This window comes from Aquarana catesbeiana, linkage group LG03 (genome assembly GCF_042186555.1).
Source record: "Aquarana catesbeiana isolate 2022-GZ linkage group LG03, ASM4218655v1, whole genome shotgun sequence".
NCBI lineage: Eukaryota > Metazoa > Chordata > Amphibia > Anura > Ranidae > Aquarana > Aquarana catesbeiana.
In genome coordinates, this window is record NC_133326.1 from 301835720 (window position 1) to 301979898 (window position 144179).

A 144179-nucleotide genomic window follows, 5' to 3' on the forward strand; every position below is an offset into this window, starting at 1 on the left:
CAGAGGATGAAATATCTTGAGGACACCTTAACCGCTTGCCGCCCGCCGGCTGTCATATGACGGCCAGGTGGCGCGGCTCTCGTTCTGGAAGGGCATCATATGATGCCCTCGCCTTTCCTACCCACCAGGGGGTGCGCATGCACCGCCGACGGCAATCGCGCGTGCCCGCCGTGTCACTGGGCATCCCATGCGCGTGCCCGGTGGCCGCGATGTCTGCTGGGCACACGCGATTGCCCGGTAACACGGCAGGATGTGGATCTGTGTATGTAAACACACAGATCCACGTCCTGTCAGAGAGGAGAAGAGACCGATCTGTGTTCTTAGTACAGAGCAACACAGATTGGTCTCCTCTCCTTGTGAGTCCCCTTCCCCTTCAGTTAGAAACATTCCCTAGGAACACAGTTAACCCCTCGATCACCTCCTAGTGTTAACCCCTTCCCTGCCAGTCACATTTATACAGTAATCAGTGCATTTTTATAGCACGGATCGCTGTATAAATGTGAATGGTCCCAAAAATTTGTCAAAAGTGTCCGATGTGTCCGCCGCAATATCGCAGTCACAATAAAAATCGCAGATCGCCGCCATGACTAGTAAAAAAAAAAAAAAATAAAAATGCTATAAATCTATCCCCTATTTTGTAGACGCTATAACTTTTGCGCAAACCAATCAATATACACTTATTGCGATTTTTTTTTACCAAAAATATGTAGAAGAATAAGTATCGGCCTAAACAGAGGAAAAAATTTGTTTAAAAAAAAAAAAAGGATATTTATTATAACAAAAAGTTATCCCTCTTCTTTTGTTTATAGCGCAAAAAATAAAAACCGCAGATGTGATCAAATACCACCAAAATAATGCTCTATTTGTGGGGAAAAAAAATGATAAAAATTTCATTTGGGTACAGTGTTGCATGACTGCGCAATTGTCATTCAAAGTGTGACAGCACTGAAAGCTGAAAAATGGCTTGGGCAGGAAGAGGAGTTAATGTAATGCCTTTCCAGACTCTGCTAGGTTACAGTCTCATGGAAAGGCTAGTTTTGAGGCTTCTGTTGGTCAAGAGAGGAGCGGTGAAGAAGGGGTGCATTTTAAAATTTTTGTAGTCCTCGGCGCCCAGGGCTGTTAGCTTCCACATTCCATCAGCAGCGTCTGCAGCATATGGTGGGAGATTATCTAGGGGCAAAAACAGACATGAAGAGCTTTCCAGTTAACTATCCACTGGGTTACTGAGTCATGAGAAAAGACCACTGGCCAGAACTTGCCCAGTATCAAATTGAGCTGCTTGACTGCAAGGCATCCAGCATGCTTTCCGAATGGACATTCAGTGCTGCCAGAGGTTTCGTGACAGATAAAGGAGCACGTCTGTCCACAAACTCCCGTTGACCGGCTGACATTTATCAAAATGAATAATTCCTGGATTAGCAGCATCCATCAAGCCCCTGATGCCGATGTTGCCGATTAAGGGTTTTTGGGATGTGGAATCTGTGCAAAACTGTCTAGGCTGTCTAGCTTTGTGGGTGTTGATTACATTGTGTAGAGACTTTTTGGTATAGGTTTCATGGGCACAATTAACACCCAAGGACCAACTTTTCCACACCTGTTTGACAGGTGCATATAATTTTAATTTTTGACAAGATCAGTTCTTGCTTTCATCAAGAGTACCTCTATAAGGTTAGGGTGTGAAGGCACCAGCAACACCCAAAGCCTAATTTTTCTGCACCTTTTTGACCGAGGCATATCATTTCAATTTTTGACAGCAAGACCAATTCTTCCTTTCATCAAGAGTACCTCTATAGGGTGTTGATGTGAAGGGACCACCAACACCCAAAGCCCATTTTTTCCACACCTCTTACTTCTATCCAAAGCCTGCAAAACAGACACCAGAATTTATCCAAAAAAATCTTGAATTTTGTGCACTAAATTGTGGCCTCATCAGACAGACTGGCTCCCCAAGCCATTGTTTATAAAATAAAGAAAGCTTGCAGGGTAAATGTAATTTTTTTGCCTTTATAAATATAATTTGTGCTGCAGCAGGTTCTATACACAGTACAGATGCGCCCCTTTACAGGCAGACTAAGGCGACCCCCAGGCACTATATTTAGAAGGTTTAACTTTAAGCATCCACAAATCACTGCTCATTTAAAAATAATGTTTTTTACAAACATTTTTTTCATTGATACATGTCCCCCAGGACGGGAAGTACCCGGACTCCCATACCCTTTGTATGCCCAATAACTTGCATCTAAGCCCTCAAAATGGGAATGTTTGATTTTTCCAGTTTGGGTCCCATAGACTTCAATGGGGTTCATTATTTGGCTCTGAATTTTCACGATGTTCAAGAGTTCTGGCGCAGTTTGGCCCATCTCTAATGACTGGAATAGTACCACTGGATTGGTGTAAGGCCAATGTGGTGCCTATATTAAAAAGGGTTCAAAGTCTTTACTAAGTAACTATAGACCAATTATTTTAACTTCTATAGTTGGGAGGTTATTGGAGAGTTTAATAAAAAGAAAATAAATATTTTAAGCATCAGACAATATAGATTCATGAAAAACAGAAGTTGTCAAACATATCCGATTTCTTTTTATGAGGAGGTAAGTAAAACTTTGGACAGAGGGGTGGCTGTGGACGTGGCATACTTTTGCAAAAGCGTTTGACACATGGCTAATGTGTACGGTAAAGTCTATAGGCTTAGAAAGATCAGTTCGTAAATTGATAGAAAACTGGCTAAAAGACAGAATTCAGAGAGTAGTGGTTAATGATTCATACTCTGAATGGTCCAAGGTTATCAATGGTGTACCCCAAGACACAGTATTGGGACCCTTACTTTTTAATTTATTTATAAATAATATAGGGTCTGGGATTAAAAGTACCAATTCGGTGTTTGCAGATGACACCAAGCTATGCAGCGGAATAAGGTCCTTACATGATGTCTCAAACTTACAAGCCAAGCTTAATGCACTATTTATTTGGGCAACTATGTGGCAGATTAGGTTTAATGTTGATAAATGAAAAGTTATGCACTTGGGAACTAAGAATATGCATGCATCATAAATACTAGGGGGAGTACAACTGGGGAAATCAATGGTGAAGAAGGATATGGGTGTTTTGGTAGCTCATAAGCTTAATAATAGCATTCAATGCCAAGCTGTAATATCCATAGCAAGCAAAATTCTTTCTTGTATTAAGAAAGGTATGGACTCCAGAGAGAGAGAGATATCATTTTACCCATGTACAAATCATTAGTAAAACCTAGCCTGGAATATGCAGTTCAGTTTTGGGCACCAGTTCACAAAAAAGATATCAGGCAACTGGAGAAAGTACAGAGAAGAGCAACCAAACTGACAAGATAAGAGGAACTGAATTTATTCTCTCTTGAGAAGAGGAGATTAAGGGTGGGATATGATCAACATGTATAAATACATAAGGGGTACATATAATGAACTTGGTGTTGAGTTATTCACTTTAAAGTCATCACAGAGGACAAATGGGCACTTTTTACGTCTAGAGGAAAAGAAATGTAATCTTTAAATATGAAAAGGTTTCTTCACAGTAACAGCTGTAAAAATGTGGAATAGACTCCCTCAAGAGCTGGTTCTGCTAAGCTCAGTAGATTGCTTTAAAAAAGGCCTGGATTCTTTCCTAAATGTATGTAATATAACTGGATACTAACATTTATAGTTAAAGGTGATCCAGGGAATATCCGATTGCTTCTCGTGGGATCAGGAAGGAATTTTTTTCCCCTGCTGGAGCAAATCGGATCATGTTTTGCTGTTTTTGCCTTCCTCTGGATTAACTGTGGGTATAGGAGTGTGTATATGGGATTGTATGACCCCCCCCCTTTTATTGGTTGAACTTGATGGTCTTTTTTTAACCAGACTAACTATGTAACCACAGTATCTCACAAAAGTGAGTTACCCCTCACATTTTTGTAAATATTTTATTATATCTTTTTATGTGACAACACTGAAGAAATGACACTTTGCTACAATGTTAAGTAGCGAGTGTACAGGTTGTATAACAGTGTACATTTGCTGTCCCCTCAAAATAACTCAACACACAGCCATTAATGTCTAAACCGCTGGCAACAAAAGTGAGTACACCCCTAAGTGAAAATGTCCAAGTTGGGCCCAATTAGCCATTTTCCCTTCCTGGTTTCATGTGACTCATTAGTGTTACAAGGTCTGAGGTGTGAATGGAGAGCAGGTGTGTTACATTTGGGGTTATCGCTCTCACTCTCTCATACTGATCACTGGAAGTTCAACATGGCACTTCATGGCAAAGAACTCTCTGAGGATCTGAAAAAAAAAATAATTGTTGCTCTACAAAGATGGCCTAGTGTCAGGAAATGCCTTACAGAAGGAATCTTGCTGCTGGTGCACGTCATCGAGCGCCGCTGCGCATGCACGTGTGCGCGGGTTTTGGCGCCAAATGTCCTATTTAAACTGGGCTTGTAAACAGAGTCAGTGCTGTCTGAGCTGCAGCTTCCTGTGACCCTGCTACCTGTAACCTGCTTTGAGATCCTGTTCATGTGTTTTGATCCGGCTTGCCTTTGACTATTCCTGCCTGCTGCCTGTACATGACCCAAGCTTGTCCCTGACTTTGATCCTGCCTGCTTCTCTTGTTACCAAGCTGTCTGCCTGTTGCCAACCAAGCTTGTACCCGACCTGTCTTTGCACCTGTCCGGTTTCTCCAAACCTATGTGCCTGTGCCTATCTGTGCTCCAAATCTCTCAGGACTGAACCGCTGTGCATTGAATGTTGTGCTGACCCAGCTCCTCTACTGCCTGCTGTGCCGACCCAGCTCCTCTACTGCCTGCTGTGCTGACCCAGCTCCTCTACTGCCTGCTGTGCTGACCCAGCTCCTCTACTGCTTGCTGTGCTGACATCTCATTCAACCAGTCCTCATTCCTGTGGCATCAGGAATTTTGGAGCAACTCTCCTGACTACCTACCTGCCAGGCACTCATACCATTCTGTACTCTCAGGTTCCCTGTCTGCTCTATCAGGGGCCATGAGTCAGATACATAAGGGAGACCTTCCTCTGCATTACCGGGCTCATCCATAAGGTACGTGGAAACGTGGCAGTATCAGACAGCCATGTCTGAGCCTGAGTAAGGAACCTCCCCTATGGAAGAACTCTGTTGACACCTGGCAGGACTAACACAAGCTGTCAAAAGTCTGCAAGAAGGGTACACCTAGCTTGAAGGACAGGTCCAAGCCCTGTCAACCCCTGCTAGTCCTCAATGGGCAACTGCTGCCAGTACATCTTCCTCACATGCCGTGGTCATGCTCCCACCGGAACCAAGGGTACCCACACCTGACAGATTCACTGGAGAACGCAGCAAGCACAGAGCGTTCCGCGACGCCTGTGAACTCTTCTTTTCCTTACAGCCCTGTACCTTCTCCCTGGAAGTTACCAAGGTAGGGTTTGGCATTTCGCTGCTTCAGGGTGAGCCCCAAGCCTGGGCATACCATCTCCTGGAACAAAAAGCTGAATCATTAACAAACCTTACCACCTTCTTTGACACCATGTCACAGTTGTACGAGTACCATCAGTTAACTGCTACCGCTGAAACAGCACTACATTCTCTCCATCAAGGCCGCTGAGCGGCTGAAGACTATGTAGCCGAATTTAGGCATCTGAGTTCTGACACAAACTAGCCCTCAGCTACCAATTCCGCATGAGCCTTTCAGATCCCCTAAAGGATGAGCAAGCATGGGTAGGCGTACCCCAGACTCTGGATGCTCTTATCAATATCTCTATACAGATCAATCGACACTTCAGAGAACATTGATCTGAGAAATCTTCTGGACAATATCATCCAACCTGGATGTTACATAAAGTGCCCAGTTTTCCCAGTCAAGCTCCTCCAACTCCGGCCATTCCCGTTCCTGACACGTCTGAGCCCATGCAGCTGGGCTTGCTTTGCCCATCTCTCACTGCCGGAGAATGCCAACGCTGCCGACAGCTCAATCTGTGCACGTATTGTGGAGAACCCGGACATTACGTGAGATCTTGCCCAGCAAAGTTATGTAAGTGCCTATCAGTTTCATCCTCTCATACCTCTGCTTTATCCAACCAACCTTCTCATCTCGCTCTCCCCATCCTCTTACAGCTTCCAGGAAGGAACATCCGGGTGTCAGCCATTATTTACTCCGGAGCCTGTAGCTGCTTTGTGGATCAGTCCTTTGCAGCTAAACATCTGATCCCACTCCAAACAAAGACCAAAGGACTATCTGTACATCTGGCTGATGGGACCACCATTAAGTCTGGTCCAGTTACACAGGAAACAGTCCCTCTGCCGACTATCATCTCCAACCACTATCAAGAGGTACTTCTCCTGGATGTCATTCCATCACCTCTGTTTCCTATCATCTTAGGCATGCCATGGCTACAGGCCCACAATCCCCACATCAACTGGGTCATGGAGAAATCACATTTCCTTCTACCTATTGTCAGCAACATTGCCTACAAGAGGTCTCAGGCGACCTTTCGCCCCTGCTCTGTCTGGACACTGATACTGAATTGCGCCAAGTAGTTCCAGTGGCATATCACTATTTCCTAGATGTGTTCAGTAAGAAGGGGGCAGAGATTATTCCTCCCCACAGGTCCTATGACTGCCTGATCGAACTCCTGCCAGGAGCCGAAGTCCCGTTCGGGAGGATCTTCCCCTTAACCGAGCTATAACTGGGCACACTGAGGGAATATATAGACGATAATTTGAAGAAGGGATTTATTCGCCCATCCACCACTCTTCGTTGAAAAAAAAAGATCACACATTACGCCCCTGTGTATCGGGAGTTGAACAAAATTACTGTGAAAAATTGCTATACACTGCCTCTGGTACCCAAGTTATTTCAAAGGCTAGGAGTTGTGATTATCTTCACCAAGCTGGATCTCCGGGGTGCCTATAACTTAGTTCGTATAAGAGAAGGGGATTAGTGGAAGACAGCATTTCGCACCTGGTTTGGGCATTTTGAATACCTGGTCATGCCCTTTGGTCTTGTAATGCCCTGGCTACCTTCCAACATTTTGTCAACAACATCTTCCGGGATTACCTAGAACTATTCATCATAGTATACCTGGATTTTATCCTAATCTTTTCATCCTCATTGGATGACCACCGCAGGCATGTCAAGTGTGTGCTAACCCGGCTCCGGCAGCATGGCCTCTACGCCAAGTCGGATAAGTGTGAATTTGAGCTACAGAGCATCCAATTCCTTGGCTTAATCATCTCAGTTGAATGCATTAAAATGAATCCACAAAAGTTTACCGCAATCTAGGACTGACCAGTACCCACATTTCATTGGATTTGCCAACTTTTACAAGAAGTTCATTAGGGGGTTGTCAGGTCACCTGAGTCCAGGTGACAGATGCACCCCGTTGGGGTCTGAAATGCACCACTAAGGTAGTGGACCCTACGGCTGACTGCTGCGGATGGAACTCTGGATGGTTCAGGAAGGCAGGTCCACTGCAGACCAACACGGATCCCACTGGGAGCTAGAGCATACGATTCCCCAGGGCGCGGAGTCTAAGAGCCAGCAGGTGTTCACCAGAGCCTCTAGTGGTGAAGATGGACTGTGCTGCAACTGGCTCCAGGTCGCAGCCCCCAGGGTCTCCCAGCTCACGCTCACAGTAGGCTACAGGAGGAGAGAGAGGAAGCAGCAGTCCAGGACAACAAGGAATAGTAAGGAGATAAGCCAAAGATCAGGGCGACTAGCACAAAGGAATAGACAGAGAACAAGCCAAAAGGTCAGGGTCACAAGCAAGCAGGGATAGCCAAGAACAAACCAAGATCAGTAAATAGGATCAGACATAGGACACAGAGCAATGAGCACACGGAAGCCAAATCACACAATGGTTGTTCAGCAAGGCTGGCTTGCAGTGCACAGGTTAATATAGAGTTCAATGATAGGGGCTGGGGTGGAGCCATACTTTGAGGAGAGATTATTTAAGCAGCCAGGTGAGAGTGGCTGGCCTCTAAGGTGAACACATGGAGGAGAGGTAAGCTAACAGACAAAGATTACTGCATATCCATGACAGGGGTTTTCTGCCATCATTGCCCCATCACCAAATTGACCAGGCAAGGCATACGGTTCCACTGGTCCTCTGGAGCACAGTCAGCCTTCAAAACCTTGAAAAACCTGTTTATGTCTGCATCTATCCTGAAACATCCTGACCCGGACCTGCCCTTCATTCTTGAGGTTGATGCATCTGAGATAGCAGTTGGAACAGTGCTGTTACAACGGCAAGGGTCCAAAGCTCTCCTATACTCAGTTGCATTCTTTTCCCGCAAATTGCCAGCTGCTGAGAGGAACTACGGTGTGGGAGATCGGGAGCTCTTGGCCATCAAAACGGCACTAGGAGAATGAAAGTACCTGTTGGAAGGAGCGGCACATCCAATCTTGGTCTACACAGATCATAAAAATTTGGAGTACCTGAGGACAGCAAAGAGATTAAAACCACGCCAGGCAGGCATTATTTTTCTCAAGATTTTCGTTTCACATAACCTATAGACCTGGGTCAAAGAAATATGTTCAATGACTCTGAAGAAATAACATCTCCTGACACCATCCTGCCCTCAGGTAACTTTCTTGTACTACAAGAAAACTTACTGTCCCGGATCAAACAATCATCTTCTGAAACTGTTTTTCCTTCTGACGCCAATCTTCAGGTGAAAGACGGCCTGTTATGGCATGAGGATAGCATTTTTGTACCTAGGCACATAAGAGTTGCAGTATTGGAACTCTGCCATGATCACAAGTTGGCTGGACACTTTGGCGGTTTAAAGACTACCAAACTTGTGCAACGTATGTTCTGGTGGCCCCAGTTGGCAGGTGACTGTAAAAAATATATGGAGGCTTGCACCATCTGCATCTGAAACAAAAATAGCAAGGTCAAAGCCTGGGGTCTGCTGAAACCATTGCCTGCCCCGGAAAGGCCATGGAACATGATATAAATGGATTTTATTGTGGTGCTCCCTCCGTTAGAAGGCTTTACTACCATCTTTGTGGTGGTAGACAGGTTATCAAAGATGGCCCATTTCATACCAATAAAGTGGACACCTTCAGCTACAGAAACAGCACAAGTCTTCATTAAAGAAGTCATTAGGCTTCATGGAGTCCCAGCCAAATTCGTATCTGATCGTGGGGTGCAGTTCACCTCCAGGTTCTGGAGAGCCTTGCGTGGATCCCTGGAAATCGAGCTGTCTTTCTCTTCGGCATACCATCCACAGACAAACGGGCAGACAGAGAGAACCAACCAGACTCTGGAACAATACCTGCGCTGCTTTTCATCCTTTTCCCAGGGTGACTGGGTCTCCTTGCTCCCCTTGACTGAGTTTTCCTATAATAACTCCTCTCATTCTGCTACTAAACAGACCCCCTTCTTTGCCAACTACGGCTTCCACCCATCATTCCTACCAGGCAAGATTCCAGAGTGTTCAGTTCCAGCAGTCTCTGAAACAATGAATTTTTTCACTGATAACAACAAATTACTGCAGGAAACCATGACCAAGACGCAGGAGTTTAACAAAAGGATTTTTGACAAAAGGAAACAAGGAGAACTACTCTTGGAACCAGGCAACTAAGTGTGGCTATATACGGTAAATCTACAACTGGCATGCCCTTTAAGGAAGTTGGGTTCAAGATCTGTGGGACCTTTTCCCGTAAAAAGGAAAATTAATGATGTAGCCTGCAAGTTGGAGTTACCAGATTAATTCAAAATCCACCCTGTTTTTCATGTCACCTTGCTTAAACCTGTTATCCCTGATCTTTTTCCAGAAAGAAGCACTGGTCCACCGGAATCCGTAATAATCAATGGAGAAGAGGAATTTGAGGCTGAATCAATCCTGGACTGCAGAAAAGGGTACAATCAAATTTAATATTTAATTAAGTGGAGACGTTACGGGCCAGAAGACAATTCATGGGAGCCTAAAAATAATATTCATGCTAGAAGACTAATGCAGGCATTTAAGAGAACCCATGCAGTAAAACTGGCCCAACCAATCCGGGGGCTGCCATTTAGGGGGGGCAATGTCAGGAAATGCCTTACAGAAGGAATCTTGCTGCTGGTGCACGTCTGCGAGCGCCGGTGCATGCACGCACAGATGTGCGTGTGCGGGAGCGGCTTTTGGAGCCAGACATCCTATTTAAACTGGGCTTGTAAACAGAGTCAGTGCTGTCAGATCTGCAGCTTCCTGTGACCCCTGCTATCTGTAACCTGCTTTGAGATCCTGTTCCTGTGTTCTGATCCATCTTGCCTTTGGCTATTCCTGCCTGCTGCCTGTACACGACCCGGCTTGTCCCTGACTTTGATCCTGCTTGCTCCTCTTGTTACCACGCTGTCCGCCTGTTGCCAACCAAGCTTGTACCCGACCTGCTCTTGCCACTGCACCTGTCCGGTTTCTCTAAACCTGTATGTGCCTGTGCCTATCTGTGCTCCAAATCTCTCAGGACTGAACCATTGTGCATTGCCTGTTGTGCTGACCCAGCTCCTCTACTGCCTGCTGTGCCGACCCAGCTCCTCTACTGCCTGCTGTGCTGACATCTCATCCCACCAGTCCTCATTCCTGTGACATCAGGAACTTCCGAGCAACTCTCCTGACTACCTACCTGCCAGGGACTCATACCATTCTGTACTCTCAGGTCCCCTGGCTGCTCTATCAGAGTCAGAGTCAGATATGTAAGGGAGGTCTTCCTCTGCATTATCGGGCTCATCCATAAGGTACGTGACACCTAGGCTATAATAAGATTGCCAAGTCCACAAAACTTAAATTAGTTTAACTAAATGATCCATTTAGGTGATCACTGGTTCACTTAATAGATACTTTAGCAATATTATTTTTGAAAATATCTCTAACTTATGTAAGTATTTATAACTTTGTCACCAGTGAGTCCACCCGCCACTAATGGATGGATTATGTTATAAAACAAGGTGTGTCACTTGGCACTTTAATCACGTGACAAAGAGCACTATGGACACCCAAACTTACGGCTTATTCTAGAGATCCACAAAGAATTCTTTTTGTAGCACAAACACCACTGTAATTGCTAGTGATTCATTCCTAGTAGTAGCAATTGATTGCTACACAGTTAGAATAAATGGCTCCCTGTAGTCTACAAAGCAAAAGAAACATGTAGCAGTAGCTTATTACACATGGTCACATAGGGCCTCTGTTTGTTGCAATGAATTGTTGCCATATGCAACTTGTGTAGCTTACACCATAGGAAGATATTATTTCCATCTTTTTAGGGATCAGCTATATTTAGCTACTAGTCACTAGTGATGAGCTATGGAGCAATGAGCCAATCTCCCCACTGGCTTCTACTTACCCATTAAATAAACATAAAAATACTAACAACAACATACAAAGCCATTAACAACTCTGTCCTGAGCTACATCACAAACCTCATCTCAAAATACCAACAAAATTATTATTTTCGCTCCTCCCAAGACCTCCTGCACTCTAGCTCCCTTGTGATCCCTGAAAACCCATTTTAAGGGGCCTTATCTTGACTCTTCCTAATAAACTGTAATCTTACTTTTTTAGTGAGTGCATCCCTCATAGTTATTACCTTTTTGTAGCACTTGCCCCTTCCATTTAGATGAGTAAGGCCCTCTGATCCCTTTTGTATTATATGTTATTTTAATTGTACTATCTCCCTTTATTTTGTAAAATGCTATATAAATCCTGAATAATAATAATATAGTTCAAACTTAATTGTGAGTGGTGCTTTTCACTGGGTAATTATCATAATGTGGCAGCCTAACTAACAACCAAGGTTTGCTGTTTCCCACACAGATGGTGGATCTTGCACTCATGGGGGCTTTGGACACTAATGCATAGTTAGACCATAGACTTGCATTTTTATTATTGCTGTCTTCAAGAGCCAATTATATTCTTTCCTTTACTCTTCTAGTACAGGTTATAAATGAAAAGAAGGTTCCAACTGATTTCTCTTTCTGGGAGAGGCACAATGGACACCTTTTCATAGCTTTGAGATGTGAGTCACATAGGAAGTAATGTACTAAAAAATTAATTAGGAATGGCATTTGTGATGCCAACAAGTCATAATGCAACTGTTTCTTTTTGACAGGTTAAAATATAAATAAGGATGACCTGAGATGTTGAGAAAAAATGAAGAAGGAAAAAAGGTAGCACCAGCAGTATGCACATGAATACAAATGAAAGAAATATGATTTTATATGATTTTAATATTACTGTTCTTTATTTTTTTTAAATGCATTCCAGCTCTGAGTTAACTGTCTATCTATCTATCTATCTATATGCATGTGTTCACTTCAATCAAAGACACAAGTGTCTCATTTATTGGATAGCGTTAAAATGTCCAAATAGCTTTCAGAATAATTTCAATTTATCACTATAATGGACTAGTGCTCATTACACTGAATATAATTTGCATCATTTAATTTATTATTCTATAGATCCATTGAAAAGTCTTTTGACAAAAGTAAAAAAATATATATATTAGTGGATTTTGAGGTGTTCCTAGGAAGCTATTTTATAAGTAAATGATGTATGCAAGAATGCATTGGATCAGTAAATTCCATGTTCCAATAACAAATATATCATGGTTGAATTGAAGTTGTGCCATTTAAAGTTTTGTAGTAGGAAATTTCAAAAGCTAGTGTCAATAGACAAGTTACAAATATTTGTGCTATGCTGACACCTAGCTGCTATTTCCCTGTACTGTATGTTACTTTACTGTTTTATTACTGTTTTCTATTTTTTCTGTTCACTTTATATATAGTAAAAAAACTGTATGTGATGCTGACCACACCTACCAATTCGATTGCATCAATTCAGTGTAAGTTACAATTACAAAAAGTAAAAGTGGAAATTTCTGCAAAAAGTAAAAAAATTGTTAGGAGCTAGATTTTGTTAGCAAATGAGCTAACAAAATTTCACCCATTCCCCTAACAATTTTAATTTCTATGTACACTGCATGTGCATGTAAGATGCCGAAAATGTAGCCAGGTGACAGGGAAGATGTATCTAATCAGTGACTCTCATTGACTTAGGAGGAGCCACAAAGAACCAAAAGAAGCAGTGGGGAGGATAGCTCCCCAGAACCACTCTGTGGGGACAATATGGAAAGTTGCTGACTTGGCAGCGCAATTACTGTGGCTTCCCTTGTGGCTCTGTCATGTTTTGCCATGTGATAGTGCCACATTGGAAGTTAAGGGTGAGTTGAGGGTGAGCCACTTGTTTTGAAACTCTGCTGGTTGCCACATTGACACAGATCTGAAATAGGGTAGCGGGTACTTAAAGCAGATCTTCACCCTAAATATCATGTTGCCTCCTCTCCAACCTCCTCCCCTCCCCTGTGCAAATAGGGCTTTATTTTTAATTAAAAAAGCTCTGCCCCCCCCCCTTGTGCACATCACTCGCCTAGGTGAATGACAAAATGAATTTGAGCAGCAATCACAATTCCCAAGTTGTAGAGCGAAATTATGTTCCGAATATCTCCATTAACAATGCTTCACAAACTATTATGAAAAAGAAATCGGAGAAATTTCCCCTATTACAAACCAATCCAAATGTCCTGGATTTTGTTACACAGGTCACAAAGGAAATTGAAAACCTACTAAATATATCCCCATGTCGATAATTTGTCCGACGTTCAGAAACAGGTTTATTACGATTTTATTTTTACCAAAAATATTTAGAAGAATACATATCGGTCTAAACTGAGGTAGAATTTTTTTTTATATATTTTTGGGGGATAGTTATAGCAAAAAGTAAAAAAAATTGCTTTTTTTTCAAAATAGTCCTTTTTTTTTGTTTATAGCGCAAAAAATAAAAAACGCAGAGGTGATTAAATACCACCAAAAGAAAGCTCTATTTGTGGTAAAAAAAAGGACGTCAATTTTGTTTGGGTACAGCGTCGCACAACTGCAAAAAAAGGCCCGGTCAGGAGGGGGTAAATTCTTCCAGGGCTGAAGTGGTTAAAACTGCTTGCGGCTGTAATGTATTGTTGGATCCTGGCAGAATAGATAAAAATCATTTTAAAAAAACGGCGTGGGTCTCCCCCCAGTCCATTACCAGGCCCTTTGGGTCTGGTATGAATATTAAGGGGAACCCCACACCAAAATTAAAAAAAAAATGGCGTGGGTGTCCCCCAGACCCCTAGGCACTATATACTCTGAACAGCAGTATAAATACTGTACGGCCTGCCCTATATACTCTGTAGAAAAATTGGGCCTTAGGTGGTGCCAGAACACTGTAACCCCTCACAGTTACTCTTGTTGGGCGCAGGAACGGACCCTGCTTAACTATTATTTCAAAAATTGTAATTACATGCCCCTGTTAAACCGGGGCAGAAAAATCGGGCCTTTGGTTTGGGTGGCGCCAGAACACTGTAAGCCCTCACAGTTACTTTTATTTTTAAAGACATCGGTCAGCCGACTCCCTTCTCCACCGCTTTTCCTCTAACTGAACGAAGCCTCAACAACACGTTGTCCAGCACCAGGAAATGGTATCCTCCCAGGGTCTGGAAATGCGTTACACAAACCTTTCTTTAAAGCCTCCTGAAAATGTTCCATCCTCTGCTTCCTCTGCAAAGACAGGATGAGTTCTGCAACTTTACCCTTGTAACGTGGATCAAGAAGGGTTGCCAGACAGTAATGATCCCTCCCCTTGATACCACCAATCCTAGGGTTCTTTCGCAGGCTTTGCAGAATCAGGGAGACCATGCAGCGTAAGTTTGCAGAGGCATTTTGAGTCCTCTGGGTCGCTAAGGATCACATTATCCGTAACTACCTCCTCCCAACCACATACAACTCCTTGGGTTTCTGGGGACTGAAAACCATGCCTTGAAGACTGCTGCTGTGTGTTATTCTCTACATCTATGACAGGACAGTGCATGCATCCTTCATCAGCAGCCAGTGGCGACACTTACAGAGCACTGCTGGTTCAGAGGACAAATCTGCAGAAGAGGCCATAAAGGAAGAAGAAGAGGAGGGGTGGAGGAGAGAGCTGTGGCAGAATCACCATTAGCATTTTGGAGGCGTTGTGGTGGAACAAGCTCCAACAACACTGAACCCTGTCCTGCATCCTTCCCAGGTGCTAGCAGAGTTACCCAGTGCACCGTGAAGGAAAGGTAACGTCCCTGCCCCTGCCTGCTGGACCATGAGTCAGTGGTAATATGAACCTTACTGCTGACCACCCTGTCCAACGAGGCCAAAGCATTGCCTTCCACATGCCGGTAGAGAGCCGGAATGGCCTTCTGTGAAAAGAAATGGCATTTTGGAACCTGCCACTGAGGTACAGCACATTCCACAAATTCATGAAAGGGGGCAGAGTCTACCAGCTGAAAAGGCAGCAGTTGCAGTGCTAGCAATTTGGCCAAGCTAGCATTCAGATGCTGAGCATGTGGATGGCTGGGACCGAATTTCTTTTAACAGCTCAGCAACTGGGGTAGGGAAATTTGCCTGCTAAAATCAATTGGTGGTGTACTGCTAGCAGATTGGCTGCAAGTACTTGGGACACCTATTGCTATACCTTCATTCCTCTCAGTGCAGGTTTTTGAGAGGACTGTAGGTATAGTAGGGTTGGAGATCCCAGATGAGAAGCAAGGAGAAGTCCGCCTGTTTCTATGATGTGGGTCTTTCAAGTGCTGTTACCAACAGACTGCATGGCAGGTCGTCATATGTCTGGTCAAGCATGTGGGGCCCAAGTGGCTGCTGCTCTGGCCATGCTTGATCCGCTTCAGACATAGGTTGCAAACAGCAACAGTGCGATCTGCTGCACATGTTTCGAAAAAGGCCCACACCAAGGAACTGATGTGGTGTGATGCAATAGGGTGGCTGCCCTTAAGCTGCCCCCTAGAGGACATCCTTCCTCTTTGGAGTTGTGCCTCCTCCTCACTTTCCTCTCTTCTCTCAGGCATCCAAGTACAGTCAGTGACCTCATCATCCCCTCCCTCCTTGTCACTGGAGCAAACTTGGCAGTATGTTGCAGCTTGAGGAACATGACTGCCAGTTTCTTGTCCTTCTGTGGCACCCCTTCTCTCTAGGCTCACGTTACTCCCTTCCTCAACCTGTGAACCAACTTCGGAGCCTTCAAATCACTGCGCATCCTCCAGCAGCATATAACCAACACTGTGGTCGAATAATTCTGGGGACTTCTCCGTGCATGATGGTGGGGCTACGGAAGGAGTGACTGTGGACAAGTAGCCGGTGGAATAGGCCACTTTGGCAGATGCGTTGGAAGGCAAACTACTCTGAGCCTGGGTGACAGAGGATGAGGAGGATGAGGACGGCTTTGTTATCCACTCCACCAACTCTTCTGCATGTTGTGGCTCAATAACACGGCCAGCAGCAAAAAAGGACAAGGTGGTCATGGCCACCTGCAGAGGATGCACCATGTCCACGACCACCACTGTTGACTGTAGACACAAAGGCTGCTTGTCCCCTTTTAGTGGGCCGTGAGTGTCTGCCTCTCCTTGGTGACCTTCCGGACATGATGTATTTTTTGTTGTGCAACACCACACTACACTGTATTATAAATAAAAAAAGTTGTGCTAATCAAAACTAGTGAACAAAATATAAAACTGAAATCTTAAAGTACTATAAATCACTGAAGTGTAAGGATATCTGTATAGTACATTTAATAACATATTGAGTGAAAAGTGATTTGTGAAATAAAGTCTCTGAAAAATGGCAAATAAAACAAGTTCTATGACGGTAGAAAGATGGAAAAGATTCTCAGAGCTTTCACCACCACCAAGGGAAAGAGATGGAGCTCTCCATGTGGCAATCACATGACCCTGGAAGTGCGAGTGTTTTGTGTTTTGAAATGTGTCAAATTGTACCGGCTCAGCAGTAATAAGCCCAATGGCGGGGATGCCTCCCTCCTCATTCTATCTAGACATGAGTCGCCTAGTTGACAGCCTGATACAGAGTCACACCAAGTCCGCCAATCAGGGATATCAGAGGCTACCGACCTTCTCAGGCCGTGTCCCCATACCAGATGGGGAAGAAGAATTTGATAGCTGGATGGATCAGGCCATGCAAGCAATAGAGGAGTGGAATGTGTCGGGAACAGTGAAAAGAAAGCGAATCATCGAGAGTCTCCGCAGTCCAGCAGTGGATTTCATCAAGAGCTTAAAGAGGGGGAAACCGGATTATGAGGCCATGGACTATATCGAGGCTCTCTATGCAGTTTATGGAAGGGTAGAGAAGCTACAGGATCTGATGTACAAGTTTGAACATTCCCACCAGTGGAGGGGAGAGAAGTTGTCTGAATATATCATCCGGGTGGATCAGATCCTGCACCAGATCATCTTAAAAAAAGTGATCGACCCCCAGGAGGTGGACAGAGTCAGGTTGGATCGGACCCTACAAGGAGCCAGGCCAAACTATCCTATTGTGCTCCGATTACTCTTGAAGGGCACCTGAGAGGCCCCTTCTTACCCAGAGCTGATGGGGTTGGTGAGAGAAGATGAGGCTCTCCTGGATGAAAAGAATCAGGAGGCTCGACTCGCAGTAAAGACACCCCAGAAGAGTGAGAAGGTTGCCTGCACAATCAGTTCAGGTAGATGCCAGCGTGGTGGAGAGCGATGAAGAGTCTGAGTGGGGGGAGCGCATCAAGACCCTGTAGTGCAATCCACCCCAAAAGGTACTCCCGTCAAGTCACCGGAAAGTGGAGTTCAAGAGCAGGTACAACAAGCTTTGTTACGTGTGATGGAAGCTCAGGCCAAAGCTCAGGCTGAGCGGATGGGCATTCAGAAGTGCTACAAGTGTGGTGATCCAAGGCACTTCAAGGCCCAGTGTCCACAGAAGGAAGTGAGTTCTGAACTGTTGGCGGAGTTGGTGAAGATATTACATAAATTGCTGAAAGACCAGCTGGCGGAAAACTCCAGGGGGTCTCAGTGAGGGAGCCAACTGAGAACCCCGATGAGAAACAGAGCTCCAGAAAACAAAGGAAGAGAAGGGCCAGAACGAGGCCGCAGAAGAAAAGAGTGGCCCGATCACCCTGGTCATCCTCACAGTTAAGTAACCCAGCACCGGGGTCAGGGAGCCAGGCGCAGAGGGTCAATGTTTTACCATCACCTAGGGTCACAGTTAGGTCCTATTAGAACACCCCTAAGAAAGTTTGTCAGTCTAGCCCAAACAAAAGCGGCCTGGTGACACCATCTAAGGGTCACTGTTAGGTCCCCACAGAGTACATTAAAGGAAAGGAACTGTAATCTTAACCACACTCAGGATAATGCTGTCAGTTTCCCTGAAAAGTTAGTGGGGCCATACTCGATCGTACCTGTGCAAATAGAAGGCGTGTATACCAGAGCTTTACTAGACACTGGGGCCCAGGTCACTCTACTATACCGGGATTTCTACGATACACATTCCCCTACACAAGCTGGAAGAACTAGAGATCTGGGGAATTGGAACTGCTAGATGCCCATATGATGGCTACATCCCTATCCAGATATCCTTTGGGCCAGCAGCTGTCGGGAAAGAAGAGGCTTTCGACACCTTGGTTGTCGTGTGTCCCAGACCACCTGGGGCCGGGTGAAATTCCATACTAGTAGGAACCAATACCAACTTAGTAAGAAGACTGTTATCATCAGTACTGAGCGAAGATGGATCCACCAAGAATAAAATTCACCCGCAGTTACTGAAGGCTTGTCGGCGAGTGGCAAGAGAGAAGAAGGCCCCTAAAGGAGGAGTGGGGGCGGTTGTGGAAGTTGGAGACCAAAGAGAGGTTACTACAGCCGGGGGAAGTTGCTCATGTGAAGGCCACCATAAAGTTTACTTAGGACCAACTGGGCCCCTTTGTGGTGCTAGAGATGGATAAGCAAACCAGGGCAGCTGGACTGGAAATGGTCCCTGAGCTGGTTCCTACCCGAGACCTGTCCAGAACAGGAAGGAAAGTGCCCATCAGCTTGACTGATGTGACTGATCAGCCTATTACATTGGGAGCCCGTAAGCTGGTGGGGCAGGTGAGTGCCGCCACCCCTGTACTCCCCGAAGAAGCCAAAGTTTGAAGAATGGCCAATAGTTACAGATGGAGTTTCAGCGATGTGCGGAGGTCTTATCCCCTGCCTGGCAGAAAAGGATGAAGTCTCGACTGATGAGATGTGAGAAGATGTTTTCCAAAGACGATTTCGATTTGGGATGTGCAAGAAGTGCCCAACATAGAATTCGGCTTCAGGAAGACAAACCCTTCCGAGAGCAGGCCAGGAGAATACCTCTCAGTGACCTGGAAGACTTAAGAGAGCAGCTAGCAGAGTTGAAAAGGTCAGGAGTCATTCAGGAGTCTGAGTCCCTATGCATCCCCCATCGTGGTAGTAAGGAAGAAAAATGTGTTGTGTATCGATTACCGGACCTTGAATCGGCGCACCATCCCGGACCAGTACACCACACCCCTATATCGAAGATGCTTTGCAGTGCCTTACTGGAGCCAAGTGGTTTAGTGTGCTTGAAAAGTGGGTATTATCAGATTCCCATGCACCCGGAAGATCAGGAAAAGACAGCATTCATATGCCCGTTAGGATTCTATGAGTTTAGTCGGATGCCTCAGGGCCTGTTCTGTCGGGGGCTCCTGTAACCTTCCAACGTTTGATGAAAAGGACAGTGGGAGACAAGAATCTTGTAGAGGTGTATTTGGATGACATAATTGTGTTTGGGAGGGCACTTGAAGAGCACGAAACGCGACTAGAAAAGGTATTCTCCCGTCTCCATGAGGAAGGACTGAAGTTGTCACTGGAAAAATGCCAGTTCTATAAAACCTCTGTCACCTATTTGGGCCATGTTGTCTCTGCAGTAGGAGTCGCCAAAGATCCACAGAAGCTGGAGGCTGTCACCACCTGGCCCAGACCAAGAACTGTAACCGAGTTGAGATCTTTCCTGGGATTCTGCTTCTATTACCGACGATTTGTGGCCAACTTCGCCAAGATTGCTCGGCCCCTTAATGAGCTGTTGCAAGTGGTCATGGTGCTCGTAAGAAAGGAGAGTCCGTCCAAAGCCAGTGGACCTCTCCATGTGAAAAGCATTTTGGCAGTTGAAGAAGAGTCTCACAGAGGCCCCGGTTTTGGCCTACGCTGACTGTGGCCTGCCCTATGAGCTGCATGTGGACGCTAGTAGAGAAGGATTGGGAGGAGTACTATATCAGGAACAAAATGGAGGATTGAGACCCGTGGCCTATGTAAGTAGGAGCCTTACCCCATTGGAGAAGAATTACCCCGTCCATAAATTGGAATTTTTGGCACTCAAGTGGACTGAGGTGGATAAGTTGAAAGACTGTCTGTATGAAGCTGAGCTCATTGTCAAGACTGACAACAATCCCTTAACTTACATCTTGACCTCGGCAAAACTGGATGCCACAAGACACAGGTGGTTAGCAGCTTTGGCAGGGTTCCAGTTTAGTCTGAAGTATCGGCCAGGAGTTGGGAACCGAGATGCGGATTCTTTGTCCCACAGGCCTCATAGGAAGGAGGAAGACCCAGAGGGATGGACTTATGTAACTGAAGGAGTGAGAGCCTTGTGTCAGGGCCTGGACCAGAAGATGAAAGGAGGAGTGGCTGCTGAATATTTTGGGGTTCACCCCTCTGGAATACCAAGACGCTACTGCGGATTGACACAGGTGAGAGGAGAAGGCCCACCCCAACTGACAAAGAGAGATTTGAAGAGAGACCAAGAGCAGGACCCATTGGGTCATTTCGTGGTGCAGGCTTTGAATAAGCAGGATCCCGGACTGTTGCTGAAAAGCCTCATCAAGGGAGCAAAGACTTTGCGCAGGGAATGGGACTGATTACAAACCAGAGACAGAGTTTTATACAGGTGCTGTCCATCTGAAGACAAGGAGGAGAGGTGGCAGCTGTTCCTCCCGGAAAAACATCGTCCTACTGTCCTAATGTCCTAATGTCCTTACATGATGACTATGGCCATTTGGGAACAGAAAGGACATTTCTTTTGATTAGAGATAGATTTTATTGGCCCAATATGAGAGGAGAGGTAGAGAGTTACTGTCACTCTTGTCTGACTTGTATCCAGCGGAAAACTTTGCCGATTAGGGCCGCCCCAATGGGTCACTTACAGAGTCAGGAGCCGTTAGATCTGGTTTGCATGGACTTTCTGTGCCTGGAAAAAATCTCTGGTTGGATGTACAAACATCATGAAAAACATTTGCCGGCAATAAAATTAGAAACACCTGCACTTCAAGGGTCATATGGGGCGTGATGATGTCAGCGCATCCCACTTGACTCCGTAAGTGCAGGTGTTTTGAATTTTATTGCTAGCAAGTGTTTTTCATGATGTTTGTACATCCAAACAGAGATTTTATACAATAAACCAGTTTTAAAAAAAAACAATAACGCAGCCTTCGTTCTTCTATATGCTCTGTGCTAACTTGGGAGATTGCGCTTTCGAGGAAGAGGGACGAACGGTGACCATATATCGAGGAGGATGCCTCTAGTCTGCCTACACACCTTAGAGCCAAGACCCATCTCAGACCCCGCAGAGGGCTGCAGACCCATGTGACCTCGCTACAACAGGAGGCCCACTCCTTCCGGTAAGAGTTTCCATTCTTTTGGGTGATTGCCACACGGAGAGCTCCATCTCTTTCCTTTGGTGGTGGTGAAAGCTCTGAGAATCTTTTCCATCTTTCTGGATCTCTACCGTCATAGAACTTGTTTTATTTGCCATTTTTCAGAGACTTTATTTCACAAATCACTTTTCACTCTATATGTTATTATATGTACTATACAGATATCCTTACACTTCAGTGATTTATAGTGCTTTAAGATTTCAGTTTTATATTTTGTTCACTAGTTTTGATTAGCGCGACTTTTTCGTTTTGGATTTTAGGTGTTTACATGTTTAAAACAGGTTTTTTTGCTAGAAAATAACTTAGAACCCCCAAACATTATATATTGTTCTTTTTCTAACACCCTAGAGAATAAAATGGCGGTCATTGCAATACTTTTTTCGCACCGTATTTGCACAGCGGTCTTCTAAGCACACTTTTTTTGGAAAAAAATTTTTGAATAAAAAAATAAGACAACAGTAAAGTTAGCCCAATTTTTTTAATATTGTGAAATATAATGTTACACCAAGAAAATTGATACCCAACATTTCACGCTTCAAAATTGCGCCCGCTCGTGGAATGGCGTCAAACTTTTACACTTAAAAGTGTCCATAGGCGACGTTTAAAAAATTCTACAGGTTGCATGTTTTACGTTACAGAGGAGTATGACAGGTCCTCTTAAATATGAGATTTGGGGTCAAAAAGTCCTCAGATCTCATATTTACACTAAAATGCAAAAAAAAAAAAAGGAGTTTAAAAAAATGACAAAAAAAATATGCCTTTAAGACATATGGGCGGAGCTGATGTAATGACATCGCTTCTGCCGTCCTATAGTATGGAGACGAGTGGGTGCCATCTTAGCCTCACTCAAAGAACTGACAGGTCCCGATCGCCTCCGCCGCTACCAACGGCTCCGGTAAGCGTCGGAGGGCGCGGGAGAGTAGCAGGAGGGGGGTGGCACCTCTCCCACCGCCGATAATGGTGATCTTGCGGTGAATCCACCGCTGAGACCACCATTATCGGAAACATGACCAGCTCCTGTCAAGATGGATACCTCGGTTGTGGCAGCAGCCGGTCGGTAAGTGGTTAAGCTTTTTGCACATGATTATATTGAATGTTTGTATCGCTGCTTTTTCCTCACAGGATTTTTTTCTCACAGAATTCTTCACAGTAATTAGTATTATTAGCGCTTTCATAATTTTTTACACTGTATTATATACTGTGTACACCGCCTGAAGTGTATTAGAAATGATACACCACAAAAGCACTGTATATATAGGCTACAATGAATGCAGACTATTTATATAATACAGTATATACTAGTGTAGCCAATTGTTTGCTAATATAGTCATTATAGTTGAACAGTTCTTTGTTGTTTGCACATGAGTTTGGCTCCTCCTTGTGGCTGCTGGACTCTGTTAGGATTTTTCCTTACTCCTTGAGAAGGAATGCAGCAAAGTATTGTGGAAGATGTAGTTTGGAGGAGGATCAGCCCTGAACTACAGGACAGACAATGAAAAGCGTGAAAAACTGCCTGCTGGGAGGAGTGATAAAAGGACAGGCGCAGCCTGCTTTCAGCCTCTCTGGACGCCATTCAACACCTGCCAGCATGAGGTCTGTATGTGAGCAGGAGTGAGAGAATGCGGCCTATACAGCGGAGAGCCGGATCGCCCGCCTCTGAGGAATCTTGGAGAACAGCCCTGCTATTCTAGCAAGCGGACCGGCATGCGCTTCAGAGCAACTGCAAGCCACCTGCACGTCAGTCCATTGGGAGTTGCAACACAGCGTGGCAGTGCCATCTTCACCAGACGGAGCCTCACAGCCATTGGGTTCTATTGTGGTGAGAGGGCACTTGCCCATTCCAGTAGGGATTACAGTATTGCTGAGTGAGTTCTTTCTACAGACTGCTGGTGAGACTTGTAATTCCACGGAAGTGACTTGTACTTTGGGGCCTTGTCTTTATCCCCTGTGCTGTAAGGTCAGTACTGTATTGCACTCACATGTAAAGAGGAATCTACAAGTGGTGATATTTCTTCAGTTAAGCCATCATCAGTACATCTTTTGTTCTACAGTCATTTCTTTCCCTTTGTCTCTGTGGATTACAAATTACAACAATATACTGCAGTTTAACCATCAGGCTAGCTGAAGATATCTGGAGTTTAAAGAACTTTCACCATCTTCTTCTTTTACTTCTTTTATTGCTGCTCTACTCACAAGTTGATCTCTGAATTATAGCTCAGGGGGAGCCATTTGTGTATATGTTAGATTTTGCACTGTGCTCCTGAATGTAAAGATTATATACTGCAATTTGGTCTGTGTGTTGAGGCCTCAGTGGGAAGGTATTTAATGTATGTCTTGAGGATATTGACTATCTATCTTTCTGTGCACCTGTTCACATATACCCCTTAAGGTGATTATAAGGTTAAGTTCTGTATATGTGCATTAAGTGATAACCGTTTGTTAATCATAACTTGTGTTCATTCATGCTCTTTATTGTGTTCCATTACTTATCTCAGTAAACTTTTCTGAGTGGTTCAGTGATATCGTGTGAGTTTCGTATTGCTAACTTCACATTGCAGAATGGAACCCAAGGTGTCAGAGGTAAGAGAGGATCTGCAGAGTTGGGGTAGCCAGTGGGGTATAGAGTCAATCAGCAGCCCTCACGGGGGTACCGTTACACTAGACTGTATACATATATTAATACACCGCCTGAAGTGTATTAGAAACTGTACACACTGTATTAGATACTGTGTACACCGCCTGCACTGTATTAGAAACTGTACAACGGCTGCACTGTATTGTATACACCACCAGAAGTGTATTAGAAACTGTACACACTGTATTATATACTGTGTACACCACCTGAAGTGTATTAGAAAGTATACACCACTGAATGCACTGTATGTATAGGCTACACTAAATACAGAGTATATATTGCAGAAAAGCGTCCCAGAGAGAGACGGAAAAAGTCCTGGGTTTATACGTCGCCCAGGCTCCTCTCGTACACGTGCAGGGATCTCTGATCCATGATCCAATTTGGGTCTTGGTCCTCTCCCCCAGGCTAATTTTAAACTCACCTGAGACAGACAGCCAGTGCTCTTGGCCTGGGAACCTCAGACAACTTCTGTCTAGGAGAGCAAAATGTTGGTAAAAGCTATTAAGCTGTGTATGTGGAAGCTGACAAGCTGTAGACTTGCTGGTAGTTAGGATCTGTACATATTGTATAGTTAGTGCCGAGACATGGCTAAGTTTTTGTTTGGCTATTTTTGTTCCTATTTGTTTTTGGAACACTGTACAGCACCAGGCACCTGCTACCTGTCCCCTAGGTTACATATGGTGGAGGATGCGGGCAGCAGTAGTAAATTACTACTTAAAGGGCCAGTACCTAAAGTGACTAAACATGGAGGAAATCCTCAAACAAATGGTGTTATCCAATGCTGCACAACAGCAAACTAACACTATTATACAGGAGCAGTTGCAGAGGCTGTTTGAACAGCTAGCCATTGTGACAAAAGTGGATAGGAAAACCATGACTAAGGCTAGCACAGTGGTCACCTGCTAAAATTGATGATGTTGGAGACAAGCCCTCAGTCATCCATGTGGGTCGATTTCTTTCCAAGATGACTGCAGATGATGAGGCCTTTCTGCTAATGTTTGAACGCACCGCTGAGAGGGAAGGTTGGCCTAAAGCCCAGTGGGCAGGACTGATTGCCCCTTTGCTTTCTGGAGAATCACAGAAGGCCTACTATGATCTGGAGTTGGCAGAAGCAGGAGACTATGAAATGGTCAAGCAGGAAATCTTGGAGCGACTCTGTGTCACCTTGGCAGTTCGAGCACAGCGGGTCTACAGCTGGTTGTTCCAAGATGAGAGGCCCCCAAGATCACAGATGTTCAACCTAATCCACCTGGTGTGGAAATGGCTACAGCCGGAGTCCCTGTGTGGGCTACAAATAGTGGAGTGTGTGGTCATGGACCGATTCCTGAGGCCACTACCAGTTCCCCTGCAGTAGTGGGTGAGTCAAGGAAACCCTAAATCGACAAACAACCTGGTGGAGCACGTGGAGAGATACTTTGCTGCAGAGAGCCTGGTCACCACCCCTACAGCCGCACGGACGTTCCACCCAAAAAAGCAAAGACAGAAAAGCGCTTCTGAGTGAAGTGTTTTAATCGGTAATACAAAAAGTAATCAACACTTACATCTCAGTAAGTACAGGTATACTCATAGGTAAGGGTGATATCCTAGGGATGTGGCCGGTGTCAAAGACATGTTTCCAGGAGGTACCCAGTCCAGGCTGCGTGAGTCGCAAGGAGCCGGAGAGGAAGCCAGCTATGTCCTGTGGAGGAGAGGTAGCGAACAGCTTGTGGAAACAGTGTGTGACGTCAGCACTGTCAGAAGGAAAACTTTCCACCCAAGGCCACGGTCTCCCCAGGCAACCGGTGAGTCTTTTCCAGGGAAAGTGGGTGGTAAGCATGGAAAGGAGATAGGGGGAAGGATTTTTGGTGCCAGGACTGAAGTTTGGAGTCCCAAACAAGGGAAGCCACTGCCTGTCAGCAAACCAAACTGGGGCAACATCAGGTGTTTCCGTTGCCACGAACTGGGACATGTGGCAGCAAACTGTCCATTGACAGATGAACCCATGCAGTGTGATGTATTAGCGCCAAGTGTAGGAAAACACATGTGCCAAATGACTGTGAATGATAAGCCTATTATGGCATTGCTGGACTCTGGAAGTCTGCTGACTTTGGTTAAAGCTGAGATGGTTGAAACTTTGAATTTTCATGCTAAAAAAGTTGCTGTGATCTGTGTACATGGGGATACCCGGGAGTATCCTATAGGCACTGTTAACTTTAAAACTGACTTAAGTACGGTGACCCATTCGGTCGGACTTGTGCCCCACTTGGTACATGAGGCCATCATTGGCAGGGACTTCCCTAAGTTTTTGGAACTGTGGGATCATCCCGACCCAGGCGCAATAACTGACTCAGTGACAGAGCCAGAACTCCTGGCTGGCACCGACAATGTGGGTTCAGGAGACTCGTCTCAGGATTCTCTGGGTTTTCCCTTCTCGGTTATGGTGGGGGAACTGGAGGAGCCTGGGGAAGTCCCCACAACCAGTGAAGGTGGACAGCCATCTGCTGACTCTGAGGCTACGTTAGAGTTTGCTGACTTTAAAGTGCACAAGGAAAACTTTGGTACCGAGCAGAGAAAAGACCCTACCCTTGCCAGGGCCTGGGAAAATGTAGTAGTGATTAACGATGTACCTGTTGAACCAGGGGACAGGCCCTGTTTTCCTTATTTCAGCAGGAATGAGGATTTACTGTATCATGTAAAGTGGGGACGGAAGCTATTCAGACCCCCTTAAATTTTTCACTCTTTGTCATATTGCAGCCATTTGCTAAAATCATTTAAGTTAATTTTTTCCCTCATTAATGTACACACAGCACCCCATATTGACAGAAAAACACAGAATTGTTGACTTTTTTGCAGATTTATTAAAAAAGAAAAACTGAAATATCACAAGGTCCTAAGTATTCAGACCCTTTGCTGTGACACTCATATATTTAACTCAGGTGCAGTCCATTTTTTCTGATCATCCTTGAGATGGTTCTACACCTTCATTTGAGTCCAGCTGTGTTTCATTATACTGATTGGACTTGATTAGGAAAGCCACACGCCTGTCTATATAAGACCTTACAGCTCACAGTGCATGTCAGGGCAAATGAGAATCATGAAGTCAAAGGAACTGCCTGAAGAGCTCTGAGACAGAATTGTGGCAAGGCACAGATCTGGCCAAGATTACAAAAAAAATTCCTGCTGCACTTATGGTTCCTAAGAGCACAGTGGCCTCCATAATCCTTAAATGGAAGACGTTTGGGACGACCAGAACCCTTCCTAGAGCTGGCCGTCCAGCCAAACTGAGCTATCAGGGGAGAAGAGCCTTGGTGAGGGAGGTAAAGAAGAACCCAAAGATCACTGTGGCTGAGCGCCAGAGATGCAGTCGGGAGATGGGAGAAAGTTGTAGAAAGTCAACCATCACTGCAGCCCTCCACCAGTCGGGGCTTTATGGCAGAGTGGCCCGACGGAAGCCTCTCCTCAGTGCAAGACACATGAAAGCCCTCATGGAGTTTGCTAAAAAACACCTGAAGGACTCCAAGATGGTGAGAAATAAGATTCTCTGGTCTGATGAGACCAAGATAGAACTTTTTGGCCTTAATTCTAAATGGTATGTGTGGAGAAAACCAGGCACTGCTCATCACCTGTCCAATACAGTCCCAACAGTGAAGCATGGTGGTGGCAGCATCATGCTGTGGGGGTATTTTTCAGCTGCAGGGACAGGATGACTTGTTGCAATCGGGGGAAAGATGAATGCAGCCAAGTGCAGGGATATCCTGGACGAAAACCTTCTCCAGAGTGCTCAGGACCTCAGACTGGGCCGAAGGTTACCTTCCAACAAGACAATGATCCTAAGCAAACAGCTAAAATAACGAAGAAGTGGCTTCACAACTCCGTGAATGTTCTTGAATGGCCCAGCCAGAACCCTAACTTAAACCCAATTGAGCATCTCTGGAGAGACCTAAAAATGGCTGTCCACCAACGTTTACCATCCAACCTGACAGAACTGGAGAGGATCTGCAAGGAGGAATGGCAGAGGATCCCCAAATCCAGGTGTGAAAAACTTGTTGCATCTTTCCCAAAAAGACTCATGGCTGTATTAGATCAAAAGGGTGCTTCTACTAAATACTGAGCAAAGGATCTGAATACTTAGGACCATGTGATATTTCAGTTTTTCTTTTTTAATAAATCTGCAAAAATGTCAACAATTCTGTGTTTTTCTGTCAATATGGGGTGCTGTGTGTACATTAATGAGGAAAAAAATGAACTTAAATGATTTTAGCAAATGGCTGCAATATAACAAAGAGTGAAAAATTTAAGGGGGTCTGAATACTTTCCATCCCCACTGTATGTAAAAAGAATGATGAAATTGTTGAACAGTTGGTGGTCCCTAAACAATACAGACAGGTGGTGTTGGAACTTGCCCATGTGCACTTGCTAGGAGGTGATTTAGAGGTTGAGAAAACCACAGAAAGAGTGTTGCGCAGTTTTTACTGGCCCGGGATACAGAAAGATATTGAGAATTATTGTCAATCCTCTCCTGTGTGTCAAATGTCAGCCCCACTATCCCACTTCCGAAGTTCTTTAGTGCCCTTACCCATTATTGAAGTGCCCTTTGAGAGAATCGCTATGGACCTGGTGGGCCCACTCCCTAAGCCTGCCCGGGGTCATCAGCATATTCTTGTAATCATGGATTACGGTACCCATTACCCCGAGGCAGTTCCCTTATGCACTGCATCTGCTAAGAACATTGCCAAATAGCTGTTCATGGTGTTCAGTCAGGTTGGGATCCCTAAGGAAGCCCTTACAGACCAAGGCATTCCATTTATGTCATGATTAACTAGGGGATTTTGTGCAAGTTATTTAAGGTGACACAGTTGTGAACCTCCGTGTACCACCATCAAACTGATGGCTTGGTGGAACGCTTCAATAAAACATTAAAGAGCAAGTTAAAAAAGGTTGTTGACAAAGATGGGAAAAACTGGGACTTCCTGATTCCATACTTGATGTTTGCCATCTGGGAGGTTCCCCAGTCCTCTACGGGGTACTCTCCTTTTGAGTCGCTTAATGGGAGACACCCTCTGGGACTCTTAGACATAACCAAGGAAACCTGGGAAGGGGAGCAGACACCCCACAAAAATGTCATTGAGTATATCACTCAAATGCAGCACAGGATTGCAGCAATCGTGCCGAAGGTAAAAGAACACTTACTGCAGGCCCAAGCAGCCCAACAGAGAATATACGACAGGGGGCCCAACTCCGTGTTTTCTCACCTGGTGACAGGGTCCTGGTGTTAGTTCCCATTGTTGAGAGCAAGTTCCTGGCTAAGTGGCAGGGTCCCTTCGAAGTAATTGAAATAGTTGGGGAGGTCAATTACAAAGTATATCTATCCAGGTAAAAGGAAGCCCAAACAGATTTACCACATAAACCTGTTAAAGCCCTAGAAGGATAGACTGGCATTAACTGCGAGGTCCATTCCGGTAACGCCTAAGGGTACTGAGTCCCCTCTGATCCCTGAGGTCATGATTCCAGACACCCTGTCGTATTCCCAAAAACAGGAAGCTAGAGAGTTCCTGATAAGGAATAGAGAGAAATTTTCAGAGTTACCTGGCACAACTTCAGCAGTTCAGCATGATATTGTTACTGAACCTGGGGTCTGTGCCAAGGTCAAACCGAATTCCTGAAGCTAGAAGAAAGGACATCAGTGATGAAGTTAAAAGGATGTTGGAGCTAGATGTCATTGAGGAATCCAATAGTGACTGGTCTAGCCCCATCCGCACCAGAGTTGGATCGCATTGGATTCCTGTCCAAATTGACAGTTCGCACTGCGATATGCAAACAGATCTGGGGGTGTCATTAACTTTGTATTGACACTCCCATCGGTTTGCATAAGGCAGTGTGAACTGCCTGTGAATCAGGTGTGATGCGGTAACCCGCAGTGGATTCGCAGGGTTCCGCATCGCACCAATGTGAACCAAGCCTAAACCTAAATACAGAAATGTAATATGTTGCAGCCTAGAATTCCTTAGATGTGATGGCTGTATTTGTTTTTTTATTTAGGCTAATAAAATTTTCAGGAAGTACACAAAATACCTGTTGATCTTTGCCAGAAACGTTGTGTCTTTGTCAATCCCTGTGAGTCGAAAAGAAAGCACAACCATCCTTATCTTGTGTAAACTACCAATTTAGCTTTTAATGCAGATGAAAAAGGCAGACACTTGGAGTCCAAACTGTGTGACAACCATGGTTCATTCCATAGATACAATGCAGAAATGACATGAAGGGATAGGAAGTGTGCTATTCACAAGATTACCAGGTGAAATAAAGGGAAAAAACTGAAAAGAGAAAACTGGATGCAGCCACCACATCTAGGGATTGGTAGACTACAATGTATTACATATTGTTTTTAGGTTTGGATACATTTTGAAGGCTGTCCCCTTTAGCCTTTGTTCACACTATTGCGATGCAGCTACCAGCATGATTCCAGTGCCGGTTCCTGCATCGCACCTCCCTCGATTCCTGTCTGAATTCACAGTTCACACTGCCCTCTGTGAACCGCTACAGGTGTCAATACAAAGTTAATGACACCCCCAGATCGGTTCGCAGATCGCAGTGCGAACTGTGAATTCGGACAGGAATAAACACCCATGCGATCTGATTCCAGTGCTAGGAAAAAAAAGGTTCCTGCACCTTTTTCGTGCAAATCCAATGCGAGTTTAACCATACAACTGTATGGCTGAATTTGCATTGCACAGACATCGCATGTGATCGGCACCACAATGCGGTGCAAATAACAGGCGATGTCTGTGTTCCCAATAGTGTGAACCCAGGCTTAGAGACCTGGTATACTGTATACATAGAGGGTACATTCTCTGTTCATGACAAGTGGGGCTATTATCAGGAAGTTTTGGCCGAATCTTAAAAATTTTATTCAAGAAATTTGGTTGTCAAAATGGCAACATTTAGCCCTGGTTCACATTGTCGCGATTTGGCATGCGATTTGACATGTCAAATCGCATGCCAAATCGGCTGCAATTGCCGGCAAAGGCACCGTCCAAATGGGTGCAATGCCGCATTTGCGGCGCCGCACTGATTTCCAAAAGTAGTTTCTGTACTACTTTTATCAATTTCGGAGTGAGATTTCCATTGACGTTTGTACAAAAACCTGCACAGATGTCTCTGAACTAGCCCCCGAAATCGTGACTGACACGCGGGAATGAAATCGTGCGAGTTCAGCTGAACTCGCACAATTTTATTCTCGCAGTCAGTGTGAACCAAGGCTCAGCTAACTTTCTAAATCCAATAGAATCAACTTGCCATGTGTGCATGGATCTGTCACAGTACACAATTACCCAAAAACGCCAAAAACCTGCTTCTGCTTTAGAACTGTTTGTCTACAGTATGTTTTGCTAGGGACTGCTGTCATTTTACAAAAAACTGATGTAATAAAAATCAAGTTTCCCTATGTGATGGTGAGTAGAAACCAGACCCCAATTCTAAACCAGCCCTTGACTCTTACACCTAAACCTTGCCTAAATTCAGCTAACTTGTCCGCCCCACTACCAGCTACATATTGTGGATAACCAACCTGCTGAGTGGCTGTTCTTATTTAATCAAAATAGCAGATTTTGCAATAGGAAATTAAAGCCGAATTGAACTTTCTGTTAAAAATAGCTAAATACATCCCAGCTGCTTCAACAAAATCCATGCAAAGTCCTAAAGTTTGTTTTCTTTAGAAAGTAGCCTCAGTCTAAGTAGAAAAGCTTGCTCTCTGCCATCTTACTGCTAATCAGTGATCTCTCTGCAGAGATCCAACACACCCCGTGTAAGACTTGTGTAAGGTAAACCAAATTCCCAGCAGCAAAAAAACGATGCGAGCCCATGCTCATATTCGTGCGTGTTTGCAGTGCTCACATGCTTATGCTTCTAGGCAAAGAGGCAATAGATGTACTATTTCAGTTCATCGTGCTCGCATTCGTGTGCAGACTCGCACACGTGCGTATACGAATTAATGTGCCTACTTTGCATCCAGTTGCCTATTTAAACTGGCCTGTCACCCTGAGCAATTGCTGAATGGTCTTCAACTTGTACCTGTATTCCTGTGACCTAATCCATTGAACCTGCTTATCTGTGTATGACCGGGCTTACTCCTAGATTCTGCCTTTGCTTCTGCATTAACCTTATTCACCTGATCTCTCTGACCTTGGGTTGTTTACTGGACTTGTCTTTGCCTGCTGATTCTGTACTGGGCTGCCTGGCTGTTACCGACCTTGGCCTGTTTCCTGAACTTGCACTGCCTGCTGACTCAGTCCCTTGTTTCCTGTCTGCCACTGGTCACTGCCTGTATACCGCCTCTGCTACCATCTCCTGCTCTGGTACCAAGCTGCTTCAGTATCCTGTTCCTAGGACTGCGACCCCCAGCTTCATCCACAAGTGCAGACTTTACCAGCCAGCTACTCTGGCACTCGTGTCACTGTGTCCTCATACTCTCTGTCTTCACCTTGAGGAGTGTTGGGCAGGAGGTGCAAGTGAGGCCTCCACAACATTCCAGTCGTCACCAGGTAGGTGATAACTTGGCACACCTTTTACTTTGCTGCATCTGGAACTTAGCTAATTTAAAACTTATCTAATCGTAGAAGCCAAAAAAAAAAATTAATATATTGCAGTCTACCAGTCCTCAGATGAAGTGGCTGCATCCATTTTCTTTTTTTTAGCCCTTTTCCTTTAGTTTCACCTAGAAATTCTGTGAATAACACACTACCTGTCTTGGGGTGGCTATTTTCACTAATTCCACCATATTCATGGTTGTCAACCTGGTTGGACTTCAAACACATCTTCCTCTCTTCATTTCCATTCCCTGCTGCTCTGATAAAAAGTGTGCAGAGATCGCGCTGGGAGGCTAGCTTGTAAAGCACGTTTTTGTTAAAGTTTTCTCACCCTCCCCCCATACATCATACATACATATGTAGCGCTGGTAGATTTTTATCTACCGCTGATAGGTAAATCTAGTGGGTCGCTTGTTATAGAAAGTTGTCTTTGCCTCGGTTCCAGCTTGGCTGACGTTGCGTGTAGTTCCACACTGTTCCGGTGGGTGTCGTTGTCACCATGGGCCAGTGTTGGAAAAGTAACGTGTTGAAGCGTATGAGTGCTCTTCTTTCCCGGAGATAACTCGGTGGAGGTGGTCCTCCGAGTTGCATTCTGGGAGAGGGTATTTATGGGACAGACTCCATGTTCTGGGGTTCGTTTTCCAGCCACCTGCTGGCCCTCCTGGCCAACAGATATGCGTTAAGAGTACCACCTCGTGGTCCTCCGGTCCAGAGGCCCACGTCGCTGCGGCGTGTGGGTGGGCCCAGGAGCTTGTCTGGGGCCTACCACATCAGCAGAGGAATGGTCCTGAGCTGTCTATCCTGAGTGAAGAAGCTGGACAACCGAAGAGATCCCAGGGGAGGACCCATCATGGAAGGATCATGCAGAGTGCTGGTCTGGAGAGGGGCCTGGTGACTCGGTTGGAGGACGTATCCTGAAGTAGTTTTAACGCATAGTACTGCTGGGTTGGCTTAAAGGTTCAAGTACTGTCTGATATTCATGGCAAACCAATACATCCTGTGGCAGAGGATTGTACGGGTTTTATTCCAAACAAGTCTGTGGCAGAGACTTTTGTTTGTGCTACGTACTGGCTGCTAGACAAGTGAGAGAGGTCTATCCAGGCGGGCAAAGATTGAATCCCACAAGGGGGAGTGCATTCAACTACAAGTGTTCAGTTACTAAGAATGTTCTGGAGAATACTAAGGAAAGGTATTTGAGCTTCCCTGCAGCTTTCCTTCTGCCTCTTTCCTGCTACTTCCTTTATTTGTTCATTAAAGCATTGGAAAACCTACTCGAGTGTTTGGTGCTTATGTCGTCCAGAGGTAAACTCAACGGAACCCTAGACCCGGTGCCGGTGAAACAGAGGTATCGAGAGTGAAGGTAACAAGCCCGCTTTAAACCAGCAGCTCCACCGAGAGTTAGTGCTACACATACACACAGTCCTTACCACATCCCCCCCCCATCTCTCCTCATACACCATCCATATACACAGTTCTACACCCCCCCCCTCATAAACCATCCATATACACAGTTCTCCACCCCCCCCCATATGCCATTCATATACACAGTACTCCACCCCCCTATATACCATCCATATACACAGTTCTCCACCCCCTATATACCATCCACCCATCCATATAGTTCTCTCTCTCCTCATACACCATCCATATACACAGTTCTCCACCCCCCATATACCATCCATATACACAGTTCTCCACCCCCCCATAATATACCATCCATATACACAGTTCTCCACCCCCCCCATAATATACCATCCATATACACAGTTCTCCACCCCCCCTATATACCATCCATATACACAGTTCTCACCCCCCCCCCCCATATACCATCCATATACATAGTTCTCATCCACCCCCCCCCATATACCATACATATACACAGTTCTCACCCCCTCATATACCATCCATATACACAGTTCTCCACCCCCCTATATACCATCCATATACAGTCAGGTCCATAAATATTGGGACATCGACACAATTCTAATCTTTTTGGCTCTATACACCACCACAATGGATTTGAAATGAAACGAACAAGATGTGCTTTAACTACAGACTTTCAGCCTTAATTTCAGGGTATTTACATCCAAATCAGGTGAACGGTGTAGGAATTACAACAGTTTGTATATGTGCCTCCCACTTTTTAAGGGACCAAAAGTAATGGGACAGATTAACAATCATCCATCAAACTTTCACTTTTTAATACTTGGTTGCAAATCCTTTGCAGTCAATTACAGCTTGAAGTCTGGAATGCATAGACATCACCAGGCGCTGGGTTTCATCCCTGGTAATGCTCTGCCAGGCCTCTACTGCAACTGTCTTCAGTTCCTGCTTGTTCTTGGGGCATTTTCCCTTCAGTTTTGTCTTCAGCAAATGAAATGCATACTCAATCGGATTCAGGCCAGGTGATTGACTTGGCCATTGCATAACATTCCACTTCTTTCCCTTAAAAAACTCTTTGGTTGCTTTCGCAGTATGCTTCGGGTCATTGTCCATCTGCATTGTGAAGCGCCGTCCAATGAGTTCTGAAGCGTTTTGCTGAATATGAGCAGAAAATATTGCCCGAAACACTTCAGAATTCATCCTGCTGCTTTTGTCAGCAGTCACATCTTCAATAAATACAAGAGAACCAGTTCCATTGGCAGCCATACATGCCCACACCATGACACAACCATCACCATGCCTCACTGATGAGGTGGTATGCTTTGGATAATGAGCAGTTCCTTTCCTTCTCCATACTCTTCTCTTCCCATCACTCTGGTACAAGTTGATCTTGGTTTCATCTGTCCATAGGATGTTGTTCCAGAACTCTGAAGGCTTTTTTAGATGTTGTTTGGCAAACTCTAATCTGGCCTTCCTGTTTTTGAGGCTCACCAATGGTTTACATCTTGTGGTGAAGCCTCTGTATTCACTCTGGTGAAGTCTTCTCTTGATTGTTGACTTTGACACACATACACCTACCTCCTGGAGACAGTGGCGTATCCAGGGTATGGCACACATGGCAAGTGCCATAGGCGCAATATGAAATGGGCGCTGCTGAGTGGCTGGGCAGCAAGGCTTTGTCCTGCATAATTATGTTGCTTATATGTCAACTTGTGGCTGAATAGGACCTGCAGCAGTGTGAACATCCAGCACATCCAGGGATTGGCGAGGGAGCCAGCCGGATGTTCACTGTGCAGTTCCAATTAAAGACTACACCCGTCAGATCCAAGTTGTGATGTCGGTTTTGGGCGGGACTGCTACTCAGACCCGCCCCTCTGTCAAACAACCAGTGTAATGAAAGAGCCGACTCACATGTAATGCTCCTCCCCCTCCTCCCTTGCACAGAGCACAGCAGCTCCTCCCCTCTAGCAGGTTGTAACTAAGCCCCGCCCCTCCCTCTACGTCCTTTCCAGCATGAGCAGCTTCTGTTCTTATACACAGGGAGAACACTGCAGGTGAATGTAAGGTGAGTGTATAGTGAGAGGAGGCTGAGCTCTGATTGGACAGTGGGGTATCAGACATGCAGAGGAGGGACTTCAGGTCCCAGCATGTCAGCTGCTTTCTGGGGAGGTTTGTTATTATGCCATCACTATGTACAGTGCTGAGGACATCACTTCCTGGGTACTACATGCTGTGTGATGTTCCATCCACTCACTGTGCTGGTGGGGGGGGGGTGATGTGTTAGGCTCGCCTCCCCCTCAGCTGTCTGTATGTTCTGGTGGGATCTATCATTGCAGATATTATATCTCTCTGCAGATTGGATCTGTCCAGTGTGTGGGCTCTGGGGCCCCCTACAGGAGATCTGAGAGGGGGATCAGGCACCTAGGGGTGTCAGGCAGTAAAGAGAACCTGTCATCGTCCATTCAGATCAAAGACCCCTTTCACACTGTACCACCCCGGGCGTCAGTGGTAAAGTGGCGCTAAAATTTTTTAGTGCTCACTTTACTGTCGTTTTAGCTGCGCTATTCGGCCACTAGCGGAGCGGTTTGAACCCCCCGCTAGCGGCCGAAAAGGGGTTAAATCTGCCCACAAAACGCCTCCATAGCGGTGTTTTGCCGGTGATATAGCAGCTCATGGGGAGGAGCGGTGAGTTTTCACCACTCCTTCACCGCTCCAAAGAAGCTGCTGGCAGGACTTTTTCTGACGCCCTGCCAGCGCACTTCTCCAGTGTGAAAGCACTCAGGCTTTCACATTGGAGTGAATTGAGCCGCTTTTTCAGGGCGCTTTGCAGGCGCTATTTTTAATGCTGTAGCGCCTGAAAAACGCCTCAGTGTGAAAGGGGTCTAAAAGATAAGTACTACAGCTGGGGGCCTCCATTGCTGACAACATCCCTGCACTCTCCTGCCATCTGTCTGTCTGTAAGGCACCTGGTGAATGCTTTGCTCTGTGCCAAGGCCGATCCCTGATGTGGGGAGACATATAGGCCCCTTTCACACTGAGGCGCTTTGCAGGCGCTAAAGTGCTAAAAATAGCGCCTGCAAAGCGCCCTGAAAGAGCCGCTCAATTCACTCCAATGTGAAAGCCCCGAGGGCTTTCACATTGGAGTGGTGCACTTGCAAGTCCTGCAAGCAGCATTTTTGGAGCGCTGTAGGAGCAGTGTATTTACCGCTCCTAAAGCGAACCCTTCCCATTGAAAACAATGGGGCAGCGCTCCAAACCCGCCTGCAAAGCGCTGCTGTTTTAACCCTTTTTCAGCCGCTAGCGGGGGTAAAAAAAATTTTAACCCTCGCTAGCGGCCGAATAGCGCCGCTAAAATGACGGTAAAGCGGCGCTAAATATAGTGCCAGTGCCCGCAACGCTTCAGTGTGAAAGTAGCCTAAAGCTGACATTTACCTGAAAATGGAATTGGGTATACACTGTTCATTTTTTCTCATTCAACCAGCAGGCTGAATGAAAAAAAACTGACAGCTTTTGGCGACTCTTTCATTACACTGGTTGTTTGACAGAGGGGCGGGTCTAAGTAGCAGTCCCTCCCATATCCGACATCACAGCTTGGATCTGACAGGTGAAGTCTCTGATCTCTCTGAGCTGAAAAGGAGTGTGCACCCAGTGCACTGAAAGGTGAATGGAAGCTCTGGCTGCAGTGGATAGAAGAGCCATCTACAGAAAGGAGCTGTTTTTACAAAGATAAACAAGTGGAAGATGGTGGAGCTTTGGGGAGATGAGGGCAGAGCAGAGGGGCAATAGTGAGATGTGAATGGATGACCTGCACTCTGTGCAAAAGGCACTCCAGAAACCTGCAGTCTGTACCTAGTGCTCTCCCGAGCCTTGTACTCTGTAAATAAAGCACTCCAGAAATCTACTCCCTGTGCATATCACACTCCTGAACAAGGCACTCTGTTCATAGCACACTTCTGAACCCTGAACTCTGTACACAATGCATTCCTGAATCCTTCCACACTTTGTTCAACACACACTTTCATAGTTTATACAAAACCATTTGTAATGGAAGCTTTTCCTTTTTTTTTTTTTAATGATAGTGCTGGGGTTTGTATGTGTCCATGAGACTTTATCTTGTGGCACAGCAATCAAAGCATATTTTAGAAGTACAAGGAAACCTGGGTTTTGTTTAGCCAGGCCCATTAACCCCCCCCCCCCCCCCACTGTTAAGAGTCTGACCACATCCACTTTTGCCACAGTGCACGTAGCGTGCCGTCGGACACTTCCTCCCTCAAGTGTCCCTCATTCTGAAGTTCAAAAGTTGGGAGGTATGGTCTCTTCTGCCCGTAAAAGCCTGTTAGGGTAGCGTGCCTGTAAAAAGATGGCCATGGGCCGGCCATGCAACCGTTTCAAAGCCTGCAGGGCTCAGGAAAGATCATACAGGCTCAACCGGGCAGCGCATGTGCAGTAACGTAATGTCGCCACCTGGCGCCATTTTTAAATGGAAGGCAATCGTTCTCGGCGGTGCCACAGCAGCGCAACAGTGCAGAGGAGGCACAGACCACAGGAGGACTCAGGAGAACATTACTGGGGGGGGAAGCCGGCCCAGCAGAGGAGGACAGTACACTGATGTGCACAGTGCCTGACTGGAGAGGTGAACGGGACACAGTGACAGAACAGAAGACGGACACTGACTGATGTGGAAAGGTATGGTAATATTAAGGGGGGACAGAGTAGGAAACTACCATGTCCACAGCCTCTAATCATGTCCTATCCGCAGTATATGAAAGATGGGTTTGAAATGTTTTGACAGGGGCGCAGTTTCAGTGGTTGCCATAGGCGCCATTTTCACTAGATACGCCTCTGCCTGGAGAGTGTTCTTGGTCTGGCCAACTGTTGTGAAGGGTGTTTTCTTCACCAGGGAAAGAATTCTTCAGTCATCCACCACAGTTGTTTTCCGTGGTCTTCCGGGTCTTTTGGTGTTTCTGAGCTGACCGGTGCGTTCTTTCTTTTTAAGGATGTTCCAAACAGTTGATTTGGCCACACCTAATGTTTTTGCTATCTCTCTGATGGGTTTGTTTTGTTTTTACAGCCTAATGATGGCTTGCTTCACTGATAGTGACAGCTCTTTGGATCTCATATTGAGAGTTGACAGCAACAGATTCTAAATGCAAATAGCACACTTGAAATGAACTCTGGACCTTTTATCTGCTCCTTGTAAATGGAATAATGAGGGAATAACACACACCTGGCTATGGAACAGCTGAGCAGGCAATTGTTCCATTACTTTTGGTCCCTTAAAAAGTGGGAGGCACATATACAAACTGTTGTAATTCCTACACCGTTCACCTGATTTGGATGTAAATACCCTCAAATTAAAGCTGAAAGTCTGCAGTTAAAGCACATCTTGTTTGTTTCATTTCAATTCCATTGTGGTGGTGTATAGAGCCAAAAAGATTATAATTGTGTCGATGTCCCAATATTTATGGACCTGACTGTACACAGTTCTCCACCCCTATATACCATCCACCCATCCATATAGTTCTCTCTCTCCTCATACACCATCCATATACACAGTTCCCCCCCCCCCCATATACCATCCATATACACAGTTCTCCACCCCCCCCCATCATATACCATCCATATACACAGTTCTCCACCCCCCTATATACCATACATATACACAGTTCTCACCCCCCCATATACCATCCATATACATAGCTCTCACCCCCCCCATATACCATCCATATACACAATTCCCACCCCCCCCCCATATACCACCCATATACACAGTTCTCCACCCCCCTATATACCACCCATATACACAATATTCCACCCCCCTATATACCATCCACCCCATATACCATCCATATAGACAGCCCCCCCCCCCCCCATATGCCATGCACAGCTCACTATTCTCAGCCAAAGCCTTAAAAGAGGACTCCCCTGTCCCCCCATACTACACCAGGAGACCTCCCCCCACCCCCCCAAAATGACACTGGGAGGCTCCCCACCAAACATTACACACTACATATACACTATATTGTACATTATACACTCCTGCACTATATACACTATATTGTACATTACACACGCCTGCACTATATACACTATATTGTACATTACACACGCCTGCACTATATACACTATATTGTACATTACCATAGTTGCCAACATTGTAAAAAAAATTTTAGGGACACTTTTTTTGCATGTAGGCGGAGCCTTGCTATAATTAGGGGGCGGGGCATTTGTTTATAGGTGTGACATAGCAAAATAGTAAGATGCGGCGCGCAAAGTGCGCTGTGGTGAAAAACGGGTGTGGTTTACGTGATAAGTGGGTGTGGCTTCAACGGGCGTGGCTCAAAATGGGGTGTGGTTAGCATCTGAGATGAATGAGGGATGGAGGAAGAAAGAAAGAAAGAAAGAAAGCAAGCCCAGATCCTACACCACAATAGAAATATGTGTATTCCAGAAAGTTTAACAAATCATCAGATAAAGATATAAACACCTGGAGTTAACGCTTAAATCATCCTGGCACCATGGTTGTTATGGTGTCAGGGTGATTGAAGAGCATTATTTCTATTATTACATTGTAATAAAAAAAAATCATTCAACTCACCATAATGCAGAATCAGTGGAAGCCCCGAGCGTGTCACCTGCCACGTCACCTGCCACCAGATGCCATCAGGTGCCCCCAGCAGAGTCCGTCCTTGCATCAGGTGCCTCCCGAGCAGAGTCCATCCTTGCATCAAGTGCCCCCCCCCGCAGAGTCTGTCCTTGAATCAAGTGCTTCCCCAGCAGAGTCTGTCCTTGCATCAGGTGCCTCCCCAGCAGAGTCCTTCCTTGCATCAGGTGCCTCCCCAGCAGAGTCCGTCCTTGCATCAGGTGCCTCCCCAGCAGAGTCCGTCCTTGCATCAGGTGCCCCCAGCAGAGTCCGTCCTTGCATCAGGTGCCCCCAGCACAGTCCGTCCTTGCATCAGGTGCCCCCAGCAGAGTCTGTGGTTGCATCAGGTGCCCCCAGCAGAGTCCTTCCTTGCATCAGGTGCCCCCAGCAGAGTCTGTCCTTGCATCAGGTGCCCCCAACAGAGTCCATCCTTACATCAGGTGCCCCAGCAGAGTCTGACCTTGCATCAGGTGCCCCCAGCAGCAGTGGCGTAGCGTGGGTTGTCAGCGCCCGGTGCAAGGCAAGAAATTTGCAACCCCTAACCTATGGACTTTTACCACTCCTCGAGTCCCTTCCCTGTCTACAATAGTACTTACCAGCCTGATTCCTACACTGACCACTACACTGACCTACCTATCCACTACACTGACCTACATGAGTCCTAGACTGAAGATTACACTTACCTACCCGTTCACTGCACTGACCTACCTATCCACTACACTGACCTACATGATTCCTAGACTGACCATTACACTTGCCTACCTGTCCACTGCACTGACCTACCTGATTCCTATACTGACCAGTACATTTACCTACCTGTCCACTACACACTGTCCACTACATTGACCACTACACTACACTGATTACCACTACACTACACTGATTACTACACTACACTATCCACTACACAGCCCACTACACTACACTACAATACCCAGCAGATCCGTGTCCAGAAGATGGTACCTGCGGTGCGTGAGGATGTGGGGCCAACCTAGGCCAAGCTGGGGGCCCGAGGAGTCATCCAAAGGGAGCCTTGTGAAAGGGGGGAGCCAGGACCATCAGTGTCCCCAGTTAGCCGAACCCCAGTCCTTCCATCAGTGTCTCCACTTCTCGGACACACGAGGGCAGGGGGTTGGCGGTGGCGGCGGGTGGAGGCTGATCACTTCCTTGTGTTCAGTGGAGAGCGGGAAGGGGTCGTCAATCCCTGCAGCCAATAGGCTTCAATGTACAATAGAATTTTCTGTTTGTACACTGAAGAGAGAAGCTGCCCCGCTGCACTGAACACAAGGGGAAACAACACTCGTTTTTAGCCAAGAACATTCCCGATTTTCCCGGGACAAAAGCAAAATCCTGGGAAAATAATCGGGACAAGCTTAAATTGGGATGAGGGTCCCAAAATCGGGATTGGGATTGTCCCAAGAAAATCAGGACTGTTGGCAACTATGCATTACACACGCCTGCACTATATGCAATTGGCTACACCCACTGTTCACCGTGCTGCATTACTACTCCCCTACGGCACACAGAGGTGTCCCAGGTATTTTACAATCTCATAGTGTATGCTACAAAAAAAACTGCCAAGCCCCGCTGAAGTGTTCGGGTTTGGCTCAAAGAAAAGGTGGCAACCCTATCTGGTTGCCATAGTAACTTTTCAATTCTCCGGTAGAGAGAATGGATTAGCCCACTCTCCCTGTCTAAATTCATTAGTTAGTTTCCCCCTGTTCCTTTTCCTGTTTAGCCCTGGCCCCTGTTCTTTTCCACTCATGGAAGGCTCAGTAAGTACATCCTGACAAATCTTGCAATAAGCATTCTGTTTTTCACCTCCTTTATGGATAAGCACAGCTCTCTCTCAACACCCTACAACTCATCTACAAACTCTCTGCTGTTATTAAAGTTAGGAAAGTAAGGACCAGACCTATTTTTCAAACTTGTTGTTTACAAGTTAAAATCTGTTTTATTTGCTAGAAAATTACCTAGAACCCCCAAACATTATATATATATTTTGCGAACACATTTGCGCAGCGGTCTTACAAGCGCACTTTTTTTGGAAAAAATTCCCTTATTTGAATTAAAAAATAAAACAGTTAAGATAGCCCAATTTTTTTTATATTGTGAAAGATGATGTTATGCCGAGTAAATTGATACCCAACATATACTTCAAAGTTGCCCCCGCACGTGGAATGGCGACAAACTTTTACCCTTAAAAATTTCTATATGCGAAGTTTAACAAATTCTACAGGTTGCATGTTTTGAGTTACAGAGGATGTCTAGGGCTAGAATTATTGCTCTCGCTCTAACGATCGCGGCGATACCTCACATGTGTGGTTTGAACACTATTTTCATATGCAGGCGCTACTCACGTATGCGTTCGCTTCTGCACGCAAGCTTGGCGGGACGGGGAGTGTTTAAAACATTTTTTTTCTTCTTTATTTTACCTTTTACTTTTTATTTTTACACTGTTCTTTTAAAAAAAAAGTGTCACTTTTATTCCTATTGTAAACATCCCTTTTAATAGAAAAAAAGCATGACAGGACCTCTTAAATATGAGATCTGGGGTCAAAAAGACCTCAGATCTCATATTTACAATAAAATGCAATAAAAAAAAAAAATTAAATGTCATTAAAAAAAAAAAATGTTGCTTTAAGAGCTATGGGCAGAAGTGATGTTTTCACATCGCTTCCGCCCTGCAATAGTATGAAGACGGGTGGGGGCCATCTTCCCCTCACTCATCTCCATAGCTAACAGGGAGAAGGATACGATTGCCTCCGGCGCTGACGGCGGCTCCGGTAAGCGGTGGAGGGCACCAGTGAGTGGCGGGGGGGGTTACCCTCTCCCGCCGCTGATAAAAGTGATCTTGCAGTGAATCCGCTGCAGAGACCTCTTTTTCCTGAAAGCAGACCGCCCGCTGAAGAAGAGGATACCAGGGTTATGGCAGCTAGCTGCAGCCATAACAACGATATCCCTCTTCAAACAGCCGATGTATAACAACGGCGGGCGGTCCGGAAGTGGTTAAAGGACTTTGTTGTGCTTTGATAGGAAGGCGAGTTATGCTATCAGGCCTTATTCATATCCTCGCATATGACACTGGGGCTGCAGAATAACTACATCAAAGGACTGGTCAGCTGTAATATATACAATTTTTCATTCTTGGGTATAGAGATCATTTAAAGGGGTTCTAAGCCCTCATGGTTTTTCACCCTAATGCATTCTATGCATTAAGGTGAAAAACCTAAACCTTCTGTAGTGCTGCAGCCCCCCAGCCCCCCTGTTTTACTTACCTGAACGCTGTCATTCTCCGGCTGGGAATGAGCATACCAGCTCTAGATGATTAGATACATTGATAGCAGCGCAGCCATTGGCTCCCGCTGCTGTCAATCAAATCCAATGACACGGTGCCAGGGGGCGGGTCTTGCATTTTGCGTGAATAGACACAGATGCAGGACTCGGGAGCGTGCCTGCATGGGTGTCCACCGTAAGGAGAGCCTTCTCTAATGTGGACACTCAATGCGAGGAGGAGCCACCAGCACCGCCGAGGGACCCCAGAACAGGAGGATCGGGCCACTCTGTGCAAAACAAACTGCACAGTGGAGGCATGACATGTTTGTTATTTAAAAAAAAAACAAAAAAAACGAGGGTTTACAACCCCCTTAAACTGAAAGTTTAGTAGGGCTTTAAAAGAAACGTAACAAATGTAAAGAACACTGTGCTTTGTGCAAAGACTGAGAATGACTTTAGACAGAATAATAAATGATGAGCCGCAAGCTTTCTCTAGGATTAGTCAGTGAAGTCTTTTATTTCCCCAGAGGGTGCAAGGAGTGATAACATTGCCTACCTTCAGGTTAGCAAATGAATGCTGACATGAACGTGTGCTGTCAGGTGAAAATAAATGAATTTCTAAGCAAACGTGCAAAAAAGCTACAAGTCACACTAATCACAGCGTTTTATGAAATATTGACATGGTACAAGAGGCTGGCAAGTATTGCTAAAAAACTTAGAGGCAAAACCAGTGCCTGCAATGGATTTAAAAAATGTTGAAAAAAACAAAAATTGCATGTGTTTCTGTACTTTCAGATTTTCATTTAAAATTTGGACAAACACAGGTTATGTTGATAGCACGCTGAGCGAATAATAACAATAGCTATGCGGGAGGGATTCCCTAATCAACACAAACTGTGTTTAAATCGCATGATCTATTGCCAGCTTAAGTCCTCCTAGTTGTTTTTTGGACTACAGAATGAATACCATTTAGGCTCCTTTAACATTAGTGTGCCTTCAATGTCGCAGGATTTCCAGTGCGACTTTGAAACCCAACCTTAATACGACTTTCAGTGCAATTTTGATTTGACTTTATATTCTATGGATCAAAGTTGCATCAAAAGTTGCACCAAGGTAGTGCAGGCACCTTTTCAAAGTCACTGCAACCTAAAGTGATTTGAATGGGGGCCATTAAAAAGAATGGTGTGCAATTTGTCATGCGTCTTTGATGTCCAAAGTCGCATAACAACTCACACAAGTGTGGATGGACTCTTATGTTGTATAAATCTAATCTCATGTTAGTAGAAGTTTGGTGAGTGTCGATTTGCGCTTTTCAACCTTGTGCTTGTCAGTTTGTTTCTGATTTTCAGGTCGTGCTTGCCGGTTTGTTTCTGTTTTTCAGTGCATGCTTGTCAGGTCATTTCTGTTTTTCAGTGCATTCTTTTTAGTTTACTTCTGATTTTCAGTGCATGCTTGTCAGGTCGTTTCTGATTTTCAGGTCGTGCTTGTCAGATCCTTTCTGATTTTCAGTGCGTTCTTGTAAGTTCGTGTCTGAATGGCCATTCATCTACTAGCCATGTGGCAATCCGGTGGAGGCTCTTTACCACGTGATCAGCCGTGTCCAATCACGGCTGATCACGCTGTCAATGGGAAGAGCCGTTGATTGGCTTTTCCTCACTCGCGTCTGACAGACGCGAGTAGAGGAGAGCCGATCGACGGTTCTCCTGACATGACAGGGGGGGTCTGCGCTGATTGTTTATCAGCGCAGCCCCCCCCCTCAGATCACCACACTGGACCACCAGGGATCACCACTAGGACCACCAGGGAAGGGGCAACATGTGGATGGCCAGGTATGTACCCCATGGCCATCCACATGTGCCCAATGTGCCCAATCTGTGCCAATCAGTGCCCACAAATGGGCACTGATTGGCACCATTATGTTACAGATCTGCCCAGCAATACCCCCCAATATGTTTTATCAGTGCCACCTGTCATTGCCACCCATAAGTACCCATCAGTGCCACCCATATGTACCAATCAATGCCACCTATGAGTGCCCATCAGTGCCACCTATGAGTGCCCATCAGTGCCACCTATGAGTGCCCATCAGTGCCGCATACCAGTGCCACCTCATCAGTGCCACCTCATTGGTATCACCTCATCGGTGCCCATCAGTGCCGCTGTATCAGTGCCCGTCAGTGCAGCCATATCAGTGCCCATCACTGAAGGAGAAAACATACTTATTTACAAAAAATTTTAACAGAAACAAAGAAAAACTTGTTTTTTTTCGAAATTTTCGGTCTTTTTTTATTTGTTGCGCAAAAAATAAAAGCCACAGAGGTGATCAAATACCACCAAAAGAAAGCTCTATTTGTGGGAACAAAATGATAAAAAATTTGTTTGGGTACAGTGTAGCATGACCGCGCAATTGTCATTAAAATTGCGACAGCGCTGAAAGCTGAAAATTGGCTTGGGCGGGAAGGTGTCTAAGTGCCTGGTATTGAAGTGGTTAAAAGTGCTTGCGGCTTTAATGTAATGTCGGGTCCCGGCAATATGGATGAAAATCAGTGAGACAAACGGCATGGGTACCCCCCCCCCCCAGTCCATTACCAGGCCTTTTGGGTCTTGTATGGATATTAAGGGGAACCCCACACCCAAATTAAAAAAAGGAAAGGCGTGGGGCCCCCAGACCCTATATACTCTGAACAGCAGTATACAGGCGGTGCAAACAAGACAGGGACTGTAGGTTTGTTGTTAAGTAGAATCTGTTTGTAATTTTGGACCTTAAACTATTCACAAAAATCTTAGCCAACAGGCTGACCCAGTTTATGTCAGACCTAGTTCATTTAGATCAAGTGGGGTTCATCCCCGCCCGAGAGGCAAGGGATAACACCACCAAAGTCCTCAATCTCATCCATGTGGTAACCAAACACCAGATCCCATCCGTCTTTCTCAGCACAGATGCTGAGAAGGCGTTTGACCTGGGTGTTCATGTCATCGGTCCTTACACAGATTGGCTTAGGTCATAAAATGATACAATGGATCTCTAGCATTTACTCCACACCCACAGCACAGATTAAGGCAAATGGAATCCTCTCGGATGCATTCCCAATATCAAACGGTACTAGACAGGGATGCCCGCTTCCACCCTCCTTTTTGCCCTAACTTTAGAACCTTTCCTTTGCACTATAATATTGAATCCGAACATATCAGGTGTATCAGTAGGAGATATCCAATATAAAATATCGGCTTATACAGATGACCTTATGTTTACCCTAACTAATCCCACAGCGTCGCTTCCAAATCTCTTAAGGGAATTTGATAGATATGGCACTCTTTCAAATCTAAAAATTAATTTTGATAAGTCTGAGGCCATGGGGATCTATATAACACCAAATAGATTGCAATCTATAAAATCACAATTCAAATTTAGATGGTCAGACACCTCCCTCAAATATCTGGGGACCCTGATTCCCAGTGATTTACGATACGCCTTTGACCTTAACTTCCCCCCATGTTGACTAAAACTAAAATACTTTTGGAAGAATGGAACAGTGGGCTACATTCCTGGATCGGCAGATGTAATTTGCTTAAAATGTCCATACTTCCGAAATTCTTATATTTGTTTCAAGAATTGCCAATTAAAATCCCACCTCAATACTTTAAGCAAGTACATTCCATCTTCATCAAATTCATATGGGCAAAATCAAAACCTAGACTACGCAGAAACTATCTAATATTACCCAAACATTACGGAGGACTGGTTCTCCCAGACCTAAAAAATTACTACAGGGCAGTACACCTGGGCAGAATGGACTGGAACCGGCATGGCAAAAACAAGCTATGGATACATCTAGAACAGACACAGTCAGAGGCCTCACTGAAGGGAGCGGTTTGGTGCTTAGATCAACTGCCTGTGACATTGAAATCACACCCTATAATTGGCACATCACTTCGGGTGGGAGCCTCCACGATACTTGCAAATTCCTTATCCTTTGGTAGATCTCCTATGTACCAAATATTGGGTAATCCAGCTTTTTCTCCGGGTCTGGAACGATCAGGGTTTGAAATACTCAATTCGACAGGAAGGGATCGAGCTTCACATTTCTTAATAGACAATAAATGGCCCTCCATGCAATCCTTGACGATAGATAGTGGCCAATTCCAACTCCCATTTTGGACAGCAATACGTCTGCATAACTTTCTACTTACGATTCCCAACCCAACACAATTCAACCGCGATCTGACGTCCTTTGAAAATTACTGTAACAACGAGGGAACCTTATCTCAGGTACTGTCCAAAACTTATGCCTTGATTAACTCCCCTCCGGAACAAGCGGATCTGATGTTCATACGTACATGGGAAAATGACTTACAACGTACATTTACTAGTGCCCAAAAACAAACGATTATTACATTCTCCTTAAAAACATCTATCTGCACTAAAATACAGGAACTTAACTACAAGATCTTAACTAGATGGTACTACACCCCTAGTAGACTTCACGAATACTTCCCGGACACACCAGACAAATGCTGGAGATGTCAAGCAAGTAAAGGGACACTCCTCCACATCTTCTGGTCTTGCCCACTGCTGCAGCACTTTTGGACGACAGTCCGCATGATCACACAAAAATTCACGGATTACACAATAAGTGATGATCCAGCTTTCATCTTGCTGCATGCGACTACAATATCGACACGAACATATAAAAAATCGATAGTACGGCACTTATTGAATGCAGCTAAAGCGTGCATCCCTCTTCTATGGAAGAAGAATTTACCACCGACTATAGGGATGTGGCTGCGCAGGGTGGAGGAGATCAGAAGATTGGAGGATTTGATCAAACGGCGCAAAACAAACAAGAGCAACATTCCCAGACATGGAGGCTGTGGAATATGTTCTTACTCTCCGATGAAGGAATAGCCCTACTGGCCACCTAGAGCAGAGTAACACAATAGAATCGACACACCTGGCCCTAACACCCTACCCCTCCTCCCCCCTCCCCTCCCCTCCCTTTTTTCCCTCGCCTACATTCTCTACCTCGTTCTTCCTCTCTCTTTCCTTTTCTCACTCTCTTCTTTGACTCTCTCTGGCTCCTCACTCCCTTGTCTTTTCTATGGAACCTACTTGTTCCCTCCCTTTTACTTCTGTTTTTTATGGTGGAGGTATTCCATATCAGAAGTCTCACAACACTTCAGGAATGAAGCTTGTACTGCATACAGAATGTGATGAACTGTATTACGTACAAAAATTGATTTTGTTAGATGGATGTCAACTAGTAATACTGATCACTCAAACACAAATACCGTTATTACTGTTATTTTTAGGATATGTTTTCACCTATGTACATCGAATACTATGATGGGAAAGGTATCTCAATTTAATCTTTGTAATCTTTGTTCTCTTACTCTTTTTTGAAATAAAAATTTATATTTGAAAAAAAAAAAAAAGAATCTGTTTGTAATTCCGAACTGGTACATTTATAAAGTGTAGCTCCAGCCAAAAAAATCTATTTTTAAGCTTTTTGGAAAACATAGGGAAGGGTTATCGGGGCCTTAGGTGTTGGTGTTGCCACAACACTGTAAGCCCTCACAGTTACTCTTGGTGGGCGTAGGAACGGGCCCTGCTGTGAAATATTAGATCAAGAATTGTAATTACATGCACCTGTTGAACAGGGGCAGAAAAATTGGGCCTTTGGTAGTGGTGGTGCTGGTGCCACAACACTGTAAGATCTCACAGTTACTCTTGGTGAGCGCAGAAACGGGCCCTGCTGTGAAATATTAGATCGAGAATTATAACTACATGTCCCTGTTGAACAGGGGCAGAAAAATTGGGCCTTAGGCACTGGTGCTGGTGCCACAACACTGCAACCCCTCACAGATACTCTAGTTGAGTGCAGCAACGAACCCTCCTTGCAAAATATTGCAGCAAAAATTGTAATTACACACCCCTGTTAAACAGGGGCTGAAAAATTGGGCCTTAGCCACTGGTGGCGGCGCCCAGAACCAAAAATATTCTTACAAGCTATCAGCATGATCATTGAGGAGGAAGAGGATAGTCACTCAGCATAACAGGATAGTCACTCAGCATCAGCATAGGCAGTCTTGAAGGGATCTGACATTTCAAAAAAAATTATTCGGTTACATCAGCATCAGGTGCTTGGTAGCTGGTGGTGATCCAAGACTTATTCATTTTTATGAAGTTCAGTCGATCGACCGAGTCGGTGGACAGGCGCACCCTGTGATCGGTTACAAAGCCTCCAGCAGCACTGAATGTGCGTTCCGAAAGAATGCTGGATGCAGGGCAGGCCAGTAGCTCAATTGCATACTGTGCAAGCTCTGGCCAGTGATCCATCCTCAAGACCCAGTAACCCAGAGGATTTTCGGTGGGAAAGGTGTCCAAGTCAGATCTTGCCCCTAGGTATTCCTGCACCATGTAAAACAGACGCTGGCGGTGGTTGCTGGAACCGATCATACCTTGGGGCTGCGGACTAAAAAATTGTCTGAACGCATCGGTCAGACGGCCACCTTCTCCACCGCTCCTTCTTTGACTGACCGAAGCCTCAGCGACACGTTGTCCAGGAACAGGAGTTTGTAACCTCCCAGTCTCTGGGAACGCGTTGCACAGACCTTTCTGCAAGGCCTCCCAAAGATGTTTCTTCCTCTGCGATGGCAAGATAAGATCCGCAACCTTACCCTTGTAAAGTGGATCAAGGAGGGTTGCCAGCCAATATTGATCCCTCTCCTTGAAACCAGGAATACGAGGATCCTTCCACAGGCTTTGCAGGATCAGGGAGGCCATGCAGCGTAGGTTTGCTGAGGCATTCGGCCCGGAGTCCTCTGGGTCACTAAGGACGACATGATCCGCAGCCACCTCCTCCCAGCTACGTACAAGTCCATGGGTTTCTTGGGACTGTAAATGATCCCTTGAAGACTGCTGCTGATGCTGAGTGCCAGGCTCCACCTCCATGCTGACACAATCCTCCTCCTCTTCCTGTGTGATCGTCAGGCACGCAGGAACACTGTCTGGATAAAGGGGGCCCTGAGAGGTAAGGAAGTCCTCCTCTTCCTGCCTCTGTTCTGCCTCAAGTGCCCTGCCCATTATTCCACGCAGCGTGTGCTCCAACATGTGGACAAGGGGGGCAGTGTCACTGATGCAAGCACTGTCACTGCTCACCATCCTCGTGGCCTCCTCAAATGGTGACAGGACAGTGCATGCATCCCTGATCATGGCCCACTGGCGTGGGGAAAAAAAAAACAAGCTCTCCTGACCCTGTCCTGGTGCCATAGTCGCACAGGTACTCATTGATGGCCCTCTGCTGCTTGTGCAGGACCTCAAGTTTACAACTGGGATCTCCACTCAGGCTCTGGGAATCATTATTCCGGAGACCTGTTCTGCCATCATACAAATCCTGCAGAAGGACTATATTCGGGTAAGTTTTAGCCTTTTTCATCACATTCTATGTTTGCTAATGTATTGTATTCATTTCTTCATTCCGTAATTACCATTATTGTAATATGCTGTGAATGTCCGCTTTGTCCTCATGCATGCTGTAAGCTTTTAATGCTTCTTTTTTGTCCTTCATGCATATTTGCCTTCACTAACCTCCCCAGCATGCTATACTGGGCCCATACACACCTAGCCTAGTAACTTAACATTGTATTTTGTCAGCTTCATTTTTGTGCTTACCCTAAACACCCCCTAAAATGTGTACAAATGTTATTGTTGTCATCAAATTCAGGCAGAGTGCAAGATGCTATTTTTTGGAGCCCTAACTCATTTGGAACCCTCCCCCCCCCCCCCCCCAATGCTAAGTCAACCGAACAATATTCTATCTGCTGACTTTGCCAAACCCATACACATTATACCTCTTTTGTGGTCATATTTATTGATGAATTCACCAAAGCATGTAGTGCAAGGGCCTGCCTGAATACTTTCAAATGGTACTGTTGAAAGTTTTTGTTTCCTATTATCTTGATAGGTAATTTATGACTGTAAAAATATGCTTCAATTTGGACAGTGTGTATCCATATTTTTTACCTGTTAAGTGGGCTGCCAATAGTGTAAGTAAGGAGGGGCTGGCCAAAGCATCACACATTATTTATGCATTCAGCTCTCATGGAAGTTGAGAGGGTTACCTGTCCAACACATCTACCCATTCCCCCCACCACCATAACATTTTTAGAATGGGCCAACAGAGGGGGTGAGGAATCTGATAAGTTGACCTTATAATTTTGTCTTTAAATACTCATTTCAATTGTTGGCCAGTAATGTTTGTATCTAATCTGCTTGCAATGTTATGTTATGTGCAAAAGTAGTAATTTTTTTTTCTTGTTTGACTCCACAGTTTCCTTCCAACCAAGAGGAATGGCAGGCTGTTGCTTCCCAATTCCACCATCAGTGGGATTTAACCAACTGTGGTGGGGCTATTGATGGAAAGCATGTGCATATTGTCCCACCACCCAACTCAGACTCTTATTATTTTAATTATGCTTTTGCAGTATAGTCATGCTAGCGGTGGTGTCAGCATATTATGAATTCCTCTACCTTGATGTTGGGAAGAATGGCCGCAACTCGGATGGAGGAGCAATAGCCCAGACTATCGTCGGCTACAAAATTCAACTTTTGTTGTGTTTTGTATATTGGGACTTCACTGTTACCACTATTGCTTTTTATTATGTGTGTCATCACTTTTGTTTTACACAGCATTTTTCATAGTCTCTTTAGTGTTTTGAGATTCCTTAACAGTTTTTCGCTATTGAGACAATGTTATATCACTAGTTTTACTACCAAGTTTAGCCCATCAGAGTACCCAAGTACCTGTCCCCAGGCCATCACCAGGCCATCAGAGTACTCAAGTACCTGTCACCAGGCCATCAGAGTACCCGAGTACTTGTCACCAGGCCATCAAAGTACCCGAGTACCTGTCACCAGCCCATCAGAGTAACTGAGTACCTGTCACCAGCCCATCAGAGTACAGGAGTACCTATCTGCAGCTCATCAAGTTACCCGAGTACCTGTCTCCAGCCCATCAGAATACCTGAGTACCTATCTGCAGCCCATCAGAGTACCCAAGTACCTATTTGCAGCCCATGCTTCATAGAATATACGTTGGGATGTTTGCTTTCCAAAATGGGGTCATTTTGTGGGTAATTCCACTGGGCTGGTGCTCGAGGACCTTCAAAAGTGTGATAGGTAGGAATGAATTGAGATGTTTAATTTATGCTCCTAGAATGCCTGAAGGTACTACTTCAATGTTGAGCGTCTGTATGTGGCCAGGCTGTGTAAAAGTCTCACACATGTGGTATTGCCATACTCGGGAAGAGTAAACGAATGTATTTTGGGGTGTAATTTGTTGTATGCATATGCTGTGTGTGTGAGAAATAACCTGCTAATATGACAATTTTGTAAAAAAAATAATAAAATCTTCATTTTGCAAAGAATTGTGGGAAAAAATTACAACTTAAAAAACTCACTGTGCTACTTAATACCTTGAAATGTCTAATTTCTAAAAAGTGGTCATTTGGGGGTATTTGTACTTTCCTGACTTGTTAGTGTCTCAAGAAATGAGATTCACCTGATGCGCTGAAGGCCTGATCAGATGTGATCAATTTTCAGTGATTGGCACCATAGTTTGTAGACTCTATAACTTTCACAAAGACCAAATAATATACAGTAATTTGGGTTATTTTTACCAAAGATATGTAGCAGTGTACATTTTGGCCACAATTTATTAAGAAAAATTACTAATTAGAAAAATTTTATGACAGAAACAAAGAAAAAGGCATTTTTTTCACAAAATTTACAGTGTTTTTTTATTTATAGCACAAAAATAAAAAAAAAACACTAGTGATTAAATACCACCAAAAGAAAGCTCTATTTGTGTGAAAAAAAGGACGCAAGTTTCATATGGGTACAGTGTTGCATGACTGAGTAATTATCATAAATAGTGACATAACAAAATCAACAAAATGATCATTGTAACACACTAAAAACAGCGCTAGTGTTGAACTAAACGAATAATGTGGCCAACTACACATGCAAAAAAAGTCCTTAGAGAGAGAAGAGCAGTAAGCACAATGGTTCAGATAGTGTTCATAAGTGATCAAAGTAGAGAAGTTCAGCGTGCACCTTCCACCGATCCATCCACTTCCACCCTTTGTCAAAGGATCTTCCATTCCATTCCATTCTATTACTAGAGTAGGACCCACTAATTCGGGGTACTTTGTCGCACTGCAGGATCAGTCTCACAGCACCACAAGATCTTGCGTATGTGTAGTGGGGTGTCGGCTATGAGACATCAGGAAGTCACAGAACTCCCACATATAAGATGGCGGCACTGGGGATCTGAAGCATGACAAAGACATCGCAACTCCATTGGCTGCCCTGACCATCTTGGATTCCTCTGGAGGGTTGCTGACAGTGGCTGGTGGCTTGGATTTTTCCTTTCTTGGATGCTTATAATTATTAGGCTTTGGTGAGTTTAACCCCCTGAGGGGAGTGTGTTCTCACAGGGTGGAAGTGGATGGATCGGTGGAAGGTGCACGCTGAACTTCTCTACTTTGATCACTTATGAACACTATCTGAACCATTGTGCTTAATAATTTTTTTATACTAAACTCATATTTCATTTTAATTACTGTTTGTGTTTCTTCTCTGTCTCCTAGGTTCTCAAATGGCCTTTAAATTTTGGACATTTTCCTCAATAGTGCAAATGTAACTTATTTGCTCCATGAGGTCACAATCTCTTCTTCAGCTAACTATTATGTTGTGCTGTGGGTCTGCTACACACACGCAATGTTATTATTGTTAATGTATGTAATGCAATAATGATAAAAATATTCAGCCTTTTCAACTCCTTTAATTGCTTGGAGTCCCTAAAATTGCCTGACTTTGCCACATTTTACAGCACATTGTCACTGTAACTAGACCAACTTAACAAATACACTGGTATTGAGCATTTAAATAAGAAGCCACACTCTGTTTAGTATAAAACATTTTACTCCAAGCACATTCACATGTACGTTATAAAAGGTTTTTGAACAAACCAACATCTTGGTGTATAACATAACATGTATGTTTGCCTTTTTTTGGGATAAACAGGCATGTTTAAAAACATAACATACGCATCCCCAACTCAGGAACTTACAAATTTCGACTTTGCTAAAGTGAAGGCCATATGAGACATTAGTATCCCAAAACTGTGTTGATGTTGCCTTCCTCAGATGGGGTGATCTCACCCCTCTAAAAGCCAAAATTTGAAGCCACATACACATAGAGGGATAACTGTTAAATGTCCCTTATGATCCCCTGCCAAAAATGTGTGTAGGTACAAACAGGTTATTTCCTCAAGCCCCAAAACACACAGTGTGTCAACATGTGCTATCTCCCATCACAGGATGTCAATTGACCTGGACATTTTATAGATAGGCAACTCCTATCCTCATATTGATTAGTGATTCCAAATTAATAATAACTACTGCAGTAGAGAACAGACACAAAAGATACACTCCACATCTTTCCAAAAAACTGTTCTGCTTTATTATGACGCAATTGAAGGTTTTTATACACATGATTACATAGGTATCACATTAATATTACAATTGTACTTGTATGGCAACAAGGGGTGTAACATAGGCAGACTAATTCTAATCAGACCAGTTAGCCTAACATCAATAGTATGTAAAATCTTGGAGGGGATGATAAGGGACTACTGTATATACAAGATTTTAGTAATAAGAACGATAACATTAGCAGTAATCAGCATGGATTCATGAAGAATCGTTCTTGCCAAACCAATCTATTAACCTTCTATGAGGAGGTGAGTTGCCATCTAGATAAAGGAAGGCCCGTAGACGTGGTGTATCTGGATTTTGCAAAAGCATTTGACACAGTTCCCCATAAACGTTTACTGTACAAAATAGGGTCCGTTGGCATGGACCATAGGGTGAGTACCTGGATTGAAAACTGGCTACAAGGGCGTGTTCAGAGGGTGGTGATAAATTGGGAGTACTCAGAATGGTCAGGGGTGGGTAGTGGGGTTCCCCAGGGTTCTGTGCTGGGACCAATCCTATTTAATTTGTTTATAAACGATCTGGAGGATGGGATAAACAGTTCAATCTCTGTATTTGCAGACGATACTAAGCTAAGCAGGGCAATAACTTCTCCGCAGGATGTGGAAACCTTGCAAAAAGACCTGAACAAATTAATGGGGTGGGCGACTACATGGCAAATGAGGTTCAATGTAGAAAAATGTAAAATAATGCATTTGGGTGGCAAAAATATGAATGCAATCTATACACTGGGGGGAGAACCTCTGGGGGAATCTGGGATGGAAAAGGACCTGGTGGTCCTAGTAGATGATAGGCTCAGGAATGGCATGCAATGCCAAGCTGCTGCTAATAAGGCAAACAGAATATTGGCATGTATTAAAAGGGGGATCAACTCCAGAGATAAAACGATAATTCTCCCGCTCTACAAGACTCTGGTCCGGCCGCACCTGGAGTATGCTGTCCAGTTCTGGGCACCAGTCCTCAGGAAGGATGTACTGGAAATGGAGCGAGTACAAAGAAGGGCAACAAAGCTAATAAAGGGTCTGGAGGATCTTAGTTATGAGGAAAGGTTGCGAGCGTTGAACTTATTCTCTCTGGAGAAGAGACGCTTGAGAGGGGATATGATTTCAATTTACAAATACTGTACTGGTGACCCCACAATAGGGATAAAACTTTTTCGCAGAAGAGAGTTTAATAAGACTCGGGGCCACTCATTACAATTAGAAGAAAAGAGGTTTAACCTTAAACTACGTAGAGGGTTCTTTACTGTAAGAGCCGTAAGGATGTGGAATTCCCTTCCACAGGCGGAGGTCTCAGTTGATAGCTTCAAGAAACTATTAGATAATCACCTGAATTACCGCAACATACAGGGATATGTAAGGTAATACTGACACATAATCACACACATAGGTTGGACTTGATGGACGTGTGTCTTTTTTCAACCTCACCTACTATGTAACTATGTAACTATGATGAATGTTATTGGCTGATTGTAACCAAAGAGGTGGAGCAGTAAAATAGCTAGAACTAAGTACACACGTACTTTGGCTTATGGTGTCTGTTGAAAGTTCTAAGAAGATTCGACGGAGCAGGTAAACTATATGGCATTGTACAGTTTAGCTGCTCCGTCGAATCTTCTTTGAACATTCGACAGACACCATAAGCCTTCAATGACAGATTCGACCTTAATTTGGATTTTCGGACGAATGCAATTTTTAACGGAAAACGAAATAAATAAAAACGAATTTCGGGAGTAACTAAATAAATTTATTTTTCAGACGAAAACGAAATTCCTAAATGAAATATTTCAGTGTGCACATGTCTAATAAACTCTACAAAATATTAAATATCTGGGTCTTCAGGGAGTGTGTCCTGCACTGGTCTCACAGCAGCTGATTCCTATGTCATCAATTTAACACATGTGGTTTCCTTTGTCTCCAGCCTCCCCCAATAGAGGCAATAAGGTGGCTGGATTCAAATGTACACATTTTTAATTGTTAGATTTGTACATAAACAAAACAAATTCATATTTTGAACCTTTCATTAGACAAACATTTAGTTAGCTGTACATTTGCTGCGCAGATAATGGGACCATTAAAATGAAATATTTGACCAAAATAATATCTGTAACTTTGTCTAATAGCACCTTTGCATAAAGCTACCGCTGTGATATAAATCGGGGTGAAACCTTCATTACTGGGTCCAGCTTGCATAAATATATTACAATGGCTTGTTTTCTATCATGCTGTTTGTGCAAGAACTCCAGTTTCATGTTTCAAAAAGACAACTTTTTCCTGGCAATATTATAATTTCTCATTGCTTGCTCTGTTGTTAATTGTAGCTAGATAACACAAATCCTTAGTTCCATCGGACATTATTTTCCTGATGTCATAACATAATAAATGATAAGGACACCATGCGGTTATGCAGAGATGTCCCTAAGTCCAAAGTATTCTTCTGCTTATACCACGGCACTTACAAGGAAAAGGGGCACATCATTTCACAATCCACACATTCAGCTTTGGATTTCAAAAATAAAAAATAAATAAAAACAAAAGGACCAACAATCTGTATATGACAGATCAGAAAGCTCTCAGCCAGATCAAAAACTATACAATTGGCTGCAGGTGGGATCTATCCTAACAGGGTATGTGGACTAGATGTGATGGGTCTGTTATATTTAAATTGTATTTATTATTACCCTCACATCATGGACCACATATCAAGTTATTATCAGTCCTTTAGATTTCATTTTTGTAGAAAAACTTCTTATGTATCCTGTACATCTTGGCTTTGTTAAATATTATGGCAGCTGTATTCCAATTAACAACCTCTTCTTAATCTTTGTTTTTTTTCACTCAATAAATGTAAAATTACAAAATTGTGATCTTTAATCTAAACTAATCCAATTTTTACAAATTTCCCCATTAACCTGGATTTCATTTCCAACCAAAGGTTGTCTAAACCAGTTACAATATCTCTATATTATTAATAAAATTGTTAAACTCATATCAGAAATTAATACTCAAGTGATAATCTCAATATCACACCCTAATTCTAATATATATCCAGAGATATATTTGCTTAAATTAGGACATTTTACTTAATTTCCCTTTTTTAAATGCACTGTTTCCACTATCAAAGGATATTCAATTTGTGTAATACACGGTTAAATGTAACCTTCATTTTATAATGTTTGGAAAACAGATTAAAAAATAATAGATAATAGTGATCACATTGTTTATCATTAGATTAATTAACCCGCCACATTTTGTTATAAATGTTTTGTCTAAAAAACAGAAATTGGCATGGTGTCCTTCCAGCTTATCATTGATCTCTCATCCCAGCTACATTCTTTCATGAGAGCACAAACGAGGGGGTCACATCTGCATACATGACACACACAAGAGATGGAACTAGGGTTCCAGCATTCACACACATACACGAATATCTCTCTAAAATTGCTTACATTTTTCCCATTTGTACACAACACATGCATATCATTCTCTCACTTTCTTTTAAATCTTTTTTTATTTCCCTGCTTAACTTCTGCTTTCCTTATTTTGTTCTGATATCCTTTGCATCCCGTGTATTGTAATCCCATACTTCACATACTCTAGCTTCTATGATCAGACGGGCAGCCATAGTGCTCATCCCATCTTCCCTCTCTGACAACATATTAGGTATTCTGTTTTAACTTTCAATTCTCTGTTTTGACTTTATTAGTTGTAGTGCCTGACCCCAAATTCATCCCACAACTTAACATCAAAATGTCCCTTTCGGTCTAGTGTTAATTGTCACCCTTGATCCATCCTGCTAACATAGATAGCTGTTTCTTTAGCTGTTTACTCTGCATGATTCTTAGTCCCTGTGGACTTTGGTAACCCAGTTACCTGTTGTGGATCCCTGTCCACTCTAACCATTTATCTAGGGGCTCAGTATAGGCGGAACCGCACCTTCGGTTCATATATTTTATAGTGCTCCTCTTGCGCTGGGCATTTTTTGAGGGTCTCTTACCCTTCATGTGCTAGCTCACATCATGGGGGATCAATGGACGTGTTTTGGGGTGCAACCCCTTCCTCTCACCTACTTTAGTTTGGAGGAAGGGGTCACACCCACAAAACGCGTACATTGATATCCCGTGATGGGAGATAGCACATGTTGACACACTGTGTGTTTTGGGGCTTTAGCAAAATAGATGTAGGGAAAAACACACATTTTAGGCATGGGATCATGAGGGAAATCCTAATTTTGTGGCCCAATTTGTGTGCATCTTCAAAATTTGGCTTTGCAATTAATAAAAACACATAAAGATTACAATTAAAACATTACTTAGGGCAGTGTTTCACAACTCTCCTTCTCCAGATGCATTTCCAGGTCATGTTTTCTATATTTTGTGGTTTTGGCACAGATGATGATGTCACTTTCGAGGTTAATAATTCACATATTCGTTTTTTAAAATGCGGAAAATAAAGAAAACAGGATGTGGTGGTGCAACTAGAGAAGTGGAGTGGCTAAACACTGACCTCAGACACTATAAAGCCTAGGTTCACTTTGGAGCGATATGTCATGAGATTTGATAGCTAAAATCGCATGACAAGTCGCAGCCTATTTGAGGCAATGGCACTGTTCCAATCGGTGCAACACTGATTTAGCGGCAACCACAACAATTTGCTAAAGTAGTTCCTGCAATACTTCAGGTGCAACTTCAATAGACATCTGGGCATGAAGCCACACAAATGTAATCCATTTTAAACTGTACAAACACATGTACAACATAACGACAAAAATAAAACAGAAAAAAAAAAAATACCTGTTTTGTTTTTAGATTTTCGCTAAAATATCGATGATGTTGATAACTCTTCTTTTCTCCTCTATGTGAATACAAAAAAGGTATACTTAGACAGATATGTTAAGCTAGAAATAGTAATATGAAACATTGGGGGTTGTTTACGAAGGGCAAATCCACTTTGCACTGCAAATGCATTTGAAAGCACAGTCGCTCTAAATCTAAGGGTTAGATCTGAAATGAGTCGAAGCTCTGCTAATTTTACCATTCAATCACGTGCAAGTTAAAATGCTGTTTTTTATTTTCCTTGCATGTCCCCCTCGGATCTACAGTGACTTCACTTCCAAGTGCACTTTAAAGTGCACTTGCAGTGCAAAGTGGATTTGCCTTTAGTAAATAACCCACATTGTTTGGAAGTGTCTTCCAATTGTATGTTTTGGCAGAGTTCCGAGCTGAATACAGTTTTTTCCCTTTCCAAAGCAGGAATACTTACCTGTTTTGTGCAAGTTTCACACATGGAGATACCCCTAGTATCCACTGGAGCACCTGCTTGGGACACGATAACAAGGGTGTTATGTTGTCCCACACTAGTGCTCCTGTGTCCAGATGCATAAACAGCTGCTGAGTGTCCTCTACTGACACTGAATAAAGTTGACATTTCATTATAGTTACAAACACATCTAGACAACAATCTAATGAACTTCTTTTAATAAAAATAGGCCAGAACAAATGCATTTAACCTGCATCTCACAAAAATGAAGTATTAGTGGTCGATCAAACGAGGTTTAATGTCCCACGAACAATTCCTGCATCCACAAAAATAAAACTTTGCATTTTAAACTGTACAACAGTAAAGAAAAGAACATGGACCAGCACGAAAGTAATAATAATAGGAACACACGACAAATACTTACTTTTTCGCAGCACTTTCCTGATCTTTCTATACTGATCTTCCTCTCTCAATTTAAGGTCTGACCAGCGTTTTCTCAACTAATCCTTGGATCGTCGTACTCCAAAATTCCTTTGCAGACTTCTCACAACTTTAGCCATGATCTTGGTCTTTCTGGCATTTGGGTTTCTGTAAGGTCCATGATTCCCATCATAGTATGTCCTCAATAAGATGTCCACCATCTCCACCATTTCTTTAAACGACATATTTGAGGCCTTATATCTCCTCCTGGATCTGGAAGTTTCTTGCTCCGGGTTTTCCTCATTGCTGCTCTCAGCACACACCTGCTGACTCGCCGCCATTTGCTCTCCCACTGCCCCGAAAGAGAAGAGGCGGGGAATACACTAGAGAGAAGGACAGGGGCGGAGTTTCACGCATGCACAGTGTATATAAAGCCATAACGCGCGGTCGATGTAACGGCTGCAAGAACAATCTGGGAGTGGAAGACAAAAGATTGAAATCGCCAAAAGGAAAGCTAAAACGAAGAAACAATTGTAAATTGGGGCATCAGTGGTTAGTGGCCTATACTGCTTATAGATTGAGGCCTATATTGGGACCAGATTATGAGAGTTTATCCTGACATTAGGGTTTGTCTTGTGTTGTGTCTTGCAGGCAAAATGGTGGATAGATTCACAGCCCCTGATTTTTTTTACTGGAATTTATCCTGCCATACCGGAAGCTGCCATGTCTATGGCAAGTTTAAAAGCAGGGATTATTCAAATAAAATCAAGAAGAAGGCAGAAACTGTTGGAATTGGTGAAGCCTGTGTATCCCACGGCAGACATCAATTATTTGAAGGACAAAATTGGTAGCCTGCGCAGTACATATAATAGGGAGCGCAAGAAGGTCATGGATTCCCAGAGATCCGGTACTACTTACAGTGAGCCCATAGGCAAGCAGGTGACACGGGATCCCCCAGGGCGTGGAGTCTAAAGGCCAGCCGGTATTCTGCTAGGGATCTCCTCATGAGGGTTTGGGCTTAGCTGCGTGCTGACCCCCGGTCATGACCCCCGGGTTCACCCCATTCGCTAGGGAAGTACCAGAAGACACTGTCAGACAAGGATGGATGGATAAAGCAAAGGACAGCCGGAAAGCGAGACAAGGTCAGGGCGGGCTGCAGGCAACGTAATCAGAACAAGCCGAGTCGGTACACAAGAGATCAGTTCACGAGAGGTCAGGTTAAGGCAGGTTACACGAAGGGAGCTCAGAAACAAATGTTGCTCAATAAACCAGAACTAGTCAGAGAGGGATTTAAATAGAGAAGCACATGAGGGGCTGGACAAGAAGTAGCAGGAAGGAATCATATATTAAGCAACAGGTGAGACTGGCGACACCCATAGCTGCAGAGTGCAGCAGAGCTGAACACAAGCTAGTGGAACAACAGGTGCCAGCCAGCCTACAGCAGTAAAGGTGAGACACAGATCAGCTGTGGAGCTGATCTGTGACAGTACCCCCCCCTCTTACGAGGTCCCCCTACATGTCTGGGGGCTGGCTTGGAGGGAAATTTCTGATGGAATCAGGTCACCAAACGTGGGCTGAGACATCGGTGGCAGGAACCCAAGACCTCTCCTCCGGACTATAGCCCTTCCAATCAATCAGATAGAGTAGCCTCCCTCGGGAGTACTTGGAGTCCAATATTTCTTTAATCTCATACTGATCCGTGGTATCAGCCACAGGAGCGGGGTGAGAAGAAGGGTGAGAGAAGCGATTGAGGATCAGTGGCCTGAGCAGGGAGACAAGGAAGACGTTGGGTATCCTGAGATGAGAGGGCAGACGGAGCTTGAAAGCAACTGGATTGATCTGATGGAGAATAGGAAATGGACCAATGAAGCGAGGGGCAAATTTCATTGAGGGCACCCAGAGTCGGGTGTGCTTGGTAGAGAGCCATACCCTATCACCAGGCAGGAACTTAGGAGCCAGACAGCGATGACGGTCTGCTGCTGTTTTATGCCTGGAAGCAACTAGATGAAGATTCTCAGAGACTTTTTTCCAGATTGAGTTGAAGGACCTTTGAGTTTCAGCTGCTGCTGGTACAAGAGGTGAAACGGGAACAGGAAAGGGAACAGATGGATGCTGCCCATAAACAGTGAAGAAGGGAGATTTTCCAGAGCTGGCATTGGAGTGATGGTTTAAGGCAAACTCTGCCCAGGGCAAAAGGTCCACCCAGTCATCTTGGTGGGCTGAGATGAAGGCACTGAGAAAACGTTCTACATTTTGATTGACACGTTCCATTTGCCCATTGGACTGGGGTTAAAAGGCAGATGAAAAATCCCATTTAATCCCAAAGGAGCTGGCCAAGGCTCCCCAAAACCGAGCAGTCAGAGACGATATGTGTCGATATGTGAAGGCATCCCATGAAGACGAAAGATCTCCTTAATGAAAGTCGTGGCAACACTGGGAGCAGAAGGTAAGCCTGGGAGAGGAATCAAGTGACACATTTTGGAGAACCGATCCACCACTACCCAGATGACTGTAGAATCTGCTGAGGGGGGCAGATCTGAGATAAAATCCATGGCAATACAACGCCAGGGTATATCGGTAACTGGTAAGGGCAAAAGCAACCCAGCAGGGGCAGACATGGAAGATTTGGATAGTACACAAACCGTACAAGCTTGAACGTATTCCTTGACATCCTTATGAAGAGAAGGCCACCAGTAATGGTGCTGAAGAAGGTCACAAGTACGAAGTATACCAGGATGTCCAGAGAACTTGGAGTCATGTGCCCAAGCAAGGAGTTTGGGACGAAGTGCAGGAACTACAAAAGTTTTACCCGGAGGAGACTGCGTAGACCGGAGCTGAGTAGTGGCTAGAATACGATGCGGAGGGATGACGGGACCAGGATCTAGGTGATTCTCAGAATCGTTGACATCAAACAACCTGGACAAGGCATCGGCTCAAAGGTTTTTGGCACCTGGACGAACAGTTAAAGTTGAAGTGGGTGAAAAAGAGGGCCCAGCGAGCTTGACGTGGGTTCAAGCGTTTCAAAGATTGTAAATACTGCAGATTTTTATGATCAGTATAGATGGTAATACAATGGGGAGAACCCTCTAGAAGATGTCACCATTCTTGAATAGCTAGTTTAATAGTGAGTAGCTCACCGTCCCCAATGGTATAGTTCTTCTCCACATCAGAAAACTTCTTGGAAAAGAATCCGCAAGGCTGAGACTTGCCCTTCTGAGCTTGGAGTAGGACGGCACCGACTGAAGAGGCATCAACCTCCAAAGAATGTAATGTAATGTCTGGACGTAAGAGAATTGGGGCGGAGAGGAAGGCTGCCTTGAGTTTGAGGAAAGCATCAATGGCTTCAGGGGACCAGAGTCGGGCATTGACACCCTTGCGAGTGAGAGATGTAATGGGGCCACCAAGGTGGAGTAGTTACGAATGAATTAGCGATAGTAATTCGTGAAGCCCAAAAAGTGTTGGGTGGCTTTAAGACCAGAGGGCTGGGGCCACTCAGAGATGGCCCGAAGTTTGGCTGGGTCCATGAGGAGGCCCTGTGATGAGATTATGTAGCCCAGAAATGGAACTTGTGTTTGTTCAAATAGACATTTCTCCAAATTTGCATATAGATAATTGTCCCGTAGATGCTGTAGCACAGCTTTCACATGAAGACAATGTGTAAGTTAGTCTGGTGAGAAAATAAGAATATCATCCAGATATACAATAACACAGACATAAAGAAGGTCCTGGAAGATATCATTAACCAAATTTTAGAAGACCGTTGGGGCATTGCATAAGCCAAAGGGCATCACAAGATATTCATAATGTCCATCCCTGGTGTTAAAGGCGGTCTTCCATTCGTCTCCTTCCCGGATTCTCATTAAATTGTAGGCCCCTCTAAGATCCAGTTTGGTAAATACATGAGAACCTCGCAGTCTGTCAAAGAGTTCCGAAATTAATGGAAGAGGGTATCGGTTCTTCACGTTGATGGGGTTAAGGCCCCTGTAGTCGATGCAAGGACGGAGTGAACTATCTTTTTTCCCTACAAAGAAGAACCCGGCTCCGGCAGGTGAGTTTGATTCCCTGATTAAACCCTTTTGCAGGTTTTACCGAATGTATTTTGACATGGCTTGTGTCTCGGGAATAGATAGAGGGTAGACTCAGCCTCAGGGAGGAGAGGTCCCAGGCAACAGATCAATGCAGCAGTCATAGTCTCTGTCTCGGAAAGACTGATATTGGAAAGGCAACATGGGAGTTGTGGAGGTCTCAGCCAGAGGAATGGAAGGAAAGGTAATGCCGCTCCACAAGCTCTGCGGACAATGTAATTAATCCACCCTTAGTGAGGATCAGGTACAGACTGTGCACAAGTCTGTATGAACAAGAAAAATCCCGGATTGCTGCACCTTTATTCCATGGTAAAAACAACAAAAGTCATCCACACAGACGGGAGATAGCAATAGCTAACGCGTTTCACATGCAAAGATGCTTACTCATAGCTAAAGTGTGAATAGACGTAATTACAAATATATAAGTAGAACAATTAGAAAAACATCCAATAGAAAAAAAACATCCAATAGAAAAACATCCAATAGAAAAACTAGTGGCAATTAGTCAATTAAATAAATGAACTATAATGGGTTAAAATAAAAAGGACACACCTGTATGGAAACACACAGCCCCAAATAATAAGCTGTCACAATATAACATGCTTGAAAACCATTAACATATAAATGTATATTATCATGCACATTTAGAAAATAGAGCTCAGCCTAAAATACTGAAATAAGTAAACAGAATACAAACTACATTATTACTTGCCCCAAGAAACTAAAAATGTTCCTAGACCCATAAATTGTCACTGGATATCGAAATCCCATTGAAATATACTTGAATTATGTAATATTTGGGCAAAAGTAGAAAATAGAAAATGGACTGACAGCTGAGTCATAAGCAAACCCACTACACTTATTACGATGTTATGGCTGTAGACAAATCAACAAAACAAAACTAAACAAAACAAAAATGAACTAGCATTTTAGAAGCCTTAAAGCGGGGTTCCACCCAAATTTTGAACAATATCTGTATGTATTCTCTTCCTTACCTAGATGCTGACATGCCGTTTAAAAAAATTTAAATCGCTGTAATTACCTTTTATTTTTCTATTCTTCTTTGCACTTCCTGGTTCTCCTCCCGTGGGAGTAGGCGTGTTTCTAGCCTCTCCCGGACTCCTGGGAGCTAGTCTCAGGCTTCCCAGGATGCCACTGAGCATGTGCGGGAACGAGCGGTGAATGCTGGGAGCACAGCATTCACCACATCCAGGAAATAAATGCTTGTGGGCTTCAAATGCCCACAATGAAGATGGAAACCGCCTGCAGTGAATAATATAAGTTATTCTTTCTGACAAAATCTGACACAGGCGGACATATTACACACAATATGTGAGTATGTAATGCTGAGAAGAAAAGTTTGTGAATGAACTAAAAAAAAAAAAACTATAGATAGGTGGACCCCCGCTTTAAGTAGTCTCACTGCTCCTGCCTTGACACTATAGCTATAGATAAACTAAAAGAGGACGGGTCCTATCTTCTGACTATTTACTGGCATAAGAAGCCTTAAATAGTCTCACTCCTCCTGCCGTAATACTAAGGCTATAGATAGTTAAACTAAAAAAATGGAACCTGCCTAGTAACACTCCTCCTGCCGTAACACTATAGCCATTGATGGCTTTAAAAGACGAGTCCTATTAACTATCATTAGAAGCTGAAAATAGTCTAACTCCTTCTGCCGTAACATTATAGCTATAGATAGTTTAACTAAAGGGACAGGTCCTGTCTTCTGACTTTTACCCTTATGCAGGAAAAAGCCAGATTAAATGTACATCAGTATAGAACTATGCATCAGGCTTAATAGCTTTTCAACAAAAAGACTTATATAAAGGAGAAACCCAGACTCATTGCAATTACATGTACCGTATTTATCGGCGTATAACACGCATAGGCGTATAACACGCACATTCATTTTAAGAGGGAAGTTTCAGGAAAAAAACTAAAATTTTAAATAAGGAACTTTGAAGCAAAATAAGGGTCAGTGCCCATCTGCAGCCTCACCATTGCCATCAATGCAGCCTGATCAATGCCCATCTGCAGCCTCACAAGTGCCATCAATGCAGCCTCATCAGTCCACATCAATGCAGCCTCACCAGTCCACATCAATGCCGCAGCCTCACCATTGCCATCAGTGCAGCCTGATTGATGCCCATCTGCAGCCTAGAGGGGACAGGGAGGGGGTGGGATGAGCGCAGATAGATTACATACAGTGAGAATCTCCTATGATAGACAGAACAGTGGTCCAATGGCGGCCCAGGAGACGGGACATCCTATTACAGAAGCCACCAAGTAAACAAGAGTTTCTCACTGTATGTAATCTGACGGCGCTCGTCCCACCCCCCTCCCTGTCCCCTCCGAGGCAGCTAAAATTGAAGTATTGGCGTATAACACGCACACGCCATTTGCACCCAATTTTCATGGTGAAAAAGTGAGTGTTATACGCCAATAAATACAGTAAATTTGTAAATACTAATATACGGTGGAAAGCCTGAGTGTGAATATAATTCTTGAAACCTGGCAAATAAGATCATTATTTATATAAATAAACTCATACAGGTAATATACAATTAGGTTCCTGTTAGAGTAGGGGTATGGCCAACAGACCGCTGGAAACATGTAATATTTTTAATAGGAATAATTACATTGCCTAAACCCTGGGCTAATATATAATATCTTCTCCATTTATAATAGTCCTAGCCTTGAGTCTAACCCACATTATTAAATTTGGGCAATTTATCCAAATTCTTTAACCCTAAACATGTTCCAACTCATCAATAATATTGCCATAATTGGACGGAAAAGCATTCTGTCCACTAATAAAACGGAACCCGCTTTCGGTAATAATAACATAAAGTGGGGGAAGGGGGGGGGGGATACACAGCGTATTCTAGAGCTAGTTTCCTTTCACTCGCAGACAATATGCAGCAAGTAAAGATAGAACCATGATTTACTGTGGATATTAACCCTAAATAAAGTAAAATTATTAATGTATATCTAAACAATGTCTCAAAAATGAATCCAAGAAAGCTACAATGAAACAGAAGATGGATAAATCAACAACTAATTTAAAGGCTACTTTTAGCTCCAAGCTGTACTGTTTTTTAACCCTTGATTGAAGGCTCAATATCTATATGACCTTCCAATGAATTGCCACTAGTAGGTTACTAATATACACATATAAAGTGTCTCGACGCTAAACAAATTCAGAGACTCCAAACATATCGAGGAGGGTATATGTACAATTTAAAGACTAATAGACCTAAACTACGTGCCTCATAGAAATCAGAAATTTATTCATAAAAATGGGAAACGTCCCATTCAAAATTAAGACCAAATGGAAGACGAGTATTTAAAATAAAGATCCACCAAACTTCTTGTTTGCACAATAAATTGAATTTATCCCCTCCTCTTGGTGGTCTCAAAATTTTATCAATAGCTTGAATGGACAAACAGGAAGTATTTTTATTATGAAAGTCATTCCAGTGCCATGCTACACTGGTATTGTGATTCTTCTCAATATCGTAAAGATGATCTTATAATCGATCCTTCAATCTACGTATAGCCCTACCTACGTACTGAATAGAGCATGTAGTGCATGTAATAGCATAAATCACGTAACGAGTGTTACAATTGGCAAAAGAATGAATCTTGTGAGATTTGCCTGTTGATGAGGAAATAATAACATCTCCCCTTTTATAAACGGGCAATAAGAGCAATTATGTGTTCCACATTTGAACGGATCCCACCAGTCAAAATCTGAGAATAAATGGGGTCATGTGATAAAACAGAAAGATGCTTTTTGACTATTTTGCGTACTTTGTCATATTCAAGACTGTACGGGGTGGTAAAAATAGGGCTACCATAGGTCCCACTTTTACTATTTGGTTTTCTATTTCCGTTTCTCCGTTTCTCTCCTAACAGTTTTTCTCTTGGTGTCTCAGACACCATGGTCAGACCTCTTTTAATCATTGATGCTGAATAGCCTCTCTCTTTAAATCTGGAAGTCATATTAATAGCCTCGGAGACAAAATCAGACTCCCTACTGCACAGTCTCTTTAGCCTCAGAAACTGGCCAACCACTACGAATAGGAGGAATGGAAGGAGGAGGTAGCACCTTGGAAATACATTGTTGCTGACATGGAGGACCCCAAGCCAATACTTGTCCAGAATTCCAGTCAAGATGTGAGGAGTGTTTCTGCAACCATGGAAGACCCAGGATGATGGGACTGGAGGATTTAGGCGGAATTAGGAAAGAGATCTCCTCAGCTTGCAAAACCCCAATATGTAAGCCAATAGGAGGGATTTTAAACCAGATGGGGCTCATACGCAAGAAGGAGCCATCTACTGCGGTCACGTAAAGGGGTATAGCCAAGGCAACAAAGGCAATGCCCAACTTGGAAGCTAAAGATTGTTCAATGAAATTCCCAGCAGAGTCCACGTATGCAGAGAGTTGATAGGCATTTTGAGCCCAGTGGATAGCCACGGGAAGGGTGAAACTAGGGAAGCGGACAATATTAAAGGATCGATCTAGATCACCTCCCTCCGAGTGACCTAGACCCTGGAGTTTCCCAGACGGACTGGACAGGAGTTCAAAAGATGTCTTTTATCACCACAATAAAGGCACAAGCCCAATCCCATGCGCCGGGCACGTTCCTCGGGGGTGAGGCGAGTTCGCCCAAGCTGCATAGATTCTTCCAACATGTGAGAGGTTGCAGACAGAGAGGGTTCCACAGGTCTTTGGGCTACCTGCACTGGACGGCCAGCAGGAGCTGGACCCGCTCCTGGAAGCGAATGTCTATTTGAATGCTCAATGCGATTAAATCATCCAATGTGGTAGGAATGGTGCGTCCAGTGAGTTCATCCTTGACGCGCTCAGATAGGCCTTGCCAGAAGGTAGCAGTAAGGGCCTCATTATTCCATTTGAGTTCAGCGGCCAGCGTACAGAATTGAACTGCGTATTGGCCGACTGTCATTCCTTGCTGACGAAGATGAAGGAGGGCCCCAGCAGCCGAAGACAATCTGCTGGGCTCATCAAAAGTTTTCCGGAATGCATCCAAAAAGAGCTGGAGGTCGGAGGTGATAGAATCGCGTGATTCCCAGAGTGGGGAGGCCCAAGCGAGAGCATCACCGGAGACGAGATATATGATATATGCGACTTTGGTGCGATCAGTTGGAAAATGGTGGCTGAAAAGTTCAAAGTGGATGGAACACTGATTAATGAAGCCCTGACAAGCCTTATGCCGCGTACACACAGGCGGACTTTTCGACTGGACTGGTCCGACAGATTTTCCGATGGTCTTTCAAACGTACGGACTTGCCTACACACGATCAACCAAAGTCCGACAGATTCGTACGTGATGACATATGACCAGACTAAAATAAGGAAGTTGATAGCCAGTAGCCAATAGCTGCCCTAGCATCTGTTTTTGTCCGTCGGACTAGCATACAGACGAGCGGATTTTTCGACCGCACTCGAGTCTGTCGGAAAGATTTGAAACATGTTTTATTTCTAATGCCCCGTACACACGGTCGGACATTGATCGGACATTCCGACAACAAAATCCTAGGATTTTTTCCGACGGATGTTGGCTCAAACTTGTTTTGCCTACACACGGTCGCATAAAGTTGTCAGAATTTCCGATCGACAACCACGCGGTCACGTACACCACGTACGACGAGACTAGAAAAGGCCGGTTCAGAACCAAGCGCGGCACCCTTTGGGCTCCTTTTGCTAATCTCGTGTTAGTAAAAGTTTGGTGAGAGACGATTCGCGCTTTTTCAGACTCGTGGCTTTCAGATCGTTTTCTGCCGTTCAGTTTGTGCTTGTGGGTTTGTATCTGCTCTTCAGTGCGTGCAGCAAGTTCCGCGTGACTTTAAGGAGTCATTGTATTCTTGTTCGTTCGTTACTGGTTTTCAGGTCGCTCTTCACAGGCCTTGCTGTTCTTCAGTGCATTCTGTTACTTCGTTCTGAGCAGCCGACCGTTTTCTAGCCATGTTTCGTATGCGTACTCCTCGTAGAGTTCGTGCTGTGCGGGGGGCTTGGTGTTGGGGTCCTGACCTTGACACAAGTCCAGTCCATGAACAGGGTGGGGAGGAGTTCATGGACCAAGAATTGGTTGCTTCAGCGTGACCAGTTCTGTCATATGCCTTTGCTCCGTGAGATCCGTGAGAATAATCCTGATGATTTCAGGAACTTTCTCAGGATGACGGACCCCGTGTTTCACCGTTTGTTGGCTTCGCTGACCCCCTATATTAGCAGGCAGGATACCTGCATGAGGCAAGCCATCACTCCAGAGCAGAGGTTGGTCGCTACCTTGCGGTATTTGGCCACAGGGAGAAGCCTGCAGGACCTCAAGTTCTCGACAGGCATCTCCCCCCAGGCTCTGGGTATCATCATCCCAGAGACCTGTTCTGCCATCATACAGGTCCTGCAGAAGGAGTATATGAAGGTAAGATTTTTTTCCTTTTATATCACATTTTATTGTATTGAATGTTTGCTAATATATTGTATTTCTTTCCTCATTCCCTAATGACCATGATTGTAATATGCTGTGAATGTCCCCTTTGTTCTCATGCATGCTGGATTTTTATGTAATTATTATTTTATGTCCTTCATACATATTTGCCCTTCAATAACCTCTCCAGCATGGTGTCTCCTGCCCTATATTCACCTCATGTAGTCACTTAACAATGTATTTTATCAACTCTATAGTAGTGCTTTACCCCAAACACCCCCTAAAATGTTTGTTAATGTTATTTTAGCTTTAAATTCAGGCAGAGTGCCAGAGGCTTTTTTTGTGATGTCCACAAATTTTTGGTAACCCTCCCTCCCCCCAACTGCTAAGTCAGCTGATCCCAATTCTCTATCCTCAATCATCTATCTGCTGACTTTGCCAAACCCATACACACTATACCCATCTCTTTACTGGTCAGATTTATGGATGAATTCCCCAAAGCATGTAGTGCAAGGGCCTGCCTGTATACTTTCCAATGGAACTGTTTAAAGTTTTTGTATCCTATTATTATCTTGATAGGTAATAGCACAATGTCCAAATGTCCTCAAATGTGTACAATGTGTATTTATATCTTTGTATTCAGACACTTCTTACCTGTCCAGCGGTCTGCTAATAGTGTAACTAAGGAGGGGCTGTTCCAAGTAATACCCTGTATTTAGGCATTCATCTCTCAATGAAGTGAAGAGGGTTACCTGTCCAAGAGTGCCCCCCCCCATAATGTTAGAAATGGCCCATGAGAGGGGGGGGGGGAATATGATAGGTGTACCTTATACTTTGGCCTTGTTAAATTCCCCTTAGTAAATGCTATCTGAAAGTTGCCCCATAATGTTTGTGTATAATCTGCTTGCCATGTTTCTGTGAAAAAATAGTAATGTTTATTGTTTTTTCCTCAACAGTTTCCTTCCACGCCACAGAAATGGCAGACTGTGGCCTCCCACTTTGCCCAGTGGTGGGACTTTCGTAACTGCGGAGGGGCAATTGATGGGAAACACGTCCACATCGTCCCACCACCCAACTCGGGGTCGTACTATTATAATTACAAGGGGTTTAATAGTATAGTGATGTTGGCGGTGGTGTCGGCTAATTACGAGTTCTTGTATGTGGACGTGGGGAAGAATGGCCGGATGTCCGATGGTGGAGTGATCGCCCAGACGGAGTTCTACAGGCGTCTCCAGAATGGCAGCTTGGACTTGCCACCTCCAGGGGACAATGTTGAAGGTCCCCATTTGTGTTCGTTGCTGATGAAGCATTTGCGCTGGGGGACCACCTGATGCGGCCATTCCCGATGAGGACCCTCACCCCGGAACAGAGGGTTTTTAATTACCAGCTGGCCAGAGCCCGAAGAGTGGTGGAGAACACATTTGGAATCCTGGCCAGCCGGTTCCGATTATTTCTGACACCCATCCATATGGCGGAGTATAAACTGAACCATATAATACTTGCCTGCTGTGTTCTCCATAATTTTTTAAGAAAACATTCAGCCAACTATGCTGGCTCAGTTGGGCCTGAGGCCGGAATCCCAAATCCATCAACACTGACGGCGCTTGAAAGTGGCCGTCCTGGCTTGCCCTCCCTGAATGCCCGTGATGTCCAGTTACGCTACCTGGAGTTCTTTGCGGGTAGGGGGGCTATCAATATGCCAGACAATCTGTGACACCTTTTTCAAATAAAAAACAAACAAAAGAAATTCTTGGTGGACATTTACTGCTTGTGTTTGTTTTAGCTGACCCTGACAGAAATGTTTTGAGTGCAGAAAATGTCGTGAATCGGTAACCTTATAAAAAATAGTGTTGGCTGGTACTTCCTAAATGCCAAAACACATTTCACTACAAGTGCACTTGCAACTGCACTGAATCTGCACTTGTAGTGCAAAGTGTAATTGCCCTTAGGAAATAACCCCCATTTGTGCATAAAACAGCAATTACATCACCCCAAAAGTGTTGTAGTGTTGAGACAATAATCCACACATTCTTGAGTAAGGCACTTTTTTATAGCTGCACAATCACATGTGCATTTACGAAAGGTTTTTAAAACAAACCAACATGTTTGTTGTATAACAATGTTTGCAGTAGCATTATCAAAAATCGAAATATCCATTTCAGATAAAACAGGCCTGTGTAAAACCAACAAGAAAACCAAAAAACTTGAACTTACAAAGTTCACATATGGTAAAACCTGAAGGCTATATCAGACATAAGTATTTAGGAACTGTGTTTGATATAGCGTTCAGATGGGGGGAAATCACCCATGGAAAATCCAAATTTGGAAGATGCACACCAATTTACGAATGTCAACATGTGCTATCTGCCATCAGGGGGGATCAAGGGACGTGTTTTGGGGGAGCAAGCCCTTCCTCAATGCGACTTTATAATTGAGGAAGGGGTTGCACCCCCAAAACGCGTACATTGATCTCCCGTGATGGCAGATAGCACATGTTGGCACACTGTGTGCATCCTCCAAATTTGGCTTTTCTAAACATTGTAAAAATTTTAGTAAGCTAAAACAGGTGATTTTGTGGGGTTTAAATTCGCCCCAAAACATCAATGATGTTATTTTTTTTAATAACATCAGTGATTTGTTGCTGGATGTTTTGCAATTGGAGATTACACCCCATGATCTCCCCGATGAGTATCTGGGCACTTTCAGATGTAAAGCGTTCTGGATCACGATCACCTAAAAAGAGATAAAGAACAAAAAAAAGGTCTCAAAAATCTGCCACCATCCATCTCTTTTACCTGAGTCTGTGGTCGCAGACACTCACCTGTTGTGGTGCCAATCTCCACCACATCTTCTTCTTCCTCCTGCTCAGCTTCTTGGGTTTGCGGTATTTCCCCTTCTTCCAGAGGGGGGGGGTCTGTGTTCTCCTGGGATGAGGGGTGTCCTCCGAGTCTTTTCTCCCCTATGTAGAACAAAAATGGTATAATTAGCACACAGATATTTGATGGCAGAACTAGAACTAGGAAACATTGCTTGGAAGTGGGGTACAATTGTCTATTTTAGCCGAGTTCCAAGATGTATATTTTTTATTGCCCTTTGTCAAGCTGCAATACTTTACCTGTTTGGTACAAGCTTCACAGATGTAGCCCCCCTATAGTATACACTGGAGCACCTGTGTGGCCCCCCTAATAAAAAGGGTGTTCTGGGGTCCCACACTAGTGCTCCAGTGTCCAGATGTGAAAACAACTACTCAGTGTCCTCTCCTTACACACAATCTAGTTGGCATTTCATTCTAGTAACAAACCCATCTACACAAACAAATATTTGGCATCCAAGTAGGCCCCCAAAAATGTGTGAAAATGCAATGGTGTTCTAGAGGCCGAAAGAAAAATGTTTGATACGGACGAATAATGGGCCCATGAACATTAAAGTTGACCTTTTTAAACGTTACAATTACTAAAAGCATATGGAGCAGAACGAACGGAATAAAGACAGAAAGAATAGGAACACAGCACAACTACTTACTTTTTTGCAGCACTCTCCGGATCTTTCGGTACTGCTCTGGCTCTCTCAACTTCAGGTCCGACCACCGCTTCCTGAGCTGATCTTTCGATCGTCGTACCCCGAAATTCCTCTCAAGACTCCTGACCACTTTCGCCATGATCTTGGCCTTTCGGATGTAGGGGTTGGGGTAAGGCCCATATTTTCCGTCATAGTCGGACTTCTTCATGATGTCGACCATCTCCAACATCTCCCCAAACGAGATATTTGTGGCCTTAAAACGTCTCCTTCTGGATCGGGACGGGCCTGGATCCGGGCTTTCCTCCTCCTCCTCCTCGTTGTTAGAATTAGCACGCACCTGCTGTAACTCCGCCATGTGCTCTTCACCCACTGCGTCGAACGAAAAGGGGCGGGGAATAGACTAGAAAGAACGTCAGGGGCGGGCGGAGTTACACGCATGCGCAGTGTGTATAAAGCGTAACACGCGTGCCTATTACGTACGATCTGTGAGCGGAGGAAGGAGCATTGGACGCGCCGATCGTAAGAACGAAGGTAAGAGACAAACTTGTGCCTATACTGCTTCTAGATTGAGGCCTATATTGTAACAAGATTAGGAGAGTTTTGTCTGACATTAGGCTTTGTCTTGTGTTGTGTCTTGCAGTGAACATGGATATCTTAATGAGAGATACTGACTTCATGTCACTATTCATTGATATGCTAAGTGAGCTGCCCTGTCTGTGGGAGATTACCCACCCCCATTTCAAGAACCAAGCAAAGAGGAAGGCAGCACTGGAGCAATTGTGTGAAATTGTGAAGCAGGTGATCCCCACTGCAGACATCACTTATTTAAAGATTTTCATTGGTGGCCTGAGGAGCACATATTTGAGGGAGCGCAAGAAAGTCCTGGATTCACAGAGATCCGGAGCAGCAGGTGACATCTATGTCCCCAGGATGTGGTACTATGACAGGCTGCACTTTCTGGCAGGCCAGACTGAACCCAGGCCATCCCTCTCCAGTCTTCCTTCCACGCTTCCTTCCCCCCTGGCTGAGGCTTCTGACGCCCAACCTGGGCCTTCCAGGCCATATGTGGAGGAGCCCAGACTGAGCCAGGTATAGCATTCCTCTAAATATTTCTGTTTGTCCAATCAATGATGTTAACTAGATGTTAGTTGGGAGTACTAATTTAGGATTGTAATTGATGATGCAAAACATTACAACCATGTCCCTTTTTCATACACAGGGAAGTCTCAGCCAGGAGGTGGCCGGGCCGAGCGGGCTGGCTGATATCAAGGTCCCTCCACCACCCCTGAAAAGAGAAAGTGGCAGTAGGACGAGTACCCTAGAGGAGGCGGCTATAGCATTCTTTTGGAGGGCTACAGAGGTCCTGGGAGCACCCCACACCATGCAGGAGAACATTGCTGCATTCATAGCATATAAAATGCAGAGGATGGAGGAGGGCCAAAAAGCCATGTGTGAGGGCCTCATATCAGAGGCTCTGGAGAAAGGTATGAGGGGCCAAATTACACCTCACACACAGCTTTGGGATGGTCCTCCTCCTCCTCCTGCAGGTCCTCCTCCTCCTCCTCCCTCTCCTCCAGGTCCTCCCAGTCCTCCTCCAGGTCCTCCCAGTCCTCCTCCTCCTCCTCCTCCTCCAGGTCCTACTCCTCCTCCTGCCACATCTCCAACTGCACAGCCACAGCCCGGAAGGAAGCGTGGAAGGAAGACCAGACAGTGATTGCCCTGGATCCAGTCTGGTTGGCCAAAAGATGCAGCCTCTTGTGGTACCACAGCCTGGGGACACAGATGTCATCTGCTACTATCCGGATCTCTGCGAATTCTGGACCAGATTGCCCTCCCTTACATATGGACTCCTCAGGCCACCAATTTTGATGTTGAAGAATTGATGTCTGCCCTGGGGGTCCCAGGCTTCACTAATTTCTCATGTTGATCCAGTGTTGCCTTCCTCTTTGTTTGGTTCTGATCCCTTAATAAAGGATTTTTGTTTTGAATTATACTCTCCTATGTGTTTTACTTCAAAAATGACAGTTGGTTTGTGAGGATTCAGGTACATTTCAAATATACAATGTGAAATGAACAAGGGACACCAACACCAAACAATCTCCTGGAGAATAAATAATAAAAGATATCAATGGTGTTGGGGTAACTTGACACACAAAACACACACAAAAATATTCTGGAGTAAAAATAAAAATAACATTGAACAAAGATCAGCCTTGGAAAAAATCCAAACATTAAAGAAAAAAAAAGGCTGAAAATCCAAAAAAAAAAAAAAAAAATATATAAAACTGTCAGATGTGACAACTAATAAGAATATATTGAGGGAATCCCACTAAAAAAACACAAATAAAACTTTGTGAGAAGTGTGTGTGAATATGAGCAGCAAAACGACTTAATTCTTGTCACATTATAAAGAAGAAGAGAGTGCGCTGTATTAAACCATTTTTAACATTGCAGCGTGACGAAAGTGCTGTATCCATTACGAACGCTAAGTTTACCAGAACGAGCTGTCCCGTGTCGGAATTTCTTCTGAGTATGCGTGGCACTTTGTGCGTCGGAACAGGCCACACACGGTCGGAATTGACGCGATCGGATTTTGTTGTCGGAAAATTTTATCTCCTGCTGTTCAACTTTGTGTGTCGGAAAATCCGATGGAAAATGTCCGATGGCGCCCACACACGGTCGGAATTTCCGACAACACGCTCCGATCGGACATTGTCCATCGGAAAATCCGACCATGTGTACGGGGCATAAGTCCGTCAGACTTTTGGGAAAAAAGAGTCCGCTGGAGCCCACACATGATCGAATTGTCCGATGGGGTCCAGTCCGCTGGACCAAGTCTGCCGGAAAGTCCGCTCATGTGTGGCATTAGGGTCGCCAGAAAAATGAGGTGGCAGCGGCAGATGCAGGCAAGGATTGCCAGGTGTAGCAAGTAACACGGGAGCAGCTGAAGCAGAAGTAGGAATGGAAGGAGCTGAAGTTGCAGTGAGTTGCAGACGATCCAGACGGGAGGCAAGATCCTGAAGGACCAGCATTTTTTGCTCTTGATTTGCTTGCTGGGAGTTAAGTCTATGAACAGTGGCTGATTCTCAGAGGCGCTCATGGCTTGAGCAAACTGTCACGCTACTACTTACAGTGAGTCCACAGGCGAGCAGGTGACACAGGATCCCCAGGGCGTGGAGTCTAAGGGCCAGCCGGTATTCTGCCAGGGACCCCCTCACGAAGGTTTGGGCTTAGCTGCGTGCTGACCCCATGTCACGACCCCCGGGTTCACACCAATCGTTAGGGAAGTACCAGAAGACACTGTCAGACAAGAATGGATGGATGAAGCAAAGGACAGCTGGAAAGCAAGCCAAGGTCAGGGCGGGCTGCAAACAACGTAATCAGAACAAGCCGAGTCGGTACACAAGAGATCAGTTCACAAGAGGTCAGGTTAAGGCAGGTTACACGAAGGGAGCTCAGAAACAAATGTTGCTCAAGCAACCAGAACTAGTCAGAGAGGGATTTAAATAGAGAAGCACATGAGGGGCTGGACAAGAAGTAGCAGGAAGGAATCATATATTAAGCAACAGGTGAGACTGGCGACACCCATAGCTGCAGAGTGCAGCAGAACTGAACACAAGCTAGTGGAACAACAGGTGCCACCTGACCTACAGCAGTAAAGGTGAGCCACAGATCAGCTGCGGAGCTGATCTGTGACATCCGGAGCAGCAGCAGATGACATATATGTCCCCAGGCTGTGGTACTACCACAGCCTGCGGTTTTTGTCAGACCAAACCGAACCACGCCCATCACTCTCAGCGCTTCCTTCAACATCGGCTGAGGACACAGCTCCTGAGGTCCACCCTGGTCCTTCGACACAGGAAGAAGATGTGGAGGAGCCCAGCTTGACCCAGGTATAGCATTGTTGCACATATTTGTTGACAAAAATTGAATGATGTTAACTAGGCGTTATTAATCGCAAATTTCTGCCTTAACCACTTGCCGACCGCCGACCGCTGATGTATGTCGACACAATGGCAGCGTTGGGCAAATGGGCATACCTGCTACATCCCCTTTAAGAGCTGGGGCTAGCAGGCGCACACGTACTCCTGCCGTGTACAACGTGACTGTGCCCGCCTGGTCCGCCGTTGATCGTGTCACGGAGCCTCAGAACGGGGAAGAGTAAACAAGGCATTTCCCTGTTTTGCCTTGTGTCATGACAGAGATCACTCCTCTCTGTCATCGAGAGCAGTGATTGCTGTCATGTGAGTTGAAGCCCCCCCCCCCCACAGTTATAATCACTCCCTAGGACACACTTAACCCCTTCATCGCCCCCTAGTGGTTAACCCCTTCACTGCCAGTGTCATTTACAGAATAATCAATGCATTTTTATAGCACTGATCGCTGTATAAATGACAATGGTCCCAAAATAGTGTCAAAAATGTCCGATGTGTCAGCTATAAGGTCGCAGTCCCGATAAAAATTGCAGATCGCCGCCATTACTAATAAAAAAAAAAGTTAATAATAAAAATGCCATAAAACTATCCCCTATTTTGTAGACGGTATAACTTTTGTGCAAACCAATCAATATACGCTTATTGCGATTTTTTTTTTTACCACAAATATGTAGAAGAATACATATCGGCCTAAACTGAGGAAAAAAAAGTTTTGTTTTTTTTTTATATATTTTTGGAGGGAAATTTTTTATAGCAAAAAGTAAAAAATATTGCGTTTTTTTTTCAAAATTGTCGCTCTTTTTTGTTTATAGCGCAAAAAATAAAAGCCGCAGAGGTGATTAATTACCACCAAAAGAAAGCTTCATTTGTGGGAAAAAAAGGACATCAATGTTGTTTAGATGTAGCATTGCATGACTGCGCAATTGTCAGTTAAAGAGGCACAGTGCAGAATCGCAAAAAGTGCTCTGGTCAGGAAGGGGGTAAAATCTTTCGGGGCTGAATCGGTTAACAAAGTGGTTTACATATCAATAAACAGTAGTGACCAAAAATGATTGGGACAAGAATGAAAAATGCTGGGGTCAGAATGATAGTCTTTTCTATTTGTTAACATTCAATTTGCAACAGTCATGAGCTCAAAATTGTGTGTGATTGAGGACCAAAAACCTAAAAATATGTCTCATTTTCATAAACAGGAAAGTCTCAGCCAAGAGGAGGCCGTGCCCAGCAGCCAGACTGAGTCCCAGGTTCCTCCCCTTTGCCCTCCAACTAAAAGGGTAAGGAAGTTGAGAAACTTGGATGATGCCACAGCTGCCTTCCTCAGGCATGCAACAAGTGTCATTAGCACGGCCCCGGATGCCCAGGAAGCTTTTGACTGCATGACGGCAAACAAGCTGAAGGATATGGAGGAGGACCAATGAAGCATGTGCGAGGAGATGATCCTTCGGCTCCTCAACAAGGGGAGAAGGGCCAAATCACCCCGAAAATGCACATATGCGAAATGGAGAATAATCCTCCACCACCTCCACCACCTCCACAGACACCACAGCCACCCCACCCACCACAGCAGCATGGCGGACCGTGGCTAATGCAGCCCCAACACCCCAACAAGGCCGCTGGGCTGGAGATTATCAACAGTACAATTTATAATTTTCTTTTTGTTTAATTTGAGTTGATCTTTTTTTTTTTTTTTTTTGGTGCAGAGAATGCATTTTTAATTTAATTTAGTTTATTTGTGTGGAAGGAAGCGTTGAGAGTTATGGTCTGGGTTCGGTCTGGTAAAAAACGCAGGCTGTTGGAAGACCACAGCCTCGGAGTCCAGGACCGTATTGTGCTCCCTATTAAATGGACTCCTCAGGTTACCAATTTTGAAATTCACATAATTGATGTCTGCCCTGGGGTACAAAAACATATTTGGGGGCACACCCTAAAATGCGTTTAAATTCAAGATGGTGCTGCTATAAGACCAAACAGTACAAAACAAATTACAGCACACACATACAAGAATTACATTTATCCTCCAAGGCTAGTTAAAAACACCTGAACATATTCAAAAAAATACGGGGGTTTGGTCACACTGTATGGTCATATAGTGCTAAGCCCACTTACTGCAACAAAGTACCCCGAATTAATGGATCCTACCCTAGTAATAGAATGAACAATCCTGCGTCTCAACCATGGGAGCCAAACTCCTCTATGTGGGAGAACTGAAGGGATTCCTCCTATGCACTGGTGACCACTAATAAAGAGGTAATGAGGAGGGGAAGGGTGCTCCAGTCCAAAAAAATCTGGTCAGGGTCTATTACAATATACAAAAACATATTTGGGGGGCACACCCTAAAATGCGTTTAAATTCAAGATGGTGCTGCTATAAGACCAAACAGTACAAAACAAATTACAGCGCACACATACAAGAATTACATTTATCCTCCAAGGCTAGTTAAAAACACCTGAACATATTCAAAAAAATACGGGGGGGTTTGGTCACACTATATGGTCATTTACTAGGGTAGGGCCCACTAATTCAGGGTACTTTGTCGCAGTAAGTGGTCTTAGCACTATATGACCATATAGTGTGACCAAACCCCCCTGTATTTTTTTGAATATGTTCAGGTGTTTTTAACTAGCCTTGCAGGATAAATGTCATTCTTGAATGTGTGCGTTGTAATCTGTTTCGTACTGTTTGTTGGTCTTATAGCAGCACCATCTTGAATTTAAACGCATCTTAGGGTGTGCCCCCCAAATATGTTTTTGTATATTGTAATAGACCCTGACCAGGTTTTTATGGGCTGGAGCACCCCTCCCCCTCCTCATTACCTCTTTATTAGTGGTCACTAGTGCATAAGAGGAATCCCTTCAGTTCTCCCACATGGAGTTTGGCTCCCATGGTTGAGACGCAGGATCTTTCATTCTTTTACTAGGGTAGGACCCACTAATTCGGGGTACTTTGTCACGGTAAGTGGGCTTAGCACTATATGACCATATAGTGTGACCAAACCCCCGTATTTTTTTTAATATGTTCAGGTGTTTTTAACTAGCCTTGCAGAATAAATGTAATTCTTGAATGTGTGCGCTGTAATCTGTTTTGCCCTGGGGTACAAACGCTTCACCAATTCCAACTGTTTCTCCATCGTTGCCTTCCTCTTGATTTTTATATGACCTTGTGCTCCCTATTCAATAAAAAATATTTTATTTGACAAATACTTGGCTATGGGGGTTATTTACTAAAGGAAAATCCACTTTGCACTGCAAGTGCACTGAAAGAGCACTTAGAAGTAAAGTCGCTGTAGATCCGAGGGAGACATGCAAGGATAATAAAAAACAGCATTTTAGGTTGCACATGATTGGATGATAAAATCAGCACAGCTTCCACTCATTTCAGATCTACCCCTTAGATTTACAGCGCCTGCACTTCCAAGTGCACTTTCAGTGCACTTGGAAGTGCACTTGCAGTGCAAAGTGGATTTGCCTTTCGTAAATAACCCCTTATGTGTTTTACTTAAAAAAGGACACAGTTTGTTTGTGAGTAGGCAGGTACATTTCAAAAATACAATGTCAAAACAATAAGGGACACAAACATAGTTGTATCTTTTGAGCTTCAAAAATACGAGATAATAATGGTGTTGTGGTAACTTGACCCAAAAATAATAAAAATATAAAAAATATTATTCTGGAGCTCACTAGAAAAAAAAAATGAAAACACACACAGATCCCGGTTCTCACTCTGTCACGAGCGATCGCGGGTGCCTGGCGGTCATCGCTCCCGCCGGGCACTCGCATCAGCTCCGGCGGCAAGCCGCGGGCACGCCCTCTAGTGGTCAAAAGGCCAAGCGACGTAAGGTAACGTCGTTTTGCCCAGGGGAGCCAACCTGCCGCAGTACAACTGCGGCGGCTGGTCGGCAAAGGGGTTAAAATGTATGACCAAGTCAAACATTTTTTTTTTCCAGTTTTACATGAGTGGAGAAGGATCCCTTGTTTGTTTGCTTGTTTTTATGGCTATTTGGGATTACTCCTGGGTTACTGTTCTGATGACCACGGCTTCACCAGCCAGGAAAAAAGGAAGATCTCCAGCAGGGACACAGACAGAAATAAAACTGTTTTTAGTAGAGTAGGTAAAGACTAGAACCTAGAGTGATTTTTTTTTTTTTAAGTAACAAACATGTTATACTTACCTGCTCTATGAAAGGGTTTTGCACAGAGCAGCCCTGATCCTCCTCTTCTGGGGTGCCCTGGCGGCGCTCCTGGCCCCTCCTCTTCATCAGGTGCCCCCATGGAGAGCTACTTTCCATGGGGGCTCCTGAGTCCTGCTGTCCATTGACAAAGACAGCAGGACTCTGCCCCTCCCCTGCTCTCATGTCACTGGATTTGATTGACAGCAGCTGGATCCATTGGCTCCCACTGCTATCAATCTATCCAATAAGGACAGAGACAGCGGTTTAAAAACCTTGAGACTTTACAACCCCTTTAAAGTGGTTGTAAACCCCATTCATGAAATCTGGCCTGGGCACATATATCTGCAGTGTTTACCTATCTCTCTCCAAAGCCCTAAGTCCCGTGTCTCTCTGCTGCTCCATTACTCTGTTATCAGCATGATAACTTCTGACAAGCTCCCCAACACAGGAGATAAAAGCAGCTGGAAATTTGTGTCAGGGAGCCTAGGGGAAGTAACTTAGAGATATATAAGTAGAGAGCTGGTCTATATGTTCCTTCGTTCCTCTGCCTATGTGTAGGGGGTGTGTGCCTTTCCTCCAATCAGCTCACGCACAGTGTACAGACTCCCCTCCCACTGCTGAAATGGGAAGAAAAATTTGTAACACAATGTGTACTTTCTAAAGAGTGTAGAAAGCTGAAGACAGTAGATACAGTACAGTATTCATACTCCTTGAAGCGTTCCACATTTTGTCATGTTACAACCAAAAACGTAAATGTATTTTATTGGGATTGACCAACACAAAGTGGCACATAATTGGAAGTGAAAGGAAAATAATAAATGGTTTTCAACATTTTTTACAAATAAAAATGTGAAAAGTGTGGTGTGCATTTGTATTCAGCCCCCCTGAGTCAATACTTTGTAGAACCACCTTTCGCTGCAATTACAGCTGCAAGTCTTTTTGGATTTGTCCCTCCCAGCTTTGCACATCTAGAGAGTGAAATTTTTGCCCATTCTTCTTTGCAAAATAGCTCAAGCTCTGTCAGATTGGATGGAGAGCGTCTGTGAATGGCAATTTTCAAATCTTGCCACAAATTCTCAATTGGTTTTAGGTCTGGACTTTGATTGGGCCATTCTAACACATGAATATCCTTTGATCCAAATTAGGGATGAGCTTCGAGTTCGAGTCGAACTCATGTTCGACTCGAACATTGGCTGTTCGCAAGTTCGCCGAACAGCGAACAATTTGGGGTGTTCGCGGCAAATTCGAATGCCACGGAACACCCTTTAAAAGTCTATGGGAGAAAAGTGCTAATTTTAAAGGCTTATATGCAAGTTATTGTCATAAAAAGTGTTTGGGGACCTGGGTCCTGCCCCAGGGGGCATGGATCAATGCAAAAAAAAGTTTTAAAAACGGCCGTTTTTTCAGGAGCAGTGATTTTAATAATGCTTAAAGGAATTCCCATGCCGTTTTTATCAGTGAACTTCTATGTGTATTGTCGGACCGGCAATGCAATAGCCGCGAGTAGTTTTAAATGGGTTTTTTCTTTCGAAATGTCATTTTGCTGTCAGACTGTTCTAAACACAGGAAACATGTGCCCCTTTACAGGCATACTATAGACACCCCCCAGCTACGAAATTTAAAGGGATATTACACTTTTATTGTTTGACTTTAAGCATTATTAAAATCACTGCTCCTGAAAAAACGGCCTTTTTTAAAACTTTTTTTTTGCATTGAGCCATGTCCCCTGGGGCAGGACCCAGGTCCCCAAACACTTTTTATGACAATAACTTGCATATAAGCCTTTAAAATTAGCACTTTTGATTATTCATGTTCGTGTCCCATAGACTTTAACGGTGTTAGCGTTTGCGAACGAACTTTTTTCCTGTTCGCATGTTCTGGTGCGAACCGAACAGGGGGTGTTCGGTTCATCCCTAATCTAAATCATTCCATTGTAGCTCTGGCTGTATGTTTAGGGTCGTTGTCCTTCTGGAAGTTAACCTCTGCCGCAGTCTCAAGTCATTTGCAGACTCTAACAGGTTTTCTTCTAAGATTGCCCTGTATTTAGCTCCATCCATCTTCCCATCAACTCTGAACAGCTTCCCTGCCCCTGCTGAAGAAAAGCATCCTCTGAACATGGTGCTGCCACCACCATGTTTCAAAGTGGGGATGGTGTGTTCAGGGTGATATGCAGTGTTAGCTTTCCGCCGCACATAGAGTTTTGCTTTTAGGCCAAAAAGTTCCATTTTGATCTCACCTGACCAGAGCATCTTCATCCACATGTTTGCTGTGTCTCCCACATGGCTTCTTGCAAACTGCAAACCGGACTTCTTATGGCTTTCTTGCACGACTAATAGTTGTCCTGTGGACAGATACTCCCATCTAAGCTGTGGATCTCTGCAGCTCCTACAGAGTTACCATGGGCCTCTTGGCTGCTTCTCTGATTAATGTTCTGCTTGCCCCGCCTGTAAGTTTGGGTGGACGGCCGTGTCTTGGTAGGTTTGTAGTTGTGCCATACTCTTTCCATTTTCAGATGATGGATTGAATAGTGCTCCGTGAGATGTTCAAAGCTTGGGATACTTTTTATAACATAACCCTGCTTTACACTTCTCTACAACAATTATCCCTGACCTGTCTGGTGTGTTCCTTGGCCTTCGTGATGCTGTTTGTTTACTTAGGTTCTCTAAAAAACCTCAGAGGGTTTCACTGAACAGCTGTATTTATACTGAGATTAAATTACACACAGGAGGACTCTTTTTACTAATTAGGAGATTTCTGAAGGCAATTGGTTCTACTAAATTTTAGTTGGGGGTATCAGAGTAAAGGGGGCTGAATACAAATGCAGATATTTATTTGTAAAAAAAATTGAAACTGTTTATAATTTTACTTCCAGTTAACAATTATGTGCCAGTTTGTGTTGATATATCACATAAAATCCCAATAAAATACTTTTATGTTTTTGGTTGTAACATGACAAAAAGTGGAAAATTTCAAGGGGTATGAATACTTTTTCAAGGCACTGTATACATGTAAAACTTATTTGTTTAGTCTCTGTGTATCATCTGAGACTATTCACTTCACTGGGTATAGGAGAGGGTTTACATCCACTTTAATTCTGTCTGAATTCCTTTTGCAGATTTTCTCATATTTGTTTTTTTGAGGCCGTGATAGCAGTAAATGCCTGACTCAAATCATGTCACGCGTTTCAGCTCCTCCCTACGTGTTTCATAATTGTATGACATTGTCAGGGGCATGGCTAAACGTACGATATGGCTACTTATATAGGGGAAGGCTTATGCAAAAAACGGATATTAGCTGCGTTCCAGATGACCGCAAATACAACCACAGGCCACTCACAATCAAGGAAGGCACACAAATATAAAAATAACTGTATGACCAAATGTAAGAGATATCACCCCTTAACAAAAAGTGAGTCCTTAATATACAAAAAGGAAAATAATTAATTATAAAACAATTGGTTCCATTGCGAGCGAATATAATGGGGAACAGCGCCATCTTGTGGTTGATAAAAAAATGACAACAATAAAACCCATTTTACAAAAAACACCTTGACATGTGCATTTGAAATGAAAAAACAGACTAATTAGCACCCTATTGTAAACAGAAAATTCCTTATCGATACAACAATGGCAACATCTTCACATCAACCATTATTAATAAAGGAATTAATATCACATTTGATACTCATTCCGAATGGGGTATACGTTTTGGGTTGGTATATCCACCTAGTTTCTAACCTGGAGATCTCTGACTGTATTGCTACCCCTCAAATGGCTAGTAAACTTATCTATTCCTAAAAAGGTGGTGCCCTCAGGATTACAAACATCTTATAAGGCATAATGCTTGGACAATCTATGCTTAGGAAATCCTTTTATATTAGCTACACGCTCGCCCTATCTTGTCTGCAACATACGGACAGTACAACCAATGTACTGAAGCCTGCATGGATAATGAATGATATACACAACGTTTTTTGACGAGCATGTAATAAAGGGCTTAATAGGAAATTGTTCATGAGTAGAGGTGGACTCAAAGGAGTCAGTTCTCCCACATTTATGAGCATTATTTTTACAGATCGGACATTTCCTACATGGGAAAAAAAACACCCATATTTTGAAAAAAAGAAAGTTGCTTAGGGGGGTCAACAACATGCTATCTGCAATCTCAATGGGGGAACGCCCCTATAAACCAACCGAGGGTGATCAGGGAGATGTGGTCCCAAGACTCTATTACTCTGCAGTACACTCCAATGTTCCTGCATAATCCTCTTTACCTCATATTGCTGATTGGAATACGTGGTAAAGAGGGCAAACTTGAAGCTATCATCCTGGCCCTTAGTTTTTGATGTTAAGAGGTCATCCCTATTTTTCTCAAGAGCCAATTTTAAAGCTCCTTTCAGTTCATCAGCCTCATAACCCTTCAATAAAAATCTTTATTTGAGGACAGAAGCTTCATACAAAAAATCATCTTAGTTGGTGCAATTTCTTCTTAGCCTTAAAAATTACCTCTTGGGGATGGACTTCAGCTAAGCACTGTGATGACAGCTGTTGGTATTAATATATCCATTCCTATCTGTTTCCTTGAAGTACGTTGACGTAATAATATCACCATCTGTCAGAAACCATGAATCAGACAGACAGAAGTACAGTTAAATCACTTTTGTTTAATAATAATAAAAAGGTAAACAGAGTAAACATATTTAAAACATAGCCAGAGTTCAGAAACCAGAACGGATAGTCAGACAAGCCAAAACATCAGGGAGCCAGAGATGAGCGTAGTAGAACAGCAAGCAGGATCTGGAGCCAAAAGGAATGTCAGCCAAGTAAGTCTTTAACAGGAACACAGGAGAGCGTCTCTAGAGATGTGACCAAGGCGAAGGCAGAGATCATCTGGGCTGGACAGCTTAAGTAGGCAGGGATGACGAGCAGGATATCATGAACAGGTGAGTCACTGTGGAGAGAAAGGAGCTGGCAATTAGCTGACAGTTGAGCGGCCAGCTTTGAGAAGAAAGGGCTGAGCCCAGCCCTGACAGTACCCCCTCCTCAATGACCCCTCCCCCTCAGAGGACCACCAAGCTTGAGGGGAAAACATCTATGGAAATTACAAAGGAGGACAGGGGCATGTACATCCAAGGATGAGACCCAAGAGCGTTCCTCTGGACCGTACCCTTTCTAATGCACCAGGTACTGTATGCGCCCACGGAACCTATGGGAGTCAACAATGGACTGTACTTCATACTCCTCATGGTTCTCAACCTGTACAGGGTGAGGACAAGGCACCGAGGTGGTAAAGCGGTTGCAGACCAAAGGTTTTAATAAAGGAAACATGAAATACATTTGAGATACACATATTAGAAGGAAGGTCTAATGCATAAGCCACTGAGTTGATCCTGCAAAGAATACGGAAAGGCCCAATAAACTGAGGTGCGAACTTCAGAGAGGGAACACGAAGTCAGAGGTTGCGAGATGACAGCCAGACCCTGTCCCCAACCTGGTAGGAAGGCTCAGGCAGGTGTCTGTGGTCAGCATGGAGTCTGTACCTATCATTAGCATGTTGCAAAGCCTCCTGGACTTGTGCCCAAGTGTAACGAAGACCACAGAGATGCTCCTCTAATGCAGGAATACCCTGCGGAACAAACGAGTCAGGCAGCATGGAAGGTTGAAAACCACAATTCGCCATAAATGGGGACAATTGGGAAGCAGAATTAAAGGCACTATTGTGAGCAAACTCCGCCCATGGTAAGAGGTCTGACCAGTTGTTATGATGGTCAGAAATATAGCAACGTAGAAATTGCTCCAAGGACTGATTGGCTCATTCTGTGGTCCCATTAGACTGCGGGTGATACGCGGAGGAGAAAGCAAGCTGAATTCCCAACTGTGCACAAAAGGCTCGCCAGAATCAGGACACAAACTAACTAACCCTGTCCGAGACAATCACCTTGGCTAGCCCATGTAAGCGAAAGATCTCCCGAGCAAAAATGGAAGCCAGTTCCTTAGAAGTGGGCAACTTCTTAAGTGGAGTACAATGGGACTTTTTTGAGAACCGTTCAACCACCATAAGGATAACTCTGTTGCCCTGGCCCTCCACAATGAAATCCATAGACAGGTGGGTTCAGGGCCTCTCTCCATTGGGTATGGGTTGTAGGAGGCCCACTTGAAGGTGTCATGGAGTCTTACTCTGAGCACACATGGAACAGGCAGATACGAAGGCGGTTACATCAGCACATAGACTAGGCCATCAGAATTGTTGGGAAATGGCCCAAAAGAGTTGATTCTTCCCAGGGTGGCCAGCAGCCTTGGGAGAATGGTAAGTCTGGAGCACGGCAGTATGGAGACTCTCTGGGACAAAGCAGCAATCACAAGGTTTCTTAGGAGGAACATGGACCTAAGCGGCAAGAATTTTGTCACCCAAAGGAGAAGTGAGACTGGTGTGAACCGTAACCAGAATACGATCAGGTGGAATCATAGGAGCTGGAACCGACTGCATCTTGGAAGTGGAGGAAAATTGTGGTGACAAATCGTAAGCCCTTACATTCTTAGTACCGGGTAAGAATGAGACAATGTAATTGAAACTAGGCAAGAAAAGAGCCCATCGCGCCCTTCTGGGAGAGAGGCGTTTAGCCTCAGACAAGAATATGAGATTCCTATGGTCAGTAAGAATGAGAACCGGGACAGTGATACCTTCGAGGATATATCTCTATTCTTTCAGGGCTAAAATGATCGCTAACAGCTCTCTGTCACCAATCTTGTAATTGCACTCCGCAGGTGACAATTTTTTGGAAAAGTAGCCACAAGGATGCATAGCGCTCTCAGAGGTAGAACGTTGAGACAGAAGGGCGCCAACTCCAGTCTCAGAAGCATCAACCTCAAGGATAAAAGGTAACATAGGATCAGGATGTGCCAACACAGAAGCAGAAACAAAGGCAGCCTTGAGACTCTCAAATGCCTTAATGGACTCCGGAGACCAACTCTGTGACTTACCGTCCTTTCTGGTCATATCAGTCAGGGGCTTGACCAGAGACGAGAAGTTACGAATAAACTTCCGATAATAGTTGGCAAAGCCAAGAAAACACTGTAGAGGACATAAACCCATGGGTCAGGGCCACTGTAGGACTGCTGAAAGTTTCTCTGGGTCCATCGAAAAACCAGCAGTGGAAATGACATAGCCCAGGAATTTAACCTGTTCACGATGGAATTAGCACTTTTCCAATTTACAATAGAGATTGTTCTCTCTTAGTTTCTGAAGCACACGACAGACATCTGTGTAGTGGCTCTCCAGGGACTTGGAAAATCTGAGGATATAGTCGAGATAAACCACCATACATCAATACAAGGTCTCATTTCACTACTTCTCTTCTTCAAAGAAGAAACCAGCACGAGATGAGGATTTGCAGATGAAACCTCGAGAAAGTGCGTCTGCAACATACTCCTCCATGGCCCTATCCTCCAAGACCGACAAAGGGTAAACCCGGCCACGAGGGGGTATAGTACCAGGTTCAATTGCGCAATCATATGACTGGTGTGGAGACAAACTACCGGCTTGACCTTTGTCAAAGACATCGCTAAAATCGCGGTACTCCTCTGGCAGGGAGGAAAGTGAAGAGGTGCACAGGACCTTGGCTACCTTCTGGAAGCATAACTTACTGCATTGTGGCAACCAGGAGAGAACCTCAGCACGTAGCCATTCAAAAGAAGGGTTGTGCCTCTGTAACCAAGGATAACCAATAACCAGCGGATACTTAGGTGAGGCAATAACTTGGAATTGGATTATCTCATGGTGAAGAGCCCCTATGGCCATGGACAACGGAACAGTCTCATGAGTCACATGGAACAAACACCAAGTTCCTGAAGCGCTCAAACTGAAAGGGAGTCGGGGTATATAGGGATAAAATTGACACCCAGTGCAGCTGCCAACCACTGAAAAATGGAAATCAGGATATACGAAAACACAGGCAGCGCTCTATGGGAAAAAAGTCAAAAAGTATGTCCATATGTATATTCACATATAAGATTATGTACACCTTGGATTCAATTAAAAACACTTTATTGCATATGAGTTGGAGCCCAACAATGTCCATAGGGCTATAAGTATAAGTGTAAACAGTAGTGTATATGGAAAAAAATTATTATAACTATGTACTAGAATAAGTGGAATTTAAAAGAAAAAGTTTTAAACAAGGTACCATCATATATTCCTGAAGAACTGCCCTTGGAATGCTCGCTGTTCACTGTTGACAGAAAGTCATTCAAAGATGTATGAAGAATGCTCTGGCTCCAATATGACAAAGTGGGGTGACAGGGAACTCCGCCTGTTGTCCCAGGACTGATGGGTGTGGAGATGGAGAAGCGGAGGGAACTCTTGCCGGCCACAGTGGTGGTCGGAGCTAGTCTCTGTAGTCCCCAAGCACGGCTTCTGACTAGGATGACAGGTGGATGTCCATCAGTGCGGTGGAGCTGAGGCGAAGGAGACAGGGGTTTGAATGGAGCTGGGCGTGCGCGAAGATGTGTGTGTGACGTCAGTGATGTGGAGCAGCAGCAGGGACGGCCTGCAACACAGGTTGTACCGGAGCAGCCACAGTGGAAGATTCCAGGTGAGCCGTGCGACTCGGGAGGGTTTGTAAAGCCATGGCAAACTGATCCATGTGGTGATCCTGCTCATCCAATCTGGAAAAAATATTACCAACAAGTGGATTGACTGCATCTTCTGAATTCATGGCCTTCGCCTACTGTCAGAAACCATGAATCAGACTGAGGCAGAAGTACAGTTACATCACACTTGTTTGATAATAATAAAAAAAGGTAAACAGAGTAAACGTAGTCAAAACATAGCCACAGTTCAGGAACCAGAACAGATAGTCAGACAAGCAAAAATGTCAGGGAGCTACAGATGAGCGTAGTAGAAGAGCAAGCAGGATCTGGAGCCAGAAGGAATGTCAGCCAACCAAGTCTTTAACAGGAACACAAGAGAGCGTCTCTAGAGATGTGACCAAGGCGAAGGCAGAGATTATCTGGGCTGGACGGCTTTAGTAGGCAGGACTGATGAGCAGGATATCATCAACAGGTGAGTCACTGTGGAGAGAAAAGAGCTGGCTATTAGCCGACAGCTGAGCGGCCAGCTTTGAGAAGGAAGGGCTGAGCGCAGCCCTGACACCATCAACAATTCGAAGCTATGGGATGTTACCTATTGCTTATATGTTTTTACCTTAGCGTAAGAGTCAGTCTGATTGGGTGTTGTGATGATAGATGGAAGCCGTCACCAACAGTTCAGAAACATCACTTTGAACGCTTATGAACTTATTATTTATTATGAACATTATTTAGTACAGCGCTGCACCATTACCACTTACTACTGTTTATTGTCTCCAACAATATTGTGCTAGCTGCTATCTGTTAGGACTTTTATATCAACCTAAGCACAATAGATCTGTGTTTTTAATAACTGTATTTCTTTGCTACTATGTCAAGAGGTTGACATTATTCACAAACATTGCTTCCTCAGGACCTCAATATCTTGACCACAAAGAAAAATGGCCTGTCCGAGAAAAAGCACACTCATTAATTATAATCAATAACATACATCATGATATGTAACAAACATGCCGTATCCGTCCAGACTACTAACATGTGCCTAATTAAAGCCTGATGAAGACCAATGGTGTATTGTGTGCCATGAAGCTGTGACTTATCATGTGGTGCAGTGGAACCATACGAAAAAGTGCAATGGGATAAAGGAGCACAAACGGTAAGAAAGCTGACCTCATAAATTGGCTGGACCTGTATTCAATCAAAACTACCCAGAAATGTAACACTTACTGAATATATGGATCCTAGAGAAAAGTAAGAAGATAGACATTTAGGGAAAGACCACAATCTCAAAATGTTCAATCCAATACATAATAGTAAGACCTATAATATCCAATATAATCAAGTCAAACATTAAAATCAAATCTTATATATATCTTCCTATATCTGATAGGGCTTGGTTAAAAGATTGTTCACCCATACCTGAATCAATAGTGCCAGTTATAGCCAGTAAACGTAACCGTGTTCCAGAAATTGAATATTCTCATGGGTACATAATCATGTAATGAAGCAAAATACCCCATCTAGGGATAAGAATACCACATAACAGCTGAAACCAATATACATGGGCCTGTCTACCTGTACCAGAACTTTCAAACATCAGGAAAGTTCGGAACCAAATAACGAACCCCACTGAAATCTATGGGACCCAAATGTGAAAAATCAAAAGTGCCCATTTTGAAGGCTTATATGCAAGTAATTGGGCATAAAATGGTCATGGGGGTCCAGGTACTGCCCTGGGGGACATGTATCAATAAAAAAAAGTTTTAAAAAAACAAGGTCATTTTTAAATGAGCAGTGATTTATTGATGCTGAAAGTCTAAAAATGAAAAATTCCTTTCAATATAGTTCCTGGGGGGTCCCCTTAGTCCACCTGTAAAGAGGCACGTCTGTACTGTGTATAGAAGCTGCTGCAGAAATAATTGCATTTATAAAGCCCAAAAAATGTAATTTTCCCAGCAAATTTTCTTTATTTTGTAAGCAACGGGTTGGGGAGCTAGTCTGTATAATGAGGCCACAATGTAGTGCACGAGGGAACAAGATTCAAGATTTTTTGGATAAATTCTGGTGTCTCTACTACAGACTTTGGATTTCTACTTCTGTACGGGGTGCAGAAAAACTGTTCTTTGGGTGTCGGTGGCGCCTTCACACCGTAACCCTAGGTACTCTTGATGAAAGCAAGAATTGGCCTTGCTGTCAAAAATTGCAAAACAGGTACGGAAAAAGTTTTGACAGTACATGCCCAGCGTCTAAATGCAAGCTTGTCAAAGCTGCTGGTTCTACAACTTCTGCCTTTCCGCCTGATGGACTGTGCCCCCTTCTGTGAATTTGCAGAATGTGCTGTACCACAGTGGCAGGTTTCCAGTCGCTATCTCTTTTCACTTAAGGCCATTCCAGCTCTCTGCCATCACATGGAAGGCAATGTTGTGGCAGCGTTGGGCAAGGCAGTCAGCCGCAAAGTCCACATTACTGCTGACACGTGGTCCAGCAAGCATGGGCAGGGACGATATATTTTGTTCACAACATATTGGGTAACTCTGCTTGCAACTTGGAAGGATGCAGGACAGGGCTCGGTGCTGCAGCTTTTTGTGCCCCCATGCCTCCATGTAGCTGGTGATAATGCGAGATTTGTCAGCTCTACCCACTCCTCCTCCTCCTCCTCCATGCCCTCCTCTGCTGAATTGTCCTATGAACCTCAAGTACACCCTAGCGTACAAAGGGCGATTCATTGAGTCAGGCTAAAAGGTGCCATGCAGTGCTTCAGCTGGTGTGTCTAGGGAACTGGAACCACAACGGAGCAGAGATTCTTACAGCTCTGCAAGGACAGGCCCAGAGGTGGTTCACACCACGCCAGCTGGAGCCAGGAATGGTGGTATGTGATAATGGCACAAATCTAACCGCATTTAGACAGGGAAAGTTGACACATGTGCCATGCCTGGCACATGTCCTCAATTTGGTGGTGTAGTGTTTCCTAAATAGGTACCCAGGGTTGGAAGATCTACTAACACAGGCCAGAAGAGTCTATAGCCATTTTAGGCGATCATACACAACCAGTGCTCAGTTGGCTGAAATTCAGCGGAAATTCCACCTGCCCATAAACTGCCTGATTTGTGACATGCCCACCAGGTGGAACTCGACTTTGGCAATGCTGAAGCGGCTGCACATGCAGCAGAGGGCTGTCAACGAGTACCTGTGTGAGTATGGCACAACAACAGGCTCAGGCCGGCTCTGCTTTTTTTTCCACACCAATGGCTGCTCATAAAGGATGCATGCACTGTACTGTCACCATATGAGGAGGCCACAAGGATGGTGAGTTGTGACAATGCATGTCTCAGTGACACAATCCCTGTTGTGTTCCTGCTGGAGCAGACTTTATGGACAGGGCACTCAAGACAGAGCAACGGGACGAAGAGGAGTACTTCCTTTTTTGTCAAGGCCCACTTTATGCAGACACCATTGTTCCTATGCTACAGAACACACAAAAGGAGTGAGAGGAGGAGGATTCTGGCAGTTTCGGAGGCATTGAAGCAGAGGAAGACATACGTCAAACAGTAAGAGGTGGTTTTCCATCCCCAGAACCCTTGGGAGTAGTACATGGCTGGGAAGAGACAGTTCCAGATAGTGTAAACCTCAGTGACCCCTTGGAGTCTGCTTCTCATGCCTCCGCAAATTTTCAGTGCATGGGCAACATCACTAAACAGAGGAAATGAGGCCCTGCCTGAGGACTGACCCCATCCACCATTACCTGTGGACACATATGTTGCTGGCCCCCTTACAGTGCTATGGGAACCCCTGCCTCTCCTTGCTGTCCTCCCAGACATGATGGGTTGAGTGGGGGGTGCTTATTAACAAAATGTAATAAAGATATGTAAATGTGTACGGGGATGCACTTTAATGTAAAGTGGTGTTTGGTGCACTTTAATTTGAGTATTCAGACACAGACACACTCCACGGATACACTATAATCCACTGCAATATACTGCGTCAAACGTGCAGTAACGCACAGAACTATATGGCGTTAAACTTACAGTAATGCAATAGAATATACTGTGTTAAACGGTCATGACTGAACTATCCCAACATTCACACTAATGTAAAGATGAAGGGTCGCACTACACTCACAATGAACTATCCCTAGATGCACACTAAACTGATATTCTACACTGACAATAGAATCAGAATAGAACACTATAGCACACCAACTGTCTAATAGCACTGAACAGAGCCCTGTTCTATCTCTCTCCATGCTGCCATCACACTACAAATAGCCACTATGGAAATAATACTTTTATAGTGTGGGGCAGGATTAAGAGCAATGAGCCATGATTGGATACAGTCATCATGACAGCATCCAATCATGGCTCTGAAAGTGCTATATGCCCTGATTGGGTAAAGCTTCCATTGCTTCAGCCAATCAGGGCTTTCAATGCACTGTGCGGTGGCACAGTGCATTATGGTCGTCCGGAGGGCCAAACAAACGGTTGAACGACCCTATTATTCAGTTGTTTGGAGAACTTCCGAACAGCCAATGTTCAGCCCAAACTCCTGCTCTGGCCAAATAGTTCGCCCATCCTTAACCAGGACTATAGACAGACAAGATGAAAACTTACCGATGGATTCATATCACGGACTATAGAGCGAGTAAACATCAAATAGTAGAGGTGTAATTCTCCATCTATTGAGCTGCCCTACTGCAGCAAAACATCTAGAGATAATATACAGATATAACAATCACATGCCAGAGGCAAACAAGCTATGTGCACAAATAATCCTCCATCATAACCACATAGTAATGGACTTACCCACAAAGCTTTCAGCCAGTGCATAGCACCATCCACCATTGTTCCTTTTCCAAGTAGGAGTGCATTTAAAGCCAATTTGGTGCCAACTCAGCGTCCCAATTATGATTAATGTCATGTGTGTACCTTCTACCCTGTCTCCTTATGCAGAATTGCATCAATAGAAGCTCGTGTGAAGAGAGGCATGAAAATTTCCCATATGGGAGTCCACCCCGCTCCATTCACAGCCAATGGCAGACAGGCCAGTCTGAGCAATGGTCGTGGCTAGTCTCGCGCATGCGTGGATCGTCCGAGCCCGTCTAAATACAAAAATGAAAGTGCTCACATGCACAATGGGTATCTAATCCAACTCCCATCACTGGAGACAAGGGCGAAAAAAAGGCAAGCTAGATTCGGCCAGGATTAGTGACAAGAAACAACCCAGGAAGCCAAATGCCACCCTCATTATAAGGGCAGAGGCCTCCCAGTTTCCACACAGTCCACTGCATGGGGTGCATCAGTCGTAAGCCTAACAAGACAAAATAATAAAAGCAACAGTAACAGCTCAAACAGAGACAAATACTAAACAGGGGCACATATATTAATGGGAATCTCCATGTTTCCAACCACCTCAACACCACCACCTTGGTTGGACAGGGGGCTAAACTGTAGCCCTCCCACCCCCAGATATTAACCATACATGGGACCCTGATAATTAGAGAGATCCACATTAACCAAAATCACAACCATAGGCATAACCAGCACACCAGTATATCACATAATTAATAAAAGACACATAATGATCAAGGAGAGCACAGCTTGCAGCAATCCGTGATGCAATCTTAATTTATACAATTACATAACATTACCTAACATTCCTATTACCGATTACATCAATATTTCAAAATTACATGATTCCCAGACCTAATCTGCTGTGCTGACTAGAATCAGACATATAAAAAAAAACCTTGTCCCGGTCTAAACATGGACTATGGGGGGGGGACCTATTATCCCAGAAAGGGCTTGTAACCTAATGCCGCGTACACACGAGCGGACTTTTCGGCATACTTGGTCCGGCAGACTAGAGTCCGCTGGACAATCCGACCGTGTGTAGGCTCCGGCGGACTTTTCCGGCGGACTTTTTCCCAAAAGCCCGCTGGACCTAGATTTGAAACATGTTTTAAATCTTTCCGTCGGACTCAGTTTCTGGCGGAAAGTCCGCTCGTCTGTGTGCTGGTCCAACGGACCAGATACGACGCAAGGACAGGGTATTGCATTTCGCGCTCGCGGCAATAGGAAAAACAAATTTTCCTATTGCGGCGAGCGCGGGGCATACCAGGGGCATTCCCCTGGGCATGCTGGGACTGTGACGTTTTAGGGGGCGTGGTCAACATCACCCGGTGACCACGCCCCCTAAAACGTCACAGTCCCAGCATGCCCAGGGACTGTGACATCATAAGGGGGGCGGGGTCTCCGCCTATATAAGTCACAACGGAGCGCTCAGAGAGCAGTCCAGCCGGAGAGACCGTCGTGTCAACATCTGGAGAAGAGAAGAGGGAAGAAGACAAGAAGCCCAGAAGTCCGGACCTCCGCTGGCAAAAGAGCGGCCTGAAGACAGCGGAGGAGCCGGCCGAAGAACTGGAACACCGGGAGAAGAGGCCGGAGGGAGCGGAGAAGAACTAACTGGATGCCGGGAGAAGAGGAACCGGAGGGACCCCCGAAGCCGGAAGAAGACCCCCGAAGCTGGAGGAAGACCCCCGAAGCCGGAGGAAGACCCCCCCCCCGGAGCTGTTTAATAATTTATTTAAAAAACTTGTGTAGTGTGTTTTATTATTGATGCTTTTTCCCTAGGTGAATGGGTAGGGGTACCATGTACCCCATACTCATTCACATAGGGTGGGGGGCCGGGATCTGGGGGCCCTCTTATTATAGGGGGCTCCTGGATTCCGATAAGCCCCCTGCCCGCAGACCCCGACAACCAACGGCCAGGGTTGTCGGGAAGAGGCCCTTGTCCTCATCAACATGGGGACAAGGTGCTTTGGGGTGGGGGGCTCCACAGGGCCCCCCCCTCCCCCAAAGCACCCCCCCATGTTGAGGGCATGCGGCCTGGTACGGTTCAGGAACGGGGGGGCGCTCGCTCGTCCCCACCCCCTTTCCTGACCGGCCGGGCTGCGTGCTCGGATCGGGGTCTGGTATGGATTTTAGGGGGGCCCCCACGCCGTTTTTTCAGCGTAGGGGGTTCCCTTTATAATCCATACCAGTCCTAAGGGCCTGGTATGCACCGCGACGGGGCTCGCAAGGTGTCAATCTCGTCGATAAAAGCGGTAAGATTGACTTCCTTTTCTAGTCCCGTCGTACCTGAGTCACGTTCAAAATGAATGGACTTGTCCATGTGTGGGCAAGTCCGTTCATTCTGAAAGTCCGCCGTAACTCCGGCGAAAGTCCGTCGGAAAGACGGGTGGATTTAGCCCGCTGGAAAGTCCGGTCGTGTGTGGGCAAGTCCGTCCATTTTAAAGTCCGGCGCACCTGGCGGACAAAGTCCGTCGGAAAGTGTGCCTGACCAAGTATTGCAGAAAGTCCGATCGTGTGTACGCGGCATTAGGCATCATTCAGACATGGCGGGGAGGTAGCATTTAGTCTAAATATCCACCTTTCCTTGCATTGTAACAATTTTTCATCAAAATTCCCTCCTCTAGGATCTTCCAAAACCGTCTCCAAAACTGTAAACTGGACCATAGAGGTATCATGTTTATGCTGAAGGGCCACATGTCTTCCAATAGGGGCATATAGTCGATTTTTCCTAATATAATAAATGTGGTCATATTTTTTTTCCAGAAGTTTTTGAAAGTCTTACCGGCATAGAATGCACCACATCTGCAGAACACAATGTATACGACACCTTTGGTTTGGCAGTCAACATAGTGTCCTATAGTGTGTGAGCATCCATCCCGCAGGACAAATTATGTTCTTTCCATAATCCCTTTACAGTACTCACATGTACCACATTTGTACATACAATTTCTAGTTTCAGTTGTCAGAGAAGCCTCCTAAAAATGATAATGAACTAGTTGGTCTTTCAATGATCTGCACTTTTTATATGTGAGTTGAGGGTAGTCTTTTATATATATTTTTTTCAGAATGGGATCCCCATGTAGGAGGTGCCAATGTCTCCCTATGGCTTCCTCTACTAAGCGGTGTAAGGGATCAGGGGGTGACAAGCCGGCTCAGACAGTTCAGTCAACTTGATCCCCAGGTTTAGACTCTCTGACCCTGGCAGACCAGTTGGCAACCCCTCTCTGGGTCCTCGCTGATAGTGTATGCCCACGTTTAAGCACTTTGCAATTTTTGGCTACCCTGTAGCATAGAGTATGATGCACAGCGCATATCTTCCGCAGGATGCTGTGGCTCGCCACTCAATGATGTGACCTGTTCCCTGGCGGGGATCAAAGGGGAGTCCTTCCTCTGAGCACCAAAGAAATCACTTCGGGAACCCCCAAGATGTGACAAGTCAGGCCCAGAGGGAGAACTCTCTGCCTCCAATCCTACAAACACCTCCAGGGGATCTAGGTCAGCTCCTGCAGGTTCAGATTTCTTTACTGTTTACCTCCTGCAACACAGTATTTAACACTTCACATGGGTGTTTCTCCTTTTTTAGGGGAGGCCCCTGAACCTTTGAATTTTTGTTCACACAAGTCCCAAAATAGGGGGCAGTCTCGCCCAATTAGCAAATCATGGGGTAACCCCGGGATCACTCCAACTCTCAGTGTAGCAGTTCCTGCCATTGTGGACAGGGTTACATGGGCCATTGGATAGTCCTTGACAACCCCATGTACAGAGACCACTCCAATCTTTTTTCTGGGTATCAGATTTCCTCTAAACCTGTCTGATTTGATCAGGGTAACCCCACTCCCCGAGTCAAGAAGTGCTACAACCTCCTGTTCATTAACCCGCACCACACTCTCAAGTGGGCTTAGATTGTTCATGGGACCAGTGGCAAAAGCAAACATAGAGCCATGTCACATTCCATTGGCTCCTCCCGCCTTGGACACTGGGCCGCCATATGACCCACTTGTTGACAGGGCCAACAGCGGACCTCATGGGGTTCCCGTTCTCCCTGCCGACTCTCAGGAGAGTTTGATGTTAGGGTGCTCCTAGTGGGAGTGTCAGGCACCCGAGCAGACACTATGCATTCAACCTGTGCTATCATCGCGCTGGAACACACGTCCTTAGAATGGGCCAGCTCTCTGGTAATAGAGGGACTCTCCTGGACACTTTCTACACAACTGTAGCACTCGACAGCAGCAGCCATCTCTTCCAGGGACTGAGGCTCGGACTGAGCCACCCATCGGTGCAGCTCCTTAGGAAGACCATGCAAAAAGCAATCCAGTGCAACTTGCTCTACAATCTGAGTGGTGGTCTTCTCCTCTGGTTTCAGCTGACGATACAGTTGCGCACGGGCAGGCTTAGTTTGCCCTTAGAGCCACAGTCACTCCCAGCCTGGCTGATTCAGAGGCCAAATCACAATAGTCCTGTTGAGGATCTGCAGTCAGGAAAGGAGCCAGCACATCCACCAAGTCTTTCTCAGGGAGACCTTTCTTTGTTGCAATCCTTTCAAACATTGCCATAGAAGCTTCCATGTTATCTGTGGCTGTCATCTTTTGCATAGTCTGCTGCACTGCCTTCCGGGGGTCACTCTTTACAGCGGGGTCACCTTTCATTATTTCAGCCTGCTGGGTAAACGCCTTTTGCAGTACTGCTAGCTGTTCAACCAGTAAGTGGTTTGTTTCCTGTTGTACAGCGACTACCTGGGCATTAGCCATTGCTAATTGTTTAATTAGCTCCTCCATGGCTTGTTCTAAAGACTTCTCAGCCTGTGCAGCTTTCACCCAGGACATGGGATTGGCCTGTACCCCTCAAACTGCCTGCATTCTCCACCAATTTGTAAGTGATCAGGGGGTGACAAGCCGGCTCAAACAGTTCAGTCTACTTAAAAGGTTTTATTCAGCAAAAAGCAACAGAAAATTGACCAGCTTTGTCTTTATAGGCAGTTCAAACAACACAAAAACTCTTCTTAGCAGTATAGGACAGTCCTTTTAAATAATGCTCAGCATCCCAGCCACAACATATAAAATAGTAAAGTCCCAGTTCAGGCAAGCTAACCCAATAGGATCAAGTCATAGGTAACAGGGGTCCTTCCAGCTTCAAACTCCTCTCAGCTTTGATAGCTCAACAGCCACCTCTCACCAAACACACTTCTCCTCTCTGACATTTTCAACTCTGCTGGCAATAAGCAGTTCTGAAGGGGAAGTACCTGCCCTCTTCAATTAACCCCTTCTTAAACCTGCCCCAGGCTGACTCTCCACAGTGGTGATTACTGGAGTAGGTGGTGACAATCCACACAGTATCCAGTTGTTTGCTGGTTTTGTTTCCAAACAGCATTTCATGTCTATCTTTCTGCCATGCCTTATCATATTCTATTTTTAGGGTGGTTTTGGTATACCCTCTCTGAAGGAGTCTAGACTAGGGATGAGCTTGATGTTCGGGTCGAACATAGGTTCGACTCGAACATCGTGTGTTCGCTCGTTCGCCGAACACCGATTTACGCCCTTAGAAATCCTGAAGGCGGTGATGGGTTTTTGGGGCCCAGTACACAGTTAGGCTCCCAAAAAGTCCCACACATGTGATATCCCTGTACTCAGGAGAAGCAGCAGAAGAATGTATTTTGACATGTTATTCTACATATGTTCATGGCATGTTTGAGCAATATATCATTTAGCGACAACTTTGTGCAAAAAAAAAAAAATTGTCTTTTTCCCGCAACTTGTATCAAAATATAAAATATTCCATGGACTCAACATGCCTCTCAGCAAATAGCTTGGGTGTCTACTTTCCAAAATAGGGTCATTTGGGGAAGTTTTGAACTGTCCTGACATTTTATGCACAACATGTAGAAGCTTATGTCACACATCACCCACTCTTCTAACCACTTGAAGACAAAGTCCTTTCTGACACTTTTTGTTTACATGAAAAAATATTTTTTTTGCAAGAAAATTACTTTGAACCCCCAAACATTATATATTTTTTTTAAAGCAAAGGCCCTACAGATTAAAATGGTAGGTGTTTAATTTTTTTTTTCACACAGTATTTGCGCAGTGATTTTTCAAACGCATTTAAAAAAAAAAAAAACACACTTTTTTAAATTTGAATGCACTAAAACACACTATATTGCGCCAGCTCATCCTTAAGTGCTTCAGAGAGTCCTAGACGGAACTGGTAGCGGAGAGCGGCATCATTCCATTGTGTATCAGAACTCCACTGCTTAAAGTCAGTTACATAGTCCTCTACCGGCCTGCGCCCCTGCTGGAGGGCGTGAAGGCTGGCTTCCGCTGTTGTGGTACGCTGGGGGTCATCATACAACTTAGCCATTTCATCCAGGAAAGAGTCCATGGAATTCAAAAGAGGGCTGGCTTGTTCCATCAAGCGGTGAGCCCATGTTTGGGGTTCACCCTGGAGTAGTGAGACGATGAACCCTACTTTAGTGCTTTCCAAAGAGAAGGTACGTGGTTGTAGCAGGAAGTATAACTGGCACGCATTCTTGAAGGCGCGGAACTTGCTGCGATCTCCCGAGAATCTCTCAGGAGTAGGGACCCGAGGTTCTGGAGGTGGCACCACTACTGTGGGGACCGATGCTGATGTTGCAGGAGCAGAGGGTGGAGGTGCCGTGGCTGTCAGATGTGCTGAGGTGCCTGGAGATAGTGACTCTACTCTTTGTTCAAGTTGACGATAGCCATCTTGTAGGCCCTGGACTGCCTGGGTAAGGGCCGCGATCTGTTGGCACAGTACTTCCATGGGTGAGGCCCCCCTTTCGGGCTCCATGTGGCTGGATTGTACTGTCACGTACCCTACAGCGGAGCCCGAAATGATGAGGGTGGCCTCTTGCACGGTTGCGGTCCAAGCACCCCTGGTGGTGGGTACAGGGAGTGCGAGGGCAACAAAAGGGTGCAGGTGCCCGCAGGCAGGAGGCTGGAACTTGGAGATATAGGAACCTCTGCTGAGGAGATGTGGAAATTGATCACCAAACTTGTTCAGCGGGAGCCAGACCTGATCAACTGCAGAATCAGGAACAGGCAGGAGTCGGCAACAGGCTGGCAGCGGGGTACCAAGTCAGAAGGCAAAACCGTAGTCAGGAACAGGCAGGGGTTGGCAACAGACGGGCAGCAGGGTACAGAATCAGGAGGCAGAGCCGTAATCATAAGTTCAAGCCAAGGTCAGTATTGCAAGTAGAGGCAGGTTCAGCAGGCAGGGGAGATCCAAGAGCATGGTCAGAAGATAGCCGGGTTTTCAGGAACAAGGTCAATCAGGCAGAGTAACAACAGGAATACAGGAACAAGCTGAAGACAATCCAGCACTGATGCTAGGCAGACTCTCTGTTTATATAGGGTGCTGTGTGCCAGGATTGGCGCCAGCATACGTGCGTACGCGCATGCGCATGAGCAACTTAGCACATTGGCACATGCGCGTTAGCACTTTGGCACATTGGTGCATGCGCGTTAGCATATTAGCGCTTTGGCACTCGCTGACGCGCGATAGCGCGCATGCGCATTCGCATAGAGGTGCCATTGTGCATGCCCACCCTGGATCTCATTTGCCTCTGGCTATGGTTCCGTGCATGCACCTTGGCATTAGCAGAACGAGGATTGGCAGCTGCTGCATGGAGACGGGTGCTTGCTGTGTGAGTTCTATGACAATGGCCAGTCTACTGCTCTCTGTATCTCTTCCAGGGGTATGTAGAGTTATGTTCACATCTGCGACCCCTCTCGCTATTAAAAGCGGGTCACAGTGGGTCTCATAAAAGTTACGTCCCTGGTGACCCTTCATAGCCAAGTCTCCAGTTTCCTCTGAGCCAATAAAGGGCATCAAGGGTTGTAGGGGCAGTGTCCCATAGTTCCTTAAGTAGAGCTGTGCCTGCGATCAGAAGGAGAGCTCAGCAAGGGAGCCCCATAGAGTCCTGCTACAGTGCGGATAATAAGTTGGAGCAGCCTGCGGTGTACGCCCCATATTGGAGACAACTTTTGTCCATGACATGTAATGCAGAACTATACGCCGGTTATCTCCGATTCCGGCGCACATGGTGAGGGGGAGAGGGAGGGGGACGGTCAGGCAACGAGAGTACTGTCACTGGGCCGGGCTCCTCACTCAAAACGGGGTAAGTGTCCGGGAGTCATTGCCTTGTGCGTAGTGACTGGGGGCTACCCACATTGTTCTTATGAGAAAATGCTGGACAGGGTTGAATGGCCACTGGCCTACTCACGTGGTTCTCCCTCCGATACCGTACGGTGTCTCCGTCTGTTCCTCAGTTGGCGTGGTGGCAGGGGACCGCGGAACATGAGGGGACCTGATCTGCCAGTTGGGCGGGGGAGAAACTGGAGCCAGTCCGGTATGTGTATTGGATCCGTTCCCATAAATTGGAAGAGGGCAGGGAGATCCACAGGTCTTTGTAGGGTAAAGATGCCTGTATCCTTGCGGAACGTAACTGATAGAGGGTATCCCCAACGGTACGTTAGACCTTGCTGTTTTGCTAGATCAAGGAGGGGGCGAAGGAAGGCTCTGCATCTCAAAGTTGCCCTTGATAAGTCAGGGAGTATTTTGGTCTGCGTACCTCTAACTTCCACATCCCCATGTTCCCAGGCCCGGCGGAGAATGTTTTCCTTCTGGGTATAACGATGCAGTCTGCATACAACATCGCGGGGCCTGTTCGGATCTTCAGATCTGGGTCCAAGAGCCCTGTGGACTCTGTCCAATTCGATGGCAATTTCAGGGTCTTCTAGTACGGTACGGACGATCTCCCTTACCGTCTCCCTGAAGCTCTCTGATTCTGTTCCCTTCGGGATCCCCCGGAGCCACAAGTTGTTCCTGCGACTCCGGTCCTTGATATTCTCCAAGTGGAGCTGTAAGGCTATGGCAGATTCTCGTTGTTGGTCTCTGGCTTGCTCCAGTGCTGACACTCTTCCTTCTAAAGCGGAGACAGAGGCTTCCCCTGTTGTTACACGGACCGCTAGGGTAGAGACTTCTCCCCTCACCTCCTGCATGTTGCGTCTGTGAGTTTCCTCGAGTCTGAGGATGAGAGTCTCAATGTCCGCCCTGGTGGGGAGAGCCTGCACTAAATTTCTGATGTCCTGGTCGATCATGATGGGTTCGGGTGAGTGTGGGCATGCCATCCTATCCCGCTGCTTACTTCTAGTCCTATCCAAGGATAGGAAACCAGAGAGCTGGAAGAGTTATGGGCTCCGCACTGTCTTGAGGCCTTCCGCCTATTTCCACGTGGGAGGCCTCATGGTGCCGCTGCTTTGGTTCCGGGAGACGGTCCCTGTAATTGTTTGAAATAACGGCGGATTTCGCCTGGACTTCTGCCAACGGGTGTCCCCCGTGTCGTAGCTCTCGTTCTGTGCTTTTTAGTTGATTGCATGCCTCTTACAAGATGTAGTGAGCCGGGTTGTTTAGGAGGAGGCCAGGAGCTCAAAGGAAAAGCAGCCTCACTCAGCCATGTTTAGGCCACGCCCCCAGGGGGAGGGTATTTAAACACTCTGGTGGTGGTTCAATAGAGATCCAGCCTGAGAGGAGGAGGATGTAATTTTTCCCCATTTACAAGTTGATCCAGGTATTTCTTACTACTTTGAGGAAATTAATCAATTGATCCTCCGGCTGGGGTTGCTTCTTGATCTAAATAGCTTAACCACTTGAGTTTCCATTCACTTCGCTATCCCAATTTTTTACCTGCATACAGGTAAACAGATCCCATATTTGGCTTAATTGTCGTATTGGTGGTTTGGATGTGTGGTACTATATTTTTCTGCCTTGTATTGATAGTGTTTTGTCTTTGTCTTCTTTGTGTATTTTGTAACTTACTGTATTGTTCTCTTAGTGCCTGATAGATACTACTCTCCTGAAGAAGCCACGATGTGTGGTGAAACATGTTGAGAAATCAATCCTTTAGTTGCACTATTTAAAGATTGTTCCAGTACATTTCATGTAAACTCTTTTTACAACCATGTTTTTATTAATTTTTCAAAATAAAATGTGTAAATTTTATATAAAAAATATTGTGTCACCCTGTTTGCACCTTTAAAATCCCAATTTTCCCTTTATTGCATGTTGTATATTGTAGGGATGTGGTGCCTATACTCATTTTGAATGTGAGGCAAGTATTTACCTTTTTCCCATGGTTATAACTAAGGCCTTAGAGGAGGTTGGTGCCATTGTCGCAAACCACCATACCTGGCTTAAGCTGGCATGTCGTCAGAGTGGCGTTTGGGAACCTGCCACTGAGGAACCGCACATTTCACAAATTCACGGAAGGGGGTAGAGTCTACCAACTGAAAAGGCAGCAGTTGAAGTGCTAGCAATTTAGCCAAGCTAGCATTCAACCGCTGGGCATGTGGATGGCTGGGAGCGAACTTCTTTCGGTGGTGCAGCAGCTGGGGCAGGGAAATTTGCCCGGTACAATCTGACATTGGTGTACCGATAGCAGATTGCCCGCAAGTACTTGGCTGTGATTTCTACACCTTCATTCCTCTCAGTGCAGGTTTCAGAGAGGACTGAAGGTATAGTGGGGTTGGAGATCCCAGCTGATGAGGAGCAAGGAGAGGTCCGCTTTGTTCTTTGTTGTGGGTCTTTTAGATACGCTTGCCAACGAACTGCATGGCAGGTCGACATACCTGTATGTCTGGTCAAGCATGTGGTGCCCAAGCGGGTGATGTTTTTGGCCATGCGAGATACGCTTGAGACATATGGCAGTGGGATCTGATGCACTCGTCCCAAAAAAGGCCCACACCAAAGAACTTTTGGAATTACGTGCAGAGACAGAAGCGCCCTGCACATGCGGAGCTCTGCGGTGTGATGCAGTCAGTGTGCTTTCCTTAAGCTGGCCCCTGGAGGGCATCCTGCCTCACTGGAGATGTGCCGCCTCCTCCTCCTCCTCTCCTCTCCTATCAGGCACCCACGTGGAGTCAGTGACCTCATCATCCCCTCCCTCCTCATCACCGGAGCAAAGCTGGCAGTATGATGCAGCTGGGGGAACATGACTGCCAGATTGCTGTCCTTCTTGGGCACCCCCTCTCTCTGGGCTCATGTTACTGCCTTCCTCTAGCTGGGTACCATCATCAGAGCCTTCAAAATGCTGGGCATCCTCCTGGAGCATGTACCCAACACTGTGGTCAAACAGTTCGGGGGACTCCTCAGGAGGACATGGTGGGGCTAGGGAAAGAGTGACTGATGCCATTGAGCCGAGGGAAGAGGCCACATTGGCAGCTGCTTTGCCAGACAAAGTACCCTGAGCCTGGGTGAGAGAGGATGAGGAGGATGAGGACGGCTTGGTCATCCACTCTACCAAGTCTTCCGCTCAACATGGCCAGCTGCCGAAAAAAAGGACAAGTGTGTCCCATGGCCACGTGCTGATGAGGATGCACCATCTACACGTCCAGCACTGTTTCCTCTAGACACAGAGCTTGCTTGCCCTCTTTTATTGGCTTGTGACTGTCTGCCTCTCCTTGTTGGCCTTCCAGACATACTAATGGCCTGCAGTGAGATGTAGCTGCACAAAGCTGGGATGTATATATATATATATATACTGATACTACAGTTAGCAGAATCAACTGCCTGCCTGTAGTAATATTAGTATGAGAACACCAGCAATTGTCTTCTGGTAGCTTTAGGTGCACACTGTGCAGAGGACACAGTACACTAACTGTAAATACTGCAGCTGCCTGCCTGTGGTATTAATAGGATCAGAACAACAGCAATTGTCTTCAGGTAACTTTAGGTGCACACTGTGCAGAGGACACAGTACACTAACTGTAAATACTGCAGCTGCCTGCCTGTGGTACTAATAGGATCAGAAGAACGCCACCAATTTTTTTTCCGGTAGCTTTAGGTGCACACTGTGCAGAGGACACAGTACACCAACTGTAAATACTGTAGCTGCCTGCCTGTGGTATTAATAGGATCAGAACAACAGCAATTGTCTTCAGGTAGCTTTAGGTGCACACTGTGCAGAGGACCCACTACCCTAACTGTAAATACTGCAGCTGCCTGCGGTACTAATAGGATCAGAAGAACACCACCAATTTTCTTCAGGTAGCTATAGGCGCACACTGTGCAGAGGACGCACTACACTAACTGTAAATACTGCAGCTGCCTGTGGTACTAATAGGATCAGAAGAACGCCACCAATTTTTTTTCCGGTAGCTTTAGGTGCACACTGTGCAGAGGACACAGTACACCAACTGTAAATACTGTAGCTGCCTGCCTGTGGTATTAATAGGATCAGAACAACAGCAATTGTCTTCAGGTAGCTTTAGGTGCACACTGTGCAGAGGACCCACTACCCTAACTGTAAATACTGCAGCTGCCTGCGGTACTAATAGGATCAGAAGAACACCACCAATTTTCTTCAGGTAGCTATAGGCGCACACTGTGCAGAGGACGCACTACTCTAACTGTAAATACTGCAGCTACCTGTGGTACTAATAGGATCAGAAGAACACCACCAATTTTCTTCAGGTAGCTTTAGGTGCACACTGTGCAGAGGACGCACTACACTAACTGTAAATACTGTAGCTAATAGGACTAATAGGATCAGAAGAACACCAGCAATTTTCTTCAGGCAGCTGTAAATACTGTAAAAACACCTGCCTGCCTGTCAGTAGGAAGAGAATAACAGGAACGGATCTAGCTAAACTGAATACAGTGTGTATATATATAAATATATATATATATATATATATATATATATACACATACACACACACACACAACACCTAGGAAGCATATATATATATACACAATAAACAATACACTGTAAGTGCAGCTAACTGACTCGCCTGCCTACTCCATCTAACTTAAATCAAATGACACTCTGTCTATCTCTCCGCTGCCACCGCAACACACTACACAAGGCCGCCACGCAGGCAGCCTTATATAGTGTGGGGTGTGTACTAAACCCCCTGAGCCATAATTGCCCAAAACCACCCTGGCTTTGGCCAATTACAGCTCTTTGTACAGACGGCACTGTGACTGGCCAAGCATGCGGGTCATAGTGCATGCTTGGCCAATCATCAGCCAGCAATGCACTGCCATGATGCAGTGAATTATGGGCCGCGACGTGCCCCTCGAATTTGGAGCGAACAGCCCATAACGTTAGAAATTCGACGAACGGTTGAACATGCGATGTTCGAGTCGAACATGGATCTCGAAGCTCATCCCTATTGCTGGACTTTGAGTGGTTATACCAGAATGATGCCTGCGGGTTTAGGTATCATCTTGGTATCATTCTTTTCAGCCAGCGGTTGGCTTTCATGTTAAAGCAATCCTAGCAGCTAATTAACTTCTATACTGCTTTTACAAGCAGTGGGAGAGAATGCCCCCCCCACTGTCTTCCATGGTTTTCCCTGGCTCTCCTGTCCCAACAGGGAACCTGAGAATGCAGCCGGTGGTTCCACCAACTGACCATAGAGCCGATCAGAGACCAGAATTGCTCCAATCATCTCTATGGCCTAAGAAACCGGAAGCTACAAGCATTTCATGACTTAGATTTTGCCTGATGTAAACAGCGCCATTGGGAAATTGGGAAAGCATTTTATCACACTGATCTTGGTATGGTCAGATGCTTTGAGGGCAGAGGAGAGATCTAGGGTCTAATAGACCCCAATTTTTTCAAAAAAGAGTACCTGTCAATACCTATTGCTATCATAGGGGATATTTACATTCCCTGAGATAACAATAAAAATGATTTTAAAAAAAATGAAAGGAACAGTTTAAAAATAAAATAAAAAAGCAAAATAAATAAATAAATAAATAAAAAAGCACCCCTGTCCCCCCTGCTCTCACGCAAAGACGGACGCAAGCGTCCGTCTGGCGTCTTATGTAAACAGCAATTGCACCATGCATGTGAGGTATCACCGCGAAGGTCAGATCGAAGGCAGTAATTTTAGCAATAGACCTCCTCTGTAAATCAAAAGTGGTAACCTGTAAAGGCTTTTAAAAATGTATGTAGTTTGTCGCTACTGCACGTTTGTGCGCAATTTTAAAGCATGTCGTGTTTGGTATCCATGTACTCGGCCTAAGATCATATTTTTTATTTCATCCAACATTTTTGGGGTCCCCAGTGCTTTGGAAGATTTGATCCAATTATCCATCCAGATCGATCGTCGCTTAAGGGAACGAAGATCTGAGAGGACCAGCCAATTTCGTCCCATATGGATGCTGCCCAAAGTACCTAGCAGTCCATCTGTTCCTGCTTCCTCACTACCTACTGCCACTACTGAAGCCCCAGAGCCAATGCAGATAGGCCTGCTTCGCTCACTGCTGTCACCAGAGGAGAAGCAGCGTCGTCATCAGAATAACCTCTGTCTGTATTGTGGGGGAGCTGGCCACTATGCAAGCATGTGCCCCAACAAGACCCGTAAGTGTGACTCCCCTCCTTATGATTCTTGTGTATTGACTTTGACCAGGTCTGCTCACATTGCTGTTCCTGTCTCACTACAGCTTCCAGAAGGGGCACTCCGGGTCCAGGCTATAATTGACTCAGGCGCCTGCAGCTGCTTCATCGACCATGCCTTCGTCCAGCAGCACAACATTCCTCTGCGACCCAAACAACAGCGACTCTCCATACAGCTAGCTGATGGGTCAGGCATCAAATGAGGACCTATTACCCATGAAACTCAACCTTTGTCCGCGGACATTTTGCCAGATCACCAAGAACTGTTATGCCTTGATGTCATCTCCTCCCCATTATTCCCGATCATTCTGGGAATGCCCTGGCTGCTAGCCCATAACCCCCAAATTAATTGGGTTACCGGCCAGGTGATTTTCCAGTCCTTCTACTGCCTCCAGAACTGTCTCAAGTCCTCCCACCATGTAGTTCCAGTCATCGGCTGCTTGAAATCCGTATCTGAAACCCGGAAACTCGTCCCATCTGTATACCATGACTTCCTGGACGTGTTCGACAAACAGAAGGCAGATACCCTTCCCCCTCACCGGGTTTATGGTTGCCCAATTGAACTGTTGCCTGGGGCAGAAATCCCTTTTGGAAGGATCTTCCCTCTTTCAGAGCCTGAGCTCCTGGTCCTCAAAGAATACATCAACGAGAATCTTAGGAAAGGGTTCATCCGACACTCCTCTTCTCCAGCTGGCGCAGGAATATTTTTCGTCGAGAAAAAAGATCATTCCCTTCGCCCATGCGTAGACTACAGGGAATTTAATAGAATAAGAGTCAAAAATCGCTATCCTCTTCCTCTGATCCCAGAGCTTTTTCAGAGACTCCGTTCTGCAAAAATATTTACAAAACTAGGCTTACGAGGTGCCTACAACTTAATCAGAATCCGTGAGGGGGATGAATGGAAGACGGCTTTTCGGACACGTTTTTGGTCACTTCAAATATCTTGTTATGCCATTCGGACTTTGTAACGCACCAGCCACTTTTCAGCATTTTGTTAATAACATCTTCAGGGACTTCCTAGACTTATTCATGATTGTTTATCTGGATAACATTCTGATATTTTCAATTTCTCTAGATTTACACCGTAGCCATGTGAAGCAAGTTCTCCACAGACTGAGACAGAACAGATTGTACGCTAAAGCCGAGAAATGTGAATTTGAACGTCAGACCATTCATTTTCTCGGCTTGGTAATATCAACTGGGGGTGTGGCAATGGACCCTCAGAAAGTCTCGGCTATAATGTCCTGGCCACCTCCAACCGACAAGAAAGGGGTACAACGTTTTATCGGGTTTTCCAATTTCTACAGAAAATTTATCAAAAATTTTTCTGGTATCATAGCACCTATTACACAACTCACAAAGAAACAAAACCGTTTCCAATGGACTGAGGCAGCTCAAGCTGCTTTCGACAAGCTAAAAGGACTATTTACCTCCGCTCCAGTATTAAAGCATCCTGATCCTGCTTTGCCGTACATCCTGGAAGTGGATGCTTCTGAGAGTGCTGTAGGGGCCATCCTGTCCCAGCGTCAAGGACCTAAGTCTTTAATGCATCCCGTGGCTTTCTTCTCTAAAAAACTAGGGTTATCGGAGAGAAATTATGATGTGGGGGACCGAGAACTGTTGGCAATAAAATCAGCCTTGGAGGAGTGGCGGTACCTCTTGGAGGGAGCAGCACACCCAATATTGATCTTCACGGATCATAAAAATTTAGAATATCTCAGAACTGCCAAACGCCTCAGACCCAGACAAGCGAGATGGGCTCTTTTTTTTCACGCTTTAACTTCCATATCACTTACCGGCTAGGGTCCAAAAATGTCAAACCCGATGCGTTATCCCGCATGTTCACAGAGACCGAAGTTTCATCAGCTCCAGATACTATCCTGCAAGTTGGAAATTTTCTGTTAACCCAATCCGATTTTGTATCGCAGATCCGTCAGGCATCCCTGAGAACTTCCTTACCTCCAGGTAGGAACCTGCAAGAAAGAGATGGGCTTTACTGGCAGGGAAATAAAATATTTGTACCACAGGACGTGCGCACTACCATCCTACAGGCCTGCCATGACTATCCTTTGGCGGGTCATTTCGGGGGACACAAGACTATGGACTTAGTTCAAAGACATTTCTGGTGGCCCAATCTAGCAAAGGATTGCAGGGATTACGTTAGTTCTTGTTTAACCGCTAGCCTACCGCCCACCGTCATATGACGGCCGGACGGTAAGCCTATTGTTCTGAGTGGACGTCATATGACGTCCACCGTTTAAACAGGGCATGCGCTCGATCGTGAGCGCGCAGCCCTGTACTGTCGGTGGCGGCGTGTCACCGAGACACCGCTCGTCACCGACAGGGGTGAACAGCCACTGCGCATGGCTGTTTACCACGTGTTTGGCCGTGATGAAGTCACGGCCGATCACTAATGGTACATCCCGCATTGCACGGCGCATGCGCGCGATCGTGAGCGTGCTGCGCGTGCACGTCGGTGGCGGCGTGTTCCCCGGGAACACTGCTCGTCACCGACGATAGTTTACATCCATTGGCCAGTACTGTGTACCATGTGATCGGCTGTGATCCATTCACAGCCGATCACTAAGTGTAAACAAAGACCTGTCACTAGCTGTTACTTGCCCTTCTCTCCTCACACACCGTTTCCAGTGTGAGGAGAGAAGAGCCAGGAGCAGTGAGTTACAGATCTTTGTATTTGTAGTGTCTGCACCAACACCACTTCTGTCCCATCGCCCCCCCCAATTGTCATCTGTCACCCAACAGTCACCCCATAAAAAGTGCACCTGTCACATAGAGACTGCCATTAGTGACCATCAGCGGTGCCCTGTCACCCACCAGTGACCGTGCCCTGTCACCCGTCACCTATCAGTGACCTGCCCTGTCACCCGTCACCCATCAGTGACCTGCCCTGTCATCCGTCACCCATCAGTGACCTGCCCTGTCACCCGTCACCCATCAGTGACCTGCCCTGTCATCCATCACCCATCAGTGACCTGCCCTGTCATCCGTCACCCATCAGTGACCTGCCCTGTCACCCGTCACCCACCAGTGACCGTGCCCTGTCACCCGTCACCCACCAGTGACCATCAGCGGTGCACCCGTCACCCATCAGTGACGTCGCCTGTCAACAATCTGTGACTGTCACTGTCCGTGGCCTGTCACCCATCAGTGACCGTGCCCTCTCACCCGTCACCCATCAGTGACTGTACCCTGTCACCCATCAGTGACCATCAGCGGTGCACCTGTCACCCATCAGTGACCGTCGCCTGTCAACTATCTGTGACCATCGCCCATCACACCATCACCTCTCAGTGAACGTCACCTGCCACCCATCGCACAGCCCATCAGTGACCGTCACCTGTCACCCATCTGTCACCTGTCGCACAGCTACCCGCCACACAGCCATGTCCAAAAGAGGATATACAAGTGAGGAGGCGTTCCAGATCCTCTCTATGACTGATGAGAGCACCGGGGAGCTCTCATCAGAGTCCCATTCTGATTCCGAATCAAGTTCGGCATTTGAGCCGATCGAGAGTAGCAATGGTTCGGATGAAGAATGGGTCCCTGCTAAAAGGGCACGACACTCTGGAACCCAGGAAGTCGCCAGCAACCGGGATTATATTCCCAGTACCAGCTCTGCCACCAGAAATAGGCCCCAGGAAGAAAGGCCCAGTACCAGTGCTGCCGCCAGCAATAGGCCCCAGGAACAAAGGCCCAGTACCAGTGCTGCCACCAGAGATGGGCCCCGCGCACAAATGCCCAGTACCAGTGCTGCCACCAGAGATAGGCCCCTCGCACAAATGCCCAGTACCAGTGCTGCCACATCACACCTGAGTTCCAGCACAGGAAATTCAACTCCCCCAACTACTGGAGTGTCACGTCCCCCAAGAGCCAGGGCCGCTACCTATATGCCAGATGGTCTTGCCAACCCAACATGGCTGCCTTCCAACTCGGGATCACCAAATATTCCCCCTTTCACAGCACAGCCAGGTGTGCAGGCCAACACCCAAAATTTTACAGAGATCAATTTTTTTCACCTGTTTTTGCCCGACACTTTGCTGCAGTTCATTGTCGACCAGACAAATTTGTATGCCCAGCAGTATATTGCCAGCAACCCCCAATCATCTTATGCCCGTCCGTTTGAGTGGAGAGATTTGAATATGGAGGAGTTCAAATTGTTTTTGGGCCTCACCCTAAATATGGGGCTTACAAAAAAAAATGAAGGACATACCTATTGGTCCACCCACCCCATACACCATATGCCCATGTATTCTGCCGCTATGTCCAGGTCCCGATATGAGATGATTATGAGATTCTTTCATTTTAACGACAACACCCAGTGCCCTCCCCGCAATCATCCAAATTCCGATAAGCTGTACAAGATTCGCCCACTAATAAATTCATTTTCCCAACGATTTGCAGAACTTTATGTCCCCGAGAAGATTATATGTGTGGATGAGTCCCTGGTACCATTTTCAGGCCGGCTAGGAATAAAACAGTATATTCCTACCAAAAAAGCCAAATATGGAGTCAAATTTTACAAGCTGTGTGAGAGAGCCACGGGATATCTATATGCATTCCGCATATATGAGGGAAGAGATTCCCAGCTCCAGCCCCCTGAGTGCCCAGCCTACATGGGCACAACTGGAAAAATTGTATGGGACCTGGCTTACCCACTTCTAAAAAAAGGCTATCATATATACCTGGACAACTTTTATACCAGCCTGCCCCTTTTCAGACACCTTTATATTGAAAAAACCCTGGCCTGCGGAACTTCAAGAAAAAATAGGAAGGGCTTCCCACAATCCATTGTGAACAAAAGGCTGAAAAAGGGGGAAAGAGCAACACTGAGATGTAATGAAGTGCTGGCCTTGAGGTGGAAGGATAACAGGAACGTGCACATGATGTCCACCATTCATGATGACACTGCAGTTGTAGTTCAGCGAAGACGAGGTCCCATTGAAAAACCGACATGTGTCCAAGACTATAATCTCTACATGGGGGGGGTGGATTTCAATGACCAAATGATTCAGCCCTATTTGTCAATAAGGAGGTCCCGATTCTGGTATAAGAAGGTAGCAATATATCTAATCCATTTGGCCATTTACAATTCCTACATAATCTACACAAAATCCACAGAAAGCCCCACCTCCTTCCTAAAATTCATAGAAGAAGTAGTCACGTCCCTCATCTATCCACAAAGACCCCTCCCAGAATTACCTCGTTCTGATGCTGTTAGCCGACTTCATGAACGCCACTTCCAGTACAACATTTCACCATCGGAAACAGGCCGAAGACGGCAAAAAAAATGTCGTGTGTGCAGCAGAAGAGGTTTTCGAAAAGATACAAGCTACTATTGTCCCCAGTGTCCCTCCCAACCTGGCCTTTGCATTGGTGAATGCTTCGAACTGTATCATACATCCCCAAGTTATTAGCCCATATTTTCCCCATTTTCGCTGATCATTTTCCATGCTTCCCCAAAATAACCATGCCACTGCCTTCAATGTGAACTGACCCTGGCCTGCTTTTTGACTATGCCTCTGCCTACCGTTTGGACTGCTTCCACATGAACTGACCCTGGCCTGTTTTGACTATGCCTCTGCCCACCGTTTGGACTGCTTGCTCGTGAACTGACCCTGGCCTGTTTTGTGACTACTCTTCTGCCTACCGCTTGGACTGCTTGCACGTTAACTGACCCTGGCTTGTTTTATGGACTATGCTTTTGCCTACCACTTGGACTGATCTGTTGCCCTGCTACTATAGTACACAGGGGTCTCACATATGTGAGGGGCTCCAGAAAAGTTTTTCCGGATGGAGATAACAATTTTTTTTGTTTTCTCCCGGTTTTGTAATTTCCGGATTAGGGTCTGGAGTCCGGAGGCTTCATAGAGATTTGGGTGGGTCGAAGCCTCTACCCCTGTGCCCCTGTGCACAGGTCTTACCCGATTGCGGCCCTCAGCCTTCTGCTGACTTACTGCCATCATGCCTTTGCCTGCCGCATGAACGGACCACACATCTGCCTGCTACCTGGACTATGCAAATAATTCGCTGTAGCAAGAGGCAGTATGTTTATGAAGGGCTGGAGAGCGGTACAATAATGTGTGTCTGCAGGTAACAGTGTACCAGGACCAATATTATGGCTGTGCTGGCTGTCTCTGCCTGGACAATTCCTATGGACTGTGCTGTGCCGACTATAGACAATATTCCTGCCTGCTGCCTGGATAGTTATTGCTGTCGCTAAGCATATCCCTGACTGCTGCCTGGACCAGTGCTCTCTTCTGTGGACACTACTAAAAGCACAGGTAATACTTTTTTTTTAATCCTTTCTGCAATAGAATTTATTTTGGATTGTAATTCTTGGTATGTACATGCTATGTGTTAGAAATATGAAGGGCCTTCAAAAATGATAGGTTGCCAGGAAATTATCTATGTAATGTATGCTCCTAGAACGCCTGATGGTGCTACTTGGATGTTGGGCCACTGTATGTGGCCAAGCTGTGTAAGTCTCACACATGTGGTATCCCCATACTCAGGGGGAGTAGGAGAATGTATTTTGGGGTGTCATTTTTGCTATGTGTTGGAAATATCTTATAAAATGGACAACTTTGTGTAAAAAAAATGCGTTTTTATTTTTTTTCCACATTTTCCAAAAACTTCTGGAAAAAAAATAACCGTTCAAAAGACTCATTATGCCTCATAGATTATACGTTGGGGTGTTTGCTTTCCAAAATGGGGTCATTTTGTTGGCAATTCCTTTGTCCTGGTGCTCCAGGGCCTTCAAGAGTGTAATAGGTGGTTGAGAAATGAGATGTGCAATTTATGCTCGTAGATCGCCTGATGGTGCTACTTCAATGTTGGGCCTTTGTATGTGGCCAGGCTGTGTAAAAGTCCCACACATGTGGTATCGCCATACTCAGGAGGAGTAGCAGAATGTATTTTGGGGTGTCATTTTTGCTATGTATTTGCTATGTGTTGGAAATATCTTATAAATGGACAACTTTGTGTAAAAAAAAAATGCGTTTTCATTTTTTTTCCACATTTTCCAAAAACATCTGGTAAAAAAATAACCGTTCAAAAGACTCATTATGCCTCATAGATTATACATTGGGGTGTTTGCTTTCCAAAATGGGGTCATTTTGTGGGCAATTCCTTTGTCCTGGTGCTCCAGGGCCTTCAAAATTGTAATAGGTGGTTGAGAAATGAGATGTGCAATTTATGCTCGTAGATCGCCTGATGGTGCTACTTCAATGTTGGGCCTTTGTATGTGGCCAGGCTGTGTAAAAGTCCCGCACATGTGGTATCGCCATACTCAGGAGGAGTAGCAGAATGTATTTTGGGGTGTCATTTTTGCTATGTATTTGCTATGTGTTGGAAATATCTTATAAATGGACAACTTTGTGTAAAAAAAATGCGTTTTCATTTTTTTTCCACATTTTCCAAAAACATCTGGTAAAAAAATAACCATTCAAAAGACTCATTATGCCTCATAGATTATACATTGGGGTGTTTGCTTTCCAAAATGGGGTCATTTTGTGGGCAATTCCTTTGTCCTGGTGCTCCAGGGCCTTCAAAAGTGTAATAGGTGGTTGAGAAATGAGATGTGCAATTTATGCTCGTAGATCGCCTGATGGTGCGACTTCAATGTTGGGCCTTTGTATGTGGCCAGGCTGTGTAAAAGTCCCACACATGTGGTATCGCCATACTCAGGAGGAGTAGCAGAATGTATTTTGGGGTGTCATTTTTGCTATGTATTTGCTATGTGTTGGAAATATCTTATAAATGGACAACTTTGTGTAAAAAAAATGCGTTTTCATTTTTTTTCCACATTTTCCAAAAACATCTGGTAAAAAAATAACCGTTCAAAAGACTCATTATGCCTCATAGATTATACATTGGGGTGTTTGCTTTCCAAAATGGGGTCATTTTGTGGGCAATTCCTTTGTCCTGGTGCTCCAGGGCCTTCAAAATTGTAATAGGTGGTTGAGAAATGAGATGTGCAATTTATGCTCGTAGATCGCCTGATGGTGCGACTTCAATGTTGGGCCTTTGTATGTGGCCAGGCTGTGTAAAAGTCCCACACATGTGGTATCGCCATACTCAGGAGGAGTAGCAGAATGTATTTTGGGGTGTCATTTTTGCTATGTATTTGCTATGTGTTGGAAATATCTTATAAATGGACAACTTTGTGTAAAAAAAATGCGTTTTCATTTTTTTTCCACATTTTCCAAAAACATCTGGTAAAAAAATAACCGTTCAAAAGACTCATTATGCCTCATAGATTATACATTGGGGTGTTTGCTTTCCAAAATGGGGTCATTTTGTGGGCAATTCCTTTGTCCTGGTGCTCCAGGGCCTTCAAAAGTGTAATAGGTGGTTGAGAAATGAGATGTGCAATTTATGCGCGTTGATCGCCTGATGGTGCGACTTCAATGTTGGGCCTTTGTATGTGGCCAGGCTGTGTAAAAGTCCCACACATGTGGTATCGCTATACTCAGGAGGAGTAGCAGAATGTATTTTGGGGTGTCATTTTTGCTATGTATTTGCTATGTGTTGGAAATATCTTATAAATGGACAACTTTGTGTAAAAAAAAATGCGTTTTCATTTTTTTTCCACATTTTCCAAAAACATCTGGTAAAAAAATAACCGTTCAAAAGACTCATTATGCCTCATAGATTATACATTGGGGTGTTTGCTTTCCAAAATGGGGTCATTTTGTGGGCAATTCCTTTGTCCTGGTGCTCCAGGGCCTTCAAAATTGTAATAGGTGGTTGAGAAATGAGATGTGCAATTTATGCTCGTAGATCGCCTGATGGTGCTACTTCAATGTTGGGCCTTTGTATGTGGCCAGGCTGTGTAAAAGTCCCACACATGTGGTATCGCCATACTCAGGAGGAGTAGCAGAATGTATTTTGGGGTGTAATTTGTTGTATGCATATGCTCTGTGAGAGAAATAACCAGTTAATATGAAAATTTTGAAAAAAAAAAAAAAAAAAAATCTTCCTTTTGCAAAGAATTGTGGGAAAAAATTACACCTTAAAAAAACTCACCATGCTACTTACTTAATACCTTGGAATGTCTGACACCATAGTTTGTAGACTCTATAACTTTCACAAAGACCAAATAATATACACTAATTTGGGTTATTTTTACCAAAGATATATAGCAGTATAAATTGTGGCCAAAATTTATGAAGAAAAATTACTAATTTGCTAAATTTTATGACAAAAACAAAGAAAAAGGCAATTTTTCACAAAATTTACGGTCTTTTTTTATTTATAGCACAAAAAATAAAAAACCCATTAGTGATTAAATACCACCAAAAGAAAGCTCTATTTGTGTGAAAAAAAGGACACAAATTTCATTTGGGTACAGTGTTGCATGACTGAGTAATAGTCATTCAAAGTGTGAGAGCACCAAAAGCTGAAAATTGGTCTGGGCAGGAAGGGGGTTTAAGTGCCCTGTATTGAGGTGGTTAACCTGCCTCAAGAATAAAAACAGTAAAAACAAGGCTTGGGGGTTACTAAGACCGCTGCCCATTCCAGAAAGACCATGGGATAAGATCGCAATGGATTTCATTGTTGAGCTTCCTCCTTCTGAAGGATTTTTGTCCATCTTTGTGGTGGTTGATCGTCTTTCTAAGATGGCACATTTTTGTCCCATGAAGGGGACTCCATCAGCAACAGAGACGACCAGGGTGTTCATTAAAGAAATTGTTAGGCTTCACGGAATTCCTGGTGACATTGTTTCTGATCGTGGGGTACAGTTCACGTCAAAGTTTTGGAAAGCATTGTGTGAAGCCCTGGGTATCAAACTCAGTTTCTCCTCAGCCTACCACCCCCAGACGAATGGGCAGACTGAACGTACCAACCAAACGTTGGAGCAATATCTACGTTGTTTTTCCTCCTTCACCCAGGAAGATTGGGCCTCACTACTGCCCCTGGCAGAATTTGCATTCAATAATTCCACCCACTCTACCACAGACCAGTCACCCTTCTTTTCCAATTATGGGTTCCACCCCTCTTTTTTGCCAACACTAGTGCCGGACTCTCCTTTGCCAGCTGTCCAGGATAGACTAAACTTCCTTGTTACCAACAACCAGGTGTTGAGAGAAACCATCTCCAAGGCACAGGAAAATAGTAAAGGATTCTTTGATAAAAGAAGAAGGGGGGAACTGGACCTGAAAACTGGTGACCGTGTGTGGCTTTCAACAGCAAACCTGAAACTGGCATGCCCTTCCAGGAAACTGGGACCCAGATACTTGGGACCCTTCCCAGTTAAGAGGAAGATTAATCCGGTAGCATTTGAACTCGAACTTCCTGGCTCATTTAGGATCCACCCTGTGTTTCATGCTTCGCTACTGAAGCCTGACGTAGCGAATCCCTTTCTGGATCGTGAAGTGGGACCCCCAGAAGCTATAATGGTGGATGGAGAAGAAGAGTTTGAGATTGAAGCCATCTTGGATTGTAGGAAACGACAGGGGCAGAACCAATAAACCCAAAAAGAAAAATACTGCGCTATCCCTTAAGTTAAATTTACACACAAATGTTTGGTGAAAAAACAAAAAACAGAATGAACCTAAAAACTCAAAAAACAGCTGCAACCTCAAATGTGAGACAACCCCCACCTTAATAACCATGCAAATATTAGGCTGCGCTACCAGTGAATAAACGTGGTCATAATTGATAAAACCAACTGAGTGACAATCAAGCATAGACAGAAGAAAAAAATTATTAATTTAAAAAATTCAATATCAGCAAAATTTAGATCACATTGATAAAAAGATGGTGAAAAAAGGGGTTCAATAATCGAAAGCAATTAAAATGAGTCCATATAATCAGAAAATAAAGTCCTTATGGATACAACAACTTTATAGATAGAAGGAGAGAGACACCCTTTCTTCAAGTGATATAGGCATGCAAAAAACACTGTCTCCCTAAGGAGCGTGATGTTGCTGGGAGTTCCTCCACCTCAAGTAAATGGGCCCCTTACCAGATCCAAAGATCTCCTGTCACAGAGATCTTACACGCAAGTGGCTGTATCCCCCAGCCACTGGGTCTCTGTTACGGTATATGTCACAGGCCACCGCTCCAGGAAATCAACCTAGTGAAGATGTTTCCGCTCCCAATCCACAGGTAAGCAAGAAAAGAGAATACTCCATAGCGTAATACAGTAAAAAAACTCTTTAATTAAATAAAAGAATAACACTTACAGTGTATGCAATAAAAGATCGCTTAAAAATCGTTAAGTGCCGGCCGGCTTCAGCTGCTGCCCGTTCCTTCCGGGTTCAGCGTGGTGTGGTGGTGACGTCAGCACGCCGCTCCTCCCTACGCCGTTTCAACAGAGCTGTCGTCTTCCTGGGGTACCGGAAGCAGCTGAAACCGGCCGGCACTTAACGATTTTTAAGCGATCTTTTATTGCATACACTGTAAGTGTTATTCTTTCATTTAATTAAAGAGTTTTTTACTGTATTACGCTATGGAGTATTCTCTTTTCTTGCTTACCTGTGGATTGGGAGCGGAAACATCTTCACTAGGTTGATTTCCTGGAGCGGTGGCCTGTGACATATACCGCAACAGAGACCCAGTGGCTGGGGGATACAGCCACTTGCGTGTAAGATCTCTGTGACAGGAGATCTGTGGATCTGGTAAGGGGCCCATTTACTTGAGGTGGAAGAACTCCCAGCAACATCACGCTCCTTAGGGAGACAGTGTTTTTTGCATGCCTATATCACTTGAAGAAAGGGTGTCTCTCTCCTTCTATCTATAAAGTTGTTGTATCCATAAGGACTTTATTTTCTGATTATATGGACTCATTTTAATTGCTTTCGATTATTGAACCCCTTTTTTCACCATCTTTTTATCAATGTGATCTAAATTTTGCTGATATTGAATTTTTTTAATTAATAATTTTTTTCTTCTGTCTATGCTTGATTGTCACTCAGTTGGTTTTATCAATTATGACCACGTTTATTCACTGGTAGCGCAGCCTAATATTTGCAGGGGCAGAACCAATACCTGATCAAGTGGAAAGGTTTTGGCCCGGAGGAAAATTCCTGGGAACCTGAGACCAATCTCCATGCTCAGAGACTGATACAGGCCTTTCATCGTTCCCACCCAGAGAAGATGGCTCAAATGGGCATCTGGAGGCTGCCCCTAAGGAGGGGGCAATGTCAGAGAACTCACACAGCAAGCACCCGTCTCCATGCAGCAGCTGCCAATCCTCGTTCTGCTAATGCCAAGGTGCATGCACGGAACCATAGCCAGAGGCAAATGAGATCCAGGGTGGGCATGCACAATGGCACCTCTATGCGAATGCGCATGCGCGCTAACGCGCGTCAGCGAGTGCCAAAGCGCTAATATGCTAACGCGCATGCGCCAATGTGCCAAAGTGCTAATGCGCATGTGCCAATGTGCTAAGTTGCTAATGCGCATACGCACGTATGCCGGCGCCAATCCTGGCACACATATATATAAACAGAGAGTCTGCCTAGCATCAGTGCTGGATTGTCTTCAGCTTGTTCCTGTGTTCCTGTTGTTACTCTGCCTGATTGACCTTGTTCCTGAAAACCCGACTATCTTCTGACCATTCTCTTGGATCTCCCCTGCCTGCTGAACCTGCCTCTACTTGCAATACTGACCTTGGCTTGAACTTATGATTACGGCTCTGCCTCCTGATTCTGTACCCTGCTGCCCGTCTGTTGCCAACCCCTGCCTGTTCCTGACTATGGTTTTGCCTTCTGACTTGGTACCCCACTGCCAGCCTGTTGCCGACTCCTGCCTGTTCCTGATTCTGCAGTTGATCCTGATCTGGCTCCCGCTGAACAAGTTTGGTGATCAGTTTCCACATCTCCTCAGCAGAGGTTCCTATATCTCCAAGTTCCAGCCTCCTGCCTGCGGGTACCTGCACCCTTTTGTTGCCCTCACACTCCCTGTACCCACCACCAGGGGTGCTTGAACCGTGCAAGAGGCCACCCTTATAATTTCAGGCTCCGCTGTAAGGTACGTGACAGCCATGTTCCTGCTAAGACATCCTCTCTTGCTTGGTATCGATGCAAAGAAGTCAGTTGCATGCTTGTTAACCCTGAGGGCTGCTGTGTGCGGTGGGGGGGGCACCCTTCTTGTTCAGCCTCTGCTTTGTGTGCTGGGATGGAGGTGAGGCGCTCAAATGCCTCTGGATATGTGAACTACAGATTATACATTTTCGTGCCATAACCTGTATACTGGACCTATAATATTCATAGGGCTACCCCCCAACTTTCTTCACTTTACTTGGACTATTCTGAATGCTGGATGGGGATAGAAATAATACTCAAACCATTACTCGTTTTGGGGTTTTGATTATGTGACCGTTTTTGTTTCTGGTACTGTTGGCTCAAGTTCTTTACCTTTGTTTGGTTATTTGCTTGTATCACTAATACATATGATATTTCATACTTTGTCTACCTGCTTTATTAATCAGTGGTTGCTGCCATATCACACAAAATCCACAAATAGCCGGGGGTGGGTGGAGGAGACCGGGGGCTCGCTTCCCGGCACTGTCTCTCCACCATCCCACTTAGGACTGCGCTCCATACCCAGCTTTCCCTGGGGAGCGTTATAGCTAGTTTGGCTAATTTAGTAGGGCTACCAAAGCTGCACACCCTAGTGACAGCTTCCTAACTTTTTACTGACTCTTAATTGGGTCTATCCACTCTCTTCTTCTAACTTTAACCCTCTTTACTCTTGTCCTACCCTTTTCCCTCCCTACCTCCCTCCCTCCCTACCCCCTCATCCCCCTGCCTCCAACACCCTTACAATCCGCAAACATGGTTATCCTACATATGCTCTCACTAAATGTGAAAGGCCTAAACACACCTGAGAAAAGAAGTATGTTGCTTCATGACATGCGCCAAATGGGGGCTGACATCGTCTTTTTGCAGGAAACACATTTCAGAGAAGGTTCCCTACCGACACTTCAGAACAGATTTTACCCCGTGGTGTACCACTCAAGGTACACGAAAGCTAAATCCAGAGTGTTTCCATTCTAATGTCAGCTAAAATACCCTGGTCACTCATAGATGTAAAATATGACAGGGAGGGTAGATTTCTCTTCCTAAAGGGGCAGATAGGAGACGAAAGAGTGACTCTAGCTAACGTATATGCCCCCAATACACACCAAGACATATTCCTCAAACGCCATTCAGAACAACTTTTGCAACTTTCAGAAGGACAACTGATCCTGGGCGAAGACCTTAATATTCCCCTAAAGCCGTCAGAGAACACTTCCACTGGCACGTCCTCTACCTCGCGAGACATACATAAACGTATCAGTTCAATGCTACATTCCATGCAACTGATAGTTGCTTGGCGTCTTTTTCACCCGGGAGAAAGGTCTTTACCTTCTTTTCTAAACCGCACCAGACGTATTCTCGCATTGACTACTTCCTGATCCCTCACAGACACCTACAAGCAATTAAAGAAACCACAATAGGCTCCATCACATGGTCGGACCATGCTCCGATAACATTGCGTTACGCTATCTCAGAAACCTCGTCGACACAGAGACCACCATGGAAACTGAACGAAGGCCTGCTGAAAGATCTGGACGTTCTGGCAGAGGTAGTTAAGGAAATAGGTCATTACTTTACTACTAATTGCACCCCTGATTGTGACATCAGACTGGTGTGGGAGGTGCACAAAGCCGTTATTAGGGGAATACTTATTAAACACGGCTCACGGCTCAAACAACAAAAGGACTACTCAACTAAACTCACTACTAACGAAGCTACAAACATTAGAAGCAAACCACAAACAGACCCCCACCAAACAACTAGAAATAGAACTTGACCTAGTTCGCATGCAGGTAACTGACCTCTTACGCTACAAAGCGAAAGCGGCATTACAGATTAGCCGTAGGAAAATTTATGAATCTGGCAACAAATGCGGCAGACTACTGGCCCAATCTCTCCAAGAGCAAAGACTAGTGTCATATATACCTGATCTAGTATCCCCCACAGGACGAAGGGTCTCCCTACCCTTGCATATTGTGCAGGAGTTCAGATCCTTCTACTCCACCTTGTACAATCTAAACGAGACTCAAAACACCCCTGAAGCGACTGCAGATTACATAACATCATCCCTTATGCCGTCTCTCCTGACAGAAGCAAAGACGCTATTAGAGGACCCCATTACCTTGCCCGAACTTCAACAGGCACTTAGTAGCACCAAACTAGGGAAAGCCCCAGGTCCGGATGGACTTACTACCTCCTACTATAAGACTTTATTCCCCTCCCTCGGCCAACAGATCCACATTACAGGCACAAATCTCAGTTATACCAAAAGAGGGCAAAGACCCAGGTCATTGTGGGTCCTATCGCCCAATCTCCCTTCTAAACACTGATTTTAAACTTTTCACAAAGATCATATCCTCCAGACTTCAACACCCCCTCACTCACCTCGTTCACCTAGACCAAGTTGGCTTTGTCCCAACCAGGGAAGCTAGGGACAATACGATCAAAGTCCTCAATCTATTACATGTAGCCAACAGCACCAAGACTCCATGCGTCTTTCTCGGGACAGACGCTGAAAAAACGTTCGACCGGGTTAGCTGGAAATTCATGTTTGCAACGCTGAAGCACATAGGACTGGGCGACAAAATGTTGAACTGGATAACCGCGGTATATTCAGACCCGACGGCCAAAGTTAGAGCAAACGGGGTACTGTCAGAGGCCTTCCCAATTACCAACGGAACCCGACAAGGCTGCCCACTTTCGCTGTTGCTCTTCGCGTTGTACCTAGAACCCTTCCTGTGTTACGTTAGGTCGAACGCAGACATTACCGGAGTGGAAGTTAACAAGGAACAATTTAAAGTTTCTGCTTATGCTGATGACCTGATGTTTTCCCTCACAAACCCAACCATATCGCTTCCTAACCTTATGAAAGAATTCCATACATATGGCCAGCTCGCTAATTTGAAAATTAACTTTAGTAAGTCAGATGCGATGGGTTTGGGAATCCCACAACCACAACTCACATATCTCCAATCCAGCTTCCATATAAAATGGACCACTACAGCCCTGAAATACTTGGGTACACACATACACCCGACATTTTACCAACTATTTAAACTTAACTTCCCTCCCCTCCTAAAAACTGTCCAAAAATTACTAGATAAATGGACTGGTGGCCTACACTCTTGGTTTGGCCGTTGCAACATCCTTAAAATGACAATCCTTCCCAAGTTTCTTTACCTCCTACAGACTATCCCTATCCATATACCCGCAGATTACTTTAACCAAATACGGTCAGCTTTCATAAAATTCCTCTGGGCAGGGAAACAGCCGCGCCTACACCGGAAGACTCTCTCACTTCCCAAACTCAATGGAGGCCTGGCCATGCCAGAACTTCGCACCTACTATAAGGCGACCCACCTAAGACTTTGAAAAAGTCTTCCTGACGAAACTAGTCAGAGCACGATACCACGGCAACCGTTATCACGTGAGGATGCAGTGTGCTTCTAGCCTAAAGCTTCAGACACGAGAAGGAGGAAGTGCGGATCAGCTGTGCCTGGTTGACACGCAGTGCACTCCAAGCTTGTAGTTGTATACTAGTGGAATGAAGGACTGATCAGCTGTGAGTGTGTATCATTCATCCAGTCTGCAACCAGTACCCTTGTGCTTTGAGAGAAGCAGTTTGAGCTATCCACTATTACCAACCAACTGAAAGCTAGAAGGCTATCCTTTGTAAGGAACTGCGTCCACTGATTTTTACAGTGTATTTACTTTATTAGTTTTCTCTTATTTGTGACTTACAATAAATTATCAAAACTGGACCATTCGGGGTCTCTTTTTTACATGTGGACATTGTTGCTCTTATCTGATCATCAACCCTGGAGGACTTCGGGAGTAACCAGAGAGAGGATTTGATCCAAGGCTTGTTAACCTCTTGGCTCCGGTGAGTTTGAACCCCTACAGGGTGTGTGCAGCACAAGGTGTCCCAATAGATGGTGAAAGGTGCACTCATCAGATCTACTATTCATATAAGGGAATCCAGACCGACCTCCAACCGCTGTGTCTTTGTTGGAATTTACCTGCCTGCATGTGTTTTGCTTGCATTTACAAAGACTTTGTTTTATCAGTCAGCATTGAGGACTGAAAATAGCGCTGCTTTGATGGGTTAATTGCTGTTTCATATAGTACATTCATTCATCCATATTTATATTTCTCTTTGTATTAAGTGGCTGCTGAGAGATATCTCACTCAGGATATGGTGACATCAGGTTAAATCACTGCGATTACCATTATTATCTTCCATCTGTATATACCGAATATCCTTTAGCGCTGAGATAGGAGGATTGGAGTAGGGCTTATTGTCTCCTTTTTGTTTGTAAGTTGACTTATAGACTGGTGCCGATAAAAACACCAAATTGTGGATGCAGCTTGAACAAGCACAGAGTGTGATTCCCCTACGTAGTGCACCCTGGTGTTACACCGCCCTTCCATCAGATCTCAAACGCCACCCGCTAATAGGTAACACTATCAAGGTCTGTGCACAATTGATTGACTCTTCCTCCCTCTTTTCCCATAACTCACCCCTTCGACCCATATTGGGCAACCCTCGATTTGAACCAGGCTTGAGCGATGGGAGGTTTCGGGAACTGAGTGAAGAGGGTTTATACCAAGCCTCACACTTCAGTGCCCTGGGTCGCTGGAAAATGATTGAGATGCTATCAGATCCAGAGGGACAGTTTCGACTAGATTTTCTGAGAGCGCTACAGCTCCATCACTTCTTACACAGTATACCACCACCCAATGATGCCAATCAAGCACTCACGTCAATGGAGGGGCTTTGCACGGGGACAGGGACCTTGCTACACTTGTTTTTACTAACATATGGTATGTTAATTGTACTTACAGGTGACTGCCAACTGCAGAGCCTCACCAAATGGGAAAGAGATCTAAACTGCCACTTTTCAACCAGCAAAACACAGCACATTCTTAAATTCACACATAAATCCTCCTTGTGCACCAAGATTCAGGAGACAAACTATAAAATCCTCAAGCACTGGTACAGAACTCCAACTTAACACGATTTTCCCTTCAGCGTCAGATGTTTGCTGGCGATGCCAAGAGGAAAAGGGCACTCTTCTCAATATTTTCTGGTCCTGTTCCTGGATCTGGAGTTTCTGGAGAGAGGTCCGCCAGATAGCTCAAAAATTCACGGAATGCAACATTCCGGATGACCCGGCCTATTTCCTCTTACACGCTACCGATACCCCTGCACAGATTTACAAAAAATCAGTCATACGCCACTTACTAGACGCAGCAAAGGCTTGCATCCCACTCTTTTGGAAATCCCCTCACACACCGACTATAGCCTTTTGGCTCAAAAAAGTTGAAGATATCAATCAGATGGAAGACCTAATCCTCACAAGCCAAAACAGACAGAAACTGTACTCCAAAACCTGGCAGCTATGGAATATCTTCAAATATTCGGAGGAAGGGCAGGCCCTCAGAGGTCAGTAAAAATAACCTTGTAATAAGTAATTAGGAACAGCATATGGCAGGCGAAAGCTTACCTACACGTTTGTGCATTAAATATCTTGACCCCCACCCCCCCTACGTGTGTCCCCCCCCCCTTCCTTACCCCAACCCACCTTTTTTCTTTTCTAATCTATATGGGCTCTCCCCTCTACTACCTTGTTCTACCCTCTACTATTTCTAAGAAAAACTGGAAGCCGCTCACCACGGGAGCGCGACATCCTGACATACTAAATTCAAAACACATGGTAACCGAACAGCTAGATCACCAGAGGAAAGCCTGTTATAGGTCTGAATGTACGTAACAAGGCTATCCTCTCTTGACACGTTTTTTTTTTTTTTTTTGGTAAATGGATGTTTTCTGTTTCGTTTATGCCATTGTATTGCAACCAGCATATTTGAATTTTTGACTTTATCGACGTTAAATGTCACTATGTTATTATTGTTTTGTCCCGGTGAACCGGTTTTCTGATATAAATAAAAAATGAAAAAAAAAAACCCCTCCCCCTCTCCAAATTTGGCGCCAAAAAATGGAGCCAAAACCTGGGGGAGGGGCAGACGCTGCATGGGCATCTACCAATAGGCAGCCAGACCGGAAGTAACACCCTCAGTCAAGTCAGGAAGAGAAGTTCCTCAATTAAATCAATCTAATCAAAGGTGCTGGGCACACCGGAAATGACACTAGAGGGCGCACAGGAAGTGACCTGACAACACATCTAGGACTGTCAGCAATGATGTAAATGCTCAAAAGGCACAACAATAAGTGTACAACAATGGAAACAGATTTACCACTGGAAATGGCGCCCTGGGCTCAAAGGTTATGGAAAGATGCAATTGGCGCCCTCCAATGGAAACAGATTTACCACTGGAAATGGCGCCCTGGGCGTCCGTATGATCATCTAATCCTTGTGGGTGCTTCCTTAGTTAAAAAACTTTATTCTCAATTTAGGAACTCATAGGGAAAAGAGGAGAAGAAGAAGGAGAGGGAAAAATTTTTTTTTTTTCCTTCTTTTCATTCTTCCCCTTCCCTCCTCCCTCCCCCCTGTTATTTCCTCTACTTTATATTTCTGTTTGTGTGTTGAAAGGTAATTAATGAATACAATCTTCACAATTAATCCATAGACCAAAATGGCGAAAAAATGAAGTAGAGGCAATCTGGATAGGGTGTACATATGAAAACCTGGTACAATAACCTGACACATATCAAAATATCAATAGAGGTCAACAAGTGACCAATTTTAGGAGCAACTACGAACATGGCTCTATACATCCCTAGAGGAAAGGCCTAAAGCTAATGGATTCGCTAAGCCCAGGGGGCGAGGTGGCAGCCAAAGAATGGATCCACCTCATCTCCTTCTGCAGGAGAATTCTATCCACATCTCCCTACCTCTCATGAGTGGGCAGGAATTCCAGGGCAAAAAATTTCATTTTGGTTAGATGAAATGAGTGGTATAAACCCATGTGTCGACTGATGGCTGTTTCCACCTTTTTCTTTTGGACAAGGGACACATGGTCCCTAATCCTTTGGAAAAAGGCCCTCTTAGTTTTCCCTATGTAAAAGGCCTTACACGTGCACCTCATGTAATAGACCACGCTAATGGATTGACAATTAACAAAGAAATTGGGTTGATATAACGTCCCATCTGGAAGGGTTATTTCCTCTGCATCTAAAATATATCTACAAAAATCGCACCTATCACATGTGGCAGTGCCTTTCCGAGTGTTTCTTGCAGATCTCTGTGCTAAGTGGCTGTAGACCAATTGATCCTTTAAGGATCTGGATCTTCTATAGGTAATGGATGGAGTTGGTTTCACATATTTGGAAATAACTTTGTCATTGGACAATAGGGGCCAGTATTTCTGAATAATCGCACAAACTTTTTGATGCTGTTTAGAATATGTTGTTATCAACCGTACCTCCTGATCCGATTTTCGAGGTTTCGACGGATGCATTAAATCAGTTTGATTGTGTGATTTGGCCCTATGGCATGCCTTTTTAAGGGTGGAGCGACTATAGCCCCTATCCAGGAGGCGAAACTGCAAGGCCCCTGCTTCCCTTTCAAAGTCCTGGTCGCGGCTGCAGTTTCTCCTTAGTAGAAGATATTGACTATAGGGAATGCTCACCACTAGGGACTTAGGGTGGGAGCTGGCCACGTGTAAAATGGTGTTCCCAGCCGAGGACTTTCTGAAAAGGGAGGAGCCAAGTGTACCATCTGAATTAAGGTAAATAGAAATATCCAAGAAATTAATCCTATTTTGATCATACTTCATCGTGAATTTGAGATTATAGGAATAGGTCTTGAGTTTGTCCAAGAAAAGAAGAAGTTCCTCCTTAGAACCGATCCACACCACAAAAATGTCGTTGATAAATCGACACCAAATTAAAACATTGTCAAAGAATCGGCTATAGTCATCTGAAGAAAAAACCTCCCGCTCCCACCCCCCGAGGTACAGATGGTGTACGATGGGGCATATTTAGTCCCCATCGCAACACCCTGCACCTGGAGGTAGTGGGAGCGGTCGAAAAGAAAGATGTTAGTTAGGATAAACCGTAAATGATCCAAGATGAAACAATTGTAAGCGAAGGCCCCAGGGCCCCTTTCCGATAGGAAGCCCTCCACAACCCCAACCCCCCGCTCGTGGGGGATGGAGTTATAGAGGGTCTCCACATCGATGGCGACCAGTAGGGACCCCAGTGGTACGCAAATACCATCCAGGGATCTCAAGAGGTCAGCGATGTCCTGTATGTAAGAGTTGAACGAGCTGACATGTGGTCGCAAATAGTCGTCCACAAGCTTGCTCGCAGGCTCAGTTAAACATCTGTTCCCCGGCGACCGGGAGGAAATTTGAGATGCTTGTGGACTTTGGGTAAGGCATATAGGGTGGGGGTCCTAGGTGTTCCAACAGTCAAAAAATCTACAGTCTTCTTGTCAATGAGGTCATTATGAAATGCCCGACCGACAAGAATCTTTAATTTCATTTCTGCATACTTGACCTGAAAAGAGGGAACTGGTTGATACCAACTACGGTTATGCAAGAGATCCAAAACCATTTTTTTATAGAAATCCCTATTCATGACTACTATATTCCCCCTTTATCCGAAGGTTTGATAACAATCTGATCATTGCATTTTAGAGAGGATAAAGCTCTACGGAGGGCTGGTTCTAAGTTGGAACGACCAGTAGATCGTTTCCAAGTTGTGGCCTGGATCTCCTTGGTAACTGTTTGGGTAAAGACCCAAATGCTAGGGTTGCCCTGTAGGGCCGGAAAAGAAGTAGATTTTGGTCTGTAAAGATGAGGTGTTGTAAAAAGCCTCCCGGATGGGGGATCCGGGGAAAAAATGGCAGTGGATTCCTCCAGGGAGTCGTCAAATAGATTGCCTTCCTCCATTAATTCCATCAAATCCTATAGTGCTTTTATCTCATTAATGGTTTTTTTCATCCAAAGGCTCTCCGGATTGATATCAGAACCAACCGGGTCCTTGTTGAATATGACCTTAAACATTAATTTTCTGGCAAAGAGGTGTACGTCTTTAATAATCTCAAAAGAATCCACCTCCTCAGGATGATGCAGATGTGAGACGTGAGAAGTCTGACGGGGGGAGGGGCCTAAAGGTGGCGCCGGAGTGAGGGCGGAGGTGTGCAGGATGGAGCGGGATGGCATGTACGAGGCGAGCAGCGAGGTGAGAGTCAGCTGCCGCCTCGAGCCCCGAGAGACCCGGAGAACACCGAGCTCTGCTCTGTTACCCTGCTATCGGAGGGAGAGCCGGTCCCTCCTGTGGAACACATAGCAGGGGGAGCGATAGCTGTAAGCTGCCTCAGGGTAGGAGGAGTGACAAGGGAACCAGAAAACATCCACCACGCATCAGCGCTCCCCAATCTGAGTGCATTCAACATGAAATAAAGGGCACAGACAGCATAGTGGAGAGAACAGAAGAAATCCCCATATCCCCATCCCCTCCCTGGAGTTTGCAGCCAAACACAACAGACGGGACAATCCCAGCAAAAACTGGTGAGTGTTTAACACAGAAGAAGACCTCACCTCCAGGTATGACTTTAAATTTTTTGAACTGCTAAGTGTCAAATGATAAGGATGGGAGAGGTTGAAGGATGATTAAAGGAGGAAGCAGGAAGGGGAAGAGACAAGGGGAAGAAGAGAAAAGGAAAGGGCACCAAAAGAGTGAGCCCACAGATCCATTGACCCTAGAACTCAGTGTGTGGATACGAATTGTGATAACGGGAAGGAGGAAGGGAACCCGCAGAAAGGGGTATTGACAGCAGGAAGGTTAAGAACTCCTGAATAGCACCCAACCCCCGGACAGTTGTAAATTAAAAATACTTGAGTAGTGTCAGCAACGAGCTGTATACGGAAAGGTAGGGGCAGAAGACTGAGTTGAAGGGGGTACGAGATTGCCACACAGGTAATTATTATCCTTAAAAGCAAGACAGTGAAGTATGAGGGGACGCAATCAGAAAACATCTGAACCCAAGACCCCCAGGGAGAGTCTCAATTCAAGGACAATACAGAAATACCTCAAGGAAGTTAATGCTAAAAGCCCAGTAGTGGACAAGAAACAAGTAGGAACGAAAGATAAAAAAAACAAGTTGAAGCAAAAAGGGGGTCAGGGCGAGAAGCCCAGAGAAGATATGGAGCAAGCGGGCGCAGGAGCCTCGAACGTTTTAGAGGAGCCGAGTGACGCTGCTTTCTTTATAAACAAAATAGAGATGACAGAAATGTTCAACAAGTTGGAAAATGTCATTAAATCGGAAATATTAAACGTACGGACGGACATGAGTCATCTCCTGCGTAGAGTAGAAGAAATAGAAGGAGTCGCAGATTCCCAGGCAAAAGAGATACGGGAGTTAAAAGAGCAAATGAAGATATTGCAAAATGATAATCGTTTATTGATTTACAAACTAGAAGAACAAGAAAATCAAAGTCGCAGGCAGAACCTGCGAATAAGAGACCACCCTGAACAACATAATGAGGACTTAAGGATCAAGTTGCAGAAAATCTTTAATCCAATCCTGGGAAGAAGGGAAGACGAGGCCCTGCGGATTGAAAGGGTTCATAGGATCAGGAAACCCCCCAATATAAGACAAGAAATCCCAAGAGATGTGATAGTTAAATTCCACTCGTATGAAGACAAAGAGAAGATCTGGATCAATCTTAGGGGGTCCTCCCCTTTAAGTTTTGATAATAAAGAGTTAAAAAAAATTTCTGATTTATCAGCGGGAACATTGGCAAGAAGAAGACAATTAAAACCCCTGTTGGTCCAACTTAAAAAGTATAACCTGAATTATAGCTGGGGGTTTCCAACATCCCTACTCGTAACAAAGGAGGGCAGAACATACAAAATGAGGTTTCTAGAGGAGATTCGGGACTTTTGCGAGAACTTGGGGATCCCCCCACCAGAAGTGCCTGGACCTGGAATATAGAGAAGATATTAGAAGATCGGGCAATAAGAAGTAAATAGAGAGAGGAGATGCCCTCGGAGGACTTTTTTTTTTTTTTCTCCTCCGCTCAATCTCTCCTGTTCTGCGCTCAGGCTGGGAGGAGAGTGGAGATTTAAGACTGAGACTTAAACTAAGGATCTGTGGGGGGGGTAGGGAGGGGTTGGGGGGAAGGGTGTTGTCAGGGAGCCGCCGGCGTCAGACCTGGGCGTTTGCATGCGCCTATGCGCCGGCGCGCTCCTGTGCGAACATTGCAGCAAAGTCCTGCTGTTTCCAGGCATCAGCGTGGCGCTCGGGCGTGCGCAGGTGCGCGGCGCTTGTGCACGTGCGCGGGTGCGTTCGTGTTAGCGGCGTTTTGCCGCCAAAAAGCGCATAAAAGTTCCCCTGTGCCACTGGCACATTGCTGCTTCGTCTCAGCTCTGTGATTCCTGTAACCTGCACCTGATTGATTGTTACCTGATTTGACCTGGCTTGTCTGACCATCCGTCCCGCTCCTATCCGACCAGGCCTGCCTGACTATTCTACTGCTCCTGCCTGATACCATTGCCGATCTCTGCTTGTCTACCAACTCTGCCTCTGCCTGCCGTTATTGCCTGTCTCACCTACCTGCTGACCCGGACTGTCTGACCTTGCTTGTGCCTGCTGTTTGTTCTTTGCTGTTGCACCTTCAGCTTCAGCTCCAGTGATCTCTGCATCTCCAGTGTTCCAGCCTGCTGCCTCCAGTCTCCACCTGAACTGCAGTCCAGCCATCCTTGAGGGATCTCTACCTCTCTTCAGCATCAGAGACTCTACTTCTACAGGCACTCCTACCCCACTGCGCTCAGGAGACCACTGTTCCCACTCCAGTGGCTCCTCAACCAGCGTTGTATGAGAGGTCTTCTCCTACAAGTCAGGCTCTACTACCAGGTACCTAACAGTACGAAGCAGCCATGACTGAGCCTGCAGGAGACACCTCTCCAATGAAGGAAATATGTACGCACCTGGCGGCCCTCTCTCAAGCAGTGCAATCTCTTCAGGATAACTATAACAGACTGGAAGGACAAGTTCAGAATCTTGCAGGGTCTAACCCTACAGCCTCCTCTTCAGCTGCAGCTCCAACACAGACTGTTTCAGCCCCTTCAGTTGTGATGCTTCCACCTGAACCGAGGGTCCCTATTCCTGAAAGATTCTCCGGAGACCAGGCTAAGTTTCGGGCCTTTCGCAATGCCTGCCAGCTCTTCTTTGCCCTACAGCCCTGAACTTTCTCACTGGAAGTCACCAAAGTGGGATTTGTAATTTCCCTCCTACAAGGAGAACCTCAGACCTGGGCCCACCGTCTACTTGAAGGGGACTCTGCTCTAACCCAATCTTTATCATCTTTCTTTGAAGCCATGGCGCAACTATATGAGGACCCCCAACTGACTGCCACAGCCGAATCAGCTCTGTTCGCGCTCCAACAAGGCCGCAGACCCGTTGAGGACTATGTTACTGACTTCAGGCGTTGGAGCGCGGACACACAGTGCAATGATGCGGCCCTGCGCGACCAGTTCCGCATGGGTCTATCCGAAGGACTAAAGGATGAGCTTGCTCGAGTGGGTGTCCCAAATACTCTTGAGGCCTTGATCTCCCTAACCATTCAGATCGATCGTCGCCTCCGAGAACGTCGATCTGAACGCTCTGTTCAACAGACCCGCCCGACCTGGATGACAGCACGAGCTCCGGTTCCTGCAGCACGCTACTTACCCTCACCCAGTATGAATCCTGCTAATGTCACATCTGACACCTCTGAACCGATGCAGTTAGGACTGATGCGACCCGCCCTGTCTTCCGAAGAACGTGCCCGACGTCGGCAACTCAATCTGTGTCTCTATTGTGGAGGAACCGGGCACTATGTCCAGAATTGTCCAGTTAAAATAAGTAAGTGTCCATCTCCTGTGCATACCAGTCGCTCTGCTTTATCTACGAATTCTACCCACCTTGCCATTCCTCTCTCGTTACAGCTCCAAGAAGAGATAATCCCAGTTGACTCCGGAGCATGCAGCTGCTTTATTGATTTAACTTTTGCCAGCCAACACAACATCCCTTTACGGACTAAAGCCCATGGACTCTCTGTATTTCTAGCTGATGGCTCCCGCATCAGATCCGGACAAGTAACGCAAGAGACCCTGCCATTGCCTGTTACCATTCTTTCCCAACATAAGGAACTGCTGGTCCTTGATGCCATCACCTCTCCTATGTTCCTAATTATCCTGGGCATTCCCTGGCTGCAGGCCCACAACCCACACATCCATTGGGCGTCCGGAGAAGTAAAATTCCTGTCATCCTACTGTCAAGAGCATTGTTTGATGAAAAATCCGGATTCCTCAGCCACTCTGCTTTGTCTGGACACCGACCAGAAAAATCGCCAGGCCATACCTAATCATTATCACGAATACATCGATGTTTTCAGTAAAAAGGGGGCAGACTCTCTTCCACCTCATCGTCCCTACGACTGCCCCATCGAGTTGCTACCAGGATTCAAAATTCCATTCGGACACATCTTTCCTTTATCAGAAAAGGAACAAGAAGTACTAAAGACATATATAGATGAAAACCTGGCCAAGGGATTAATTTGCCACTCCACCTCCCCAGCTGGTGCCGGAATATTCTTTGTCGCTAAGAAGGACAAGTCTCTCCGCCCATGTATAGATTACCGAGAACTGAACAAAATCACGGTCAAGAATCGGTATCCCCTACCCTTGATACCTGAACTATTCCAGAAATTAAGGACTGCCATCATTTTTACGAAACTTGATCTAAGAGGGGCCTATAATCTGATCCGTATCCGGGCTGGGCACGAGTGGAAAACAGCCTTTCGGACCCGATTCGGGCATTATGAATATCTAGTTATGCCCTTCGGACTCTGCAACGCCCCTGCGACCTTCCAACACCTGATTAATGATGTTCTCAGGGACTTCCTAGATGTGTTCGTGATCGCATATCTGGACGATATCTTGATCTTTTCAGAATCTCTGGATCTACATCGAGAACATGTTCGCCGGGTGCTGGGTCGTCTCCGCTTACACAGACTTTATGCAAAAGCAGAGAAATGTGAGTCCGAGCAAGAGAGCATTCAATTCCTGGGGTTGATAATCTCTTCAACTGGCATCAAAATGGACCCGCAGAAGGTTTCCGCTGTTCTGGACTAGAAGGGGGTTCAACGGTTTATCAGGTTTGCAAACTTTTACAGGAAGTTTATCAGGGGGTTCTCAGCCATAATTGCACTCATCACGCAGTTGACCAAACAGAATACCCGTTTTTCCTGGAATCAACTAGCCCAAGATGTCTTCGAGAACCTCAAGAGGCTATTCACCTCAGCACCTATCCTCAGCCATCCTGAACCATCATTACCATTCATTTTAGAAGTAGACGCTTCTGAGATAGCGGTTGGTGCGATACTTTCGCAGCGCAGAGGCAGTAAAGACGTAATGCATCCTAGGGGTTCTTCTCCCGAAAACTCTCACCTGCGGAGAAGAACTATGATGTTGGTGATTGGGAGCTTCTCGCTATTAAGACTGCACTAGAGGAGTGGAGGTACCTGTTGGAGGGGGCTATGCATCCAGTACTAATCTACACTGACCATAAAAATCTGGAGTACTTGCGATCTGCTAAACGACTAAAGCCTCGACAAGCCCGCTGGGCTCTGTTCTTCTCATGTTTTTCCTTCCACATTACTTATCGGCCAGGCTCAAAAAATATTAAACCAGATGCGTTGTCACGAATGCATGACAACCCAAAGGACTTATCTACTCCTGACACCATCTTACCTGCAAACAATTTCCTACTCCTACAAACAGATCTTCTCTCCTAGATTAAGGAAGCATCCTCTGAATCAGCCAGGCCTACAGGGATTACCTTGATTAACAGAGATGGATTGTTCTGGAAAGGAAGCCAAATTTTTGTCCCTGAGGAGGTTCGGGTCAAGGTCTTGACGCTTCTTCACGATCACCCACTGGCAGGTCACTTTGGGGTTCGCAAAACCCTGGAATTGGTGCAGCGTACATTCTGGTGGCCCAATCTAAAAGACTTTGGCGAAAAATATGTCAGCTCCTGCCCTATCTGTAACCAGAATAAGACATCCAGGAATCGAGCTTGGGGCTTGTTAAAACCTTTACCTGTACCCGATAGACCCTGGAAGATGATTTCCATGGACTTTATTGTAGAGTTTCCATGTTCTGAGGGGTGTTCTGCCATCTTTGTGGTAGTGGACCGTTTAACCAAGATGGCTCATTTTCTTCCATTAAGAGGAACTCCATCGGCTATTGAAACGGCTAATATATTCATCAAGGAAATCATCAGACTTCATGGAGTCCCTGTAAACATAATCTCTGATAGAGGGGTACAATACACCTCACGCTTTTGGAGAGCCCTGTGTGAAACTTTAAAAATCAAACTGGCCGTGTCCTCTGCCTATCACCCTCAGACTAATGGACAGACGGAGAGGACCAATCAGACCCTTGAGCAGTACATCAGATGCTTTACATCTTTCTCACAGGATGATTGGGTATCCCTGCTGCCTTTGGCAGAATTTGCCTACAACAATGCTAAACATTCTGCCACCGGTCAATCCCCCTTTTTCAACAATTATGGCTTCCATCTAACCTTTCTACCCGATTTCCTTCCAGAGTCTGCAGTTCCAGCAGTACAGAGTACAGTGGATTTCCTCAGTCACAACAACCAGATGTTGCAGGAGGCAGTGTCCAAGGCTCAGGCAGACGGCAAGAGAATCTTCGACCGAAAAAGAAGAGGGGAGTTGAAGTTACAGCTTGGTGACCAGGTATGGCTTTCTACAAATAATATCAAATTAGCATGTCCTTCTAAGAAGTTGGCACCTAGATTTATAGGACCTTTTCCGGTTAAGAGGAAAATCAATGAAGTTTCTTACAAATTGATCTTACCTGACTCTCTTAAAATTCACCCGGTATTCCATGTGTCTCTGCTTAAACCTGCTGTACCTGATCCCTTCCCTGGTAGAGGAACTAGACCTCCTGAACCTGTTTTGATTGATGGCAGCAAGGAATTTGAGATTGAGGCTATCCTCGATTGCAGAAGAAGACAGGGACAAACCCAGTTCCTAATTAAGTGGAAAGGCTACGGCCCAGAAAGTAACTCATGGGAACCAGATAGTAATGTGCATGCTAGGCGTTTAGTTCGCGCCTATTTTTCTACCCACCCTGAGAAGAGAAGGCTTATGGGCATCCGGAGGCTGCCCCTTGGGGGGGCAATGTCAGGGAGCCGCCGGCGCCAGACCTGGGCGTTTGCATGCGCCTATGCGCCGGCGCACTCCTGTGCGAACATTGTAGCAAAGTCCTGCTGTTTCCAGGCATCAGCGCGGCGCTCGGGCGCATGGGCGCGCGTTCGCGTTAGCGCCGTTTTGGCGCCAAAGAGCGCATAAAAGTTCCCCTGTGCCACTGGCACATTGCTGCTTCGTCTCAGCTCTGTGATTCCTGTAACCTGCACCTGATTGATTGATTGTTACCTGATTTGACCCGGCTTGTCTGACCATCCGTCCCGCTCCTATCCGACCCGGCCTGCCTGAGTATTCTACTGCTCCTGCCTGATACCGTTGCCGATCTCTGCTTGTCTACCAACTCTGCCTCTGCCTGCTGTTATTGCCTGTCTCACCTACCTGCTGACCCGGACTGTCTGACCTTGCTTGTGCCTGCTGTTTGTTCTTTGCTGTTGCATCTACAGGCACTCCTACCTCACTGCGCTCAGGAGACCACTGTTCCCACTCCAGTGGCTCCTGAACCAGCGTTGTATGAGAGGTCTTCTCCTACAAGTCAGGCTCTACTACCAGGTACCTAACAGGTGTAAACTGCAACACAAGAGTCTCCGGGTTGAGGGGCTTAAGAGGAGTATCTCGGTCGGTTGGGACTGCGCGCCTCGTTCTCACTAGCCCACTACCCCGTCATCTAAGGTGATGGGATGGAGGGCACCGGTGGCCACCTGAGGAGTGCCACCCCTGGGAAAGAGGCCCGCGATATGCGATCTGGTTGGATCCATATAGGTGGGCTGTTGGCCGGTAGGGCTGGGGGGGGGAGGGGTTGGGGGAGTTAGGGGGGGAGGGAGGAATCAATTGGTAGGGAGGGGTGGGTGGTGGGGGGGGATGTACCTGCAGAGTGGGAGTACACAGAGGTGGTCAGAGAAAGAGGGATGAAATACAGATATGCTCGAGCTCAACTTACTGTCCTACAATGTTAAGGGTCTGAACTCCCCAGGAAAAAGACACAAGATCCTTAGGGAGCTACAGCACTATAGAGTGGACGTAGTATTCCTACAGGAAACACACTTGATGCTGGGATCAAATATTAAATTATATTCTCCACGAATGCCCACCTGGATTTACAGTGATACACCAATAAGTAGATCTAAGGGTGTAGCAATAGGGTTCTCTGGTTCCGTGAAATTCCCAGAATTGGGGAGATTGACGGACCCAGAGGGCCGATTTCTGTTTCTCAAGGGTATGCTAGATAAGAAAAAGCTTACATTTGTGAATGTTTATTGCCCTAATAAAAACCCGACTATATTTCTAAAGGGGATACTTACTAAGCTGGCGGAATTTAGGGAGGGAGAGGTGGGGATGGCAGGGGATTTTAACTACTGTCTGGACCCCGAACACCATAGTACGTCCCGGGCACAGGGGACAAGTAAGGCTCAATTAAATATGATTAAAAAACGGTTAAAAGAAAACCACTTAATAGATGCGTGGCGGATGCAGCATTTAAAAACCAATGATTATACCGTCTTCTCCCCTGTACACGAGGTTAGATTACATAATGGTGGATCACAGTTTGGTGGATTCTGTCGAGGAGTCTAGAATAGAGGTCATCTCCCTATCTGATCATGCTCCAGTTACCCTAAGGATTAGGCTTTCAGAAACACAAAAACAGGCATATTCGTGGAGATTAAATGAAAATTTATTTTTGGATCCTAAAGTGTTAGAAGAAATCAAGGATGAAATAGAATTCTTTTTCAGAACCAATGATATAGGAGGAATCTCTCCAGCGGTGTTGTGGGAAGCGCACAAAGCGTATATAAGAGAGGAGAGGAAAAAACTTATTGAGGAAATTCAGAAATTAGAACAGGGCCATAAAAAATCAAAAGTCCTCTGTCAGGACAGCTATAGACAGTTAGTTGCAAAAAGGGAAGAGTTGAGAGACAGTATGGAACAAGACACAAAAAGAGCCCTTAATAAATTATTAAAGTATAGATATGTCTGGGGTAATAAAATAGGTAAACATCTGGCAAGGATACTGAGGAAGAAAAGAGAGAGGAATTATATAATGAAAATACAAAATAAAAAAGGGGAAATAGTAGGCACAAGTAAGGGAATAGCGGAAGAATTTTGAAAATATTACAAAGATCTATACTCCATCAAACAAAAGGGACTAGGAGACAGTATAAAGGAGGAGAGGATGGAAGAATTCTTAAAAGAAGCAGAGGTGGTAAAGTTATCCGAAGAGGAGAGAGATCTCCTCGATAGACCAATAGAAGAGGCAGAAATCCTGGCGGCCCTTAAGAATATTCCCAAGGGGAAAAGCCCTGGCCCCGACGGATTTACCTCATTATACCTGGTAAAATTTAAACAAATTTTAATACCCAGATTAAGTCAGATTAAGTCAGTAATGGAATAAACTAGGTACAGACTGTAAAATGGGAGGGGACGCCTTATTGGCCGCCATAACTTTAATCCACAAAGAAGACAAAAATAGGGAGTTGTGTTCGAGCTATAGACCCATTTCATTGTTAAATGCCGATGTAAAGTTATTTGCCAAAGTCCTGGCAGGGAGACTAAGAGATAAAATGACCACCCCGGTTCATCCAGACCAGGTGGGGTTTGTACCGGGAAGACAGAGCAGAGACAATGGAGTGAGGTCTGTGCTCCTGGTAGAGTCCACCAAACGAGGCGGGCCCCCAGTTCTATTCCTGTCATTGGACGCAGAAAAAGCGTTTGACAGGGTAGACTGTGGGTGGATGCTGAAAACCTTAGAAACAATGGGGCTGGGCGGCTTTTGTGAAAATTAATGGGGTGACCTCAGAGTCCTTCCGGATGGATAATGGCACCAGGCAGGGGTGTCCACTATCCCCCCTCCTTTTTGTCCTAACACTAGAACCATTATTATCGGCCATCCGCAGAGATCCTGACTGTAAAGGGGTGAAGATAGGTTCAGAAGAACACAAATTAGCGGCCTTCGCCCATGACGTGTTGTTTTTCATTACGAATCCTAGAATTATGATCCCGAACATTCTGAAGAACCTGAAAAGATTTGGAGAGATCTAAAATTTTAAAATTAATCTCGGGAAGTCGGAGGTGCTTAATATAAATGTGAGAAAAGAGGAGGAGGAGAGCCTTGCAGGGTCTTTCCCCTTCCCTTGGAGGAAGAAGATTAGTTATCTGGGGGTCAAGCTATCGAACAACCTGAAGGAATTGTATTTGAATAACTATATTCCCCTGTTAGACGAAATCAGACGAGAGGTCAGAGGTCTGGCATATCGCCCCCTTTCATGGTTAGGACGCATTAATGCGGTAATAATGGCTATAATGCCCAAAATCTTATATAAGTTCCAGATGCTTCCTATCCCCCTCCCCCAGGTGTATTTTAGGGCTTTAAAGGGTTTAATTTCGACGCACTGACGTCACCACGCTTTCGGAGTGAGAGAACGGGCTCCGTTGTTTGCATGCCGGCCGGCTTTTTTCGTATATACAACTTTGCTAACTTGAATGTAAGTGACTACTTGTTTTTTTAAATAAATATCTGGAGGATTTTATACTATGGCGAGTTCTTTTCTCCTTCTGGGTCATCCGGGTTTTTCGTGTTGAATGGTGATATGTGCACAACCTAAGGGAGCCTGGAGATTTAC